The sequence below is a fragment of the Myodes glareolus genome, chromosome 1 (assembly GCF_982192425.1).
Source record: "Myodes glareolus chromosome 1, mMyoGla1.1, whole genome shotgun sequence".
Lineage (NCBI taxonomy): Eukaryota > Metazoa > Chordata > Mammalia > Rodentia > Cricetidae > Myodes > Myodes glareolus.
The window spans coordinates 76,190,517-76,306,704 of NC_142026.1; the positions used below are offsets into that span (position 1 = coordinate 76,190,517).

Below are 116,188 nucleotides of genomic sequence, written 5' to 3' on the forward strand. Positions count from 1 at the left end.
CAGCCATTTATCTTCTGAGTAAGGAGGGCTACTAATTTGTTTTACTTAATCTTGTATCTTGCTACATTGCTGAAAGTGTTTATGCATTGTAAATGTTCCTTGGTAGAATTTTTGGTGTCCCTTATGTAAACTATCATATCATCAACAAATAGTGAGAGTTTAAATTCTTTTTTTTTTCTATTTATATCCCCTTGGTCTTCTTTTTTGTCTTACTGCTTTAGCTATGACCTCAAGAACTATATTGAATAGATATGGAGAGACTGGAAAACCTTGTCTTATTCCTGGTTTTAGTGGAATTGCTGTGAGTTTCTCTCCATTTAATTTGATGCTGGCTGTTGTCTTTCTGTATCATATACCTTTATTATGTTTAGGTATGTTCCTTGTATCTCTGCTCTCTCTAAGATCGTGATCATGAAGAGATGTATTTTGTCACAAGGTTTTCTAGCATCTAATGTGATGATCATGTGTTTTTTTTTCCATTTTTTATGGTGGGTTACATTGACAGTTTTTTTGCATGTTTTACCATCCCTGGATCTCTGAGATGAAACTGACTTGATCATAGTGGATGATGGTTCTAATGTAATCTTGGATTCAATTTGGCAGTATTTTATCTAGTACTTTTGCATCAATGTTCATGAGTGAAATCGATCTGTAATTCTATTTCTTAGTAATGTCTTTTTGTGGTTTGGGTGTAAGGGTAATTGTAGATTCATAAAAAAGAGTTTAGCAAAGAAATCGGCCCACAAATCACAATCCCAGAGACCCTAGACAACAATGATGATGACCCTAAGAGTGACATACATCGATCGAATCTACCTGGGTATTAGCAAAAGAAAAGATCTCCTGAATAAATTGGGAGCATGGGAACTTTGGGAGAGGGTTGAAAGGGAGCCGGGAGGCAGGGAAGGGAGCAGAGAAAAATGAAGAGCTTAATAAAAACCAACTAAAAATAAAAGAAAAAAGAGTTTGGCAATGTTCCTTTCTGTTTCTATTGTGTGGAACAATTTGAGGAGTATTGTTATTGTTTCTTAGAAATTTTGTAGAATTCTGAGGCAAAACATTCTGGTCCTAGGATTTTTTTGATTGGGAGATGTTTTTATGATTGTTTCTATTTCTTTAGCAGTTATAGGTCTGTTGAATTTGCTTATCTGCTCTTGATTTAATTTGGTAAGTGATATTTATCCAGTAAGTTGTCCATTTCCTTTACGCTTTTCAATTTTATGGAGTACAGGTTTTTAAAATATGACCTGATAATTCTCTGGATTTTTTTCATGTCTGCTGTTATGTCCCCCTCTTCATTTCTGATTTTGTTAATTTAGATATTCTCTCTCTGCCTTTTGGTTAGTTTGGATAAAGGTTAATCTACTTTGTTGATTTTCCCAAGGAACCAACTCTTTGTCTCATTGATTCCTTGGATTGTTTTGTTGCTTTCTATTTAGTTTTTTTTTCAGCACTCAGTTTGATCATTTCCTGCAATCTAGTTCTCTTGGATGAGTTTGCTTCTTTTTGTTCTAAAGCTTTCAAATGTTCTGTTAGTTTACTAGTCTGGCTTCTTTGTGTAGGCATTTAGTGCTATGAACTTTTCTCTTAATACTGTTTTCATTGTATCTCATAAATTTGAGTATGTTTTGTAATTGTTTTCACTGAATTTTAGGAAGTCCTTAATTTCTTCCTTTATTTTTTCCTTGACTCATTGATGATTCAGATAAACATTGTTTAATTTCCATGTGCTTGTGGACTTTCTGGAATTAGTGTTGCTGTTGAATTTTATTTTTAAGCCATGGTGATGCAATAAGATACATGGGGTTATTCCATTTTTTTGTATCTGTTGAGGTCTTTCTTTCTTTCTTTCTTTCTTTCTTTCTTTCTTTCTTTCTTTCTTCCCGTCTCTCTTTCCTTTTTTTTCCAAGTATGTGGTCAATTTTGAAAGGTTTCCATGAGATGCTGAGAATATGTATTCTTTTATATTAGGATGGAATATTCTATAGTTATCTGTTAAGTCTATTTGAGTCATAACATCTGTTAGTTCCCTTATATGTCTGTTAATTTTTTGTCTGACTGACCTGTCCAATAGTGAGAGTGGAGTGTTGAAGCCTCCCATTATGATTGTGTGGGGTATGATTTTGGCTTTAGAAGTGTTTCTTTTACATATGAGGGTGCCCTTGTCTTTTGTACAAAGCAGTTCAGTATGGAGATTTCCTCTTGATGGATTTTTCCTGTGACTAATATGAAGTGTCCTTCTTTGTCTCTTTGGATTGATTTTAGTTTGAAGTATATTTTGTTAGATATTAGGATAGTTACATCTCTCAACTCCTTATCCAGAACTCTGTTTGCATGCTACCAAGTCCTACCATGATGATAATGGACTAAACCTCTGAGACTGAAAGCTAGTGACAACTAAATATTTTACTTTTTAAGAGTTGCTATGGCAATGGTTACTTTTTCCAGCAATAGGGACCCCAATAAACATCTGGGTTGGAATGAAGGTTTTCCATGTACAAATCAGTGAGTGTAACAAATTGTTTTGGTAGACAAGAGTAGAAGTTATGCAATCATCTCAAAAGATGAGGAAATGACTTCTGGAAATCTTCAGTATTTTTATAACACTCAGTATGGAAGGAAAATAATGCAATATGATGAAGGAACATATGAAAAATGTAATTCCAGGGTTCATTTAAAGGAGAAAAGCTGAGAACCTTTCCTCTGAAACATCAAAGAATTGAAGATTATCATTCTCATGGAATGGATTATAAGTCTTTGGGTTTTTCTAGAGTAGTCAGTAGAAAAGTATAGGAGTCAAATTATTTCTATTTCTTAATGATTTTATACTTATACATGAGACCCTCAGTGTTCCCTTTGAAAACTATTTAATATAATAAATACCGTAAGGAAAGAAGCAGAATGCAAGTCAGTACACAGAAGTATTTGATCTTCCATAAACCAGAATGGATTATTCTGAAAATTTATGAAAAAATCAAGTTCATTGGAATAACTTGTAAAACAAAAAATACCTGGGAATAAATGTCACCTAGGAAGTTGAGCATCTTCCAGGTGAATAATATATAAAATGGAGAAAAGAAACTGACAGATAATGGATGATCAAAACTATCTCACATGTGCCATGGACAAGGGGAGTCACTCAGACCATGGGAGAAGTAGGGTCTTTGTATTCAGAAAGGCACAAGGTTGGCAATGACAGACAGACACAACACAAGAGAGTGGTTGGAATCTGCTGCGATTTTACTGAATTCATGTTTTCATTATATAGTATTCAAACAAAGAACAAACCAGAAGGTCATGTATCATTAGTTGGCACAGGATGAAAGCTTCTTTTAGTTACATCAATGATTGTTTTAAAAAAGTATATTATCAGGAACAGGTGTTAGACATAAAACATCCTTTGAAGAGGAACTCTTGTTCCTGGGAATGTAAACCTCAAACAAGTGATTTCATCTTATCTAAGAATAGAAAGTTTCTGTCTCATTATTGCTATCATGGCCCTTCCTTTTTTAACCCTTTCTTTATCTCATCTAGTGACTAAATATGCCTAATCAGCTCTCTGCACCTGCTGAAATATACTTTGTTGTACATTCTTATGCAGCAGATACCATGGAGGTTGGGATAAAGCAAGCATATTCATAAAGTCCAAAGCATATTATAACACTCTTTGTCTACCAACATTAACCCATCTATTCCCTTGCTCATCACACACCACATGTATGACAATGGTTCTGCTGTAGTCTTATACATTCCCATACTGTGCTTCCCTATCCCAGAGCTGTTCCTGAAGAGATAATCTTTGTCTTGTATATATAAAGACTATCATTATTATAAAAGAGATTGTGCAAAGCCCATATCCCGCAAGGCCAGCTAATCGAGAAACCCATTTATGCCTCAAGGGTGGCCAATACTGGGCCATCTGCCATTGACCTTCAGGATGCCTAGCCTCATAAGACACGTAGCTCCTGTCCGGCATAATGACGTATGGCATGTCACACAGATGACACTGAAGTTGGTGTGGCACACATGCTTATAAATTAATATAAATAATATTGTGAAAATAATTTGTGCCCATGTCATGAGCAATATACTAATATTTTGCTCAATATGCATAAAATTCCATTTAAACCTAAATAAAAACAGAACTATGTTAAAACCGTCTTAAAATTCAATTAGAAAATCAGACTTTGGGAGGACCAAGCAATGGAGAACACAAAGAACAAAGGTAGAGGTTTCATAAAACTTAGGTTGCGTTCATTCTAGTGCTATAGTCACAGAGGACCATATTATTGACAGTACACTATACAAATCTTTCAGTAAATTATAAAATTCATAGATTTGACCACTTAAACTAACTGAGTTTTGACATAGTTTTATAAAACATCCAGTGGAAAAGATTTATCAGCTTAAATACTTTTTAAACACTGTGCATAAATAGTTAGTAACTAGAATACAAATTAATTAATGAAAAATCTGAACAAGAAACAGGCCAATTTTAAAATGAACAGAACTAAGAGTTCTCAGAAGATTAAATGCACATGGTTAAGCAACACTTTAAAAAGGTTCAACATATTTAGCCACTATAGGAATGCAAATTAAAACTAATGTAGTGATCAAACAGTGATTGAATGGGGAGGACAGAAGAGTTAGGGAATGTGTGGAAAGATGGCTAAAATTAAAGAATACTTGAGGCACACTGAGAATAAAAATACAAATTATACATCTTATATACATCTCAAAAGGAGATCTAAATAAATTCACCAATTATTAAGAGAGACAGAGTTCCAGTTGACCATTTCATCACCAAATAAATCTTGGGTTATAGACATTCCCAGAAATAGATGGGAACAGAAAATTCAGTCAACCTCAATTTTTGAGGTCCTTATCTGATAACATTGTGGCAGAGTTTGGCCCTTTTCCACCAATTTTTAGATTTTTCATATTGTATATATTATATAAAACATAAATACATATGAGTATATATATAATATTCATATATATATATATATATCACAATTTGACTGGTAGGGCTTTTGTATGTATACAATGTGTCCAGGTTAAAATTTTAAGGGATCCCGGAGAGTACAAACACATAGGTATGTTTCTCATGCCTTTTCTTCAGTTCTATTCTTTATGTTTTCCCATTTTGACCAACTCCAATGTATTAGTTTTTTTTCTTAGTGTACTTTTATTATTATCCCACAGAAACATAATTATTTTCCAATGAGAAATAGAAATGGGGTAGATCCTGATAGGAGTGGTTGTGGGAAGGAGTTGGAAACAAAACAGGGAAGAGAAAACATAAAAACATAATCATGGTATATTATGTGGGTAAAAAAATCTATTTTCAATGAAAATAAAGAAAGTCAATGTTTGACCATAGTGCTTTGTAAATTTCAATGCAAAAAATCATTTAATCTCAATTATGGTATGTGGGCTTTTTGAATGTGTTTTTGTGTGAACATATGAGTTTTTGACTTCTTGGATGTGAGAAAAGATCACCTCTTTTGTTATAGGTTGGTGTGAATTTCAAGACGTGGGTTGGATAGTAAACACATCTACTTTGGAAAAGTTATAAATGAATTTAAATGTTGAGGCATCTCCCCATATTTGCACATATCCTTTCTATTTATTCATCAAAACATCCTCTCTCTCCTAAGTTCTACTGCTCTGCCTTTCAGGATGCATAAAGATTCTCTTTCCTTCCTCCACAAGGGGAAATTAATTTCATCATCAACAAGCAATCATTCAGTCAACTATAAATTTTTTCTGTTTTCTTTTATACTAACAGTCATACCTTCACTCAGATATCAAAAAAGTTATTTAGATATCACGGACCAGTATCTACAAAAATACTACTTGCCAAACTACTAGCAACACCTCACTGCTAAACCTACATATCCTCCTACAAGCTTGGTGGAACTCTGAAGCAAAGCTTGCTCCAATATTGAAGGTACTTAAGAGGTAAGAGAACAATCACAGGGCATGACACCCCACTCTCAAGGTCCTCCCCAGTAGGACAAAACCCCGGGCCATTCCCCCATCTCCCTAGGCTGTTATTGCCAGCCAGCAGAAAGTTGCCTGCAGCCAGTATCCCCCAAAACACAAGCCCATTCACTCAACACCCCAATATACTAGCCACAGCCCACCTAAGAGTTGAGAACTTGGTAACAAGGGTATCAATAGTTTGCTGTAACACTGAGGGGATTTTAGAGAGAGAACCAAGTGTGCAAATCAGGAGAGACCAAGAGAGCTGGTGTATAGAGACATCAGAGGCTTTCTGAGAGAGATATTGACAGTACAAGGCAGAACAAGAAAAACTCCCAAATCCCCAGACAGCCACTGCAAAGATTGGACCAAGATAAAAAAAGACACTGCAGGCCTCATTTGAAGGAAGATGTGGGTAGGTGCCAATATAAGAATTCTTAATTTTTTAGGTTGTTCTAAAAAAAAGCATCATGGTAACATGAGGACCCAGGAGTCACACAACAGAAAAACTTGATCATCCTAAACCAGAAGAAGCAGAAAAAAATTACTGTAAACAGAACTTTATGAAAATGATGGAGAACCTTAAAGAGGAAATAAAAAACTAGTTTAAGAAATAGAAAAGACAAACAAAAAAATGGAAGAAATTAATAAATCTTGCAAAGACAACCAAGAAAAAAACCACCAAGTCGGTACAGGAAACAGTTCAAGACTTGAAGACAAAAATAGAGATAATAAACACAACACAAACAAAAAGATTTCTGCATATGAAAAATCTAAGTAAATGAACAGGAACTACAGAGACAAATATAACCAAGAGAATACAAGAGACAGAAAAAAGAATCTCAGTCACTGAAGATACTAAAGAGCAAATAGACTCATAGATCAAAAAAAACCACATTAAATCCAACAAATACTTAAAACAAAACATGCAGGAAATCTTAGAAACCATGAAAAGACCAAGCCCAAGAATAATAGGAGCAGAAGAAGAGGAAGAACTCCAGCTCAAAGGCACAAAAAATATATTCAACAAAATGATATAAGAAAACTTTCACAACCTAAAAAAGTATATCCCTATGAAGGTACAAGAAGCTTACAGAACACCAAATATACTGGATCAAAAAAAAATCCCTTACCATATAATAATCAAAACACAAAACATACAGAATAAGGATAGAATCGTAAGAGCAACAAAGGAAAGGGGGCAAGTAACAAATAAATGTATACATATCAGAATTGTGCCTGACTTCTCAATTGGAAACCATAAAAGCCAGAAGGTTCTGGGTAGATGTGCTGCAGACACTAAAAGACCACAGATGCAAGCCCAGACTACTCTATCCAGCAAAGCTTTCATTCACCATTGATATAAAAAACAAGATATTCCAAGACAAAAACAGATTTAAACAATACAATCTACAAACCCAGCCTTACAGAAAGTAATAGAAGGAAAACTCCAAACAAAGAAAGAGAACTGCACCTACAAAAATGCAGGCATCTGAAAACTCCCCACAAGCATAAACCATAAAAGGAAAACACGCAAATACTACTACCAAAAAAATAACTGGAATTAACAACCACTGGTCATTTATATCACTGGACCCATTTCACCTATAAAAAAGACACAGGATAATAGAATGAATACAAAAAAGAATCCAGCCTTCTGCTGTATACAAGAAGTATACCTCATCCTGAAAGACACACACTATCTCAGAGTAAAGAGTTGGGAAAAGTGTTTCCAATAAAATAGCCCTAAGAGACAAGTGGGTATAGCTATACTAATATCTAAAAATATTGATTTCAAACTAATATCAATCAGAAGAGATGGAGAAGGACACTTTATACTCATAATAGGAACAATTCATCAGGATGAAGTCTCAATCCTGAACATCTATGAACCTAATACAAGAGCACCCACATATGCAAAAGAAACATTACTAAAGCTTAAATAGCACATCAAAACCCATACACTGATAGTAGGAGATTTAAACACTCCACTCTCACCAATGGACAGTTGACCTAGGTAGAAATTAAACAGGGAAATAAGAGAACTAACAAATGGATTTGACAGACATCTCTAGAACTTGCCACACAAACACAAATTATACCTTCTTCTCAGCAACTCTTGGAACCTTCTATAAAAATGAACACATACTCAGAAACAAAGCAAACCTCCAAGATACAAAAACATTGAAGTAATCCCCGGTGTCTTATTGGAACAGCATGGATTAAAGTTAGAAATTAACAACAATGCTACTCCCAGAAAACCTACAAACTCATAGAAATTGAGCAGTCAACTACTGAACCACCACTGGGTCAAGAAAGAAATAAAGACAGAAATTAAAGTTTTCTTTGAGTTCAACAAAAATGATGGCACAACATAGCCAAACCTATGAAAGACTATGAAAGCAGTGTTAAGAGGAAAGTTCAAACACATAATGAAAATGTGCCCACATAATGAAAATGAAGAAAACTCACATTAGTGACTTAACAGCATACCTGAAAGCTCTAAAACAAAAAGAAGCAGACTTATCCAGGAGTTGTAGAAGACAGGAAAAAAATCAAATTGCGAGATGAAATCAACAAAATAGAAACAAAGAAAACAATACAAAGACTCAAAGACATAAAAAGCTGATTCTTTGAGAAAATCTTATCCAACCAAATAAAAAAGCAGAGAGAGAGAGCTTCCAAATTGAAGAAAAATCAGAAATGAAAAGGGGGGACCCCATAGACGCCCAGGTCGCCCTGCAGTGCTGGCTACCCCCTCCCGCCTGCCATCCCGGCTCCCATCCAGCAGGGGCCCTGACTTCTAGCAGAGGACCATCGGTGGGGTGAGTTTCCTTCGGGCCGTGGCAGGGTCCCGGCGAGGAGGAGCTTGGGCGTTCCCCGACCCCATAGACGCCCAGGTCGCCCTGCAGTGCTGGTTACCCCCTCCCGTCTGCCATCCCGGCTCCCATCCAGCAGGGGCCCTGACTTCTAGCAGAGGACCATCGGTGGGGTGAGTTTCCTTCGGGCCGTGGCAGGGTCCCGGCGAGGAGGAGCTTGGGCGTTCCCCGACCCCATAGACACCCAGGTCGCCCTGCAGTGCTGACTACCCCCTCCCGCCTGCCATCCCAACTCCCATCCAGGTACGAATTCCTATATTTCTCCCTTCCCCCTGGGGCCATAAAATTTCCCCAGCTCAGCTGCCTTGTGAGCTGGGCCTGGGCTGTAGGCGCAGCCCGGCTCGAGGCAGTTCCTGGGTCTTAAAGGCCTCCCTGAGGACAGGTGGACCAGGTGCCAGCTCAGCCACATTCCTGACCAGCAGGGGCCCTGACTTCTAGCAGAGGGCCCTCGAAGGGGTGAGTTTGCTTCGGGCCTTGACAGGGTCCTGGTGAGAAAGAGCTTTGGCGTTCCCCGAACCCACAGTCGCCCAGGTCGCCCTGTAGTGCTGGCCACCCACTCCCGCCTGCCATCCCAGCTCCCATCCAGGTACGAATTCCTATATTTCTCCCTTCCCCCTGGGGCCATAAAATTTTCCCCTGCTCAGCTGCCTTGCAAGCTGAGCCTGCATTGTAAGCACATCCAGGAAAGAGGGAGTGCCTGTGCTTCAATAGCCTGCCTGAGGAAAGGTGGGCATTCTGTCAGTGAAGTCCCTGCCCAAGAAGGGAACCTGACCCGGTAACAGAAGTTCCAATAGAGAACATTTGAAGTAAGAGATGGGCAGATGCCAAGGCAAGACCTCATCCAACAATCTGAAAAACAACATGAAAACACCAGATCCCAAGGACCCTACAACAGAAGTGCTTGAACACCTTAACCCAGAAGAAGTGGAAAAAAAGTGCCATTATGAAAACAATAGAGTCCCTTAAACAGGATATGAATAACTCCCTTAAAGAACTGGATGAGAAATATAACAAAAAGTTTGAAGAAATGAGTATAGAAATTGATGAGAAATATAACAAAAAGTTTGAAGAACTAAGTAAATCCGTGAATGAGACCCTGAGAAACCAAGAAAAAACAATCAAACAAGTAAAGGAAACAGTGCAAGAATTGAAAACTGAAATGGAGGCAATGAAGAAAACACAAACAGAGAACCGGCTGGATATGGAAAACCTCGGTAAACGAACGGAGACTACAGAATCAAGCATAACCAATAGAATACAAGAGAGAAGAACGAATCTCGGAATCTGAAGATACCATAGAGAAAATAAATGTTCTGGTCAAAGAAAATGGCAAATCCAACAAATTCTCTTCACAAAACATTCAGGAAATCTGGGACAAAATAAAAAAACCAAATCTAAGAATAATAGGGATTGAAGAAGAGGAAGAACTGCAGATCAAAGGCACAGAAAATATATTCAACAAAATTATAGAAGAAAACTTTCCCAACCTAAAGAACGATATTCCTATGAAGGTTCAAGAAGCATACAGAACACCGAATAGACTGGATCAGAAAAAAACATCCCCTCGCCATATAATAATCAAAACACAAAACATACATATTAAAGAAAAAATTTTAAGAGCTGCAAAGGAAAAAGGTCAAGTAACTTATAAAGGTAAACCTATCAGGGTTACACCGGATTTCTCTATGGAAACCATGAAAGCCAGAAGATCCTGGATAGAGGTACTGCAGAAACTAAGAGACCATGGATGCAAACCCAGGCTACTATACCCAGCCAAGCTATTGTTCACTATCAACGGAGAAAACAAAATATTCCAGGATAAAAACAAATTTAAACAATACGTAGATACTAACCCAGCCTTACAGAGAATATTAGAAGGAAAATCACTACCGAAGGAATCCAACATTCCCAACACGATCTACAATAACTCGAACATCTAGCGACCATTCACAAGCACAAATCAAAGAAGAAAAACACATACACTCTACTACTTAAAAAAAAAAATGACCGGAGTCAACAACCACTGGTCATTAATATCACTTAATATCAATGGACTCAATTCACCTATAAAGAGGCACAGACTTAGAGATTGGATACGAAAACAGGATCCAACATTCTGCTGTTTACAAGAAACACACCTCAACCACAAAGACAGACACCTACTCAGAGTAAAGGGTTGGGAAAAGGTTTTCCAAGCAAATGGACCTAAGAAACAAGCGGGCGTGGCCATTCTAATATCTAACAAAATCGACTTCAAACTAAAATCAATCAGAAGAAATGGAGATGGACATTTCATACTCATAACTGGAACAATTCATCAGGAGGAAGTCTCAATCCTGAATATCTATGCTCCTAATATAAAGGCACCCACATATGTAAAAGAAACTCTTCTAGAACTCAAGGCGGTCATCAAACCACACACACTAATAGTAGGAGACTTCAACACTCCTCTCTCACCAATGGACAGGTCAATCAGACAGAAACCAAACAGAGAATTGAGAGACCTATTGGAGGTATTGAATCAAATGGACTTAACAGACATCTATAGAACACTCCACCCAAATAGGAAAGAATATACCTTTTTCTCTGCAGCTCATGGAACCTTCTCGAAAATTGACCACATACTCGGTAACAAAGCAAACTTCCACAGATACAGAAAAATATTAGTAACTACCTGTGTCTTGTCAGATCACCATGGGGCACCATGGGGCACCATCCTTGGGCAGTAGAGGAGAGGTTACCTGAACTGGTCTTGTCCCATCTGTTAGTTTTCTTATTTCTCTGTTAACTTTCTGTTTGGTTGACCTGTTCATTGGTGAGAGACAAGTGTTGAAATCTACTATTAAAGTGTGTGGGGTTTGGTGTGTGATTTGAGTTCAAGTAATGTTTCTTTTACATATGTAGGTGCTTTTATATTAGGGGCATAGATATTCAGGATTGAGACTTCATCTTGATGAATTGTTCCTGTTGTGAGTATAAAGTGTCCATCTCTTCTGACTGACGTTATTTTGAAATCAATTTTGTTAGATATTAGGATAGCCACACCCACTTGTTTCTTAGATCCATTTGCTTGGAAAAACTTTTCCCAACCCTTTACTCTGAGATAGTGTTGTCTTAAGGTTGAGGAGTGTTTCTTGTAAACAGCAGAATGTTGGATCCTGTTTTTGTATCTATTCTCTTAACCTGTGCCTTTTTTAATAGGTGAATTGAGTCCATTGATATTAAGCAATATTAATGACCAGTGGATGTTAACTCCAGTTATTTTTTTGGTGGTAGTGTTTGTGTGTTTCCCTTCTTTGAGTTGTATTGGTGGAGGGTTGTCAGATGTCTGTGCTATTGTGGGTGTTGTTGGGTTCCTTGGGTTGAGGTTTTCCTTCTAGTATTTCCTGTAAGGCTGGGTTTATGGATAAGTATTGTTTAAATCTGCTTTTATCATGGAATATCTTGTTTTCTCCATTGATGGGGCTAGCTTTAGATATACAATTTCTATTACTATGAAGAGAAACCATGACCTTGGAAACTATTATCAAGGAAAATACTAAATTGTGTGTCTCATTCTTCAAAGGTTCAGTCCATTATCATTGTGGTGAGACATAGTGGTATTTAGGCAGATATGTCCTATGGAAGGATTTTAGAATTCTCAATTTTTGATCAATAGGAAAGGAAGTAAACTGACTCTCTGGGTGTAGTTTAAACATATATGAGAACTCACTCTCTGTCTCTGCAGGGACATTCTTTTTCCAACAAGACCACATGTTCTCCAACAAGGCTACATCTCTTAATATACCACTTCCCATGGATTATGGTTGCATAATCTAATAGTTTCTAAAGGAATGAGGAAGAAGAGGAGAAGTGCACAGCCTGCTAGAGACATACATGCCATGCTCAGGCTGGCCAGATTCCCCTGAATATCATTAAGATGAATGTCTGTGTTTGTTTGTGTATTTATGTGTGTGTGAACATATAAAATACCAAAAGAACTCAAGAATATGAGAGTGAATGGATTTATATTCTGGAAGTAGGATGGTGAAAATGAGAGAAGAAAGTTACATAAATATAATTTTGTTGTGTGAAAATGCAAAACTCTTTAAATAAATTAAATGCCCCCACTTGTGCCATTTCTGGCAGTAGAAAAGCTGTACTTCTGAATTTTATTCATAAGAACCATTAACCCTATTAATGAAGGTAGATACTTTTGTATTTGATTAGCACTATATCCCTACGGCTTGATTGCAGCTTTTTTGTGAAGAGACAAGCATTTTCCTCCTTCCTTAATCCATCTCTGTGATACCCAGATTCTGTGAGTATTGTCAAAAGTAAAGTAGATATTCATATAAAACAATGAACATGATAATGCAAGGACTCTCAAGCATTGGTGGAGCAACAAAGATTTACTTTGAGGATTTGTGTATTCCATTCACAAATTGTAATCTCCACTATGGCTAGTGAAGGAAATGTATAATGAAATTTTATTTTTGTTTTAACAAATAAAGATTGCCTAAAGACAAGAATGCAGAACTAAGCTATTGGAGGCCAGGGAGTGGTAGCACACAGCTTTAATCCCAGGATTTGGAAGAGAAAGGCAAAGTGTTCTCTGCTAGTTCAAGGCCACCCTGGGCAACACAAGATTGAATCTAAGAGAAACAGAGCTCACACAAAGGTGACTGCAGCACTGAGATCAAAAGCATTTAATACCAGCACATGGAGGTGGAGATAGGTTTGATATAAATGGGTAGAGAGAGGAATATAAGGCAGGAGGAGACCAGAGATCATTGCAGTCTGAGGTTTGATGGACACAGATGCCGTCTAGAGAAACAGTCTGAGGACAGGATCACCTTTCCAGTCTGAGCATTGGTAGAGGTGAAAACGCTCTAGTGACTGACCACTTTGTTTCTCTGATCTTCAGCTTTAACTCCAATATCTGTTTAGGGGTTTTTATTATTAATACCAATTAAAATCCATGATACAGAAGCATGATTGCAATTGCCCTAAATCAATGGATAATTGCAGAGAGTCATGATTTACATCTAGATTTTGTCTTTATATCTAGAACAATGTATTTATGTACACATGTAATTAGTTATTCTGCTTAAGGAATTGGAAAAATGGCTTAGTTTTGAAGAGAATGTATTTCTCTTGAGGAAGACCCACATTCAGTCCCCAGCATCCATATCAGGTGTCTCACAACTGACTTAGACTGCAACTATGGAGACACTGGCTGCCTCTCACATGTACCTGCAATTATGTACACATATAACCACCCATGTCACATACATACACATAATTAAAGTCAAATTTTTGTTATACTTATCATTGTAAATACCCTTGACTCTTACATGCTTTTACAATTAAAACAATTTAATTAGACCTTGTTTAATTAATTTGGTTTATGTGTATTTAAGAATGAATGGAGGTCAAAGACTACTTCCAGGGGCTTGCTATCACAGCCTACATATGTATCCTGGTAATGAACTCATCATTAGCTTCAGGAACAAGAGATTTAATTGCTGTGCCATCTTACTGACCACACATATCCTATATGGACTCTCATATCAGTGTATCTGATGAAGGGCAGTAGAATAAAAAAAATCTGTCATTTTGATGTAACCAACCCTAAACATACTCAAATAATGACTTGAGTAGTAAGGGGTGTGATGACAATACCATTTAGATAGTTGTGGCTAGTTGCTCTCATGTAAAACCATTTTATCCTTATAATTGTGACAATATTAACTGTGTGACATATATAAACATGCTGAATGCAGGACTTCTCTTTTGTGCATCATGTGTCAACACTTATCCACACTTTCCTAAATTATAACTCTGATTGATTCTTAGAAAAGGTGAACTCTGGATATTGCTTAAAGTTTTCAGTCTCATAATAAAGAATTTCTGGTGAATTTATAAGTAATTATTCCCATCCTCATTAATCTTACAGAGGGCTTGCATTTTGTTTGAAGCATGCATGTAACATGAATTCAGCAGATTTGATGCAATATTGTGTTCTCCTGGGTTCCTTTACATACATGGTGCCTATAAACTTATGTAGGGAGGCAAATATACATGCAAATAAAATAAATATTACTAAATATTTTTGAATGGAATCTAATCTACATGTAGTTTTACAGGAGATTATTTACTAGGATAGACCATACATAGAATTTTCTTATATTGTAGTTTGATTATCAAAACTGTTTCTTTGAGAAAATGACATATGCCATGAATGCCAATGAGTTAAATATGTATGTCCTAGCATATGGTGATACTTAAAGGGGCATTGTTATTGATCACATTCTTATAATAGCTAATGCAAGTGTTTGATATATTTTATTTGTGAATTGGACTTTTCAATCATTTGATCAAACACATGTGGATTACCAAGACACATGATGTGAAGAATTTATCTCAGAAGCAAACTTTCACCTATGTCACTAGAAATGTCATTTGCTAGGCTGGGACTACAATCAAAGCTGCAGGCTGCCACTTCTTCCTGCCATAATCTTCTGATATCAGGACCACAATCAGCACTGCACACAGAGAAAGGCATCTGAAGAAAATTGGACAAATGCTGATATTAGGACTTTTACCCAATCCTTCCATAATTATACTATATGAGCATGTTTAAATATCAATAAATTTATTTTATATATACCAAATAAGTATCCATATTTCACTTAGTATATTATATATTATCAATTATATGAATGTGTGGAAACAAATTGAAATAAAGTTGAATAGCTTCAAAATGCTAGAGATTTAGAAATAAAAATGGGTTATTTGCTCTGTTCAAACAATATGGAGCTTGCAAACTTGCTTTTCTAGTTAATTTTTTTCAACTTTATACAAAGTACAATAAAATTTAGAGGGAATGTTAACTAAAAGTTCTCTGATGTACTAGGCTGTTGTCATATTTATAATACATTTATTAACAAGACATTGTTGCAGGAGTGCCCAGTCTACTGTGAGTATTTCTGATCCTAGGCAGAACTATATGAGAAATCAAGCAGAAAAAGATAGCAAACACCATTCTTTAAGGATCTATGCTTAAGATTTTTAAATAACTAGGTTATAATGTCAATGAAGGAATGGACTTGTTAGCTGGTTTAGGAGGTCCTTCTGTATTTGTGATGCTTTCATTGGTTAATAAAGAAACTTCTTTGGACATGTTGTTATGGCAGAACTTAGGTAGGTGTGGAGACTGAACTTAATGCTGGGAGAAAGAAGAGAAGAGTAGAGAATCACCATGGACCCACCACTGGAGATAGACATGCTGAGACTTTGCTGGTAGGCCACGGCCTCGTAGTGATACACAGATCAATAGAAATGGGTTAAACTAATATGTAAGAGTTACCCAATAAGAAGTTAGAGCTTATGGGGAAAGCAGTGATTTAATTAATATAGATTCTGCACAGTTATTTTGGGGCTCTGCAAGCTGGATGGCTGGGATAAAAAAGCAGGACCTCCTCTTACAATTGGCTTTCCAACGTGGTCAACTGCATCCATGTAAAACTTGAGAAGGCTTGAAAGGAATTCTTAACACAGCTTGCTCTTTGCTGGAGGTGTGCTACGGCTCCTTTAAGAGATATTTTTCTATCTCAGCAGCAGCAGAAGAAAAAAGCTGTGCTATTTTGAAAAGCAGGTTTTCTGGGCTAGGCTGCCAATGTGACCTCTGACTCTGTCAGGAGGTCTTGCTACAAAGCATTTGAGTTGGGTTTGTGAGCAGAGTGTTGCGGCTTGCTTGATGGCAGCATGGACTCCCTGTGTGCCTGGAATTGGGGAATTGGGTTCAGGTCAGAAGCACAAACAGCTAGAAGCACGAGTGACTCTGCCATGATGGACTGTGCAGAGAGAGCAGGAACTACTATATTTATCAAAATAATAGCACAGCTTAAGTTTTAGAATGGGTAGGCAAACAGGTGGTGCTGTATTACCCCTACTAATGGCACAACTTAAGTTTTTATGAAGTACTCCTGGACAGTAAAGAATTACAGATTCACAATAGGACTGATTCAGACATAAAAGACCTGTAAATGTGTCACAGTGTTCAATATATGTATGTAGGCTTGGGAGAGAGAAGAAAAAGAGTATAGAGCATTGGAAAAGAAATAAATCATTTTTAAAAAGTCTTTAAAGAAACAGAGTACAGATAGTCATAGATTAAAAAGAATAAAGAAAAATAAGCCACATAAAAATGGAAAATTCACAGAGTCTGGATTATGTATATTGTGTTTTCTTTGAATGTTTTGACTGTTAAGGAGCTAAGTACAGAGAGATATTTCATTGTATGGGCTGCTAAGCTAAACCAGTATATAAGTTCTAAAGTTATCTTGATTCCAATATTTGAGTCTAAGGATATGATGCTTTGGAAAAGAGGTTTTTCTTTTGTTTCACAGAAGATGAGAACTTGTGGATTACTTCTAGATAAATATAATTTGATAGACCATGTCTCCTTGAAAGTTCACCATGTACACCCTCAAAAAATTAACTCACCCAACTGCCAACTGAGATGAACCTAGCACACAGGATACACCATGAAAGACATCATTAACAGACCCCCAAACATCAGGAAGCAGTATGGACAAAACTCTGCCCATATTCCCAAATAATGTTTATATATGTTATTTTACATTTAAAGAGCAATATGATAGAGATATGAATAATTTTCCTTGGTCTGGATCTTGGTTTATTGATACAAATTTAAGGTCAATCTTGTTATATGTATATTTCTGCTCTTGATTAAGGTATTGTGATTGTGTAGTTCATTTAAAACTGTAATGTATAATTAAGAAATATAGGTTAATAGAGAGTCATCAATAAAACTCAAGATTTTAGTCATGTCAGTTAGATTTTCTAAATATATAGAGATATATTTCAGTTAGTTAGGTATTCTTCAAATCTTTCATAGACCTTCAGAATATGGCAATTAAAATGTTTTAAAAGTTTAGGACTTTTCATGACAGTGAGACACATCTGCTCCTGGCAGAACCAACCGACTTCAAGAGAATGATGGGAATTGAAGAGGCTCCTTACAGATTTGGTTAGCCATTTGGGCAAGAAACTGCTCTTGCCTGAACTGCTATACTGGACATGCAGTTCCTGCAGAGAAATGACTGATGAACTTGCCTAAACATTAGGTGATCCTTCAGTGTTCCTGCTTCATGAAAGAGTCTACAAAACATTCTGCAGGATACAGAAGACAGTGACTGGACCTTCTTTGGAATTTCCTGCTTCATGGAAAAGTCTGCCAGATACTATGGGCTTGTAGGCTGAACATTGATGCCCCAATGGTAAAAAAGAACTTTAGGTGACTTTCCAGGTAGTGAAATGTCTCTGTCAGTTCAAGAGATTTGGAAGTTGCTAACAATACATGTCCAGTTTACATAGGTAACATTATATATCATTTTGGAGTCATTGATGGGATTAAAGAATAGATAGAAAGTTATAGTTATAGTTTTTCTTAGTTATGGTAAAAGATAAAATAGATATAAATATTATACTATAATTCTTGATTGATAACTGTTTTGTTGTATATAATTTTACTATGATAAAATTAACCCTTCATTTTTGTTTAAACAGAAAAGGGGAAATGGTATAAGAGGTCCTTTTGTCTTTTCATTCCTTTTATTGGTTAATAAAGAAACTTCTTTGAACCTGTTGATAGGGCAGAACTTAGGTAGGTAAGGAGACAGAACTGAATGCTGGGAGAAAGAAAGGCAGAGTAGAGACTCTCCATGGACCTGCCACTGGGGATTTATGTGCTGAGACTTTGCTGGTAGGCCACAACCTCATGAAGAAACACAGATCAATACAAATGGATTAAACTAATATGGAAATGTTAGCAATAAGAAGTTATAACTAATGGGCCAAGCAGTGATTGCATTAATACAGTTTCTGTCAGGTTATTTTGGAGCTAAGCTCACTTGGTGGCCTGGACAAACAGATGGAACCTCCTCCTACAGTTAGCAATGTGAGACCAAAGAAAGATCATAACTTTCCTTTTTCTATGTTGTTCTTTATGCTTCCAATAGAGGGTGTATTCCAGATTATAGATGGGATTTCTAAAATAAAATGAGTTGGATTAATCTGTGTCTTTTCAACTTAAGATCCAGATGAAAGATGTATTGTTTCCCAGCTTAAAAGATCTCAAATAAAGGCATGAATTTCTATTTTTTTCTATTTTTATTTATTTATTCATTTTAGTTTGTTTTTAGAGGCAAGTTTCTCTTTATAGTTCTGGCTGTTCTATAACTTGTCCTTTTGGACTGACTGGGCTTGAACTCAGAGATCCATGTCCTTCTGCCTCCTGAATGCTGGGATTAAAGTTGTGAATCACCCACCACTTCCAGGTATAAGGTATATCTTCTTACCAAGTATCTGGATAGCAAGGGGATCTTCCTACTTCAAATTAAACCAAAATTCATCACAAGTCTGTTTTCCAGTTTGTGGTTTTAGTAATTATAGATGTAGTTTGGTGAGTAACTCTTTTTTTGTTTTTTTAACAGAGTAAACCTCAGGGCTAGAAAAATGGTTCAGCTGTCTTCAACAATTGCTGCTAATGAACAGGGCTCAAGTTTGAAGTCTAGTATACAATATGTGTGGTACTAAACTGTCTCCAGTTCCCAGAGAGCCAAATTATTGTTCTGTCATCTATGTGCAGCATGCATTTCAGTGTTGCAAGCAATACATGCAGCCACAGCACCCATACCCTCATAAAAGAAATACAGAAAAAAAAAATCAGATTGTATTTGATAAGGTATCTAAATGGATCATGAAAATTTTATGTAAACATATGTATAGAAAAGTTAGCAACTTAGTGCCAGTTTTAAAAAGGCTTAAGCCAAATTATTTAATGAAAATTAATGATTTGGTATGTTTAAATACTTATCCCTTACAATTAGCATCATCTTTCAATATCTCTCTCAAAAGTTCAGTAGAAAAGAGGAAATTCACTGTGTAGGAATCATAGCATTACCAGGAGAATATTGTTCACTTTCCTGTAAATAATATCAAAGAGTGGTAAGAACCAGCTTTATATTTATATTAAAACCAGAAGAATATACTTTAATGATGAAAATTTACTGCATTCATGTCAGAAATCCTGAATAAATTAAACAAATGTCATATCAAATGTGAAAAGCAGAAACATTGGGTAGAAATAGATTTTTCTACTCTGACTATTTTATTTCACTAAGTTACAAAGAAACAAAAATGGACCAATTGACAGTACTACTGCAGAGTAATGAAAATCAGTACAGTTAGGTCAGAACCACCTGTATGCTTCCTGTGGACCACTCTATCATTTCTCCATATAAATGGAGCTGTTGATCCTTTGGAAAATATGAGCTAAACTTTCCTATCATCACTATAATTCCAAGACCATATAGAAAATTGCAAATCTGGAAAATGTCACACTCATCCAGAAATTTTTCTTTCTGGTTCATATTCACACTGTCCTCAACACAATTAGTTAAGTGGGTCTTTCTCAGAAAGGAGTACGGATGAAATAAAGGTAGCTTTCTAAAGTGCATGTGCCCTTCTGTGAAGTCAGAGAACTTATTTGTATTTTGTCTTGAGTTAAACTTAGGTGAAGGTTCCCGAGGGAGGAAAATCAAAAGGAAAGCAAGTGGATTAATAAAATTATCATAATATTCCTACAATTTAATTCTCTTAGAAGAAACTACAAAAGACAAACACAAACATGATGCAGACGCCAAACATAAATATGAAATATGTTCAGAGAGCACTGATATCCTTACAGAGATATATGTGTGATACAGCCACATAATATTTACATACACTACACATGCAAGTCAAAACACAATATGAAGATACAGACACGCAGGTGATCTAATGCACTCAAACAGATACACAGAAACTGAAACTTGAAAAACACATGCACAGTTGCAGACCAACTTCTTGACAGTAGTTTTGTCCCACCTGGTCCCGAAATCATTCAGGCCCCAAAAAATGCACAGAGGTCTACCTTAATCATAAACTGTTTCACTTACTATCTCAAGCTTCTTATTAACTTTTCTTACATCTCAAATTAGCCCATTATTCTTGTCTATGTTAGCCATGTGGCTTGGTACCTTTTTCAGCAAGTCATTCTCATCTTGTTTCCTCTACATCTGGGAGAGGACTGCAGACTGAGTATTTCCTCTTTCCAGAATTCTCCTGTTCTCATTGTCCCACCTGTCCTTCTGGCCTGGTTTCTCCACCTGTACTTCCTGCCTGGCTACTGGCCAATCAGCGTTTTATAAATGTCAGGGTACAGACTATAGTCCCATAGCACTCCCCCCTCCCCTGTTTCTTTTCAAAACAACTCTAAATTGAATCTTTTTAAAGCTTTTCTGTTGAACATTATCCACAAGAACTTCTAGCCAATGTTCAAAAGCAAAGTCAAATATTCATAATCCATTTTTGGGGGGAATGTGAGTATAGTTTTTCAGGCTAATTTCTGCTGTTTTGGGGCATTGAAACACTTATGGGGACCTAAAGAATATTTAGAATTATGGTCAAGTACTGACTGGAATATTCTGTGAGGCTTGATCATCTCAACCAAAAGTATCAAGTCTGTTCTGAATGAAGAACTCAGATATCTGGGCCATCCACTCCAATAAGCAATTTCTCAGGGGGCCTTCCTTGATCCAACCTGAATTTTCTCAGCCCAGAATGAATCCACAGCCTCTCATTTCCTGTGGACACAAAAGTAAAAAGTCATCTCCAAGTAACATATCTTTTGGCTTAAATTTTGAAGTAAGGCATATTCAAAATATATATGTGTGTTTAATCCAGCAGCATTTAAATGCCTTTTATTATCTATTGTTCCTTTTTTTAGCAGTCATACAATTCAAAGACAGCAAAATAATATACAGTATTCAGACTCTGTTTATTTTCCATTTTTGTATGGTTTTATTTTAAACTCTATTTTTTTCTTTTAATTTTTGGGGTTGTTTTTGAGACAAGGTTACTCTGTATAACTTTGCCTATCCTGGAACTCTCTAGGTGAGGCTGTCCTTGAACTCACAGAGATCAACCTGCCCATCTGAGGAAATGCTAACAAGAAACCATGCTTAACTCTATTCTTTCTGTGTCTAGAACAATTTCCCAAGCTCTCTCAGGTTTTTATGTGGTATATAGTTGTCTACATTGGCAACATTTTGTTGACAGAGTCCTGGTAGAGACAGAAACCTCTGTCAACAAAAATGCTCACAAATGCATAGCTAAACAAACAGAAAGAAAAACACAGATTCCAGCATCCACAAAGGGAGACAGAGACAAAACAAATTTTAACTCACATCCAAAGACAAACAGACACACACATACATACATCAGAAAATCAGATATTCACATGTACAAGCACATGAACAAAGCACTCAAATCTCTCACTTAGGCACATGTAAACACATGTACTCACAAATATACACAGGTACACATAGACACACACATATATACAGAAAGACACTGATACAAACAAATTGATACGCACATCCAAAGATGGAAAAAACAGACACATAGTATATAAGCAATACACACACATAAAAGCACACACAGACATGTTCATGAAGTTCATGAAAAGAAGATATACACAGAAACAAGAATATATACATGAACATATTGATAGAAGACAAATTGTTTGCTCATCTCTACACGCACAGACAGGCAGAAGGTCAGTGATGAGACATGATCAACTCAAAAAAGTCGGTGGTCCTCCTATACACAAATAATAAAGAAGCTGAGAGGGAAATCAGAGAAATATCACTTTTCACAATAGTCACAAATCACATAAAATATCTTGGGGTAACACCAACAAAGGACGTGAAAGACATATTTGACAAGAACTTTATGTCTTTATGAAGAAGATACCAGAAAATGGAAAGATCTCCCATGCTCTTGGATAGGAAGGATTAACATAGTAAAAAAGGAAATCTTATCAAAGGCAATCTATGGATTCACTACAAGACTCATCAAAATCTCAACACAATTCTTCACAGACCTTGAAAGAATGATAGTCAACTACATATGGAAAAACAAGAAACCCAGGATAGCCAAAACAATCCTGTACAATAAAGGAACATCCAGAGGCAATCCCATCCCTGACTTTAAACTTTATTACAGAGCTACAGTAATGAAAACAGTTAGTGCCCCATTTTTTAAATTGGGTTAATTAGAATTTTCATGTGAAGTTTCTTGAGTTCTTTATACATTTTCGAGATCAGAACTTTAATGATGCGGGGTTGGTAAAGATCTTATCCCATTTAGTAGGATGCCTTTTTGTCTTAATGACAGTATCTTTTGCTTTACAGAACTTCTCCATTTCAGGAGGTCCCATTTATTCACTTGATATTGGCATAAAAACAGAGACATTGACCAATGAAATTGAATTGAAGGTTTGGAAATTAATTCACATACCTATGAACACCTGATTTTTGACAAAGAAACAAAAAAGATACAATGGACAAAAGAAAGCATCTTTAACAAATTGTGCTGGCATAACTGGATGTCAATCTGTAGAAGAATGAAAATAGATCTGTATCTGTCACCATGCACAAAACTCAATTCCAAATGGATTAAAGACCTCAATATATATCCAACCACACTGAACCTGATAGAGGAGAAAATGGGAAGTAACCTGAAATGCATAGGCAGAGGAGCCTACTTCCTAAATAACCCCAGTAGCACAAACAATAAGAGCATCAATAAATAAATGTGACCTCCTGAAACTGAGAAGCTTCTGTAAAGCAAAGGACAAAGTCAATAAGACAAAAAGGAAGCCTATTTAATGGGAAAAATTCTTTACCAACCCCACATCAGACAAAGTACTGATCTCCAAAATATATAAAGAACTAAAGAAATTAGATATAAAAATTCTAATCTATCCACCAGGAGGTAGGAAATAGACAAGAGTCCCAGGTAACCTCGGGTGCATGGGGGGGTGGGAGGGTCGATGGAGGGGGAGAGGGCTAGAGAGAAGGGAGTAGGGGAGGAACGGGGCAAGCTTGGTGGCCGGGGATGGGGGGGGGGAGGTAGGATGAATATGGGATCAGGGAACAATATATTTCAACTAAGGGAGCCATTTTAGGGTTTACAGGAGACTTGATTATATATGGGATCCCAGGTCCAAGGAGAAATCCCCCAGATTGCTCTCTGGACAGAGGAGAGGGTGCCTGAATCGGCCGTGGCCCATGACCATACTGATGTATATTTTGCTTATCACCATAGATCCTTCATCTGGCGAAGGACGGCTATGCAGTCGGAGGCCCACATTGGAGCAACGGATTGAGCCCCCCGAGGTCCGGAGGGGGAGCGGAAGGAGGAGGAACATGAAAGACGAAATCAGTACTGCGAGGGATGCTATCACCCACTGATACAAGGGAACGGATCTGATGAGAGTTTACCAGGGCCAGTCGGACTGGGACTGAACGAGGACAGTGATCTAGCCAGATTCTCGGAATTTGGCCGGATTCTCTGACTGTGGCTGGCCCGGGGTCTTTCTGAAAAGCCATTGACTATGACACTGGGACCTGTTTCCTCTGCATATGCTGGATTTTGGGGATCCAGTCTGTTTGGACGCTCGCCTTCCTGGACCTGGAGGGAGGGGGAGGGAGCTGGAGCTTCCCACAGGGCAGGAAACCCTGACTGCCCTGGGGGACGGAGGGGAAGGAGGGGGGGAGTGGGGGGAGTGGGAGGGTGTTGGGAGGGGGGGGCGGAAATGGAAACTTTTATAATTTAATAAAATTTACTAAAAAAAAAACAAAAACAAAAACAAAAAAACAAAAAACAAACAAACAAAAAAAAATGACCGGAGTCAACAACCACTGGTCATTAATATCACTTAATATCAATGGACTCAATTCACCCATAAAGAGGCACAGACTTAGAGATTGGATACGAAAACAGGATCCAACATTCTGCTGTTTACAAGAAACACACCTCAACCACAAAGACAGACACCTACTCAGAGTAAAGGGTTGGGAAAAGGTTTTCCAAGCAAATGGACCTAAGAAACAAGTGGGCGTGGCCATTCTAATATCTAACAAAATCGACTTCAAACTAAAATCAATCAGAAGAAATGGAGATGGACATTTCATACTCGTAACTGGAACAATTCATCAGAAGGAAGTCTCAATCCTGAATATCTATGCTCCTAATATAAAGGCACCCACATATATAAAAGAAACTCTTCTAGAACTCAAGGCGGTCATCAAACCACACACACTAATAGTAGGAGACTTCAACACTCCTCTCTCACCAATGGACAGGTCAATCAGACAGAAACCAAACAGAGAATTGAGAGACCTATTGGAGGTATTGAATCAAATGGACTTAACAGACATCTATAGAACACTCCACCCAAATAGGAAAGAATACACCTTTGTCTCTGCAGCTCATGGAACCTTCTCGAAAATTGACCACATACTTGGTAACAAAGCAAACTTCCACAGATACAAAAAAATATTAGTAACTACCTGTGTCTTGTCAGATCACCATGGACTAAAATTAGAATTCAACAACAATGCTCCCCCCAGGAAGCCAAAAAACTCATGAAAACTGAACAGTCAACTACTAAATCACCCCTGGGTCAAGGAAGAAATAAAGAAAGAAATTAAACTCTTCCTTGAATTTAATGAAAAAAAGACACAACATACTCAAACCTATGGGACACTATGAAAGCAGTGCTAAGAGGAAAGTTCATAGCACTAAGTGCCCAATTGAAGAAAACGGAGAAAGCACACATTGGAGACTTAACAGCACACTTGAAAGATCTAGAAAAAAAAGAAGCTGATTCACCCAGGAGGTCTAGAAGACTGGAAATAATCAAACTGAGGGCTGAAATCAACAAAATAGAAACAGAGAAAACAATCCAAAGAATAAATGAATCAAGAAGCTGGTTCTTGGAGAAAATCAACAAGATTGACAAACCCCTATCCAAATTAATCAAACGGCAGAGAGAGAACATGTAAATTAATAAGATCAGAAATGAAAAGGGGGACATAACCACAGACACAGAGGAAATTCAGAGAATCATTAGATCTTACTATGAAAGTTTATATGCCACAAAGTTGGAAAATGTAAAAGAAATGGACATTTTTTTAGATAAGTACCATATACCAAAGTTTAACCAAGAACAGGTGAACAATCTAAATAGACCAGTTAGTCGTGAAGAATTAGAAGCTGTTATCAAAAATCTCCCTACCAAAAAAAGCCCAGGACCGGATGGTTTCAATGCAGAATTCTACCAGAACATCCAGGAAGAGCTAATACCTATACTCCTTAACGTATTCCACAATATAGAAACAGAAGAGTCATTGCCTAACTCCTTTTATGAAGCTACAGTTACCCTAATACCAAAACCACACAAAGACACAACCAAGAAAGAGAATTACAGGCCAATCTCACTCATGAACATCGACGCAAAAATTCTCAATAAAATACTGGCAAACCGAATCCAAGAGCACATTAGAAATATTATCCATTATGATCAAGTAGGCTTCATTCCAGAGATGCAGGGCTGGTTTAACATACGTAAATCTATCAATGTAATCCATCATATAAATAAACTGAAAGAAAAAAACCATACGATCATCTCACTAGATGCTGAAAAAGCATTTGACAAAATTCAACACCCATTTATGATAAAGGTGTTGGAGAGACTGGGGACACAAGGATCATACCTAAATATAATAAAAGCAATATACAGCAAGCCAAGAGCTAACATCAAACTGAATGGAGAGAAACTCAAAGCCTTTCCTCTAAAATCAGGAACGCGACAAGGCTGTCCACTCTCTCCATACCTCTTCAATATAGTGCTTGAAGTTCTAGCAATAGCAATAAGACAACATAAGGAGATCAAGGGGATTCGAATTGGAAAGGATGAAGTTAAACTTTCGTTATTTGCTGACGATATGATAGTTTACATAAGTGACCCCAAAAACTCTACCAAAGAACTCCTACAGCTGATAAACACCTTTAGTAACGTGGCAGGATACAAGATCAACTCCAAAAAATCAGTTGCCCTCCTATACACAAAGGATAAAGAAGCAGAGAGGGAAATCAGAGAAGCATCACCTTTCATGATAGCCACAAATAGCATAAAATATCTTGGGGTTACTCTAACCAAGGAAGTGAAAGACCTATTTGACAAGAACTTTAAGTCTTTGAAGAAAGAAATTGAGGAGGAAACCAGAAAATGGAAAGACCTCCCCTGATCTTGGATTGGGAGAATCAACATAGTAAAAATGGCAATTCTACCAAAAGCAATCTAGAGATTCAATGCAATCCCCATCAAAATCCCATCAAACTTCTTCACAGACCTTGAGAGAACAATAATCAAGTTTATATGGCAAAACAAAAAACCCAGGATAGCCAAAACAATCTTATACAATAAAAGAACTTCTGGAGGCATTACCATCCCTGACTTCAAACTCTATTATAGAGCTACAGTATTGAAAACAGCTTGGTATTGGCATAAGAACAGAGAAGTCGACCTATGGAATCGAATAGAAGACCCAGATATTAACCCACAAACTTATGAACACCTAATTTTCGACAAGGGAGCTAAAGGTATACAATGGAAGAAGGAAAGCATCTTTAACAAATGGTGCTGGCATAACTGGATGTCAACCTGTAAAAAAATGAAAGTAGATCCATATCTATCACCATGCACAAAAATCAAGTCCAAATGGATTAAAGACATCAACATTAATCCATCCACTTTGAACCTGATAGAAGAGAAAGTGGGAAGTAGTCTACAAGATATAGGCACAGGAGGCCTCTTCCTAAGTAGGACCCCAGCAGCACAGACAATAAGAGAAACAATGAATAAATGGGATCTACTGAAACTGAGAAGCTTCTGTAAATCAAAGGACACTGTCAGTAGGACAAAAAGACTGCCTTCTGACTGGGAGAAGATCTTCACCAACCCCTCATCAGACAAAGATCTGATCTCCAAAATATACATAGAACTCAAGAAACTAGGCACTAAAACTCTAATTAACCCAATTAAAAAATGGGATACTGAACTTAACAGAGAATTCACAACAGATGAACTTCGAATGGCCAGAAGACACTTAAGGTCATGCTCAACCTCCTTAGCGATCAGGGAAATGCAAATCAAAACCACTTTGAGATACCATCTTACACCTGTCAGAATAGCTAAAGTCAAAAACACCAACGATAGCCTATGCTGGAGAGGATGTGGGGTGAGGGGAACACTCATCCATTGTTGGTGGGAATGCAAACTCGTGCAGCCACTGTGGAAATCAGTGTGGTGGTTTCTCAGGAAACTGGGAGTCAACCTCCCTCAGGACCCAGCAATTCCACTCTTGGGAATATACCCTAAAGATTCCCTAACATACTACAAAAGCATTTGTTCTTCTATGTTCATAGCAGCACTATTTGTAATAGCCAGAACCTGGAAACAGCCTAGGTGCCCCTCAATAGAAGAATGGTTAAAAAAGGTGTGGAACATATACACATTAGAGTTTTACTCAGCGGTAAAAAACAATGACATCTTGACTTTTGCATGCAAATGGATGGAAATAGAAAACGCTTTACTGAGTGAGGTAAGCCAGACCCAAAAAGAGGAACACGGTATGTATTCACTCATAAGTGGATTCTAACCATAATTAAAGGTCTTTGAGCCTATTATTCATGATCCTAGAGAAGCTAAATAAGAAGATGAACCTGATGAAGATTATTTAGCAATCCACCAGGAGGTAGGAAATGGAAAAGAGTCCCAGGTAACCTCGGGTGCATGGGGGGGTGGGAGGGTTGATGGAAGGGGAGAGGGTTAGAGAGAAGGGAGTAGAGGAGGAATGGGGAAAGCTCGGTGGCCTGGGATGGGGGGGAGGGAGGAAGGAGGAATATGGGATCAGGGAAGAATATATTTCAACTAAGGGAGTCATTTTAGGGTTTACAGGAGACTTGATTATATATGGGATCCCAGGTCCAAGGAGAGATCCCCCAGATTGTTCTCTGGACAGAGGAGAGGGTGCCTGAATCGGCCGTGGCCCATAACCATACTGATGTATATTTTGCTTATCACCATAGATCCTTCATCTGGCGAAGGACGGCAATACAGTCGGAGACCCACATTGGAGCATCGGACTGAGCCCCCCGAGGTCCAAATGAGGAGCAGAAGGAGGAAGAACATGAAAAACGAAATCAGTACTGCGAGGGATGCTATCACCCACTGATACAAGGGAACGGATCTAATGAGAGTTTACCAAGGCCAGTTGGACTGGGACTGAACGAGGAGGTGATCTAACCAGATTCTAGGAATTTGGCCGGATTCTCTGACTGTGGCTGGCCCGAAGTCTTTCTGAAAAGCCATTGACTATGATACTGGGACCTGTTTCCTCTGCATATACTGGATTTTGGGGATCCAGTCTGTTTGGACACTCACCTTCCTGGACCTGGAGGGAGGGGGAGGGAACTGGAACTTCCCACAGGGCAGGAAACCCTGACTGCCCTAAGGGACGAAGAGGGAGGAGGAGAGGGAGTGGGGGGAGTGGGAGGGTGTTGGGAAGAGGGGCGGAAATGGAAACTTTTATAATTTAATAAAATTAAAAAAAAAAAAAAAGAAAAGGGGGACATAGAAACAGACACCAAGAAAGTACACAGAATCATTGGGTCATACTACAAAAACATGTACTCTATAAAATTGGAAAATGTAAAAAAAATGGAAATTTTTTTAGATAGATACCATATACCAAAATTAAATCATGACAAGCTGACCAATTCAAATAGACCTATAAGCTGCGAGGAAATAAAAGCTGTCATCAAAAAGCTCCCAACCAAAAAGAGCCCAGGGCCTGATTGTGTTATTGCAGAATTCTACCAGAACATTCGTGAAGTTCTAATACCTATACTCCTCAAAGTATAGAAATAATAGAAACAAAAGAGACATTGACAAACTTCTTTTATGAGGCTAGACTTACCCTGATACCAAAACCTCACAAAGATTTAACCAGGAAAAAGAATTACAAACCAATTTCATTCATGAACTTTGATGCAAAAATACTCAATAAGATACTGGAAAACCAAATCCAAGAACACATAAAAAAAATCCATCGTGATCAAGTCTGTTCCATCCCAAAGATACAGGGCTGGTTCAATATATGAAAATCTATTAGTGTAATTCATCATATAAATAAACTAAAAAAAATAATATTTTCATTAGATGCTGAAAAACACTTGACAAAATTTAATACCCCTTCATGATAAAGGTTTTGGAGAGATCTGGAATACAAAGAATATTTCTAAACATAATAAAAAACAATATACAACAAGCCAATAGCTAACATCACATTAAATGGTGAGAAACTCGAAATGATTCCACTAAGATCAGGAACAATACAAGGCTGTCCACTCTCTCCATATATCTTCAACATAGTTCTTGAAGCTTTAGCAATAGCAATAAGACAGCAAAAAATGGAGGGGATTCAAATTGGAAAGGAAGACGTCCAACTTCCATAATTTGCAAATGATATGATAGTGTACATAAGCAACCCCCAGACCTCTACCAGAGAATTCCTATAACTAACAAATACCTCAAGGATGTGGCAGGATATAGAGCAACTGAAAAATATCAGTGGCCCTCCTATACACAAATGAGAAAGAAGCTGAAAGGAAAGTCAGAAAAACATCACCTTTCACAATTACCAAAAATAATATAAAATGTCATGGGGAGAGAGTAAACAAAGTAGTGCAAGAACTATTTTACAATAACTTTAAATCTTTGAGAAGATACCAGAAATGGAAATATCTTCCTTGCTCTTAGATAGGAATAATAAATATAATAAAAATGGCAATCCTATCAAAAGCAATCTATAGATTCAATGCAATCCCCAATAAAATCCCAACACAATTTTTCACAGACCTTGAAAGAATAATAATCAACTACATATGGAAAAACAAAAAACCTAGGATAGCCAAAACAATCCTGTACAATAATGGAACTTCCAGGGGCCTCACCATCCCTGACAACAAGCTCTATTACAGAGCTACAGTAATGAAAACAGCTTGGTATTGGCATAAAAACAGAGATGCTGACCAATGGAATCGAATTGAAGACCAGGATATTAATCCACAAGCCTATGAATGCAGTGATAGAAGTGGCAGGCTGCAGCCTGGCTCCCAGATAGCTTTTTCCGAAATAATTACACAGAAACTGTATTCATTTAAACACTGTCTGGTTAATTATATCTGGCCTCTTCTTGGCTAACTCTCACATCTTCTTTTAACCCATATCTAGTAATCTGTGTATCACCATGAAGTTGTGGCTTACTGGGAAGATACTAACCTACATCCATCTCAGGCCGGAGCTTGACTCTGCTTCTTTCTCCCAGCATTCTGTTCGGTCTACTCCACCCACCTAAAGACTGGCCTATAAAAAGGCCAAGGTAGTTTCTTTATTTGACCAATGAAAGTAGCAAATAAACAGAAGACCCTCCTACATCATTTCCCCTTTTTCTGTTTAAACAAAAGGGAAGACTTTAACTTTAACATAGTAAAATTACATATAACAAAACAGTTATCAAGCAATAATTACAGTTACAATTTTTATATCTATTTTATCTTTTATCATAACAATGGAAACTATAACTCTCTATCCATTCTTAAACTCCATCAAAGACTTCAGAAGGATATAATATTACTTAAGTAAACAAGAAGTAAGCAACTTTACAAACTCTAGAAATGACAGAGACATCTTGCTGTCTGGAAAGTCACCCAAAGTTTTTTTTAATACCTTGGGGCATCCATCTTCAGCCTAGAGGTCCATAGTATCCTGCAGACATTTCCGTGAAGCAGGAAAATTCAAAGACAATTCAGTCACTTTTTTCTGTATCCTGCAGAATGTCTCACAGACTCTTTCATGAATCAAGAACCAGAAAGACTATCTCACCTTTAGGCAAGTTCAGCAGTCCTCTCTCTGTGGGTTCTTTGTACCCAGTTTATGTAACAGTCCAGATAAGAGCAGTTTCTTGCACAAATGGCTAACAAACTCCATAAGGAACTTCTTTGATGCCCAACCTCCTCTTGAAGTAGCTGGTGCTGCCAAGAGCAGACATGTTTCATTGTCATGAACAGTCCAAAGTTATTAAAACATTTAAAATGCCATATTCTGTAGTCTTTGAAGGACGTGAGGAATGCCTATTTAACTGAAAAGTATCTCTTTATATCTAGAAAAATCTAACTAACATGACTACAAGCTGGACTATTATTGATGATTATCCATTAAAAGCTTTTATTTCCTAATTATACATTACATTTTTAAATGAGCTACACAATCACAATACCTTAACCAACATCAGAAATACATATACAAAATTGACCTTAAAATCTATACCAATGCAAATTATTTGTATCTATATCATATCCCCCTTTAAATGTAAAAGAACATTTATAAACAATATCTGGGAATATGGACATAGTTATTTCTCTCCAAACTTCTTCCTGCTGTATAGGGGGGCTGTTAATCAGGTCTTTTATAGTGTATCCTGTGTGCCAGGTTCATCTTAGTCGACAGCTGAGTGAAGTAATTTTTTGAGGGTGTTCACAGCAACCTTTCAGGAGGATGTGGTCTATCATACAATATTGGGATAGAAGGAATCCACAGGGTCTCATCCTCTGTGAAAACAAAAGCAGAACCTCTTTTTCAAGGCATCATATCCTTAGACCCAAATTCTGAAGTCATAATGTCCTTATGAGATCCATTCTGGTTAAGCTTGGCAGTCCATATAATGAAATGTCTCTCTGTACTTAGCTCCTTTATAGTCAAAAAATTCAAAGAAAATACAATATACTGAATCCAGGCTCTCCATGAATTTTCCATTTTTACATGGCTTCTTTTTCTTTATTTTTAATCTATAACTGTCTGTACTCTGTCTCTTTAAGGACTTTACCCTTTTTTAAGGCATTAACTTTATTCTCTATATTATTTTTCTTCCCTCTCCCAAGCCTATGTATGTCTAACACTGTGACCCATTTAGAGGTCTTTTATGTCTGAATCTGTCCTAATGTGAATCTGTAATTTTTTAACTGTCCAAGAGCACTTCTTAAAATGCTAAGAACTTCTTAAAAACTTGCACCATGCAGAGGTAATATGGTACCACCTATTTCCTGCCTGGTCTAAACCTTAACTGCGCTGTTATTATGATAATTATGACAGTTCCTTCCTGACATCAGCACAGTTCAGCGCGGAGCAGCCGCTCCTGCCTCAGATCCATTTGGTGACCCTGAGCCAAGCACAGTTCCAGGCATACAGCAATTCACATTGCCATCAAGCAAGCCTTAGCACGTTTCTCTCAAAAGCCCTCTCAATTCTCTGTCTCCCGCAAGAGATAGAGGTTGTGGTAGGAGCATAACCCAGAAAGCCAGCGTTTTAAAACTGTGCGGCATTTTTTTCCTGCCTCCAGGTAGGAGCCACACTCAGCACTTTAACTCTGAAAATAAGCATTTTATCTGAGTTACAGCCTAATCTACCAGGTAGAGCACTGCACAGCCTGGAAACATCTCTTTGTATGGCAGCAGAAATCTGCCATGCTCTCCCGCTTGTGCACACCTAGTAAACCTGATGCCACCACCTGCCCAGGTACAGGTGGGCAGTGCTGAGTCATTGGCATGATCTCAAAGTACTTTCTTCCCAATCCCAAGTGATCATACAAACATTGCAGAGATTGCACCAACCGGCCCAGGAAGTCACGTTTTAAAATAGCACAGCTTTTTCTTCTGATGCTATTGCTGAAACAGGAAATCTCTATACAGCATGTCAAAGCAAATAGGAAAAAGCCGTGTTAAACTCTATATTTGTGTCTAGAATTCCTTTTAAAGCTCTCTCAGGTTTTACGTGGCATTAGTTAACCACGTTGGGCAACACTTGTAGTGATAGGAGCGGTGGGTTGCGACCCGGCTCCCAGCTAGCTTTACCCAAAATAATTATACAGAAACTGTTCTCATTTAAACACTGCCTGACCCATTATATCTATCTTCTTCTTGGCTAACTCTTACATCTTTTTTTAACCCATATCTAGTAATCTGTGTATCACCATGGGATTGTGTATTTGTATGTGTCATTATATAAGGTTATAGACACCGTGTATAAGAAAAAATCAATTTAGAACAGAAGAGGACATCAGATCCATCAAATTCAGTTATGTATGCACTAGGAACCAAATCCAAGTTCTCTGTAAGTTAAATGAGGAGGAGAAATAATTATTTGTAAAATTATCAGACCCTTGTACTGTAGAAGGAGAGTCTGTTTGTTTGTTCTGATTGCCCAGAACTGAAATAATCACACAGAAACCATATTCATTAAAACACTGCTTGACCCATTAACTCTAGCTTCTTATTGACTAACTCTTATATTACTATAACCCGTTTCTATTGATCTGTATATCACTGTGTGGCAGTATTTTACTGGGTAAAATTTCCAGCATCTGTCTATGGTGGCTCCATGGCACATCTCTCATTCTGCTTTCTTCCTCCCAGAATTCAGTTCCATCTTTCCCGCCTATCTAAGTTCTGCCCTATTAGCAGGCAAAGACAGCTTCTTTATTCATTAATGAAAGCAACACATAGACAGAAGGACTTCCTACACCATTTCCCCTTTTCTGTTTAAACAAAAAGGAAGGCTTTTAACTTTAACATAACAAAACTACATATAACAAAGCAGGTATCAAGCAAGAACTACAGTTACAATATTTATATCTACTTTATCTTTTATCATAATTAAGGAAAACTATAACTATACATTCTTCAACTCCATCAAAGACTCCAGAAGCATACAATATTACCTAAATAAACAGGAAGTACATTGTAAGCAACTTCCAAAACTCTAGAATTGACAGAGACATCTTACTGCATGGAGAGTCACCCAAAGTTCTTCTGTACTGTTGGGGAATCCATCTGTAGTATCTGGCAGTCTTTTCCATGATGCAGGAAATTTGAAACACATTCCCATCTATAATGGAAGTTTGTCAGTCATTTTCTTCTGTGTCCTGCAGAATGTCTGGGAAACACTTTCGTGAAGCAGGAACACCAAAGGATTTTCTCACCTTTAGGCAAGTTCAGCAGTCATTTCTATGTGGATCCTGCATATTCAGTTCAGCAGTCCAGGCAGGAGCAGTTTCTTACCCAAATGGCTAGCAAACTCCATAAGGAATCTCTTTGATGCTTCTCATCCTCTTGAAGTACCTGGTGCTTCCAGGATCAGATGTGTCTCACTGTCATGAAGTTTTAGGTTCTTAAACATTTTAAATGCCATATTGTAAAAATCTCTGAAAGATTTGAAGAATACCTAACTGAAATATATCTCTATATGTCTAAAAAACCTAACTAACATGACTACAAGCTTGACTATTATAGATGACTATCTATTAACTTATATTTTTAGATTATACATTACATTTCAAATGAGCTGCAAAAACACAATACCTTAATCAAGAACAGAAATATACTTATAACAAAACTAATCCTAAATTTGTATCAATAAACCAAGATCCATACCAATACAAATTATTCATCTCTATAGCATATCCTCCTTTAAATGCAAAGGAACATTTATAAACAATATTTTTCTGTATGGGCGCAGTTTCTCCAAGCTGCTTCCTGATGTTTGGGGATGCTGTTAATCAGGTCTTTCAAGGAATATCCTGTGTACTAGATTCTTCTCAGTCAGCAGTTGGGTGAAGTAATTTTTGAGGGGTATTCAAGGTGACCTTTAGGGTGGTCTTATTCCATCAAATCACAACAGACTGGAAGCAATCCACAGGTTTCTTTATCTATGGAAACAAGAGAACCTTTTTTCCAAAGAAACATATCCTTAGAACCAAATATTGAAGTCAAAATACCTTTCTAATATACATGCTGGATTAGCTTAGCAGCCCATACAATGAAATGTCTCTGTACTTAGCTCCTTCAGAGTCAAAAAATTCAAAGAAAACTCATTAATATACACAATCAAGACTACTCTCTGTGTATAGTCCAACTTTATGCAGCTTATTTTTCTTTACTCCTTTTAATTTATGACTGTCTACACTCTGTTTCTTTAAAGACTTTGCTTTTTTTAAAAAAAATTACTTTTTTCCAACTCTTTATACTCTTTTTCTTCTTCTCTCTTCCAAACCTACATATATAGATTCAACACTGTGACCCATTTAGAGGTCTTTTATGTCTGAATATGTCCTACTATGTATGTATCTGTAATTCTTTACTGTCCAGGAGCACTTTTTAAAATGATAAGTGCTTCTTAAAACTTAGGCTGTGCCGTTACTAAGGTAAATACACTACATCCTTCTGTCCTTTCCCAGTCCACCTGGTGCCTCTGAGAATCATGCATACCTCACCATTCTCAGGCATACAGCAAGTCCATGTCGCCATTAAGCAAACTACATCAGTCTACTAACAAATTCCATCCATATGCTCTGTAGTCTGACCTCCTGCCTGAAAGAGTCAGAGTTCATGCTGGAGCATGACCCAGAAAGTTGGCATTTCAAAATAGCATGGCTTTTTTTCTTTGCTACAGTTGAATCAGAAAAACCTCTCTTAAAGGAGCTGTGGCACGCTGTCAGCAACCAGCAAGAAGCTGCATTAAACTCTGTATTTTTGTGTCTAGAATTAAACTTCCTCAGGTTTTTGAGTGGATTTTTGTTGGCCCATGAGTGCCAATCTGTAGTATGCAGGAGCCACTTGTTCATCCTGGACCCGCAGAATCAAAATAACCACAAAGAAACTACAGTAATTAAAACACCGATTGGCCCATTAGCTCTTGCTTCTTACTGGCTAACTCTTACATATTAATTTAACCCATTTGCATTAATCTGTGTATCTCCATGTAGCAGTGGTTTACCAGAAAATTTGCAGCATGTCTGATTTTGGTGGCTCCATGGCTTCTCTGACTCTGCCTTTCTTTCTCCAAGCATTCAGCCTAGCTTTCCCGGGCTATCTAAGTTCTACCTAGCTATAGGTCCAAAGCAGTTTCTTTACTCATTTTAATGGTAATCACAGCACACAGAGGGAACTTTCACATCATTGCCCTGTAGTCAGATTAATGATTATCTTAAATATCACTATGGAACCTTTGTCTAACAACATACGGAAACAGATGTAGAGAGCCACATCAGACACTGAACTGAGCTCTCAAGGTCCAGATGAAGAGTGGAAAGAATGAGAATATGAGCAAAGAGGTCAAGACCATGATGGGTTCACCCACTGAAACAGTTTACTTAAACTAATGGGAGCTCACCTACTCCAGCCTAACTGGGTAGGAGCAAGCATGGTACCTAACTCATCCCTCTGAATGTGGTTAACAGTTGCATGACTGAGGCAGACCGAGGGGCCATTGTCAGAGGCACCAGTATTTATCTCTACTGAATGTGCTGACTTTTTGGGATCCTATTCTCTTTGTATGTATACCTTGCTCAGGCTAGATATAGACAGGAGGGCCTTGGACCTTCCATAGAGCAATGGACCTTATCCTCTCTCAGGATTAGATGGCAGTTAGGTGAAAGGGTGTGTGAAAGAATGGAAGGATGGAAAGGAGTGAGAATTTAGATTAGAAATTTTAAAGAAAAATTATAATAAATTAAAAAAGAAAAAGTACTACTTTCCATGATAGGGACATAGAAATAAGAAAAGTTAGTAAAGAATGCAAAGACAGGAGTAAAATAATAAAATTAAAATATAGGATAGTATTGTGAAGGAGTTTCAGTAAATATTTAAATCACCCATGATTAATTTTCCATGCACTTTTATAATCCAAAACAAAAAGGAGAAGAAGGCAACAAAAGACTTCTTTAACATGATACAAGAGAGAACATGATACAAAGGAGTTAGTTGGAAAAAAAACAACAAATAGTCACTTCCTGAGTGATGATGAATAATTCTAGTTGTTGTTAAATATTAAGCAACTTCAAAACTCTCTGACCAATCACACAAGGTAAAAATAAGCTCGCATTTTTGGGTCTCTACATTTGGAGTTTATTTTCCCTCTTCTTGCACTTCAGAGAAAGTAAGGAACACATCCACTATGCACTAACGGCTAATAATTATGTCTTATATGCTGAGTAGAAGACTATAGGTCACAATGTACAGAAAAGTAGTATACATGAAACTTCTGTCATCATCATTAGAGAAACAATGAGAATCTCTAGTTAATGGATAAATCTTGCACTGCATTGTAATAGGTGACTCTATAACAACATTACACTTGTCAGTTGCAACTTATGAATTGTGTGTTCAAAAAGATCTTTTCTCCCTCAACTTTTGAAGAGAATTTCTTTCTGGTCTAAACAAAATTATGTAGCACTTGGGGATAAAGATGCATCCCAATAGGCCTGCACTGGAAGCCAAGATGGATAAGACCTCCACAACCACCATGACTTTGCCTTTGGTGCTGTGATAGACAGGGATAAAAGTGACCCAGACACTGCAGAACAAGAGCATGCTGAAGGTCAGTAACTTGGCTTCATTAAATGTGTCAGGGAGATTCCTGGCCAAGAAAGCCACAATGAAGCTTGCTAAGGCAAGGGAACCATGGTATCCCAAGACACAGTAGAATGCAGTAACTGAGCCCTTGTTGCACACAATGATGATCTGGTCATGAACAGAGTGCATGTCCTTGTCAATAAAGGGAGGAGAAAATCGCAGCCAGATTGCACAGAGAATAACTTGGATGAGGGTACAGATGGCAATGATGTAGTTGGGTACACCTGAAACCAGGAAGCATCTCATCCTATTTCCAGGAGATGTGACTTTGAAAGCCAGCAGCACAGTCACTGTTTTGGCCAGCACAGTAGAAACAGCCACAGTGAATACAACTCCAAATGTGACTTACTGCATGATGCAGGTAGCTGAGTTGGGATGCCCAATGAAGAGTAAGGGACACAGGAAACTAAATATGAGTGAAATGAGCAGGATGTAGCTGAGATTCTGGTTGTTGGCCTTCACAATGGGGGTGTCATGACACTTCACAAAGACTGCGAGAACAACAGCTGTGAATGCAGAGAAGAATAAGGCCATTAAGGAAAGAGCCACCCCCATGTGGTCTTTGTAGTTCAGAAAGACCACAACCTTTGGAATGCACTGTTTCTGTTCTTTGTTGGCATACTGGTGCTCTGGACACCTCACACATTTATCCACATCTGATGGAAAAAGGAAAGCATGATTACTGCGACTTCAACAATTTGTTGGGAGGATATTTCAATTAATTGTTTTGAAGAAACATTGCATTATCTGCTTTTGTTGCTGAGGATGTAGTTGAGTGACACTGTTGCATGCTTCCATTTCATAATGCACATGCATTATCATTTTGGGTAATATAATTAAATCATTATGTTTTCTATTTAACTATTGATGATGCCATTTATTATATCATCAGAAAGCACAGATATTTTCTGTAAATTCTAAATGTTTTGATAAAAAATCTTAAACTGGTGAATTGACAGAATTTAAAATAATTAACCATTGTATTACACAAAGAAAACTTTAAAGTATTTGATCCCATGGTTTCCATTCCTACAGATGACATACTGCCTGTTTTTGGAATATTCTCCAGGAAATAGATGGAGACTATGTCTTCTACTGGGGCAAGTCAGTTGATATCTTTTCTAGTTTGAATTTACCAGCTCAAACACACATTAAACAGAAACTGTAGGGACCTTTGGAGTCAGCGCATAACATGCCAAGACCAAGTTCTCAGTAAAAGAAAAATTATTTGTCCCAGAGGACAGTGGGTTGGAAATAAGAGGCAATTACAGGAAATAAAGAATGGAAGAGTAGGTAAAGCAATAAGAGAGAGGGGAAGTGTTTTTGGTTAGGGAGGATGAAGAACTGCTTCCAAATAGAGAGGAGACAGATACGACTTGCAGGAAAATAACAATTTATGAAGATGAATGGGGAACCCTGGGTTAACATGAATCATTAAATTTGATTTGACAGCCACATGGGAGTTTTTCCTAGCTGGACTTCAACACTTTGATACCCAGTTTCAGGAGGAAGAAGTGGCCAAATAAGGAAATACAGCATGATGGCTTACTTTTAGGATGTAGTAACTTTTTTAGGGTTTTTAATGTTGTGAAGAGAAACCATGATCATGGTACTCTTAAAAAGAAAAAAACTATAATTTGGTGTCTTACAGTTTGGGGGCTCAGCCTACTATTATCATGCTGGGACATGCTAATATGCAGGCATTCATGGTGCTGGAGAAGGAGCTGAGTTTTCTATATTTTGATTCTTAGGCAACAGGAAGTAAACTGTCTCAGTGGGTATGACCTAAACATAATTGAGGTTTCAAAGTCTGTCTCCATCATGACACACTTCTTCTAATGAGACTATACCTACACCAACAAGGTCACACCTCCTAATAAGACCAATTATTGTCATTGTTCAAACTATCACTGCAATCTAATGGATTTGGTGAGCTCCCATTAGATCAGGCACACTGTCTCAGTGGGTGGACCAACCCCTCATGGTCCTGACTTCCTTGCTCATCTTCTTCCTCCTTCTGCTCTTTAACTGAACCTTGAGGCTCAGTCCATTGCTCTGATGAGAGTCTCTGTCTCTATCTCCATCTGTCACTGGATGAAGATTCTATGGTGATATTCAAGATAGTCATCAGTGTGGATAGTGGAGCAAGTACAGTTCAGGTACCCTCTTTTCTGTTGCCCAAGGACCTAGCTGGGGACATCCCTGTGGACACCTGGGATCCCCTCTAGAGCCAAGTCTCTTGTCAAACCTAAAATGGCTCCCTTAATGTAGATATCTTCTTCCCTGTTCCTATATCTGCCCTTCCTCCATCTCCACCCTCCCACTCCCCCAAGATCTCCCCAGTCTTTCCCTTCTCTCTTCTCTCTCCCCCTCTCCTCTTTCCTTATCCCCACTCCCACCCCTATCCCCATCCCCATGCTCCCAACTTTTGCCTGGTGATCTTGTTTGCTTCCAATTTCCAGGAGGATCTATATATGTTTTTCTTTGGGTTCATCTTTTTATTTGGCTTCTCTAGGCTTGTGAACTAAAGGCTAAATGTCCTTTGTTTATGGCTAGAATCCACAAATGAGTGAATACATACCATATTCATCTTTTTGGGTCTGGGTTATCTCACTCAGGATAGTGTTTTCTTTTTTTTTTAAATTTTATGGTTTATTTAACTTTATTTTATGTACAATGGTGTGAAGATGTCAGATCCCCTGCAACTGGATCTTCAGACAGCTGTGAGCTGCCATGTGGGTGCTGGGAATTGAACCCGGAGCCTCTGGAAGAGCAGTCAGTGCTCTTAACCTCTGAGCCATCTCTCCAGCCCAGGATAGTGTTTTCTATTTCCATTCATTTGCATGCAAAATTCAAGGTGTCTTTAGTCTTTATAAACTCCTAACAATAGTAGGCGAAATCCTTTTCCCTCCTACTGGGTCAGACTGTGAGGCAGAGGACCTGCCCTAACCAGTACTTAAACAAAACCTTGGTTTTGCATTTGGAAGTGTGGTTTCATGGCGGTTTTTTGGGGGGTTCTAGGACTCAGGCACAACATTTGGGGGCTCACCTGGAATGACCCAAGAACCCCCAGACCCTTACCCCTAATTTTTTTGGACCACCAGTGAGTAATACTGTCTGTCAGATGTTTGTAGCCATTTGTAGCTGTGATTTGTGATTTCTGTCTGTTATCTGGTAGCATGTTAGCAGACAGTTCCTTTTTTTTCCCCTAGAAAGGGGTTCCCCTTTCTTTGTGGGCTGGAAATTCTTTCAAAACAGCCCATGCTGGTGTCTGTAGCAGCACATTGTGTCTGAGGCTGTGAGGTGGTCCATAATGGTCAATGTCTGGAACAGCTGACAGATGTGTCAGTAGGGCCGGGATCACAGGCATCCAAAGAAAACGATTCTGGAGCCCACTGGGAGAGCAGGCTCCTTTTGGGGGAAGTTGCTTCCTCCTCATTGTCCAGAGCCCCCCAAGAAGTCTGGAGTTCTTGCAGAATGGGGAAATGGGTTCTTATCAGCCTACTCTTTTGGAGGGTTTGGAACCCCATCTGTAGGATATTAAGTCCTCAGTAATCCAGAGCCTCCACTGGGAGCCTGGGTCTCATATGGTCTTTTGAATCTTGGATGGATCTCAAGCCAGGGAACATAACCAGGACTTCAGACTTTTGGCGGAGTTTTTGAGGCCTCGCTGTTTTCTTTCTGAAGCTTTTATATGGTTTCTGATGGTTGGTTGTTTCTTTGTCTATTGTATTTAAGATTTGACTGACGAGGACTAGAAAAATGGGACTAAGCTTAAATGTGGGGAGGAAAAAAGGAGTGAATAACAGGAATAATAGCACCTCAGCTGCTGCCAGTCTAGGGTCTACACCCCCTAGCTCTGAGCCCAGTCTGATGGCAGAGAACGCACTTCCTGGGCGCTGAGAGTCAAGACTGTGGAAAGTACAATGTGGCAGAGTAACTGGGGCTTGGTGGTGGCAAGCTTCGTGCATGCTGGAAGCATGCTCTGCATGCTCTGGGGTCCCTCTAGGGGTGATGACTCAGGCAGGGCTTAGTGGTGGGGCTCATGGGGCTCCAAGGACATTAGCAGTGCCTGGTATGGAGCAGGTGGCAAAGTTGTCATGCTGCACCCACTGTGGGCGGAGGGCAGAGGTGTGCAGATCAGAACAGCCCTGGTGGGAGGGAAAAACAGACTACAACAAGCCTGGAGGTTGCAACTTGCAGCAGCCTAAGAAATGCCACAGTACCAGGGCACAGCTGGGCCTTAACAGCTAGGGAGCCATCTGAGCCCAGACTGGGACGTGAACATTTTCCTCCATGCCTCCCTCCGCAGGCCCTGTCTAGGTATCTTGAGGAAGGGACCTGCACACCTGTGCATAGGGAATTGACTGCTCACAATTGGAAAACTGCATGAATGAAAAACAGAGAATCTGAGATTATGGCCCGAAAAAAAGTCAACAATTTTTTTTAGAAATATTGTCAGCCAAGGGCACACTGTGCCCAGCAGTGCTCCCAATCCCCTGATTTTTTTCCTAACCCTCGTTCTTCACTTCAAGGTCTCTTCTGCTGGCCAGCAATTTTCCATCTTAACCCTTTTCTGTTCTGATACAGCTTATAAAAAATGTTAAATTATACCGACCTTCATACTTTGGGGAGTGCTGATTTTTAAAGTAAACATCAAAGATGCTTTATGTTTTGGAAAAAAATATGCTTTTGTTTCCACAGGAAAAGAAAAATATATGAATTTTCATTATTTATATCCATTGGGCTACAAATATTTATTCCCTTTTTAGGAAATTGGATACAAGCTATTATTGATTAAGATATATATTTTTGCTTTTGCTTTAAATGTTATATCTATGCAATGTTCTGCTGAATGAAATCTCAGAAAAACATTTTGTTGGAAATTTGCATATTGTCTGGGAAATGAGAGGAAAGACAAAAATTGTTTGTGATAGAGGTTTTTATGTTGTCTGGGAAGCAAAAGAAAACAGGATACTAAAATAATAAAGGAAAGTAAAAAAAAAAAGAGGAGTCTCTCTAAAAATGCCTGACTAAACCAATGAATCAAAGATAGACAGAGAGCCAGACATGAAAATTGCATAAGGTATATGGAAAATTGTAGAAGATGTGTGAAAAGTTGTGAAAGGTCAGAGGATGTGAACTATGTTTGCTGTGGTTTCTCATACCTGCAAATACTAAATTTAAAAAGAAAAGAAAAAAATAAGCTGAATGTTATTTTGTGACATATTAGGTTAATTCTGGTTTTAAAAAATCTTGTTTGTTTATTAAAGGGTCATGTCTATTTATTGAGAAAATTATGTATGCTTGCTTTGTTGAAAAATTAGTCTATGGTAATTGTATGTTTTGTACTTGTAACTTTTCTCTTTGCTGTGGTCACTAGATTCTGGTTAGCAGGAATTTGGACGTCTTTTTGATAATGTTAAAACTCTTTTATGCTGCTCTTTATTGGAAAGCCGTACCTCAGTGCTTTTATACACAAGAATGTACCTTTCTCTGTCAGTTTAACCTTGTGTTTCAAGAGTCACCCAGGTAAAAGACATAATGAAATCACAGGGGACAGTTGAGACTAGATAAGAGTCCCAAAGAAATTTCAGATGCAAGGATGGACTTTAATAGTTTTAGAAACACAAACGCCAGGTGATAGTCATCAGAAGCATCAGCTACAATAAAATTACATAGATTATGGAATATTTGTGCTTATAAAATATTTTATAGTGTTAATGTTTACATTTTAAAAAGTTAAAAAAACAATGGTTTAAAAATATCTATCATTATTTAAGGTCTAATCAGGCTTTAAAATGTATGTATAGCTTCATTGCCCTTGCTAACTTTGTTAAGATTAAGCTATTTGGATAAACTAAGTCATTTATACTAAAAGGAACTAGTAGCTTTCCCACTAATATATGGCACTATAATACAAATTTCTTCTATTTTTTACCCTCAGAATGACTAATTTGGTTTCTTTATTAACTTCAATCTCTAGTCATTAATTTAAAGGTTAAATCTGATAAAAAAATATGATATAAAGTCCTGGTCTTATTAAAGGTGCATACTTATTATAGACTGTTAAAAATACAAGTTATTAATCAGTCATCCTTAAAGTACTAATATAATTACAAAGATAAGCCTTATTTAATATTCTGATATGTTTTTAAAGTCAAGCTTAAAACAATTAATTAGTAGAAAAGTTTGTCTAATCAGATATACCTGGGCAGCCTACATACATCAGCAATCAGTGGAATATAACATTTATGACAACTAAAATGTTTATATCAGACAAAGACTCCCAGACTCTAGCAATCACCCAAGGTCTCGAAAGAAGATTGTGGGACACCACAATGTCTTCATCTGGATAATGATGATGCTGATCACTGGGCAAGATACCCCAATGTGACAACCTGCTGCCGGGACCCAACCCAGACTGTGGATACTGAAGAACTGATTGCATCACTTTTGCCTAGAAAAAATCAGATCAGTCTTTTCCATGTTCCTCTCCCACAGGAAAATCTCACCTTATGGACCTGGTAAAGCCTGCTCCTCTGATACTTCTGCCTGCAATGCTATGGAGACCTTAGTATGACTATATGTGAGCTGGTCCCTGTCATCTTTTAATAGATTCAGAAGCTGTTTGGTGTCTACTTAAAATAATTTATTTATCCTTCTGAGATCCCTGACAGTATTGATGGCTACACTAGATGTAGCTTTGTTAACTTGACAGCATCAAAAATTTAAGAAATAAATATAGGTAACAATGATATAAATAAATAATTAAAATATAAAAATGTTTCAGATTTCTTTCTCCTTCTATTATAGTTCTGAATAAGCTGATAGAGCAATGACTACTTACTGTTTAGGCCAAAAGCTTAGGGTTTTAAATTTCTTTTGGTTGTCTTCTAAATATAAGTTTACATACTTTTAATCCAAATCTATGGTTTTTTTTTTTTTGCTAGGACTCAAAGGTATGAGTCTATTTCTGCTCTTTTACAGATATCTGTTATTTGCTTTTCCTATAATATGGATTTTAATATAGGCCTAAAAGTCTTCAAATGTATTATTTTTCTTTAAGTATATAAATTTTAATTTTTGTTCCTAGTTTAAACTTGTATTAACAAGCTTGCCCTTGGTTGACAGACACAACAAAGCATCAGTTGCTGACTACAATCTTCTCCAAATGACTCTGGACCCTGGACTTCCTGAACATTGATATGGACTAGTCTAGTCAATGTAAATGCTTCCTGGCTATTAAACAGAAGCCACACACCAAATGCTCCTGATAAATACCCCATAATCTAAGTTTTCTCTTTGTTTCTGACTTGCATTTCACTTTTGTTAGCTCTAGACAATGATATGTCACAGACAGCTGGAAGAAGTTAAAAGAATACATCATCCTTAATCCCTGGATGAGATGCTAAGTCAAAAGAAAATGCCCTTACATAGGAAAACTCTGTGCAGTTTTAGAAGAATGCTGTTTTTATACTAATCATTCAAGAGTTATAAGAGACAATTTGAATTTGGCCAAAGTTAGGGAAAGATTAGCCAAGTCAAAAAAGAAAAAGAAAAAAGAAAAGAAGGGATTGGACTCTTCATTAGGATGGGTTTTTTTTATTTGTTTGGATTGGGGTTTTTTAAGATTTATTTATTAATTATACAGTGGTCTGCCTGCATATGTCCCTGCAGGCCAGAAGAGGGCACCATATCTCATTACAGATGGTTGTGAGCCACCATGTGGTTGCTGGGAATTGAACTCAGGACCTTTGGAAGTACAGTCAGTGCTCTTAACCTCTGAGCCCCACTAGGATAGTGTAAATGCTGGTTTAATAGCTCTCCTTGGTTAACTACCCTTATTTCTGCTGTTATAGGACCTTTATTGGTTTTGTTGTTTATTTTGGCTGTTGGCCCATATATAATCAACAGACTGGTACAATTTATAAAACAAAGGCTTAATACCATTCAGCTTATAGTTATGCATACTAATAATAATGTATATTGTTCTGCCTATTATTCCATTCCCAAAGAAGATGAAATAGAATTTGTAAGTTATTCTCATCCGGTGTGGAACCTGAGTCCAGGATTGAACTCCACATAGAACTCTTAGTGGGTAATAAAAGACCAGAAAAAAGATTCCATTTCTGTGCTGGGCCCTTTTGAGATCTTGACCTATACCCCAGGTCCCAGGATAACCTGAAGGCTACAGAAGAGCTGAAGGCTTCCTCCAGCACCCAGGATAAGCTGAAGGCCATAGGACCCCTCCTTAGCTACTGGAGAAGCCTAAGTTACATAAAGTTATTGGCTACAGCCCATTCCCCCACCTAAATTCCCCTATCAGCTGGATGATATTAGCTGGGAAATATATCAAGCAACCCTTGAAGTTAGCGCAGGGTTAGCAGATGTCTGGAGGATGTAACAGGAGGGGGGTAGGCTGTTGCTATCTGCTTTAGATACTATCAGGAACTAACTGCTGAACTTTACCTCACCTTTAGCCAATTATGATATAGGATATGTAATTTTGTATTTTGAAACTGTAACCTTATGATTTTTTTGTGTATTTTGTCTTTATAAACCCCTTACAATAGTAGATAGGGTCCTTCTCCCTCCATCTGCTGTGTCAGACTGTGAGACAGAGGACCCATGCTAACCTGTACTTAATAAATAAAACTTTGTTTTTGCATGTGGAAGTGTGGGTTTATGATGGTCTTCTTGGGAGTCCTAGGACTCAGGCATAACAATAATCTCTACCAAGTCAAATTTGAGAAATGTGATTGCAATTGTATTGAATTGCAGAGAGATGATGTTCTTCTAGATTTTACATCTTTTTTTTATTTAGGACAATGCATTTATGGACACAGGTAATTAGTTAGTTTGCTTAAGGTACTAAAAATTGCTCCTAGTTGTCAAGAGAATGTACTACTCTTGTAGTAGACCTGAGTTTAGTTTCCATGATCCATGACATGGGTCTTATGACTGTAACTCTAGCTACAGGATCATTGGATGTTATAGTGGCATTTCATTTGTATTTTAATAAATAGTGCTTGTGTAAAGTACAATGTTAATCTACTAGGGATCATGCAGTGCTGGCATACACCTTTAATTTCAGTATATAGGAGAGTAAGCAGAGGAATCTTTGTTAGTTCAAGGCCCACTGAGCTACACAAGACCAATGCAGAAGCATCCAAGTGGTGGTGGCTCACACCTTTAATCTGAGTACTAAAGAGTCACATACCTCTAATCCTAGCACTAGATGGAGTATAAAATGGGGAAAGAGAGAGGATCTACTGCTTAGTTTTCAGTTGCCCAACCTTGTTAGAGGTAAGACTTCTCCAGTGACTTGTCTGCTTTGATTTCTAGTTTTTAGGTTGAATCCTAGTATCTGTCTGTTGGATTTTATTATTCATGATGCAGGATGTTTCTCACATGCACCTGCAATTCTATGCATATATAATATACATATAAGTAAAGAAATAATAAAAATTGTCGAAATTTTGTTGTACTTATTGTTGTAAATGAAGTTTACTCTCATTTGTTTTTATATTTAAGATAATATCATTACAATTTTTAAAAATTAATTTAAAATATGTGGTACGTGAGAGTACATAGAGATCAGAACACAAACTTTGCATATTGGAAACCATTTTCTATTACATGGGTCCTTGGGATGAGCTCATCATAAGGCTTAGTAGCAAGAAATTTAACTTCTGTGTCATTTTACCACCCATAAATGTCCTTTACGGACTTTCATTATATAGAATGATAGGCAAAAGGATAGAAAAACTATCAAGCTGTCATCTTTATAAAAACAACACTAAACAAATAATCATTTGACTAATATGGGTTATGTAGAAGACAACACCATTTGAATTACTGTTGTTAGTTGCTTTCATAGGAAACAATTTTAATCTTCTATGTTTTGATATTATTAACTGTACAGTCTATATAAAAATATTTACGAAAGGACTTCAAATTTTCTACATCATGTGCCAAATTGCATCCACATTTCCTTGAATTTCAAATCACTTTGATATTCTGAAAAATGTGTCATTTGATGCTTTCTGTCTAATAGGTAACAATGTCTGATAATTTTACAAGTAATGATTTCCTCTTCTTATTTATCTTACAGAGAACTTGGATTTGATTCCTAGCACATACATAACAAAGTTCAATTGATCTCTTCTAAATTGATTCCTGCTTGTACATGGTGGCTATTAACTTAAGTGACACATACACTGAAGAGAAGAAAAAGAGTATAGAAAGTCATAAAATAAAGTTAATACTTTAAAAAAGGTAAAGCTTTTAAAGATACAGAGTATAGATAGTTATAAAATAAAAGAAATAAAGAAAAATAATTCACGTAAAAATGGAAAATTCACAGAGAGACTGGATTCTGTATATTATTGTGTTTTCTTTAAATTTTTTGACTGTGAAGGAGCTAAATACAGAGAGACATTTCATTGTGTGGTCTGTTAAGTTAAACCAGCATATATGTTCTAAATGTATCTTGACTTCAAAATTTGGGTCTAAGAATATGACGCTTTGGAAATGAGGTTCTTCTTTTGTTTTCACAGAGGATGAGACCCTGTGGATACCGTCTAAACCAATAAACCATGGTATGATCGACCATGCCCTCCTGAAAGGTTGCTGTGAACACCCTCAAAAAATTACTTTGCTCAACAGCGAAATGAGAGGAACCTAGCAAAAAGAATACACCATAAAAGACCTAAATAATAGCGCCCCCATACAGCATGAAGCAGTTTGGAGAGCAAAAACTGCTTCTGTGTTCCCAAATATTGTTTATAAATGTTCTTTTGCATTTAAAGCGGGATATGATACAGATATGAATAATTTGCATTGGTATGAATTTTGCTTTTTTGATATAAATTTAAGATCAATTTTGTTATATGTATATGTTTTCTGATCTTGATTAAGTATTGTGATTGTATAGTTCATTTTAAAATGTATAAATATGAAATATAGCTTGTTAATTGATAATCATCAATAATAGTCAAGCTTGTAGTCATGTTAGTTAGATTTTCTAGATATATAGAGATATATTTCAGTTAGATAGGCATTCTTCATATCTTTCAGAGACTACAGAATATGGCATTTAATGTTTTAATAAACATTATTAAATGTTTATTAAATGAAAGTGCTTTTCATGACAATGAGACACGCCTGCTCCTGGCAGCACCAATCTACTTCAAGAAGAAGATGGACATCAAAGAAGCTCCTTATGGAGTTTGATAGCCTTGTTGACAAGAAACTGCTCTTGCCTGGACTGATGCATAAACTGGACATGAAGAACCCACAGAGAGAGGAGTGTTAAACTTGCCTATAGGTGAGATGATCCTTCAGAGATCCTGTTTCATGAAAGAGTTGTGAGACATTCTGCAGGAAACACAAAAAAATGACTAAACTGTCTTTAGAATTTCCTGCTTCTTCTTATCTGCTGGATACTATGGGCCTGTAGGCTGAAGATGGATGCCCCCACGGTACAAAAGAACTTTGGGTGACTGTACAGGCAGTGAGATTTCTCTATCATTTCTAGAGTTTTGGAAGTTGTTTGCTTAGGTAATATTATATCCTTCTGGAGTCTTTATTGAAGAATGGATAGATATAGTTTTCCTTAGTTATGATAAAAAGATAAAATAGATATAAATATTTTGACTATAATACTTGCTGATAACTGTTTTGTTATATGTAATTTTACTACATTAAAGTAAAAGCCTTTCTTTTTTGTTTAAACAGAAGAACATGCAAATTAATAAGATCAGAAATGAAAGGGGGACATAACCACAGACACAGAGAAAATTCGGAGAATCATTAGATCTTACTACAAAAGCCTGTATGCCACAAAATTGGAAAATGTAAAAGAAATGGACATTTTTTAGATAAGTACCATATACCAAAGTTGAACCAAGAACAGGTGAACAATCTAAATAGACCTGTTAGTCGTGAAGAATTAGAAGCTGTTATCAAAAATCTCCCTACCAAAAAACCCAAGAACCAGATGGTTTCAATGCAGAATTCTACCAGAACATCCAGGAAGAGTTAATACCTATACTCCTTAATGTATTTCACGATATAGAAACAGAAGGGTCATTGCAAAACTCCTTTATGAAGCTACAGTTACTCTGATACCAAAACCACACAAAGACACAACCAAGAAAGAGAATTACAGGCCAATCTCACTCATGAACATCGACGCAAAAATTCTCAACAAAATACTGGCAAACTGTATCCAAGACCACATTAGAAAAATTATCCATTATGATCAAGTAGGCTTCATCCCAGAGATGCAGGGCTGGTACAACATATGCAAATCTATCAATGTAATCCATCATATAAATAAACTGAGAGAAAAAAACATATGATCATTTCATTGGATGCTGAAAAAGCATTTGACAAAATTCAACACCCCTTGATGATAAAGGTGTTGGAGAGATTGGGGATACAAGGATCATGCATAAATATAATAAAAGCTACTTACAGCAAGCCGACAGCTAACATCAAATTGAATGGAGAGAAACTCAAAGTCATTCCACTAAAATCAGGAACACGACAAGGCTGTCCACTCTCACCATACCTCTTCAAAATAGTGCTTGAAGTTCTAGCAATAGCAATAAGACAACATAAGGGGATCAAGGGGATTCGAATTGGAAAGGATGAAGTTAAACTTTCGTTATTTGCAGACGATATGATAGTGTACATAAGCGACCCCAAAAAGTCTACCAAAGAACTCCTACAGCTGATAAACACCTTTAGCAATGTGGCAGGATACAAAATCAACTCCAAAAAATCAGTTGCCCTCCTATACACAAAGGATAAAGAAACAGGGAAAAAAATCAGATAAACATCACGTTTCATAATAGCATAAACAAATAGCATAAAATATCTTGGGGTAACTCTAACCAAGGAAGTAAAAAACCTATTTGACAAGAACTTTAAGTCTTTGAAGAAAGAAATAGAGGAGGAACCATAAAATGGAAAGACCTCCCTTGCTCTTGGATTGGGAGAATCAACATAGTAAAAATGGCAATTCTACCAAAAGCAATCTATAGATTCAATGCAATACCCATCAAAATTCTTCACAGACCTTGAGAGAACAATAATCAAGTTTATATGGAAAAACAAAAAACCCAGGATAGCCAAAACAATCTTATACAATAAATGAACTTCTGAAGGCATTACCATCCCTGACTTCAAACTCTATTACAGAGCTACAGTATTGAAAACAGCCTGGTATTGGCATAATAACAGAGAAGTCGACCTATGGAATTGAATAGAAGACCGAGATATTAACACACAAACCTATGAACACCTGATTTTTGACAAGGGAGCTAAAGGTATACAGTGGAAGAAGGAAAGCATCTTTAACGAATGGTGCTGGCATAACTGGATGTCAACCTGTAGAATGAAAGTAGATTCATATCTATCACCATGCACAAAACTCAAGTCCAAATGGATTAAAGACATCAACATTAATTTGACCACTTTGAACCTGATAGAAGAGAACGTGGGAAGTAGTCTACAAAACATAGGCACAGGAGACCAATTCCTAGGTAGAACCCCAGTAGCACAGACAATAAGAGAATCAATGAATAAAAGGGACCTCCTGAAACTGAGAAGCTTCTGTAAAGCAAAGGACACTGTCAGTAAGACAAAAAGGCTACCTTCCGACTGGGAGAAGATCTTCACCAACCCCTCATCAGACAAAGGTCTGATCTCCAAAATATACAAAGAACTCAAGAAACTAGACACCAAAACTCTAATTAACCCAATTTAAAAAATGGGGTACTGAACTGAACAGAGAATTCACAACAGATGAACTTCGAATGGCCAGAAGACACTTAAGGTCATGCTCAACCTCCTTAGCGATCAGGGAAATGCAAATCAAAACCACTTTGAGATATCATCTTACACCTGTCAGAATAACTAAACTCAAAAACACCAATGATAGTCTATGCTGGAGAGGATGTGGAGTGAGGGGAACACTCATCCATTGTTGGTGAGAATGCAAACTTGTGCAGCCACTATGGAAATCAGTGTGGCGGTTTCTCAGGAAACTGGGAGTCAACCTCCCTCAGGACCCAGCAATTCCACTCCTGGGAATATACCCAAGAGATGTCCTATCATACCCCAAAAGTATTTGTTCAACTATGTTCATAGCTGCACTATTTGTAATAGCCAGAACGTGGAAACCACCTAGGTGCCCCTCAATAGAAGAATGGTTAAAAAAGTTGTGGAACATATACACAATAGAGTTCTACTCAGCGGTAAAAAACAATGACATCTTGAAATTTGCATGCAAATGGTTGTACATAGAAAGCTCTTTACTGAGTAAGGTAACCCAGACCCAAAAAAGAGGAATATGGTATGTACTCACTCATAAGTGGATTCTAGCCATAATTAAAGGTCTTTGAGCCTATAATTCATGATCCTAAAGAAGCTAAATAAGAAGGTGAACCTGAAGAAAATCATATAGTTCTCCTCCTGGGTATTGGAAGTAGACAAGATTGCCAGGCAAACTTGGGTGTACGGGGGGTGGGGGGGGGGTGAAAGTAAGGAGAGATGGTTAGAGAGAAGGGAGAAAGGGAGGATAGCTTGGGGGAATGGTGTGGCGGGAGGGAGGAAGATGGATATGGGAGCAGGGACGTATATATCTCAACTAAAGGAGCCATTTTAGGGTTTGCAAAAGACTTGATTCTAGAGGGGTTCCCAGGTCCAAGGAGAGGTCCCCAGATTGTTCCCTGGGCAGCAGAGGAGAGGGTGCCTGAACTGGCCTTGGCCCATAACCATACTGTTGAATATTTTGCATATCACCATAGAACCTTCATCTGGCGATGGATGGAGATAGAGTCAGAGACCCACATTGGAGCACTAGACTTAACTCCCTAGGACCAAATGATAAGCAGAAGGAGGGAGAACATGAACAAGGAAGTCAGGACCGCGAGGGGTGAGTTCACCGACTGATATAAGGGGACTGATCTAATGAGAGCTCACCAAGGCCACCTGGACTGGGACTGAATAGCATATGATCAAAGCAGATTCTCTGAATGTGGCTGACGTGGGGGCTGACTGAGAAGCCATTGATAATGGCACTGGGTCTTGTTTCGTCTGCATGTACTGGCGTTTTGGGATCCTAGTCTGTTTGGATGCTCACCTTCCTAGACCTGGAGGGAGGGGGGAGGAACTTGAACTTCCCACAGGGCAGGAAACCCTGACTGCTCTTAGGACTGGAGAGGGAGGAAGAGAAGGAGTGGGGGGAGTGGGAGGGTATTGGGAGGGGGGAGGAAGTGGAAATTTTTATAAATAAATAAGTAAATTTTAAAACAATTTAAAAAAAGGGAAATGGTATGGGTGGTCGTTCTATTTTTATGTTGCTTTCATTGATTAAATAAAGAAGCTGCCTTTGCCTTTGGATATGGAAGAAACTTAGGTAGGCGGGGAAGACAGAACTGCATGCTGGGAAGAAGAGCAGCATTAGAAAGCCACCCACCATGAAGCTGCCAGGTCAGACATGCTGAATCTTTCCCAGTAAGCCACGACCTGATGGTGACATACAGATTATTAGAATGGGTTGAATCAAGATGTGAGAGTTAATCAAGAAGAGGCTATATATAATGGGCTAGTCATTAATTTAATTAATACAATTTTGGTGTGGTTATTTCATTTATAAGCTAGCGAGGTGGCCGGGAGTTGGGCAGGACAAAACAAAGAACTCACTCCTCCATACTACAATCTCAGAATCAAATACTTACTTGTCTTATTAGAAATTTCATTTTGTGGGCAGGGATGGCAACTAAAACAACAGGCTGCCATTCCCTGCTGCCAGAATTTTCTTGATCCAGGACCACAATCAGCACTGCACACAGAGGGTGGCATCTGCAGGAAATTAAACATATGCTTGTATCGGGAATTTTACCCACTCTTTCTATAACTATATTGTTTTATCTTGTTGAACTATCAATAATTTTATTTTATGCACACCAAATGAGTAACCACATTAAACATAATGTTTCATAATGCCAGGAATGTGAACAAACTGATGTAAATTTGAGTAGCTTCCCAATCCTAGAAATTTATAAAGAAGAATAGGTTATTTTCTGTCAGCAAACACTATAGAGCTTGAAAACTTGTTTTTCTACTTAATTATTTTATTAACTTGACACAAAGTACACTACAAAGTAAGAGAGTACCTTAACTGAAATACATATCTGTATTGATCTAGCCTGCTGCTAAATTTTTTAAGCATATTATTAATAGGTAATTGAGTAAGACTGCCCAGTCTACTGTGGGGGGTAATGTCCATTGGAAGGGCAGTATGAGAATTCAAGCATAGAAAGCCAGTAGGCAGTTTTCCTTTATGGTCTATGCTTTAGTTGTGGTCTCAACATTCCTGCCTCCTCAGCCCTTTATTGTAACCCATGAGCCCAATCAATCCTCCTCCTGAACTTGAATATGATTAGTGTTTAGTCACATAAAAAGCATGAAAAATTAGGAAAGCTATACATCTGGAACAGAAGAAATATTTCTTCAAGTTTCAGCTAGAACACATGAACTCCAAAATTAGTACTACAAGGCATGGGAGAGTGTAAAGAAAAAAGAGATAAATAAAAAGAACATTGTACATATGTGGTGAGGACATGCTGAACTGATGTGTGTCAGCTGGAATAAATTGTTTCCTGATGTAAAACTGCTTTACAAAGACTGTAAATATTTGAACAATCTGAATAAAGTTTAGATTATTTTAAAGTTAATTGAGGGATTTCCTAAAATGTAATTGTAAAAATCTCTATATAATCAAAAAAACTGATGAAAGAGCTGTTGTAGGAGGTGACTTGCTTATTTCCACCTGTCCAGACTCAAAATAACCACACAAAAGATGTATTAATTACAACACTGTTTGTACTATTAGCTTATGCATATTTATAGTTCACTCTTATATTTTAAATTAACCCATTTTTTATTTTATATTTTACCACAAGGCTTGTGATCAGTCTACAAAGATTTGGCTAGCAGCCTACGTCTGTCTCCAATGGTGGCTCCATGACTTCTCTCTCACTCCACCTTCTTTCTCCCAGCATTCAGTTTAGGTTTCGTTGTCTTCCTTTGTTTTGCCCAACTATAGGCCCATAGCACTTTCTTTATTAATAAATAGTAATCACAGCATATAAAGAGGAATCCCACATAATAGAGCTCTAAATACTGCTTAAGATAGCTGCTGCTGATTGGCTGGTCACTTTGCATACTTTGTTCAATATTGAGTTCTGTGTGGGCTCTTTCATGTTCTCCAAAGTATGATTAACTACAAATCTCACTTTTTTGTGGTTTTCCTAAAACAATGTACAGTGGCATTTCATTTGTATTTTAATAAAGGTTTCCTGAAGATTAAAAAAATAAAACAGCCACACTGGCCAGACTTACAGACCAGGCAGCAATGAAACATATTTTTAATTAAAGTAGCCATAATTACACACACCTTTAACTTTAGTAGACCCATTAGCTTGCCATAGAAACCAGGCAGTAGTGGTATATGTCCTTAATTCTAGAACTAGAATTATAAACTGGGAGGAGACAGCTTTTAGCCTCAGTGTCATTCTGTGATTGCCTGCAGGCAGGATCACCAGTTTAAGGCTTTGGTAGACATTAGAGTCAGTTACTGGATACTTTGTTTTTCTGATCCTCAGGTTGAACACCAATTTCTGTCTCTGAGTTTTTAATAATTGTGTTTCATTTTAGTGCCCAAATTTTGGGACATTAATTCACAAAACAAATCTAGTTGCCAGAGTCTTTATAGAAACCAGCCCAGGCAGAGATGGGATTAGAATTCTAGCTCGAAGAACTGGAACCCAAATCCCGCCACTGGGGTTCAGGAGAATCACTAGTGCTTCTAGCTTTCATTGACCCCAGCTTTGCTTTCCTGACTGCCATGCCCATCATTGCTGCCACTCCACTGGGCATCTATATGGCTTCCCATAGCCCCTGATAGCTTCCTGTGTCTCCTGCAGTTGCATTGCTTGCCCCAAGACCCAAATGTGTGCTATTTCCAGGTGGCTACCATTGCTTCCCCTGACTCCTGTGATCCATGTGCAACTGCTGTACAGCTTCCCTGACTGGCATTTATTTAACAAGTTTCTCTCCAGTTTGGTTTTGAGTTATGTTTAGAAAATCCACGTTTTACTGGCTACATCATTAAAAGTCGCAACTAAACCAGGATTTTATAAGAGATAAGTCACCTGATAACTATAATTCTTTGTTATTATAATAACTCATAAATAATGGCACATAATACACCCTTCCAAAAGTTTAATAACCTGCTGTGGGAGCTCCTTCAGCTAATAGTCTTTAAGATTCTAGCCCACTTGGGTGTGGTCTGTTATAATATAAATGCAGCTGTAAAGCATGTGCCCATACTTTCTCATTTCCAGCTCTCACTTCTAGCTGTAGGATTTGATTCCTGTTCCCTGTTCAAGCAGAGGACTGTGATCTGTAAATTTACCCCTACATAAATAACCCTTTATTATACATATTTTTAACTAGTGTGGGATTATTTTGTAACTTCCATCATCATCTGGCACCCAAACATGGGTACCAGTCCACCCTTTTTGGTATCAGTTTGCCAGCCACCTGGCACATTGGGCACTGACTTTCCTGCCCATATCTCCAGCCAGCACTCAGATGCAGCAGGCTGCTGCTCAGTGCTTCCTGGCTCGCGACCAACACATTGCTTCTTAATACATTACATGCTGGCCCACACGCTGCTACCTGTGGTTCCTGAGGCACACACAGTCTGCAACTGTGGAAATAATGGAAAACTATGGGTTTTCTCTTTATTCTGGGCCCCAACTCTCAAAATTGTTTCATCGCCTTAATAATTGCTCATTTTTTTTAGATTTTTTATTTATTATGTATACAGGGTTATTCCTGCATGTATCCTGCAGTACAGAAGAGGACACAAGATCTTATTACAGATGGTTGTGAGCCACCATGTGGTTGCTGGGAATTGAACTCAGAGCATCTGAAAGAGCAGCCAGTGCTCTTAACCTCTGAGCCACCTCTCCGTTCCCCTTAATAATTGCTCTTATTTTGTTAAACAAAGTATATTTTTCAGTACCCAAGTGAGCAACACGTGCTGGTCACTGTTGCTAGCCTCTCTTGGCCAGACAACTGCAACCACAAAACCTGCTGTCCGATAGTGGTTACTACACCTCCTCCAATTCTTTGTAATTGCTTTACAACAGGTAATATTTGAAAAACTACAAAAATTACTGGTAACATAATTATCTAGGAGTTCAATAACCATTTTGATTATACTATGAGTGGTATTCTGCAAGGTTTATGTGATTTTCATTCTACATCTCTTTATTTGATTCTAAGTATTAGTTTTGTTTTTCATATTGTCTCATTGAAAATGGTTTGATAACAGGGCCAAAAATGAGGCATTTTTAGAAATAATACAGTCTTTACAGACCAGTAATGGATAGTTAGTTGAGAAGATCAATACTATGGAGAGGGATAGCATCAATTTGACAGAAATATCTGAAAGAATTTATGCTGTTGAATTTAACAATCAGAGTTTATTTAAAAGTTCTGGCAGATTAATGGATAAGGTATCTCTCTCCAAGAAAATAATATTAACACCATAAAAATTATGTCAAAAGATGAAGTGTTACTTTTACTGGACAAGTTTCATACCTTGATATCCTCAATGACGGCATAAAAATAGAACACTGGACATGAGATTCAGATTTTACAAAAGAGAGTAGTAAAAAGAATTGAAACAATTGAAAAATTTATTGAAGTTGATAATCAGGGCCAGAAGGTACAAGGATGGGATTTAGCCTCATCAGTACATGTTAGAGCCTGGGATGACTTACACAGAATTTTAACTGCATATCTGATAAATTTCTCTGAAAGACCATCTAGCACAAAGCACTCTAAGGTAGTCAAAGAATATGCATGGAAACCAATACATATGAGTGATCTAAAAGAAATTAATCAAACAATGATTTCTCATGGATTACATTCACCCTTGGAAAAGGAAATAGTAACAACATGGACTTCAGGCAATAAGACCACCCTACATGATTGGCTTCAATTAATCTCAGCAATCCTAGAAGATGGACCTCAGCTGCTTTGGAAGTGTTATTTGAGAGAAGACACAAGTATTTTAGAACAACAAGGCAAAGCAAAAGGATTTGAGAATATCCTAGATTAAACTCTTGGCAATGGTCATTACTCTGATCCACAGGAACTGGCTTGCTATGAGGAACTAACTCTGTCCCTGTGTAGCACAGCAATTTTAAATGCTTGGTAGGGAATTCAGGGACTAGGATAAAGAGTTGTACCACATATTAAGGTTACTAAGGCCCAGAGAGTACTCTTTAGTGACTTCTTAGAAAGATTAACTAAGTAGGAGAAATATTATACCAGTAGGAGGGACAGACCCAGAAGCTAGATGTGGTTATTAAATCATTGGCTTTTGAAAATGCAAGAAGATGCTTGGGTTTTTAATAAACTGATAAGCACCAATAGATGAATGGATCTTGCACACAATGAATGTTGAAAAAATTTGACTATAGTACTAAGGCATAGGTAGAAATGATTTCAAATAGTGTGAGGAGACACCAAAATGTCAAATGTTTTGACTGTGATAGAATAGGACATCTGAGAAGGGATTATAGACATGGAATTCCTAGGAATAATGCCTCTCATCTCGGAATGGCAACAATAGCAGTAATAAGCCTTCTAGTATATGTAGAAGGTGTGACAAAGATCAAAATTGGACCATTGAATATAGATCAACAAAATAGAGCCAAGGCAACCAGATGCAACCAGAAAACTCCTTGGGGCCCTCTTGCAGGCTCTCATGTTAAACAAGTTCCAGTCATTCCCAGTCACTGTGGAGAACATGTCTCACCAGGAAAATTTTAAAAAAAAAAAACAGTGCCTATTGTAAAGAGCCATACTGTTCTGTTTGATGCAATAGACATGGAGGATGAATTATAAACTCCAGGAGGAAATAGAAAACATATATTTTGGCAGACTTCTATAAATGATCAAAGACCAAAGCTAAGAGCGCATATAAATAACACTGTAATTGAGGGATTACTAGACAAAAGTGCAGATGTGAGTATAATTACTCCAGAATCTTGGCATCCAGATTGGTGTCTTAAGGAGGGAGATATTCAGTTCCTAGGAATCAGAACCCTATCACAACATGAAAGCATGAGGTATGTTGGATGCATAGTGCCAGAAGTACAGAAAGAAAGACTAAGACCATGTGTATCTAATATTGCTGTGAATTTATGTGGTCGTGAACTATTGCAGAAATGGGATAACCAGGTCAACATTCCTGCAGTCCCAAAAATTCATGTTTCTGGGAAGGATATAATAATGTATTATAAATGAATGTCACCAGCCATTCAGGCTGTATAAGAACACAAAGCAACTAGTAAACTTTCAGAGGTACTAACAGCCTTGCCTTTAAAATGGTTAACTGAGAAACCCATATGGGTTAAACAATGGCCTTTAACAAAGACAAATTGCAGGCTTTAGAAAAGCTGTTACAGTAGCCACTACATGCTTGCCATATTGAAGAATCGACCAAACCTTGGAATTCTCCTGTATTGATTGTTAAAAAGAAATCTGGAAAAAAATGGAGAGTGGTGACAGATCTAAGAGTCATCAACAAAGTTATTTAACCTTTGGATCCTCTGCAATCAGGAATTACTCTGCCTTCTCTATTTCCAAAAGTATGGCCTCCTATTATTTTTATTTAAAATATTGTTTCTTCACTATACCTTACAATAAAAAGATATAAAAAATTGTCCTCAGAGTATCCACATATAATAATTGTAAGCCTTCTAGGAGATACCAGAGGACTCCTCCCACAAGGAATGCTCCCTACCCTGTGCCAAAAAGTTATAAGCCAGTTATTGGAAATAATATGCAAGCAATTTCCTAAGTCTATAATTTACCATTACATGAATGACATTTTGTTATCTGACTCAAATGCAGGTACTTAAGAAAGAATGTTTGAAGAAGTAAAAAAGAGTTTTGCCTAAATGAAAATTACAAATTGCTCCTGAAAAATTTCAGAGATTCTGTCAATTTGCTAGGTTACACAACAGGATTACAGAAAATTAGAACACAAAAGGCACAAATTAGCAGAGACTGATTGAGGATTCTTAATGAATTTCAAAGATTGTGAGAAGATATTTCCAGTTTATGAACAGCTGTTGGGACAACATCTGGTCTAATAATTCATTTAAACAAAACCTTAGATGGTGACAAAGACTTAAATAGTCTCAGGGAATTAACAGCTTTAGCAGAAAAATAGTTAACAATCATTGAAGAGAAATTACAGCAGACACATGTAGACTGAGTGATTCCAAATCTTAATTGTATTCTAGTCATATTGACTTCCAAAATTTCCCGTACAGGAATCTTAATGCAGAGGGAAGATCTTATCTTAGAATGGATCTTTTTACCACATAAACCAAGTAAGAAATTAAAAACTTATGTGAAAATAGTCTCTGAATTAATTATAAAAGTAAAATTGAGACATAGTCAACAAGCAGGTATAGACCCAGCAGAGATTATAGTTTCTTTTAGTACTGATGAAATTAAAAAATTATGGGAAGACAATGAACCATGACAAAGAGCTTGTGCTATTTTTTGGAGAAATTAATAGCAATTATCCCAAAAGTGATAAAATTAACGTTATAAAGGGAACTACTTGGATTCGTTCCCAAATTGTATGTGATGCACCAATAACTAAAGCCTGTACATTTTATACTAAAGCAAAGAAATCATGAAAGGCAGGTTGAAAAATCAGAAGAAATAAGTATGGTGATCAGAGCCCTTGTAATTCTGTCCAAAAGGTAGAGTTATATGCTATTCTCATGGTACTAAGGGATGTTAAAGAGCCTCTCAATATAGTTACTGATTCTCAATATGCAGAAAGAAGTGCCATGCATGTTGAAACTGCTGAATTTATACCAGATGATACAAAATTGACTTAATTATTCATTCAGGTTCAAGACATAATTAGGAATTTGCTTTGTTCCATATTCATAACACACATCTGATCCTGTATGGTTCTACCAGGTCTTTAGCACAAGGTAATGCAGAAATTGGTCAATTATCGATTGGAAGTGTGTTGAGGGCCTCAGAATTTCATGAGAAACATCATGTCTATAGAAACAGCTTAAAGAAAACATTTTCTATTATATGGTATAGGGCCCGGGTTTTCCCTTGCTCCCTGGGATGCTTCTCGAGGATAATTCTGGTCAGTCAGCTAAAGCTTCCTGCTAATTCCTGTGCTCACTCTGCTATAGACTGGTGATTTAGCTGTAGGGCTTTGCTTCATCTTTGGTATGGTAATTTCCCACCTGCCAGGGAGAATTCCTACATTGCAGGGCCAAGTTCTCTCTCTGCTGCTGTTGCTGGCTGCTCTCCGCCCCAACCCCCTGCCTGGGAAGGTATCCCTACAGCGCCAGGTCCCATATGACGCCAGGTCCCATATGGCACCAGTTTCCCCTCTGGCTGGGAGAGAATTCCTTTATAAGTTGAATAAAGTGCCACTCGATGATCTCTTGTCGAATGACCCTGGTCTCTTGTGTTATGTCTTTTGTTCAATCTCCAGGCCTTTGCCCAAACTTGTGATCGGTATGGAGGTGCATAAACCTTACCAAGAGGGTGACACAGAATCGGGTGGTACAATATGGCAACAAGTTAAGGAGATTATAAAGAAATATCCTACTTGCTCTTTCTTTAACCAAATACTGTTTCCTGCAGGGAGTATAACCCAAAGGGTACTCAAAGGAATGAGATCTGGTGGATGGATTTGTTACATTTTACAGAATTTGGAAAATTAAAATGTGTACCCCATACCATTGACAAATGATGTGGGATTCCCCTCTGTGTGATGTGATTACCATTAATGAATGAAGAAATCTGACTTGGCTTATATCAAGGTAAAATTTAGACAGGGAAAACTTAACTGAATGCTGGGAGAAAGACTATGGAGTCTCAGAGAAGCTGTGGAGATGCTGCCAGAGACAAATATGCTGAAATTTTGCTGGTAAGCCACAACCTCATGATGATGTACAAATTAATGGGTTAAATTAATATATGAGAGCTAACTAATAAAAAGCAAAACTAATGGGCCAAGCAGTGATTTAATTAATACAGTTTCTATGTGGTTATTTTGTGAATCTGGGTGGCTGGGACACAAACAAGTGGCCTACCTACAACAATTTGATTTAGACTCTTTAGGATAGAATTCTTATTAAAACATTAGGATATGTTCCTTGCTTAATATTGTTTATGCTGACTATAATTCTAACTTTATACTTTACATCTGTTCCTAGTGTACATAGTTCTTTATTGGTTTTGCAACTCTCTTACTTAAGCAAAATAGGGAGATGCTGTGGGAGTTCCTTCATCCAATAGCTTTTAAGAGAAGAGCCCACTTGGGCATGGTCTCTTATACTATAAATGCAGCTGTAAAGCATGTGCTCATGCTCTCTCATTTTTGGCTCTCATTTCCATCTGTTAAATTTAGCTCCTATTCCCCATTTGTGCAGAGGACTGTGACCCAGGGCAGTGATCTGTGAGTTCATTCCTAAATGAATAACCTTTATTATATGTAATTCTGAACTAGTGTGGGATTACTTTATAGCTTCTGTCATCAATAACCTTTTTGTTTCTATTATGAATGGAATTCTAGGGCAGGTACATGGCCTGCCTACAACTTATAAATATTTATCCATAGCTGCTATTAGCTTGATAATTCATATTATATCTTTAAAGAAATGGTTTGATAATAGAGTCAAGAATGAGAAACTTTAGAAATAATACAGATTTTACAGACTAATCATGAGAAATTAACTGAAAGGACTCATAATATTCAAAATGATAACCATAATTTGGCAGGCAAAATTTGCTTCATGTCAATAGGTTATGAAACTTTACAAATTTACTGAGAGATTATCTGAAAGGATTCATAGTGTTGAAATTGACAATGAAAATCTACAAAGAGTTTTGACAAGCAAGCAGCTATAACATTACTCTTGAAAGGCAATCTCTTTACCTTTCAAATAACCTCTAAGATGAGATGATATCATTAATGAAAAATTTTAAAAACTTGGAATCACAAGTGCAAAATGAGAACCAGAAATTGATTTGATGAAATTATGAGAAATATTCACAGCTCAAGAGATTCTTATTTTACAACAGACAGCAATAAAAAAAATTTCAATTGACTGAGGAATGTGTCACAACTGATAAACAAGGACAGGATGTAGAAGCAAAGATAATAGTAAAAATTTAGCATTGCGAGTATCTCACACAGTCAGAGAATACTTACCAAGAATTTTAGCTGCTTATATTATTACTATCACTGAAAAGTCAGTAAATAATCAATACCCAATCAATATCCTCTACAGGGTAAAATCTCATTACCTAAACAAACATAACTCCCTACTTCTCAGTATAATTATAGTTGTGACTCACTTAAATATCCAAACTGCTTTGAAGTTAGTGACTCTCCTTCTCTAAATCCAAGTATGCTGCTAAAAGAAAAATTCAGAATTTCTGTCTTATCAGAAGCCCCACCTTGTGTGGGACAGAAGGAAAATAAAATCTAGGAACTAAAAATCTATGCTTTCAAAAATTTTACTTCTCCTCATATCTACTCTCATCTCTATGGGATCTTTATTTGAATATATATCTTTTGAAATACAAACTTTCTATTTTGATAAGAGCAATGTTTAAGTTTTCCACAATGAATAACAAATTTTTCCACAGTAATGTTTAAAGTCTCTAGGAAAAATATGGGGTCCCACAATAATGATTCTACCTGATTTATATAATGTCATTCAACTGATGAAACCACTTAAAGATTAGTTTTGGACTTCAAACTCTCAATACAAGCTAGAGATGATTCAGCAACACAGACTACTCTAGCCCTAACCTCAGACAAGCCCTACATCTTACCATTATTCTTAGACATGTCAAGAAATAATTCAGCTACCTCTCTCAGGACATAACAATTAACACAATTTATTTTTCAGGATCTCCTAAAGATACTGTTGTCCCAGAGAGAAGGCAGTAAATTTAAGAATGTGACACTCACTTTCCAAAGAGGTTGTTTAGGTGGTTTTTGTTCATTCACTGGTATATGGCTATTAGAGATATGATAGGATAAAAGGGTAAATTATTAAATATACTCTGAAAGGAAAATAGAGGTAGATAAATGATAATGTAAAAAGGTAGATGATTGAATCTACTTCTGAAAAGCAACTACTACTTTTAAGTATTTTAAATTGGATTGTCCTGTTATACATTTTATATAAATTTTGTATATTGATACAAATTTGAGATTAATTTTGTTAGAAAATACTGTACATACATTTCTACTCTTGTTCAAGGTATTATACCTATATAAGTCATTTAACAATGTGATGTAAGTTTTTAAGGACTCTTCCTTAAAAATTATCATTACCAAGCAACTGTTTAGAATAATGATGAAATGCACTTAAGTAGTTAATCACCTAGTATAAACTTGTAGTCATATTAGGTACACTTTCAAGATCCAAAAAAGATACATATTAGATAGACAGATCAAGTTCAAAAACTTCAGAAATCTATAGAATATAGTACTTAATTGTTTTAATAACCTAGGTTTATCTTTTTTATAACTATGAGGCATGTGTGCTCCTGGAAGCACCAATTAACTTCAGAGAAGAAAATGGACATTGAAGAAACTCCAGATGGTGTTTGCTTTCTTTGTGACAAAAGGAAGCTGCTGGGCAAGAAAAAGATGGCTGATAGAATACTGTCATAATTGGAAAAGCAGGAGACAAAAGAAAGTGATTGACAAACATTGCCAAGACAAGGAGAGACAGCCTCCACCAACAGACAACCCTTCAGAATATCCTGCTTCAGAGATAAGTCTGTCTAATATGCTAGGACTGTAGGCCCAAGACAGATGCCCTTACATTGCAGAGGATCTTTGGGTGAACATCAAAGTAGGCAGTTCTTTCTGTCATTACTCATAATTTTTGAAAGCTGCTTGCTTGCACTTTCTGCTTACTCAATTAATAGTATTTCCTTCTTGGGTTTCTGATGAAGTTGAAGATGAGATAGTTATATTTATAACTTTCCTTCTTTACCTGATAAGGAAGGCAAATTATGATAGAATGTAATGTGGGTACAATAATTTGTACTTACTAAGATAAGAAAGATATGGAGTATTTTCTTTGAATTTAATCAAATGAAAATAGACTACACACTGTTGATGTATTTATTGCCTGCACATATTGAATAGAGTTATTTTTCTTATTGTATATAGTTTTTATATCAGTTATAGAATTTTTTAAATTTTAGACAAAAAGAGAAAATGTAATGACATTTCATTTTCATTTTAATAAATAAAGCTTGCTTTAAAATCAGAAAATTAGAAACAGTCACACTGGGCAGCCTTACAGATGACTCGAGGCAGCAATGACACACATACTTTTAATCCCAGTAGCCACAGCACCTTAAATGCATACCTTTAATCCTAGTAGCCACACTAGATTGCCATAGAAACCAGGCAGTAATGGTGCATGCACTTAATCCCAGAAAAAAATAGGATTATAAAATAAGAGGAGACAATCTCAGTCTCAGTTACATTTTGAGGTTTCCTAGATACAGTATCACTATTTGTGGACTGAGGTTAAGGTAAGAGTCAGGGGCTGACTGCATTGTTTTCTGGTCTTCAAGTTGGACCCCAATTTCTGTCTCTGAGATTTTATTAACCATGCTTCAACAGGGTCTCTAAAAGATGTGTTGGTCGACCTCAATTCCCTGTATAGAGTATGTCAACTTTAAAAACACATCAACCTGCCTCTCCTGATGCCTGAATGCTACCAAAGAGTACATTTCTTTCCTTCTGTTCTATATTTAATATTTTCTGTACTTTCTGAGATATTAAGAATGATTTCCAAAAAGAGAGGAGAATTTCTTTGCCCATTTTCTGCTCATTTCTCTTGAGACAGGTGTTGCCTGCACTTTTCTGTGAACACCCGGACCTCAAAACAGGCACGCGCTTTCCTGAACCGAGCCCACGAGAATGGATTAATATCCTAAGGGTTGAAACCCACAGACACAGGAGACCGGCTCATTCACCAAAGGAGCAAATGGCAAATGGCAACTTTATTAAGCATAAGTCGGGTATATATACTGTGGGGCAGAAGGACACCAGCCCCCCATCAGGAACAGGGAAAGAAAAAAATCTGGCGGCTGCGCTCAGGGTCAGAGAGCAGCTGATCAGGGAACCTTGTCTATGGCAGGAACCTTGCTTGCAGGTGGAATTACCATAACAGAAGAGGGAGAGTTCTCTCTAAGCTATACCCTCGGGCTGTAGGTGAAATTATCATAATAGGAGAGGGTGAGTTCTCTCTAAGCTACACCCTCAGGCTGGTGCAGGGAGCAGAGGAACCAGGAAGCAGAGGAAAAAACGGCCTGCCTCGAGCAAAAGGGGGAAAGACCTGTGTACCTACAGACAGGGTCTCTAAATTCAATCCTAGCTCACTTGGGATCACTATGCATGTCCGACTAAACAGGTAGGGTTTTGCCTACCTCTGCCTCCCAAGATTTTTTATTAGACATGCATCACAATATGCATGTGGCCTCACTTTGAATTTATTGAAAATTCTTTGAGTATCTCTTCATGTAGTACAAAGTTATTGGTTCAATTGTCTTAGAAAAACTTTTTAATATAATTAGACTAAAAAAGTTAGTAATAAATAAAGAAGAAAACAAATTGTGGCCCTTCCGTGTGTAAGGATTTTGTTTGTTTTAAATTTTAACTCTGAATGGATGCTAAAATTTACTAAGAATCTTTCTGCACATATTTGGATAGTTATGTAGTACCTTGCTTGAGTATATTTCAGTATCACATTTATTTAACTGATTTGCATTAGGTGAACCATCCTTGTAACCTTGCAATGATATTATGTTTATCATGTGGACAGACCTTTCTGTCAACTTGTTCACTTATATTTTACAGCCTTTAGTTGAGAATTTTCTATTCACGTCCATTAAGTGTTTAGCATCTCATTTTCTTTGTTGTTTTATTTTCTTTGTTATGCTTTATTTTCTCAAAATCACTTACTCCCAAATTTATAAGGAATCTTTTCATATTTGTAAGTACCATTTGTTTTAGGAAGCAAAAATGAATGCTGGTGTTATAAACAAATCTTATTTGTGAGTTATGATTAAAGAGTATAAAAATAAACTTTTGTTTTTGAGAATTGTTTCCTAATACTGTTAATTTTTATTATCGCTATATTTTATACTTTTCTAACAGTTGTTTTCTGTCTTCTATTCTAGTGCTGTCTTCATCTTCCATGATAACATATATTTACCTTACTATTGTGTGTTGGGGTTCCTCATATGTTCTTCAAAATATTCTTAAAGTGGTGATGTGTTTCTGTAATTTACATACATCATTGAACATTTCTGTGCCTATGTATTAGATAGGGTTTTCTAGAGTTAAAGAACTTGCTGAATGAATCTGTCTCTGTCTCTCTGTGTTTCTCTCTCTCTCTCTTTCTTTCTCTCTCTCTCTCTCTCTGCATATATGTGTGTGTGCACATGTGAACATTATATATATATATGAAATTTAATAGGATGTCTTTTAGAATACGGTTTAGTTAATTCAACAATTGCTATATAAGAATACAAAAGCTAAGAGTATAAACATTTTTCAGTTCATGATGCTGATGTCTACATTGAAATTCAGTTAAAACTTGAATCCCAAAGTTGTAGGCTGTAATGCCAGTGAAGGAATGGACTTGTTAGCAAGGTGAAAATAAGCAGACAAAGAACATGTTTCCCTTTATTACGTTCTTAAATAGGCTTCCAGCAGAGAGTGTAGCCCACACTAGAGGGTGGTTTTCAAGATCACATGACCTAGATTAAAATTGTATCTTACCACCTTACGATCCATATAGAGATATATGTCTTCTATCATATTAAATGATGTCATTTAAAGGCATGGCTTTTTCTTCTACCTTTCCTTCATATTTTTTTTTTTGTTTTGTGTTAGAGACATGGTTTCTCTTTCCTGCCCTGGCTATTTAGAACTTAATCTGTGGAAGAGTTTGGACTCAAACTCAGATATTCAACTTTCTCTGATCCCTCAGTGCTGAGATTAAAGGTATGTATCACCACCACATGTTTTAAAACATGTCTTCCTATCTCAAATATCTGGATCACAAGTGGATCTTCCTACTTCAAATTAAATAAAAATATTTCAGGAGTGTGCTCTCCACTTTTGGGTTTTAATAAATTCCAGTTGTAGTCAGATTTATAACCTTGAAAAGGCCTCACAACCTCCTTTGATTATAAAGAATAACTTTGTCAGGTATAGTGAATATGTTTGGTAATATTCTCTCTAACTTCTTGAATTATATCACTGATACTCTCCATTTTAAGAGAGTTCATGAAGAAATATGCTGCTATCTAGAAGGTGCCTTTCTGTAAAATGGGTTTTACTCCTACAACTTTGAATTTCTTTTCTTTACCTGAATGAGAAAATTTTAAATAAAATAAATCAGAAAAAAGTTCTTTTCTAATATTAAGTGTTCAGTATTTAAATACCTCCTGTCCCTAAGTGGCCACATGTCTCATTGTATTTTGAGAAATTACTATCACATTTTATTAACTATACTTCCGTTTTATCAGTGAGTCCTTTTCTTCTGCCAAAATTTTGTGAATTTGATTCTTTCATTGTGACCCCCTTGTCTCATGTATCTTCCAATTGTCCTTATTTTTATCTTTATCATAGTTTCAATTTTCTAGTCCTTCTGCCATTTCCTCAAACCATGATATCCTGGATTCAACTGTCAATATTGCCTTAATAAGAATTCTCACTATGATTTTAATTGTATTTATTTTTTTTATTTACATATTCTGGTTTGAATTGTTTTCATTATTTTGTATATTTTGGGAAGCATTTGTCACATGCTCACTCAGTTTCTTAGAGTATGCAAGTTTTTGTGATTTCACTGCCATCTCCTGGAAGTGATTTGTGTCCTCTTTGATATTTTGTAATACTGTTATGATAATTTTTTGAATTCTTTTTTTAGTGTGTCATTGAATATAATCTCAAATTATCCTATAACTATGATATTTGGGGTTGTGGTTTTTTTGATGTCTTTATATTTTTTATTTGTTATTTAATTTAGATTTGCATATCTGGGAGTAGAGCAAGGGTTGCAGTGTTCTCAATCTTCTGTATTATCCCAGTGGATGTCTGTGTTATGCTCAAGTGAAACTTGGTAAAAGCACACATTGCTTCTCCTTAAATGAATATATAATTAAGTAACTGTACATTGAGCTCATATGTCCTTTTCACTGATAATGATCCTTCTCACTCTGAGAAAGAATATTTTTGTAGATTTTATACTATATTAGTCACCTGAGACAAAACTTCAGATTAAGCTTTATGAACTTCCTAAACTTAACTCCTTGAAATTTCTTATCACTTTATTCCAGAGAAATTTGAACCTTCAAACCAGCCACATCAGATAAATTCATACCTATAATACTCTTTAAACCCATAATGGAATTCATCATTATAAATGTTCATAATTCATATCTTTTGATCCAATACCTCCTCCCTACACCATTAAGAAAATAGACACACATTTGTTAGTTTAAGTAAAATCTAAAAGAATTTATGGGATATAGCAATATTCCTCTAGTGAGCAATTTCTTTAGCATGATATGTGTCAGGGCTGAAGAAATGGCTCAAGTATCAATAACAATTGGCGTTTGTGTATGAGGCCCAAGTTTTTTCTTAGCTCACATTGTGTGTCACTTGGCTGTCTCCAATTCCCACAGATCCAAATTACTGTGTTAGTATTCATGTGCACCACACATATGAATGTTTCACAGCCACATACAAAGACAAAACACCCATTTCTACTTAAAAAAAAGAAAGATGGAAAGAATAAACAAAGACATGAATCATAGGTTATCTAAATGGGTCATGCAGGTATCATCTTGATGTATGGTTAGAGATGTTAGCAATTTAAGACTTGTTCATAAAAAGATGTAAAGCAAGTTATATAATAAAAATTAATGATTTCTGTGTGTTGACTTTGTTTCTCCCTTACAATTAGCCTCAGCCTTTCAGCACTTGTGTCTAAGGTTCAACAAAAAAGAAAATCAATTTGTAGTAATCAGAAAATCACCAAGAGAATATGGCTCACTTTACTGGAAATAATATATAACAGTGGTAACAATCAGTTTTATTTTTTATACTAAACCCAAAAACTTGTTCTGAAATAATAAAAATTCAATATATGCATTTATGAAATCATCAAAGAATTAATAAAATGTCATATTAAAAAGAGAAAAGTAGAAACATAAAGTCCAAGGCTAGAAAACGTTGTCTAATGTGACAATATATTTCTTTGCAGTAGGTTACAAAGATAGCACAAATAAACCCCTTTGATAGTGTTACTACTTTGTAATGGAAATGTGCATAGTTAGGTCAGACCCACCTGTCTACTTCCTGTTGACTGCTCTATCATGTCTTCATATAAATGCAGCTGTTGATTGTTGGGAGCCACCTGGAGGCACAGGTTGGTCCTGCAGTTTGGAGGTATACCTGGCTTAGCCATGTGGGGCTGAGCACCCTTGCCTGCACCCTTGCTTGCACATGCTCAGAACAGCAGAATGGCATTAACCAATCAGGACAGCGTTCAAGCCTCTCCACCATTTAAAAGCAGCTGCCTCGGGGCCCAACCCTCTCTCTCTAAGCTTTCTCTTGTCCCTGCTCTATCTTCCCTTCCCTCAATTTTCCTCAATCAAAGGGCTCCGAATAAAGATGTGACCAGGGAAGGAATTCTCGTTTTTAGTGGCGTTCATTCCTGCTGGTCAGGATGCGCGCCTCAGTTGATCACGTGGAAAATATGTGCTAAACTCTCCTATCTTCACCTTAAGTCCAAGACCATATGGGAAATTCCAAATCTGAAAAATGTCATACTTTTCTTGGACTTTTTCTTTCTTGTTCATATTCACTCTGTCCCCAACAGGATTAGTGAACTGAGCCTTCCTCAGAAAGGAGTGCAGCTGAAAGAGACACACCATTTTATAGTATACATGCCCTTTCTTGAAGTCAGAAATTGTATTTTTATTTTATCTTAAAGTAAATATTATTGAATGCTACAAGGAGAGAAATAATAAATCAAATGGACTAATACAATTACCATAATATTCCTAGAATTTAAATTCTTTAAGAGAAAACTACAAAACAGAAACACAGACATATCTACAGACATCAAACACTGATATGAAAAGTACACACACACACACACACACATAAACAGAGAGACAAATATCCATATAGACACAAAAAATAAATATACATACATTTAGTATGCACATACCTTCCAAGACACACACATGAAAATGCAGTCACACACAGGCAAACATGCCCATTCAAAGATACCAACAGAACCAGAAATCTATAAAATACATACAAAGGGCCACACACTCATGCACACATTGATGGACAAATACACAAAGAGAGACAAGCACAAAAAGAAATACACACCAGAGACATTGATATTGACAGATTTATACTCACATCCAAGGAGAGGCTGACAGAGTGATAGACATGCACACACAGACACACACAGACACACACACACACACACACACCCAGACACACACACACACACACAGAGAAAGAGAGAGAGAATCAGAGATATACATATGCTCAAGCAATGCACAATACACAGACACATGTAAACATAGGCACTGAGAAAACACACACAAGACAATATTCACAGGAAGAAACACCCATAAATAAAGATGTTGAAAGAAGACAACGTGATGCTCAATTACACAGACAGACTACAGATAGACTGAAAAACAAATATACACAGCAAGACCAGATATACTCACAGAAACACAGAAACATACAAACATACACCTATACAAACTGAGAACCATACATTCACACATATAGATACACATGTGTGTCCTAATTGAGGAATAGCACTGTTTCTTGTACAATTACTCTCACTAAGAATATAAAATGAGGGTCCCGTAGCCTACAGTGTGAGTGAAACAGTTGATAACATGTGTTTAAACCATGTAACATACTGATTACCACATATTTGACAAGAAATGAACAAGGATTCATCTTCTCATGATTGTCAGAAAGAATGAGGAGGGACTATTCTGTTTACAGTATTAGAACAGTTGTGATGATATTCAGGGGCTCTGTAACAAAATTAGTTTTCTTTCTTGATAAATTGTTTCTTCCACTCCATTGCTTTTACATTATGCTTTATACCAATATCTAGATTTACATCCTTACCAGGAAAAATATTCAGAAATATTTTTATTTTATGACATATTTACTAATCCAGTAAATTGGGTCATTTGAAAGACAATTAAAGATTATGGCATTGATGACATCACATCTCATCCAAAAAAAAAAGAAAGACTACCTTCAAGCAGTGAGTGTAAGTTCCTTTCATATTATTCATTGGCTGATTATGTACGTGTTGAAGAAACATGTCATGGAGGGCATAGGCCAAAGTATACACAGCATTATATATGTCATAACTGTTATCGCTAAAGGCCATGTCTAGAGTCTGTACCTTTAACCATTGCAATGAATCATTGGATAAGCAATTCTTCATGGTCTTATAAGCTGTGACATCGCAGTTCAACTTCATCCACTCCAGTGTTGCTAGGTATTCTTCTGAGTATTTGAGAGTATTCAAAGTCTGGAGAAAAAATTTAAAACTAGAAATCTCACCATGATGGTGTGCAAAAGCTAGTGTCCTATAGGATGAATTAATTGTGAAGTCTCTATTATTTATAGTGACATCCCACTGTGAGGTGGTAATCCATATTTTCTGTATACCTAGAGATTCCCACAATCTAAAACCCACAGCTAGTGTACTGTCTGGGTCACCATAAATGATTACTACATTTGTGGATGATGTCATGATTTGGTTATAATACAGTTCATCTCTTGACAAATATAAATTCATTTTGACTGGGATAATATTAACAAAGGCAAAGCAAATTTTGTTTTGTTCCATATTTCTTCTCAAAAGTGAGAGAAATTGGGTACCCTGATCATTGTCTGAGATGGCCAGTCCAATCCAGTTCCAGTTGAAATGAAGTATCAAAGAGACAATTGCCAGGGCTAGAGATGTGTCCTTAGGGGCCATCTGATACACAGAGGGAAACTGTTCATGATTGCTCAGGAGCGGATGGAAAGGTCCATAGGTAAGCTGAAGGACCTAGATATAGGGAGTAGCATGAGGTAGCATTCATTCACAAAAACTTGCAAAAACATTTTCAGCAAAGAGTTCCTCAAAACCCCCTTACCTATTACTTATTCCCTCATCTCAATTTCAAAAAAGGAAATGAATCCCCAACAAGTCTCTACACTGTTTAACAAAACATGAAGCTAGTATCCTCCTCACAATGTTCTTTGCTTCTAGAAATTGTGACAACAGAGATAGATTTTTTTGCAAACCCACAACACAAAATCTCACCTGTTGAGATATGTAGAGATTTATGAGTGTCCCAACCATCACAGATGTTTCCCAGTTTGGTCCTGTAAGCAACACTATACATGTAGTATCTTCCTCACACATATAATTAGGATAAGTATCATTATGTTCTTCAGAAAAATGCAAGTGATTGTATAATTGTGACATAGTCTTACAACCACCTTCTTGGAAATCAAACACTAATGATGTATTTGGTAAAAGGTCAGGGTTCCTGTTGACTTCATCAATGGAAAAAGCTAAGGCCAGTGCAAACTTGATGTTTTCAGTTGGTGGTCTGTAAATGGGTATAGTGATTAGTATGGACAGAGATCTACAGACAATGCTGAGTAATCAATAAAAGGAATACCCTAAGTTGGATGGTACGCAAAACCAACCTCAAATACTGAAACAAATGGCCTATGCTGTGAGATTAGAATGGCATAAGGACTTGGAAGTTTGCAAAGGCTTTAATAGTTCATCAGAGTGAATCTCCAATAAATAAGATGAGCCTCAGCATCTTCAAAATAGTGTGCTGTTCGTCTCTGGTTTTTGAGTGCTTACTCTAAAGATAAAGACAATGGCACAGGCTTTTACCAAACAGTAAAACTATTAATGTGTTAATTTTCAAATCTTCAAATATTATGAAAAATTCATGTGATTTGTGAGTCAATAAGTTTATGGTATATTATTACAAATTGGTTATGAAATCAAATAATTCCTGATGAGTGCACAATAGTCTGAACAATATTTGGGTCTTGTGCTCTCAGTTCATTACCATTACCATTAGAGGGCTGTATAGCCTCATATTGATCTTTGTGTTGTTCTTTTTTCGTTCAGGTTTATCAAACACAGGTGTAAAATCTTTCTTTTCAAGATTTATTTTTAAATAAATTCAAATACCAGAGATGTAAGTGGAAGAGGCCTATGTATGTCTTTACTAATGTATATAGACAGGATTAATGCTTCTGTGGATCATAAACAGGGAATGGATTCCAAGGTTGTGAATGATACTTTGCTATAAAGTAGGCTAGCCTCAAATATGCAGATATACACCTGCTCCAGTTCCTTAGTGCAGATATATTAAGGTCATGCACTACCTCCTTATTATTGTTCACCTATTTGAGTTTGCAAATAAATGTAATATATTCAAACTGGGTATATGGGGTATATCTGACCAACACACCTTTTATTTTAGAAAGCACTCTTTGAATACCTATTCAGTTACCCTAAACAACAATAGCATCCTACTGAATATGTATATGTTAGTATTAGATCTTAGTTAAATAGAAGACTATAAGTTTTAAAATGTAAGGAAAATATTTATGAGGGTTTGTAATAAAATTTGTAACAAGTAAATTGGGTGTGAATAATACCAATTTGTGTTTATATGTTTTTTGCAAAGAATAAAACTTCTGTCTCTTTCTAGTTATTTAATAACATCTGACCAATAAACATCAAAGATACTTATTCATTCTGAATGATTCACTCGGAGTTAAATAGAATCTGTTTCTCACTTAGAAATTGTACCACCATGATGTCCTTATGTATTTTCCCATACATTTTAAAATAAAAATAATTTTGAAATATTTTCTATTACAACACAGAAATAGTATCATTGAAAATTCTAGTAACACAGAGTAGTCATTTGAGACTAGATCTTTTGAAGTTCAAACCCTAATACCTGCTCACCAACCATTAATAAACATCAATCCCTTGATGAGTTAGAGTGATTGACTTACCTAAATTGCTATGTCTGATAACAACTATCAATAATCCATAAAATCAAAATATGTATAGTGTCCACTGATAAAACATGCAACTCTAATTAATAAAAATACTCAAAGCAAAAATAAGAGGGCAAAAATAAGAGGTTAATGGAATATAAATGTCACATAAGAAACAATTTAGATATAAAGAGAGAAGACACATGCTTCTCAAATAATGGTAAAGATGACTTAGTAGGTAACTCCTTCCTCTATTACCATTCTCAAGTGTTGTCAATAACACATACCACAACTGTCACTCATACAAGTGACAAGGGAAGTTACAGCCTTACTTATCAAAGAATACAAACATTTCTATCACTAAAACTTCAAGAACTATCTTGAATAGATACGGAGAGAGAGAGTGGACAGCTTTATCTTATTCTTTATTTTACTGGAAATGCTTTGAGTTTATCTCGATTTAAGTTGATGTTGATGGTTGGTTGGTTGTATAAAGCTTTTATTATGTTTAGATATATTCCTTGTATTTATGATCTCTCCAAGACCTTTAAGATGAAAGGGTCTAGGATGGAGAAAACAAGATATTTCATGGCAAAAATCAGTTTTTAACAAAACCTATCCACAAATCCAGCCCTACAAAAAGTACTAGAAAGAAAATTCCAACCCAAAGAATCTAACTGTTCCCACAAAAACACATATAACAGATAACCTCACACTTAGATTGGAATGTATAATGAAAAAAGACAGTTTCTTTTCTTCAAAAAAATAAAGAGAAAAAAGCTAAAAAAGAATGCAAACATTTAATTTACACTCCATAATTCATTTTTCTAAGAACAAAGTAAAGAACTGAACTTTGAAATTAAAGAGCAGTGGTTTACATGTATGTAAGTAAAGTACAGTGAAATAGGGGCACATATGATGTTCACAACGTAAAGGTTTGCTATTTCCGTTCTTTTTTTTAAGTTTATTAAAATATAAAAGTTTCCATTTTCGCCCCTCCTCCCAACACCCTCCCCCTCCCCCCACTCCCTCTCCTCTTCCCTCTCCATCCCTAAGAGCAGTTCTTGATGCAGCTTCAGAAGATAGAGTGTGACCATGTACAGAGCATTCTAGAGAATTACAGTGTATTATATGGAAACCCTATGCAGCTAGATGTGCCACAAATATTAGTTGTCCTGACACATGAGTTAGGACCAACACAGTGTACTCTATGGCCATTTTCTTGTACCAACTTAGAATGTTACTAATCAAAATAGAATGGGTCTTCATTTCGTAAGTCATCACCTACTATTTTGCTATGCAAACTGAGCAGAGGAGGGCTATATATTATGGAGCAAGGTAGAAATTCTTTTCTTCACTCAGATTTCAGCCTTGTAATTTGAAGGGTAACTGGGATAAAAAACAGAACACTCTGGGTAAATTAAAAGTAGAAAAATAGCATTGATTCTCCAAAAATATTTTGGGTTTATTTTTGATGTGAAAATTGGGAAAACAGGATGAAAGTTTCAACATATTGCTCTGTTCTTAATCCTCTAGCTATATGTAAATAAACATGATATCATTTTCATAGAAAATACAAAGGGACTTATTGTATATTCTAAATGTTGCTAGATTCTGTTTTCCACTGGTCAATAAATATACTGCTGCAAGTGAGCAGACAGAAATTGCCACCAAGATTCCATCCTTTACTTGATTATGCCTTTTCTCCAAATGCAAGTTGAATGAATGAAAATGCCCAATAGGAAGTAGAATGTTTTCAGGAAAATTGTATTTGTCAAGGTGTATGACTGATCAGTATGAATTGTGATTTGCCATTTAGATAGGCACTTCAAATGGGCATCCATGTACCCCACTTGCCTTTATCGCTGTGGACAAAGATATACTTGTACAAAGGAATACTTGTGTATTCCTGATCTTTAAGGTGTTTCCTCATTTCTTGAGAAATTTTGACACTCTTCTCTGGGTATCTGCATATGATTTTAGCAGTCCATTTGATTAAATTTTGTTGACAACTGTACATGAGGTGAATTCAGGTACTTTCATAGCATCATTCATCTTTGTAAAAATTAAAACTGCTGGTAAGATGCTATTTTGAGAAAATTTGGTTTCATGACAGTCTCATCAATCTATTTATATTAATGCCTTTAGAAATATATGGAAATTTATTAGGTGATTCACAGTGTGACGTGCATTATTGGTTCAAGAGAACTCACAAATTCAGAAATTTTGGTTACACATTCGACATGGTATTACAAAATTCAGGAAGCGAAATCAGAAATGGTGCAGCAGTTAAATTTCCCTCAGCATATACAATGGGGACTTTGCTGCATCAGTGGCAGGGACAGGATATTTAACCAAACCCTGTGCTTCCATTGTCTTTTGCTGGGTATCTTAGAAGAAAATGAAACTGGGAAGTGACCTTATACCATTTTTTTTCTAGTTTTGTGTTTACTTTGCTTTCTAGAACCTGTAAAGCCAGTGGGAGAATTTTCAGATGAGTGCGGGCTGCATCAATAGCAGGTATTTAACCAAATCCTGTTCTTCCATTGTTTTGGAAGCCAATGATCAGACTACATCCAGAAATTCTATGAATTCTGCTCTATCAAGTCTATCCAGCTCATCATAGAACTATAGTTCATTTACCAGTTAAATGTTGATTTTTAAATATTCAACAAGATCTAGACAAAAGACAAGACCTGTGTGCTTATTTCATATATTTCATAAGATCTATCACTCTACCTTCTACTAATCAATCATCATTTAATTCAAAAGACAAGATAAATATTTGATTTTTAAAGCATGATATCCGTCCATGATTCTCAGTTCTCACAGATTATTACCTTTTTTTGACCCATGTCTTCTACTTTATCTTGATTTCCTTTTTTTCTCTCATTTTGCAATTCAGTAGTGACTGCAAAGAAGTCTTTTGTTCAGTATCTTAGAAGCAAATAGAAAGTGGCAAGTGACCTTCTTTTCTTTTTAGGTTTTTGGTTTTTTAAGACAGGATTTCTCTGTAGATTTGGATCCTGTCCTGTAACTTGTTCTTGTAGACCAGGCTGTCCTCATACTCACAGAGATTCACCTGCCTCTGCCTCCTAATGGTGAAATTAAAAGCATGTGCCACCACTAACCAGGTAGAAGTAACTTTCTTATACCATATTTTTAGTAATATATTTATTCTGTTCTAGAATATGTACTGCCAATGGGAGAGTTTTCTGATGAGTGTATCTGATGAGTCTCTTTCAGTGGATATGGACTGCAGAAAATGTCGGAAAATATGGGGCAAGCCTTTGCTATTGGTGGTAATGTGTCTTATTTAGTATTTGTGATGAGGTTAACAGGAATACTGTTTTGCTATGGATCTTATGGTACATTTAAAAATAAACATTTAAAATGTGCATGACCTCTTGTTCTATTATAAGCTATTCCTTAAGGCCCATGATGTAAATATAGAGAAAAATGAAAGGAAGATTCTTTCATAAGAAGACAGAGCAAATTTCCATTCTTAAAAAGTGCAAATAAAAATTCAAGTGGTCCAGATTCAGGATGATATACAGATTTGTTATGTGCGTAATAATTATTTTAATTAATTTATCATAAATTGTTTTATTATGTCACTTCACATATTTTGCATATCTTTGTTGGGATTTCCCCATCCGTCACACACAGCCTTATCTCACCTCACTACTGATTTCATATCTTCTTTCAAACAGCTTCATTTTGCTATATGACATCTGTGTGCTTGTACAATTTATGAGAAAATTGTGATATTTTCTTCTTACTGGCTTCACATGGTATGCCATTCCCAATTTCTTCAGGCCTTCAATTCTCAAATAATACCTCCCCTACTTTCATTTAAAAGGGTGTGTGTATGTCCACACAGAGACATGCACTAGTACATCTAGCATCTATGAAAAATCTGAATTTCTTTAGTTAGTATCATGACCTCCTACACCATACCCAGTTTCTACCAATGGCATTTAATTATTTCAGATTGGGGACAATTATGTGTATATAAATCCAGAGATCCTTTAATCAGAATTCTATTAAGCCTGAGAGGATTCTGTACCCAATCATCTTATTTAATTTTATTTCTGGCTTCAATCTTTTATGAATTACATGCAAGCTATTTATTTCAACGTCTTTGAAATCAGCATATATGGCTAAGATAAAATTCATTTTGATTGGACAGTTGTGGCACACACCTTTAATCCCAGCACTTAGAAAGTAGAGCTAGGCAAATTTCTGTGGGTTCAATACCAGCCTGTTCTACAGAATGAGTTTTCGGGCAGTCAGGACTGTTACACAAAGAAACCTCAAAATAACGAAAAAGAAAAAAAATTAGTGAATATATTTCAGTGTGGTAATAAATGAAATGAAGCTTTCAAAATTCTAAGAGTGGAGTTTCCTGCAGGTAGGGTGCTCCAAGACTCCCGTCCCCACTTGGAACAGAGTCTCCCAGCTTTACCAGAGACTGCAATGCCTTCAGAATTACAGGTAGCCACCCAAATCTGAACCTCCCCCATTGTCCAAGGACCCCAACTGCTATTGCCCATCTTCAACCCTACTGACCATAGTGTTCTAGCTCCACAACACTGTAAGAGATTTCCTGTTCAGCCAGAGAAAGGACTGTTATAGATTGACACTGTTTGTCTATCTACACTTTGAGGGTCTCCACCATATCCACAATCCAAAATTCCTACACATTGAAATGACTCAGCCTCAAAATAGAGGCCAACCTGGCCACTAGACGTTCATTCTCCAACTCAAATGGAAATGCCTTAAAGATCTTCAGGACACACTGGTCAGATGACAAAAGGAGAAAACAAAAAGAAAGGAAAAAAAATCTAGCCAAAGAAAATGAACTCTTGAATACGCAACTAGTCCTATAATAATTTACAAAGTCAGGTTCTAAACAGCAATGTAAGTATACAATGAAGAACAGCTGGGTCAATACATCACTAACAGTGCCAGGTATCTCACTAGAGCAAGCCCCAACTATTCCAGCATAGCTGAAGCACAACAAAAAGATCTTAAAACCAACTTTATGGAAATTATTTAGGACCTTAGAAAAAAGAGCATAAATCCCCAAAATAAAATGAGATTTCTACATACAAAAAATGTTGAAAATAAATAAGTCCCTTAAAGAAAGCAAATAAAAAGTAATCAGTTGAAAGAAATGAATAAAACTGTTTAAGACCTAAAAAAAGGTAATTGGGAAAAAAAGGAAATCACAAACTGAAGGAATTTAGGAAAAGGAAAATCTGGGTAAACAAACAGGAATTACAGACACAAGCATCATCAACAGAATACAAGAAGATATGAGAGAAGGAATAGAAAGGAATAAAAATAATTATCAAAGGAAATGTTAAATCTACAATATTCTTGACACAAAACACCTAGGACATTCAAGCACTATAAACAGACCAAATTTAAGAATAATAGGAATAGAAGAGTAGGAGGAATTTCTTCTCAGATGCCCAGAAAATATTTTTCCTATAATGTACAAGAAAATTTTCATAGTCTAGGAAAGAACTCTTAAAAGTTACAAAGAATTTTTAAAAATACCAAATATATTGGAACATAAAGCAGATGCCCTTCACAAAATAATAATCAAAAGATTAAATAAACAGAAGAAGAAGAATATTAAATGCTGAAAGGAAAAAATGGCATACAAAGGTAGAACTATCTGTATTTCATCTTATTTTTCATTTGTGATTATAAGGATCATAATAATATGTTTAGTTTACCTGAAGATGCTAATATTACACAAATGCCAACCCCTTCCACTATGCCTAGCAAAACCTTCAATCCTCAGAGACAGAAACATGGTATCTATGATAAATTAAAATTTAAACATTGCCTACCCACAGATTCAGCACTACAGAGGTACTAGAAGGGAAACTGAAACCTGGGAGGTTAACTACACCCCTTAAAACACAGGAAAGAAATAATCTCTTACCAGAAAAGTCAAAAGAAGGGAAACACACACACATGAACAAAAACAAAAACACGAAAGCAAAAATTAGCAAACATTGGTCATTGATATATCAGTATTATCACTTCCAAAGTAAAAAGACACAGACTAAAGAAACGAATGTGGAAAGAAGATCTATCCTTCTTCTGGAAATACAGACATACCTCAAAATCAAAGAGAGTTACATCTCAGAGTTAATGAGTGGAATTTTTTTTAAGAAAAAATACCTGGAAAACAATATAGTGAAGTCTTTCTAACATACAATATAATAAACTTCAAATCCAAATTAATCAAAGGAGATTAGAAACTACTATATTTTCATCATAGAAGAACTCCACAAAGATAATATTTTACTTTTTAACATCTATGCTTTAAATTCAAGGGTACTGACATTTGTAAAAGAATTATAACTTAAGTTTAAATCCCACATTTACATTCAGACATTGACAATGTGAGATTATATTATCCCCCATTCTCCAAAGAATGGTTTATTCAGACAAAAGCAAAACAGAGAAATGGCCCAGCTAATAGACATTGTAAACAAAAAAAAAACACATAACAGATATCTACAGAACACTGGATCCAAGTACAAAAGAGTGCATTCTTTTTTCAGGACATCATAGAACTTTCTTCAAAATTGATCACATATTGGACAGAAAACAAGTCTCAAATGATGTAAGAAAATTAAAATAATCATCTGCATCATATCCGACTACCACAGATTAAACCTGAATATCAGCAATAAGGGAAAAACAAAAAGCTTTCACACTCATGGAAAACAAAAAAACTCTCAAATGAATGACTAAGAAATCAAGATTTGAAAAATAAAATTAAAGACTTATTAGAATTAAATAAATATGAATACAGCATACACCCAAACTTATGGACAACTTAACAACAGTGGTAAAAGAAATGTTCATTTATATAGCTTTTTACAAAAAAAAAAGGATATCTGGTATTAGAAATTTACAACACACCTGAACGCTCTAGTACAAAAAGAAGTAAGCACATTTAGGAGGAATAGGCACAGGGAATAATCAAACTGAGGTTTCTATTCAGTAAGATAGATAAAAGAGAACAAAAAAGAGTCAAAGTAATTAAGAACTGTTTTTTGAGAAAAATCAAAGAATTATACAAAACTTCATCAAAGCTAATTAAATGATACAAAGAATATTCAAATTAACAAAATCAGAATTGAAAGGGGAAACATAATACTAGACATCAATGATAGCTGAATAATAATTAGAACATACTTTTAAATGTGTAATTAACAAAACTGGAAAATCTGAAAGAAATGAATAATTTCTCAATGGATTTTGCAAGTTAAATCAATATTAGATAAACAATTTAAATACTCCTATAATCCTTAAGGAAATAGAAGCAGTCTTTAACAGTCTTTTAACCAAATAAAGCCCAGAGCAAGCTGATTTTAGCACAGAATTACCCCAGAAATTCTAGTAAGAGGCTAATTCCAGTTTCTCAGAATTGTTTCACAAAATATGAACAAAGGGAAGATTGCCAGTTTTATTTTATGAGGTCACAGTCTCCTGACAAAAACCACAAATTTAGGCATGAAAGAAAATTATAAATAAATTCCCCTTATGAACATAGCAGTATAATACTCAGTAAAATACTTGTGAACTTTATCTAAGAATATGTCAAAATTATATCCATCATTTTATGAATACATCGTTCAACTAAAATCATTACCAACTAAAAACTGTCTATTTTCTTTCTATATATTAAATATAGTATTTTAAGTTTTAGCAAGAGCAGTAAGAATGCCAAAGGAGATCAAGAGGTTACAAATTGGAAGGTAAGAATTTAAAGTATAGTTATTTGCAGAAGATATGATAGCACATATAAATGATTCCAAAAGTTCTGGCACAGAATCCTTGTAATTGATCCACATTTAAAGTAGTGGGATAAAAAATTTAAATAAAAATATCAGTAGCATTCTACATACAAATACTATGAGATACTACAGGCTTCTTGCTAGCCAGAAATGATCTCTGGGTTACCCTACAAAATAAATGAAAGACTTTTAAATTGTATGATATTTTGTCTTAAGTTGTATGTTTTTTTGTTTTGACGCTGATACAAGAGAAGGGTATTTTCTTAAAATTTCTTTTATTTCTTTTTTTTTTCTCTGAAAAAACCTCAAGACCCAGTAATACCATTTTTGGGTATATATCCAAAGGATGCTCAATAATGCCACTAGGACAAGTGCTCAACTATGTTCACAGCAGTATGTATTGTAATAGCCAGAAACTGGAAACAATCTAAATGCCCCTTAACCAAAGAACGGATAGGAAAATGTGGTACATTTACACAATGGAGTATTACACAGCAGAAAAAAATATAACAACATCTTGAATTTTGCATGAAAATGGATGGAGCTAGAAAACATTATTTTGAGTGAGGTAACCCAGACACAGATAGACAATTATCACATATACTCAATCATAGGTGGTTTCTAAACATAAAGCAAAGAAAACCAGCCTACAAACCACAATCCCAGAGAACTTAGACAACAATGAGTTCACTAAGAGAGACATACATTGATCTTATCGACATGGGAAGTAGAAAGACAAGATGTCCTGAGTAAATTGGAAGCATGGTGACCTTAGGGGAGGGTTAAAAGGGATGAGGGGAGAGGCAGGAAGAGGAGCAGAGAAAAATGTAGAGCTCAATAAAAATTAATTTAAAAATATTTATTTTATTTCTTAAAAATGAAAACACACTGTAGTTTTTTTTTTAAAATTTTACATAAAAATTGTAGTTCCCAGTCCTTCCCCTCCTCCCATTTTTCATCTACTCCCACCACACTCGCAAATCCACTCCTCAGAAATCGTAAGGCACATGGCTTTGGGGAAGGTCCAAGGCCCTCCCCACTATATCCAGACTGAGCAAGGCATTTATCCAAAGGGAAAAAGGTTTCAAAAAGCCAGTACAATCAGTAGGAACAAATCGTGGTGCCATTCCCACAGTCTGCCCCAGACATACAACTGTCACCCACATACATAGGAACTAGTATGGATCTATGCTGGTTCGGTCCCTGTCGGACTAGAGTTGGTGAACTCCCATTAGCTCAGGTAAACTGTATCAATGGGTGTCCCCATCATAGTCATGACCTCTTTGCTCATATTATCTCTCCTCCCACTCTTCTACTGGACTTTTGGAGCTCAGCCCAGTGTTCTGTTGTGAGTCTCTGCCATATTTCCATCAGATGCTGGATGAAGTTTATATGTTGATATTTAAGATATACATCAACCTGAGTACAAGGCAAGGCCAGTTCAGGCACCCTCTCTATTTCTTAGGGTCTTAGCTGAGGTCATCCTTGTGGACTCCTGGGAATCTCTCCAGTGCCAGGTCTCTTACCAGCCCCATAATGGCTTCCTCAATCAAAATATCTCTTTCCTTGCTCTCATCTCTGTCCTCCCTTCATTTCAACTATCCCATTTACTCAAGTTCTCCTCCCCCTCCCTTTCTCACATTTTCCTACCCCTCCACACTCCCTTTTCCCTGCATCCCCATGCTCCCAATTTTGTCAGGTCATCTTGTCTATTTCCTCTTTCCAGGTGGATTTATGTATTTTTTCTTAGGGTTCACTTTGTTATTTAACTTCTCTAGGATCATGAACTATAGGCTCAAAATCCTTTCCTTTACAGCTACTATCCACTTATGAGTGAATACATACCATGTTCTTCTTTCTGAGTCTGCATTATTTTTCATTTAAAATATCATATAACTTAAAAGTCTGATATTATGTTTATATAGACACAGATAAAAAGAAACATACATCCATATACAGTGAGAAACAGTCAACCACATAGGAGAATATGCATGTGTTACTGAACTGAATCACAACACAATTTCTTCTGTAATTACTACCAGAGTTGTGAGTGAGGTCCATACATTTGTTTACCACATATGTGACAGTTAACAAATGAGGCCTTATCTTCTCAACATGGAGAACATTAATGATATTATCATTCATGCTTTTGGTACAGAATGGGATGATAATATTCATGTGCTTTGTAACATAATCCCTGATTTTCATTGATAAATTTTTTCTTACATTCATTTGCCTTTGCATTAGAGATTTATAGCAACCTTGAGATTTACTTTCTCAGCAGAAAAAAAAATGTTCTGAAATTTTTCTATTCGATGAATATTCTTAAAATATTAGATTTGTGCATCTGAGAGAATCTTTAGCACTTACATGGATGACACCAAATATCATCCAATAGTTGAAACACTACTTTCAAGCACTTAACACCAGGCATTTTCCTATTGCTTATTTTCTGAATGTCTTTATGCTGAATAAGAATCTCAAGTACAGTGTGGGCCACACCATTGTATACAACATAACTCTCCTCAGAAATGGCCACGTAGAAAGTTTGTACCATTAGCCATTCCAACAAGATATTGAATGAGCAATTCTTCAGTGCCATACAAATAGAAGCCAAAAGTTCTGAGTAAAATTTCATCTACCTAGCATTTGAGATAGGTCAATGTATGGGCAAAAATTTTAAAGCCTGAAATATCAGCATTTTAAAGGTATGAAAAATCTAGAGTCCCAAAGGATGAATTAAGTGTGAAATCTCTCTGGTAGTGACATCCAATTGTGAGTCTGTGACTCATATTTCTCTGTATACCTAGTGCTTCCTTCATTCTAAAGCACCCAGCTAGAGTACTCTCTTTCACCACATAATAATGTTTTGTGCATGATGTCACGATTTGGGTATAATACACCTCATTCTTTGATGTGTATCAAAGGATTCCCCTCTGTATGCTGTGATTACCAAAGATGAATAAAGAAACTGTTTTGGCCCTATAGCAGGGCAGAACTTAGCTAGGCAGTGAAAACTAAGCTGAACACTGGTAGGAGAAAGGCAGGGACAGAGAGAAGTCATGCAGCTGCTGACAGAGACAGATATGACAAAACATTGCTGGTAAGCCACTGCCACATGGTGATACACAGATTAATAGTAATGGATTAAATTAATACATAAGAGCTAGCCAATAAGAAGGTAGAGCTAATAAGCCAAGCAGTGATTTAATTAATATAGTTTCTGTGTGATTATTTTAGGAGTCTGGGCAGCTGGGAAATGAACAATTCTTAACATGTGTTAATTAATTAATTAGTTAATTAAATACATGCTGGCTTGGGATCATAGTCACAATGTCAACACAGACTACAAATTTGCCATCTATGTTCTCAATTGTGACAGAAATTGAGTACCCTCATCATTTTCTGATATTGACCAGCCCAATATCAGTTTCAGTTTAAGTGAATCATCAGAAATATCATTAACAGAGCTTGAGATGTTTCTTTTGGGTCATCTGAAATAGATAGGGATATTGACCATGATCACTCATGATAGGATGAAATGTAAGTTCAATGACCTAGGACACAGAGGTCATGTGGTAGCATGAATTCCTAAAAACATATAAACACTGTTCTGCAAAGTGTTCTAGAAAATCTCCTTACTTGTTACTTCTTTCATCTCCTCTGTTTCACACAAGTAAATGCAGAAGTCACATCAAGTCTCTGAATAGTACCCTTGAACTACACAATTTGACATAAGTGTGAGAAAATTCTCCTCCTCACACTCTTTTTAGCATCTGGGAATGGTACATATGGCAGAATTTCTTGAAAACACCCAAAAATTATTCACTTGCTGAGATATGTAGAGTGCCATGACTAACCAAGTTATGACAGATGTTGCCCAGTAAGGTCCTACATGCAACACAGTACACATGATCTCATTGTTGCAGAAAATGAGGGGAAGTTTAGTAATTTTGTTAAGAAAAAATAAATGAGTTTGTTTTATTCTGGCACAGTATTACACTGTCCCTGCTGATGATTTAAATAATAGAAATATATTTGGTAAGAATATCATGGTTACTGCTGACATCATCAAAGCAAAAAGCCAAGGCCAGAGCAATTTGGTAGTTTGTAGTCAGTGTTCTGTAAAATACGGAAACAGTATTTATAATAAACAGATGTGTACAGATGAAGTCAGAGCAAAGTATTATCCTATACTGGACACTATTTTCAACTTCCCTCAGTGATTGAAATAAATGTCCTGTGTTGTGATGTTGGGATGATGGAAATTTCTGGAAGCTTGCAAAAAGCCTTAAAAGTTCATGAGAGTGCATTTTCCATCAAGCCAATGAACCATTTGCTTCTTTCACAGAGAGTACTGTCTATCTCTGGTCTTTTAGTGCTTTCTCAGAAGGTAAATAAATACAAAGGCAGAGACTTTGACCAAGGAGTAAATTGGATCATCTTTTCATTTTTGCCTTATTGAACAACATAAATAATACATGTGATGCATTAGCCAAGATTCTGGTAACTTTTATGGAGCAAATTGAATTTAATAAGGCTTTCAAAGAATGACTGGTGAGTACAAAGGAATATTTCTGGGGCCAAATTTGGCTCCTGAACTCATAATTCAATATGTTTGGTGGGCAATATAGTTAGAATAGTCCCTTATGTCCAATCTAATCTTGTTCTTTTTTCTCTCTGGCTTATGTATTGCAAGCCAAAAAGTTTTCCTTAAAAGATTTATTTTTAAATAAATTCAAATACCAGAGTACATTTGTAAATGTATTCATCTGTGTGTATAGATTTGAAAACTACTCATTTAGACCATAAAAGGACAATGGATTCCATGGTTTTGAATAACACTTGACTTTAGATGGGACTGGCCACAAATACACAGAGAAACACCTGCTCCATTTCACAAATGCGAAGATTAAGGGCATGTATCCCAGTATTATTCACCTCTTTTATGCTTACACAGGTATGTTCAGTGCAATCATATTTGATATATCTGACCAACAAAAATTTTCTTGTAGAGTACACCTTGTTTTTGTTGTTGTTGTTGTTCTTGTTTTGGGGTTTTGTTATGTTTCTTTTTTGTTTGTTTTAAGAAATAAGGCATTTTTTAAAGTTTGAACTCACAAATCTGAATTCTCTGCATGACCAGTTTCATCACACGACCCAAAGGAGCAACTGGGTACGGAGCAAGGGAAACAAGAGAACAAAGGGCCGCACACGCGTTCCGATTCCCTGTAAATAGTGAGTGAGGCCACGCCCCAGTAGGCGGGCTAATAAAAGCTATACTTCTTACAGCATATTTCCAGTTAAAAATACACAAAAAATGCAATGGAGAACTAGGTCTGGAAATTACAGTGAGATTTTTTTGTGTAAGTATTACATGTTTGAAAAATAGAAGAAAATAAAGTGTACAAACATATGGAATATATTCAGGAATTTCAGCAATAAAAATAGTCAACAAGTTATATGTACAGAACAATACCATCTTGTGTTTATGTTTAAGGAATGGATAATAACTTCTATGTCTTCTTAAAATTACATATTATCTGACCAATAAACATTAAACTCAAACATATTCTTTCATTTTGAATGCTTCGTTAAGGGTTAAAGACAATCTCATTCCCATTTAGAAATTTTACTACTCTAGTATCTTTATGTATAAATATAGATATTTATCTGTGCATTTTTAAAATAAAAAACAATCTTAAAATCTTTTATTACCATATAGAGAATGTCATTGAAGTTTTCTGTAACACTCAACTGGAAATTGAAATTAAAACTTATGAAAACCAAACACAAACTTCTGTACATTAAACCTTAAGAAACATCAATAGCTTGACCTGTTAGAGTGGTCTAGAGGTCTAAAGTGCTATTTAAAAATAACTATTAGTAACATACAAAATAAAAGTTTTTACAGTGCCCAAATTTGTAAAATATATAGCTAGGATCAGTAAAATTTTTGAGAGACATAAGAGCATTATTAGTGTCAGAGAACAAACTGTTTAGACATAAACATAAGAGATATATACTTCTTAAACAAAGACAATGGTGAGCTAATAGGTAATTATTTTCAAGTGTTGCCAAGTATCACACACCACAGCTTTCATTCAAGCAAGTGGCAAGGAAAGTAAGCAGTCACCACTATTAGAGGCAGTCTCATATTTCACAGAATGCAAACATATCATTTATACTCCATGTATTACTCCTATATTCTAAAGAAAGAATGAAGAAACATACTTTGAAACTAAAAACCAGTGGTCATACATGTATATAAGTGAAGTATGGGGAAATAGGAACACAAAAGAAGTTCACAGTGGACAGGTCTCCTACTTTGATTCTTTATGCAACTTTAGAAGACACAGTGTAACCACATGCAGGCCATATGAGAGAGTAACTGAATATCTATTTAGAAACACTCTGGAGCTAGGGGTGCCATGAATATTAGTTGTTCTGGCACATGCATTTGAAACTTCATGGTGATCAAAGGGTCATCACAGACTCTACTTGGCAGCAATTTAGTTGCTCACATTTAGGATAATACTTATTGAATATCATGGGTTAAGATGTTTGGGTAAGACATCACTGGCTATTCTGCTGTGGAAACTTCCAAAGGAAGGCTATGTTTCATGGAAAGTTATAAAGTACCCTTTCACTTAGTTTCCTGCCTTATAAGCAGGAGGGTGACTGGTAGAATATCAGAACACTACCTGGACTAATAAAAAGTAAAATATCATTGGGTCTCTAAAAGAAATTGGGTTTTTTTCTTGGTGTGCAGATTGGAATAACAGAACAAATTACTCAAAGTATTGCTCTGATTCTCATCTTCTGCTCCCAAAGTATATATTCATGATGACATTAACATAGAAAATACAAAGGAACTTACTGCTTATTCAGAATGTGCTTGAAATAATCTATCTCCACAGGCTGCTGCACACTTGCAAGGAAGAAGGCACAATCTTTCACCAAGTCTCCATCCTTGTCTTTATTCTGCTTCATTCTCCAAAAGCACCTGGGATGAATGAACCTGGGCAAAAGAAGTGGAAAGAAGAGGAAAATCAAAGTGAACATCTTTGTCCTACTTGAAGCCTGGGCAGTGTGTGTTGTGAAGTACTATTCAAATCAATACATTACATTGGCACCCATATATTTTTCCTCCCTGCTTTTATTTCTGTAACCAAAGAAGAGCCTTTTTTCCTTTTTTCAAAGTGGTTTTTCACCTCTGGAGGAATTTTGGACAGCCTCTTCCCTGGAGCTCTGCACCTGTTGTCTCTGTGTTTAAATTTGGGTAATAACTACATATGAGGACAGTTAATGTAGTTTCTTGACAACATTCATATTTGCTGAAATTAAGGCTCCTTAGAGGATGCCATTTTGAGAATATTTGGTCCCAAGACTACCTCGAGCATTCTATTTGCGCCAATGCCTTTAGAAATGATGTCAGTAGATTTTGTTAGATGATTCACATTGAGACATGCACTATTGAGTCCATAAGGACTCACAAGTAAGAATTTCTGGTTACACAGTTGGGATTCTTTCACAAAGTCCCTATCCTTGAAAAACAGCTCTTTATTGAGAGAAATTGAGTTTTACACAAGATGTACAGTGGGCCTATATTGAAACAGTGACAGTTATAGAATATTAAAAACAAATCCTGTGCTTCCATTGTCTTGAGAAGCAATAATCCAGCCAAATTCCAAATTTAACAGAATCCTGTTGTTCTAAACTATCCAGTTCATCACAGAACCAATGTTACACTTTCATCATCATATAAAAATGTTTTTTGAATATTCAACATGTTCCGTAGATATTTTGTGTCCTACATTTCAAATACTAAATGAGATTGCTCACTCCTTGTACCAACCAATCATTAGTAAAGAAAAGAAAAGGTGAATATATGATTACTGAAATACAAAATCCCTACAAAATCTTCAGTTCTCATAGATGAATTCCTTGTTTTGACCATTATGTTCTGCTTCATATGATTTCCTACAGGGTTTTTCTCATTTTAGATTCCAGTTGTGGCTGCAAAGAAATCTTGCTGAGTATCTACAATGCAAATGGAAACTGTACAGTGACTCTGGGTTCAATGTATATATTCCTCTAATACCATTTTCTTTTTCCTCTAGTTTTGCTTGCATTCTTGATCCTACAATGCCAGTGTGAGAACCATTTGTTGAGTGGGAGAAGACACATAAATATGGTCTGCAAAGAAAGCAGGAAAAAAGCAGGGCAAGTCTTTCTGTTGTTACTTACTTATTATTTAAGATGAGGCAAACAGGACTAGTGTTCTCATACGGCATTTACTTCACATTTAAAGATTAACATTTAAAAAGTTCATGTCCTCTGATTCTTTAATGAGGTGTCATGGTGGGCAAAGATGTGGATAGAAAGTAATGTAACAAGAGGAGTCATTTACAGGAACAGAAAATAAATTCAAAATTTTATTTATGTACTTATTTATTTTACATCCTAACTGCAGTTTCTCCTTCTTCCTCTTTTCGCAGTCATTCCACTCACTTCCTATCTGCCTCTACTCCAGCCTACTTCTCTTCGGTTTCTATTTAAAAAATATCAGCCCTCCTGTAAATATCAACATGACATGACATATCAAGTTGTAATAAGACTAAGCACCTCACTTTGTATTAAGTGTGGTCAAGGTGGTTCAATTTGAAAAGTAGGGTCATTAAAGCCTGCAAAGGTGTTAGAGACAGTCCCTTTTTCAGAAAATTGAGAATTGATCTATCTCAAGACCCAGAGAAATCATGTTTCAAGAGTGCAAATGAAACCTCCTTCATTCCAGTTTTGCTATGCTTTCCAGTTTTGTATTCTGTGTAATAATTATTTTATTTAATACATAACATAAAGGCTTTTGTTTTGTCACATTCATAAATGTGTAACATGTCTTTTGTTGATATTTTACCCACTGTTAACCACATCTACTGCAAATCTTTCTACAAATTCTATTTCTCAATTCAAAGAGCTTTCTGCCCACTTGATGATGTGTGGGGGCTTGTTCAATTTATGAGACAATTGTGATATTTTCTTCATACTGACTTCACATGGCACTCCATTCTATTAGGCAATCAAATCTCAAATAATATCGCTCCCACTTTCTTTGTGTTAAAATGCATGTATATATGTACACAGACACACACATGCACACACATCCATGCACACACATTCAGATATACACATAGAATTAATTTCAGCATTGGTGAAAAACCTAATTTCTGAAGTCTTTCTGTTCAGTTAACATGATGACCTAATATTCCCTCTCCAGTTCCTGGTAATGACATCATTTAACTCTTCCAGGTTGAAGACAACTTCACTACGTGCATATAAGTTCTGTGAGTCATTTATCTTAATTCCAACATGTCAAAGCAACATCTGTACCTAGTAAACTTATTCATTTAATTTCATCATTGGTTTCATAAATTTATAAATTACATGGTAGCTATTAATTTAAGCTTCAATAAAATCAATGTATGTGTTCAAGTTAAAAATCACTGGGTGTATATTCAACTGTGGTAATTTGTTGAGTGAATCTTTCTAATTCTAAGAATTCATCGTAAATAACAATAATGAATATTTGTATATTTGAAAGTAAAATCACTCAATTTTAGATGATATCTTTATTTACTCATGTGTTGAGATGTTCATTCCATATCTTGTATCTTCTGAATAATACTGAAATAAAGAGGGATGGACAAGTGTCTATTTGCTATGCTGACTTTCGGTTTCCAGAAAATTCCATGAAAGGCATGCTTTGATCATAAGGTACTCCTCTATTTACTGACAGTATTAGCTGTATATGCTTACCACAATGGTGCCCACAATTTCTACTCACATTATAAATATAAACAGTCATGTGAATTCTCAAGGTACTGACATGCTCATTAATTTATTTTGTAATTTATTAGCTATTCAATCTCACTGTAATGCATACTCTCATCTTAACAGCAGCTTTCCATTTTTATGGATAAAACATTTGAAAGAACAATCATATGCATATTTCCTCAATGTATTCCAATTATCAGACTTAAATCAAAGTCAGATAAGCAATTTATACAGTACTCTGTAAATAAAATAGGTTTAGTTATTAAAATTCTCCTAAGCAAGAATACCAGAACAAAATAAATTTAGCAAAGAATTCTTCTAGATGTTAAAAGAAATTTAATACCAATGATCCTAAATTGTTCTAAAAGGGTAAAGCGGAAAGAATGTTGATCAATTTATATTTTGAGGCACTAGTCATACCGATTCTCAAACAAAATTGCATCAAAACAATATAAGTTAATTATAGACTAATTTGTCTTATGGACATTGGCACAAAAAATACTCAGTAAATTATTTACAATTGAAATCCAAAAGCATATGCCAAATACTCTTATTAATAAGTATAATTTATCCCAGGCATGCCAGAATGTTTTAATGTAAGAAATTCAATAAATGTATTTCATAAAACTAAAAAAAAAAATCTTCATGCCATCAGATGGAGAAAAGGTCTCTGACCCAATCCAACACCTCTTCATGATAAAACTACAGGAGAAATTAGGAAAATAATGCGCATACCTCAACATAATAATGGCAGTGTATAGCAAGTCTATAGTTAAAATCAAGTTAAATGAAGAGAAACACAAAGGAATTCCACCAAATTCAGGAACCAGTCAAGGTTGTCCACTCTCTGCATGATTATTTAATATAGTACTTGAATTATTACCTATATCTGCCTGAATGAGAACAGGGGAAGCAAATTTGAAAGGAATACAAATTGACTTGTAGATGATAAGAAGCTCTATATGAGTGACTCAAAAAATTTCTCTCATAAACTCCTAGATCTGATAAACATTTTCAAAAAGCTAGCAGGGCACACAATTAACTCATACAAACTGATAGTTGCCCTATATTCAGTTAACATATGGTCCAAGAAATAAATCAGGGAAACAACATTTACAGCAGCCAATATAAATAAATAGATAAATAGACAGACAGATAGATAGATAGATAGATAGATAGATAGATAGATAGATAGATAGATAAAGTATCTTAGGCTAATTCTAACCAAGCAAGTGAAATACTTGTGTGATAAAAAATATCTATGGCTTTAAAATAAAAAAAAATGAAAAAGATATCAAAGGATGAAAAGGTACTCTATGCTTACGGATCTCTATGATTGACAAAAAAAACAATATATTCATTTAAATCTTTGTCCTACACAATCATTTCCAGATCTATGAAGAAAATTTTTTAATTATAATGTAAACACAGCAAACCTGGGATAGCTAAAAATAATACAAAATTAAAAACAGAGGAGCAGTTCTCACCATTCACAATTTTAAGGCATATACAGATGACATAGAAGAAGAAAGCTCATGGTCTGGTATATAAGCAGAGAAGTTGGTGAAATAAATCAAATTGAAGATACTTTTAAGTCCAGACACCTGTGGACACCTGATTGTTAATAAGAATTTAGAAATAGACCCTAGAATAAACACAGCAGCTTCAACAAATAGGGTGATTGAACTGAATGTTTGTATGAAGACAAATACAGATAGAGACATCTTCATCACCCTTCACAAATTATAAAAAATACAGTTCTTTCATGTGTGTGCATAGTGGGAGTAATAGATGTTCGTTAGTATATTATTTTGGTTCTCTTCTCTGGATCTTGTTGAACACCTAAACATTAACATGTAATATTCTGTGATAAACTGTCCTGGTAGATCAAACACAGACACACATAAATAGGTATATGGCAGCTGGAACCTTTAATGGGGAAAATTTATCTTTAAACATTGCATTCAAAATTTCCAATATTCTAGTTTGTACATGGAACACGGTATTAATATTGTCCTTTTGCCAATTATTACATCTTTCTTCACTAGTATACAACATAATGAATTTATTATAACACTTTTATATACATATAACTTTGTATTTAGGTGAGTTTTGCTTCTCCATCACCTTCATTATTGATTACTATACAAGGAACCATTTATTTTTTTTTAATTTATTAGATTTTTTTTAAAAAAAAAAATACCAGTCCAAGTTCCCATTCCCATTCCCTCCACACAACCTCCAACCCCATCCCCATCTAATCCTCAGCTCAGCCTAGGTATAATAGGGAGAGGCTTGGACCTTCCACAGAGCAATGTGCCTTACCAAGGAGCCATTATTTATGTCAAAATTACATCTATAAGAGCTAGTTCCAGGAAAGGCTCTAAAACTACAGGAAAACCCTGTCTCAAAAAATCAATACTAAGTATAAAAGATAGGTATTAATCATTTATAAAAGACATAGAAAATAGTGATCTGAAGAGATGGCTCACAAGTTTGCAACACTGCCTGCAGAGATATATTCCACAACGATAGATAGTCTTCAAACACTGAAAAGACATTTTAATGGCATTTTAAATATTTTACTAACTTGAAAATTTGTTGATGTGTGACACTGATCTACTCCAGCGAGAAAGACAGGCACTGCAGGCAGTACACATGAAGTGTCTTTTCTTTTTCGCAAAACTGTCCTATTGGACAAAAAGCTCCTCATGCATCATGTGTTCACAGCAAGCATGCTCTCCAATCTGTCAAGCAGAATTCCAGGAAAAGTAACTGTTGAACCATTCTGAGATAGACAAGGACAGACTTTAAATTTTTCTGCTTCTGAAAATGGTCTGTCAGATACAATAATCCTATACACATTGTTGGATGCTCCAACATTGCAGAGAATCTTTGGGTGACTGACAGGCAAACCAGTTGTTTCTGTCACTTCATACTTTTTTTTTTGAAGTATCTTGCTTGCACTTTCTGCTTACTCAGATAATATTACTTCCCTGCTCAGGTCTTTGATAGGGCTGAATACAAGATAGTTACAGTTACCATCCTCTCAAATCTTGAATAAGGGTATATTAGGTACGAGACTTGCACTTTTCAGAAAAGGACAACTATTGGAGTAACCTCTGCAATTTGCCAATTAACTATGGCTTGGACATCAAGAATGTGTTTTTTGCTTAAAGGTGTTCTTGGTAGCAGTTCCTTTTTTGTTTATATTATTGCCTTTTCTTCTGAACAATGCTTAATAATTGCTTTTATTGTATATCGTTTTCTATTAGGATTCAAATCTTAATTATACAAAAAAGGATAAATGTTGTAAGAATTTGATCATTCAGCCTAATGACCAATGGAATAGAGTGAACGGGCCCAATGTGCATGGTTTTCTCTTTCTATACATGACTATTAAGAAGCCAGGGAAGAGAGCTACACACTCTTTGTCTTGAACATGAAAAAGTTCCTTACACCACAGTTTGATGACTTGGTCTAGAATTTTCCCCATATTCCCTGGTAGACAAAGAGGCATCTGAGCCACTTCATTCTGGATTGGTGAGTGTGTTATTTTCACTTCATCACTTAATGATTAATACTGAACCAAGACTACCCAGGATGGCAACTTTAAACTTGACACAAAGTATATTTAAAAGATAAAAAGAGCCTTAACTAAAGCCATATCTCCATAGAATTGTCCTGCTGTCATATTATTTAAGAATTTTGTATTAAGGGTTTCTTGGATTTAATATTTTCTTTGACCAATGAATCTATTTCTGCTACACTATTTCCAACATTTGCCATTCTTTCTTCCATATATTGCATTCTGTTGGTTATGTTTGCATATTTGCAAACATAGTAGTTCCTATTCATATATCTCAATTTTCCAGTTGCAGTATTCCCTTGGTTTGTGCTTTTTGTTGCTTTGTTGTTGTTACCTCTGCTTTAGTTTTCAAGTATGGCACTGTTTCCTTCACCAGTTCACTTGTTTTTTCTTAGTTATCTTGGTTATTTTCTTGGTTTTATCTTGGTTTCTTTAAGAGATTGATTAAAGATTCTTCCAATTTTTTGTTTGTCTTTTCCTCAATTTCTTTAAGAGAAATTTTCAAATCCTCTTTAAGGTTCTCTATTATCTTCATAAAGTTATATTAAAGATGATTTTCTTCTGCTTCTTCTGGTATAGGATGATCAAGTCTTCCTGCTGTATGTCCACTGGATTCTGGTATTACTCTGTTACTTTTTAGGTTGTTGAATGAATTTTTTCATTGGCATCTACCCATCTGTTCCTCCACTTGGTGCCAAAAACATTTCTTTGTCTCTTTGTCCAATCCTTACAGTTGCTGTCTATGTTTTAGGGAACTGCTCTTTGTCTACTCTGTACACTCATTGTCTATGCCTCCTGAAGTCACTGAGGTCCCTCTTGGTCTGCTATCTGGGTTTGCTCTGTGAAATTGCAGTCTGTGCTTGCCTGCTGGCTGACTAGTAAATTTGAGGCAGGTAGAGCGGTCTGGGGTTATCCCCCCGCCCCGTACCATGAACCTCTATTCTGAATGAGGTGCCCAATTGGCTTTCTAGTAACTCCTGTCCGGGCCAGCTATGTGTAAATTTGGTCTTTGGTTCAGAGTTTGTCTGAGATCACATGAGATGGGTGGGTTTGTGGCAGAGTGGGCCTTGTAGCTTACAGGATCCAATAGACGGGGGCGGGGTGTTGGAGCAACCTATCTGCAGGAAGTTTTCCTACTGACTGGCTAGTGAAGCTGAGACAGATTGGGAAGGAGCCCAGAATATTGCCCCTGTACATAGGGTCCAGGGAGTAGGATGTCCAGCTGTCTGATCTCTAATCTGCTAGCCTGGAAATCAGTATGGCTGCTTCTCAGAAAACTGGGAATCAACTTACCAAAAGATCCAGCAATACCACTCTTGATCATATACCCAAATGATGCTCAACAATACTACTAGAACATCTGTTGAACAATGTTCATAGCAGCATTATTCATAATAGCTAGAACCTGGAATCAACCTAGAAGCCCTTCAATTGAAGAATGGGTAAAGAAAATGTGGTACACTTACGCAATGGAGTACTAATCAGTGATAAAAAACAATGACATCTTGAAATGGAAGAAACTAGAAAAATCCATCCTGAGTGGTATAAGTCAAACCCAGAAAGATAAGCATGGTATGTACCCACTTGTAGGTGAACGCTAGCTGTAAAGCAAAGGATAAAAAGCCTATACTCCATGACCCCAGAAAAACTAAGTAATAAGGAGAAGCCAAAGAGAAACACATAGATACCCTGAGGAAGAGAAAATAGACAAGATCTCCTGAGAAAAATGTAGCATTGTGGGGGACTGGGAGAAGGAAAGGCATAAGAGGAGGAGAAAGGAAAAGGGGGAGGGGTGAGGAGAACTAAAGGAAAAGAGATAGTAGTGATCAGGAAAGGACAGAGAAGGAAAATAAGGAAAGAGTTATCATGATTGAGGGAGTCATTAGGGAGCTAGCAAGAAATCTAGCACTAGAGAAATTCCAGGATGACCCTAGTTAAAACACTAAACAATAGTGGAGAGGGTGCCTGAACTCTCCTTGCCCCAAACCCTTCCTATCCCCAACAACCTCAAAATAAATCTGAAACACAGGCTACAACTATACAGAGAAGACCAAGAGGTAAGTGATCACCCACTCAACAATGTACCCCACTCTTTATGTCCTCCCTATCAGAGAAAAACCATGGTCCCTCCCCCACTTGCCTCAGATACAATAGCCAGTCCCTAGGCAAGCTTTCTTCAGGTAGGCTGCTCCAACTCCCCCGTCCCAGGCATCAGAGCCTGTAAGCTTCAAGTCCCACTCCAACCCAAAATCCTCATATCTCGTGCAACCTCAGAGGAATTCTGAAACACAGGCTACAACTACACAGAGAGGACCAAGAGAAGAATTCTAAGGCACAGGCTGCAACTGCACAGAGAAGACCAAGAGAACAGATAAAGACAGTGAACCAGGAGAGTGGACCAAAAGAGAACTCAATGCCTCCCTAATACTCAGATAGTGACTGTAAAGAGTAGACCTAGAACAGTTCCCAAAGACACAGACAGCCACTGCAAGGGTTGGACCAAGAGGCAAAGAAACTGTCAGCACTAATTGGAAGAAAAGATGAATAGGCACGAATGCAAGAATTCATTCAGCATCCTAAAAAGCAACATGGTAACACCAGAATTCAGTGGTCATACAACAGGAAGACTTGATCATCCTATGCCAGATGAAGAGGAAGAAATTCCTATCTCAGATGAAGCAGAAGAAAATGATTTTAAATGTAACTTTGTGAGGAATACAGAGACCTTTAGAGAGGAAATAAAAAAAAACCCTTAAAGAAATGGAGGAAAATACAAACAAAAAATGAAAGAAATTGATAAATCTCTTAAAGGAACCTAAGAAAACCAAGAAAAAAAATCAAACAAACAGGTGAAGCAAACAATGCAAACAGTTCTACGCTTGAAAACTGAAGTAGATGAAATAAAGAAAACACCAACCATGGGAATTCTGGATGTGGAAAATCTGGGTAAATGAATGCAAGTTACAGAGGGAAGCATAACCAACAGAAAACGACAGATGGAACAATGAATCTCAAGTGTTGAAGATACTAAACAGAAAATAGATTCATTGGTCAAAGAAAACATTAAATTCAACAAAATCTTAACACAAAAAATACCTGGGACACCATGAAAACACCAAACTTAAGAATAGTAGGGATAGGAAAAGAAGAACTCCAGCTCAAAGGCACAGAAAATATATTCAACAAAAAACATAGAAGAAAAATTTTCCAACCTAAATAAGGATATCTCTATGGAGGTATAAGAAGTTTACAGAACACCAAACAGACAGAACCAAAAATAAATTTTCTATCACCACATAATAATCAAATGCAAACATAAAGAGTTTTAAAAGAATATCAAAAGCTTCAAAGGAAAAATTCCAAGTAAATTATAAAGGCAGACCTATCAGAATTATACCCGACCTCTGAATGGAAACCATGAAAACCAGAAAGTCCTTGGAAGATATTCTAAAGACACTACAAAAACGTGGATGCAAGCCCAGACCATTATACCCAATGATGCTTTCAATCACCATCAATGGAGGAAACAAGTCATTTCATGATAAAACCAGATTTAAACAATACTTATTTTCTAATGTAGCCCTGCAGAAAGTACTAGAAGGAAAAATCACACCTAAAAAGCTAACTGCACCACAAAACACAGGCAACATAATTGCTCCCACCAGCATACCCCAAATAAGGGAAACTCAAAAACACTAACTGTAGTATGAGGGCCAGCTTGTTGGGGTTTCTGTCCTGCCCAGTACCCCAACAAGCCGGCAAGTCCCAAGGAAAATCACACACAGGACTCCATAAGATTATAAACTGATTGGCCCATTAGGTCAGGCTGCTTATTAGCTCTTATAACTTATGTTACCCCATTATCCTTATCTACATTAGCCACATGGCTCAGTACCTTTCTCAGCTGGGTAGGTTACATCCTGCCTCTTTAGTGGTCTGCGCAGGAGTGGCCGAGGGAGCTTCCTGCTTCCCAGAATACTCCCAGTCTCTTTGCTCCACCCCTACTTCCTGTCTGGCTTTCCCGCCTATACTGCTTGGCTGGCCAATCAGTGTTTTATTAAAATATGATTGACAGAATACAGACAATTCTCTCACACCATTTCCCTCTTTTTTTTTTAAACAAAGGCAAATACCCAAAATCCATTTGTTGGGAATATGGGCGTAGTATTTCAGGCTACTTCCTGCTAGTTGGGGGAGCTGATAATCTTATGGGGACCTGAAGAAAATTTAGAGTTATAATCAAGTCCTGACTGAAGTATCCTGTGAGTCTCAATCATCTCAGGCAGCAGTCTTGAATCTGTTCTGGGTGTAGAACTCAGACATCTGGGCCATCTGTTCCTACCGGGGATTTCTCAGGTGGTCGTCCTTTGTCAAACTGGATTTTTCTTAACTCAGAATGAATCCACAATCTCTCATTTTCTGTGGAAACAAAAGCAAAATCTCTTCTCCAAAGTATCATACCTTTTGACTTCAGTTTTGAAGGCAAGGTATTTTCAAAATACCTATATTGGATTAATTCTGCAGCATTTATAAGCAAATATCGTTTAGCAACTGTTGTTCTTTCCTCAGCATTCAAACAATTCAAAGAGAGCATAATAGCATACAGTATCAAGAGTCTCTGTTTATTTTCCATTTTTATGTGGCTTTACTTTAACATCTATTTCTTTTACTTTTACTTTTAACTTTTGGCTTTTTGAGACAGTTTCTCTGTATATATCTTTGTCCTGGAATAACTCTGTAGACCAGGCTGTCCTTGAACTAACAGAGATCCCTCTGTCTCTGCTTCCCTAGTGCTAGGATTAAAGGTGTGTGTTACCATACCTTGAACTCAGAGATCTGTCTGTCTCTGCCTCCCAGGCATTGGGATTAAAGGTGTGTGCTACCACACCTTGAAGTCACAGAGGTCAATCTACCTCTGCCCCTTGAAATCACAGAGGTCAATGTACCTCCACCTCCCAAGTGTTGGGATTAAAGGTGTGTACCACCACACCCAACTACTTTCTTTCTTACTTTTTTCACTTTAAGAACTTTAACTTTTATCCTGCATATATTTTAACACATTGTAAAATATTTAGAGGTTTTCTTTGTCTTTGAATCTCTACTGTATATCTCTCTCTCTTTTTCTGACCACATGAGCCTTTAATTTACTAAGTAACATGGAGAGCCGTGGCTTTGATGGCTGGATTCAGTCCATTCCTTAGCTTTCCAGCCTCATGGCAGATGTTCTGCCAGAGCCAATTTTATCATCACAACTCTACAGTGTTTCAAGGTCCCTGCCAGCAAGCAAGCTGCAGCATTCTGCTCACTGACCACACTTAGTTGGACTGCCTGCCTGCAAGAGTCAGAGTTTGTCCTGGCAGGACGGCCCAGAAAGTCGGCATTTAAAATGGTGCAGCTTTTTTCCTGCTATGGCTGAAAACTGAAAAGCATGCATTCAGCTTTTCATCAACACCGTTTAAGTGTTTCATGGCAGAACCTTTTAAAAGAGCTGCAAGGTTTTGCAGCTAAAGCTGAGTCAGGAAACTTCTCTTAGATGAGAGTTCTTGCTTGCCTCTAGCCAGCAGAGTAGACCCACGAAATAGCTGCTACCAAGAAAACATGATTTACTCTATTCTTTCCCAAGCTTTCTCATGCTTTCTGTGGATTCAGTTATCCACGTCTGGTCATCATCTGTAACATGAGGGCCAGCTTGTTGGGGTTTCTGTCCTGCCCAGTACCCCAACAAGCCGGCAAGTCCCAAGGAAAATCACACACAGGACTCCATAAGATTATAAACTGATTGACCCATTAGGTCAGGCTACTTATTAGCTCTTATAACTTATGTTACCCCATTATCCTTATCTACATTAGCCACACAGCTCAGTACCTTCCTCAGCTGGGTAGGTTACATCCTGCCTCTTTAGTGGTCTGCGCAGGAGTGGCTGAGGGAGCTTCCTGCTTCCCAGAATACTCCCAGTCTCTTTGCTCCACCCCTACTTCCTGTCTGGCTTTCCCGCCTATACTGCCTGGCTGGCCAATCAGTGTTTTATTAAAATATGATTGACAGAATACAGACAATTCTCTCACACCAACTAACAATGAAAAATAGCAGTAATTATCAATCACTGGTCATTCATATCTCTGAATATCAACAGAGTTAATTCACGTAAAAAGGCACAAGCTAAGTGAATGGATACAAAAGTAGGATTCATACTTCTACTGTATTCAAGAAACACACCTTAACCTCAAAGATAGACATTACATCTGTGTAAAAGGTTGTGAAAAGATTATCTAATAAAATGGGCCTGAGAACTGCTGTTGCTATTCTAATATCTGAGAAAATAGACTTCCAACAAAAATCATTTCAATTCTTTCCCTGCATTTTAATAAAAGGTTTCTGTTCCTGTTTACAAGTTTGATTTTTGCTTCCCAGAAAGGTATCAAAGGAAATTTTAAGGCAATGTCATTTTCTGTATTGCTTGATGAAAGAATGTGACCAATATCATTCAATTATTGTTGAAAATTATTTATTAATTATTGTCCATTTGCTATTTTTGTTTTATTTGTTATTATTGTAACAGTTGTTTTTCTGTCTAGTGTTCTAGTTTTGTCTATATGTTTCTTTGATCTCTTGTGTTTATATTGCTTTTCAGTGTGAAGTAGTTCTTCACATGTCTTGCATAGAGCTGTTTCAGTATCATGAGAGACTGAAAATGATCCATATAGTGATTTGGTTTGGAAGTTAGAAATACAGACCCATATCTATCACCATGCACTGAACTCAAGTCCAAATGGATCAAAGAACTCAACATAAAGCCACCCACACTGAACCTTTTAGAAGAGGAAGTGGGAAGTACACTTGAAATCACTGACACAAGAGACCACTTCCTAAATATAAGCCCAGCAGCACAAACACTGAGAAACAATTAATAAATGGGACCTCCTGAAACTGAAAAGTTTCTGAACACAAAGTATACAGTCAACAAGACAAAACGACAGCCTACAGAACGGGAAAAGATCTTCACTAACCCCACATCACAAAGAGGTCTGGTCTCTGAAATATATAAAGATATCAAGAAATTGGTCATCAAAAGAACAAATAATCCAATAAAAAAAATGGAGTACATACCTAAACAGAGAACTCTCAACAGAGGAATCTAAAATGGCTGAGAGACACTTAAGGAAATGTTCAACATCCTTAGTCATCAGCAAAATGCAAATCAAAACAACTCTGAGATTGCATCTTACACCTATAAGAATGGCCAAGATCAAAAACACTGAGGACAACTTGTGCTGGAGAGGTTGTGGGGAAAAGAGAACACTTCTGCATTGCTGGAAGAAATGCAAGCTGGTCCAACCCCTTTGGATATCAATGAGGTGATTTCTCAGAAAATTAGGAAACATCCTTCCTCAAGACCCAGTAATACCACTTTTAGGTATATATCCAAAGGATGCTCAATCATGCCACAAGGACCCACAAGGACATGTGCTCAAATATGTTCACAGCAGCATTGTTTGTCATAGCCAGAACCTGGAAACAACCTAAATGGCCCTCAACCAAAGAATGGATAAGGAAAATGTGGTATATTTACAAAATGGAGTACTACAAAGCAGAAGAAATAACAACATCTTGCATTTTGCAGGAAAATGGATGAAGCTAGAAAACATTATTTTGAGTGAGGTAACCCAGACACAGAAAGATAATTATCACATATACTCACTCATAGGTGGTTTTTAAACAAAGCAAAGAAAACCAGCCTAGAAATCATAATCCCAGAGAATATAGACAACAATGAGGACACTAAGAGAGAATTACATAAATCTAATCTACATGGGAGATAGAAAAAGTCAAGATCTCCTGAGTAAATTTGAAGCATGGGGACCTTAGGGGAGGGTTTAAAAGGGGAGGGGGAAATGAGGAAGGAGAGCAGAGAAAAATGAAGAGTTCAATAAAATCAATAAGAAAAAAAGGGAAAAAAACACATCACTATTTCTCTGCTTATTTAAGAGTGTCCATGGTGAAATCTGTTGTTATCCTGAGGTGTGCTTGCTGTGATTGAGGTTTCTCTACTGAAGTTTTCAATTTTCTCTTTGTTTTTTACAAAACAATTTTGATAAATTAATTCAAGGACTTGGTTTTTTTTTGGTATTGACTATTTTTTGTTTAAATGACTACTTTATCTAGATGGTCACATGCCCCACTATATTTTGAACTTTACTCCTATACTTTACTGGATAAAGTGTTAATTCTTTTAGTGTTCTGGGTTTGTAAATTTCATATTTTAATCATATTCCCTTAGCATCATGTGTTTGTATTTCTTATTGTTTTATCTTTGTTATAATTTGAATTTCCTAATTATTATACCTGGTCTTCAAGTCTTGCCTAACTGTCTTCAAACAGAAATGTTTTCTAGGTGACATTTCTCCTTGATGCTTTCATTTGATTTAATTTACTTTTTCCTCATACATTTTATTTTGAAATTTTTCACTATTTTTATCTTTCTTCAATTTTCTTGATACATGCTCATTTAATGACTTTATTTCATTGTTTAATTTTATTCTCACAGACAACTCTAGGAAACTTTTTGGTACATATTTATTATCTTTTAATTCCTTGTTTAATATGTAACTGAACATACTTTTATTTAAGTAGAAGAATGTAACATTTGTAGTCATGTTGCTTTGATATTTTCAGTATTAAGATTGTCTAATTCTGCATTAGGGTGTGCATAAGTGGGACAAAAACACTGGTTGAATTGTTTTTAATTCTGTGAATTTTTCTATTGGATGTTTAATGCTCTAATGTGATAAGAAAAGACATGGACTCTGAATGAACATTTAAATTAGTAGCTATAGCTTTAGCTCATATGCTACCTGAGAAACCTAAGGCAGAACTTCAGATCAAGCTTAAAAACTTTCCTAAAGTTAACTCATTTAAAATTCAATTTAGTTTTTAATTGGAAAATTTGAATTGTGTGCCACAAAACCACTCACATCATATCTATAATTATGACCAGGACACATAACAGAATATTTTATTTACAAATTTTCTCAAAGTCATACCTTGTATTCAAAGAAAGAAACTAGACTTACTCTTATTAGTTTGAATATACTGAGCAAGAATTATGGGAACAAAGCAAGATTCCTCTAGTGAGAAATTTTTTACTGGCTATTATTAAGGCTGGAAAGATGGCTTAGCTGTCAATTACAATTCCTACTCATGAAGATTTCCCAGGTTGATGTTGCAGCAACAACTCATTGGCACTATGCTATCTCTAGTTCCAAGGAACCTGAATAACTCTTCTTGTATAATTAGAGAACAGAAATGACAGTGTTGGCACAAATATACATCCAGAGAAAATACCCACAAGAATATACAAGTATAAATAAGAAAATAAAAGTCTTTTAACATCTATGTGCAAAGTTTTGCATAACAGAGGAAGTCACTAGGTAATAATCAGAATGTTTCCAAGACAGTTTTCAAAAAATAATGTTAAATATTGGTTACAAGCAGTTTATATTTACATTAAAACCATAGAGGCTATTTATTATATGGTAAAACATACACTGTGTGCAAATCTGAAATTCTTGAAAAATTATTTAAAATGTCATATCTAAAAAGTAAAAAGAAGAAACTTACAATATAGGAAGCTAAAAACTGACCCTTAATGTGACAATCTGTTTCTTTTCATTTCATTTCAAAGAAGAAATGGACCCAATTGATAGTGTTACTGCTGTGTAATGAATACCAGCACAATTTCTTGAGATGCAAGTGTTCTGTGGCCATTAGATCACATTTTTAGATAATTGGGGCTCTTGACCATGTGCAAAATATGGACTAAACTTTTCTACCTTTACTTTAAGTACAAGATCATTTGGAAAATTCTTGATCTGGAAAATGTCATAACCTTCTTGAAGTTTTTATTTCTGGTTCATACTCACTCTATCCCAAACATGTTAGTGAAGTGGGCACTCCTCAAAAAAGTAGTGCAACTAAAAGGTGGAAAGAATTCTATAGTGTATTTGTCCTTATTGGAAGGCAGAAAACTTATCGTGATTTCATCTTGAAGGAAATTTCATTGAATGGTCCCAGGAGAAAAATCTCACTGATAACAAGTGATATAAGATTTTTATAATAGTTCGATTTTTGGTTTTCTCAGAGAAAAGTAACACACACAAACACAAATATACATGCAGTCAAAAAAACAGATATAAATTACACACAAACATGCACACACATACATACACACTGACACATAGCGAAAATTACATTCATACAGAGATACAAACATAATATAGTAACATAAACTCACATTATGCACAAATACACTTACATACCAAGACACATATATGAACATAATGGTACAAAAGACAGATAAACATATACACCCAAACAGATACACAAGAAGAGAAAAATGTAAATCATGAATAGAAGCCCCCACACCTGTACATTCTCAGACAAGTACACACAGAGAGACATATACAGAAACACTACCATACAGAGGAACATTGGTACATAAAAATTTATGGATACATACAAAAATATACAGACAGACAGCAGACAGACAGACATCTGTGTAATCACATACAGAGAAACATACAACACACACAGGCACATGAAAATACACATAGGAAGATACCTAGAGAAAGAAATACACATTGAGAAATAACTTTTGAAAAAGAAAAATACATGATTCACTCTATTTGGTGTTCTGTATGCTTCTTGTACCTTCATAGGAATATCCTTCCTTAGGTTGGGAAAGTTTTCTTCTATAATTTTTCTGAATATATTTTCTGGGCCTTTGAGCTGTAATTCTTCTCCTTCTTCTACCCCTATTATTCTTAGGTTTGGTCTTTTCATGGTGTCCCAGATTTCCTGGATGTTTTGTGTTAAGAATTTGTTGGGTTTGTTTTGTTCTTTAATTAGTGAGTTTATATTATCTATAGTATTTTCAGTGTTTGAGATTCTTTCCTCTATCTCTTGTATTCTGTTGGTAATACTTGTCTCTGTAGTTCTTGTTCATTTACCCAGATTTTCAATATTCAGCATTCCCTCAGTTTGTGTTATCTTCATTACCTCCATTTCATTATTCAAGTCTTGAATTGTTTCCCTTACCTGTTTGATTGCTTTTTCTTGAGATATTGACCAATGGACTCAAAAATGAAGACCTGGATATTAATCCACAAACCTATGAACACCAGATTTTTGACAAAGGAGCTAAAATTATACAATGGAAGGAAGAAAGCATCTTTAACAAATGGTGCTGGCATAATGGACATCAACCTGTAGAAGAATGAAAGTAGATCCATTTCTATCACCATGCACAAAACTAAAGTCTAAATGGATTAAAGCCCTCAATATTAATCTGACCACATTGAATCTAATAGAAGAGAAAGTGGAAAGTAGTCTACAACACTTGGGCATGGGAGATTTTTTTTTCCTACATAGAACCCCAGTAGCACAGACAATAATAGCAACAATTAATAAATGGAACCTCTTGAAACTGAGAAGCTTCTGTAAAGCAAAGGACACTGTCATTAAGACAAAAAGGCAACTTAACTGACTGGGAGAAGATCTTCACCAATCCCACATCAGACAAAGGTCTGATCTCCAAAATATATAAAGAACTCAAGAAACTAGACTTTAAAATGCTAATTAACACAATTAAAAATGGGACACTGAACTGAACAGAGAATTCTCAACAGAAGAAATTCGAATGGCCAAAAGACACTTTAGGTCATGATCAACCTCCTTAGAGATCAGGTAAATGCAAATCAAAACAACTCTGAGATGCCATCTTACACCTGTCAGAATGGCTAAAATCAAAAACACCAGTGATAGCCTATGCTGGAGAGGATATGGAGTGAGGGGAACACTCATCCATTGTTGGTGGGAATGCAAACTTGTGCAATCACTTTGGAAATCAGTGTGGCAGCTTCTTAGGAAACTGGGAGTCAACCTACCACAGGACCCAACAATTCCACTCTTGGGAATATACCCAAGAGATGCCCAATCATACTACAAAAGCATTTGTTCAACTATGTTCATAGCAGCACTATTTGTAATAGCCAAACCTGGAAACAACCTAGGTGCCCCTCAATAAAAGAATGGATAAAGGTGTGGCACATAGACACTTTAGAGTTCTACTCAGCAGTAAAAAACAATGACATCTTGAAATTTGCATGCAAATGGATGGAAATAGAAAACACTTTCCTGTGTGAGATAACTCAGACCCAAAAAAAGGAATATGGAATATACTCAATCATAAGTGGTTCCTAGACATAAATAAAGGACACTGAGCCTATAATTTGTGATCCTAGAGAAGCTAAATAAGAAGGTGAACCTAAAGAAAAACATATAATGATTGTCATGAATATTGGAAGTGGACAAAATTGTCAGGCAGAGATTGGGAGCATGGGCATAGGGGTGAAGTGGGTAAAAGAGGAGATGGGGGAGAGAAGGGAGAAGGGGAGGATGGGGAGAGCTTGAGTTAATGGGATGGTTGGGATGACGGAGGGGTGGATGTGGGAGCAGGGAAGTATATATCTCAATTAAGGGAGCCATTTTAGGGTTGGCAAGAGACTTGACTCTAGAGGGGTTCCCAGGTGTCCAAGGAACCCCTCTTCCTTGAACAACAGAGGAAAAGCTTGTTCCTTGAGCAACAGAGGAAAGGGTGCCTGAACTGGCCTTCTCCTATAGCCACACTGATGAATATCTTGCATATTACCATAAAACCTTCATCTGGTGATGGAGGGAGATAGAGACAGAGACTCATGTTGAAGCACTGGAATGAGTTCCCAAGGTCCTAATGAGGAGCAGAAGGAGGGAGAACATGAGCAAGGAAGCCAGAACCACGAGGAGTGTGTTCACCCACTGACACGGTGGGGCAGATCTAATGGGAGATCACCAAGGCCAGTTGGAATGGGACTGATGGTGCATGTGATCAAACCGGACTCTCTGAATGTGGCTGAAGGTGGAGGCTGACTGAGAAGCCAAGGACAATGGCGCTGGGCTTTGATTCTACTGCATGAATGGTCTTTGTGGGAGCCTTGTCTGTTTGGATGCTCACCTTCCTGGACCTGGGGGGAATGGGGAGGACCTTGGACTTTCCATAGTGTAGGGAATCCTTACTGCTCTTTATCCTGGAAAAGGAGCGGGGAGAAATGGGGGGAGAGGAGGGAAAAGGAGGGAAGTGGGAGGCAGGGAGGAGGTAGAAATTTTTAATAAAATATAAATAAATAAATAAATAAGTTAAAAGAAAAATACATGATTACTTCTGCAAACAGTAATATGGAGATAGAGATATACTGAAAGGTGAATATAAATGTGTATATATATACATACATATGTAGCCACACAGATGTACACAAAGTTATACTAAAAAACACAAACATATACATATACACTTGGAGAAACTTCAATTCACATCTGTGTATATACATACATATAATGAACTGAAACAGCACTACTTCTTGTGTAAGTACTCTCAGAGTTACAAATGAGGTCCCCAAAGTCTACAGTGAGAGAAAAATCAAGTTCTGTATACTAACTACCAAGTATGTGAGAGTTAATAAGCAGGGCTCATCTTTTAAACATTCAGAGCATTAATAAGGAAGGACTGATATGATTCCAGTATTATAATGGTTTGATGATATTCAGGTGCTTGATAAGAAGATCACTGATTTTTATTGATTAATTATGTCTCCCACTCCACTGCCTTTGAATTAGAAATTTATACTAACCTCAATATTTACTTCCACAGCATGAAAAGTTTTAATTAATATTTCTATTTGGTAAATATTTCTTTTTTGTGATTTTTTTTCAACTGTCTGAAATTTATTAAATTATAAAAGTTTCCATTTCCGTCCCTCCTCCCAATACCCTCCAACTCCCCCCAATCCCCCTCCTCCTCCCTCTCCATCCCTAAAAGCAGTCAGGGTTTCCTGCCCTGTGGGAAGTTCAAGTTCCTCCCCTTTCCCTCCAGGTCCAGGAAGGTGAGTATCCAAACAGACTGGATCCCCAAAATCCAGTATATGCAGAGGAAGCAAGTCCCAGTGTCATTGTCAATGGCTTTTCAGAAAGACTCCGGGCGAGCCATATTCAGAGAATCCGACCACATTCAGAGAATCTGGTTGGATCACGTGCTCCTTCAGTCCCAGTCCAACTGGCCTTGGTGAACTCTCATTAGATGAGTCCCCTTGTATCAGTGGGTGATCAGACACCTCGCGGTCTGATTTCCTTTTTCATGTTCTTCCTCCTTCTGCTCCTCATTTGGACCTTGGGGAGCTCACTCCAGTGCTCCAATGTGGGTCTTCGTCTGTATCGCCATCCATCATCGGATGAAGGTTCCCTCTGGTCTTGCCTTCTTTGCTCACATTCCCTTTCCTTCTGCTTCTCGTTTGGACCTAGGGAGTTAAGTCCAGTGTTCCAACGTGGGTCTCTGTCTCAATCTCCATCCATCGTCAGATGAAGGTTCTATGGTGATAAGCAAAATATTCATCAGTATGGTTATAGGCCAAGACCGGTTCAAGCATCTTCTCCTCTGTCCAGAGAACAATCTGGGGATCTCTCCTTGGACCTGGGATCCCATTTATAATCAAGTCTCTTGTAAACCCTAAAATGACTCCCTTAGTTGAGATATATTCTTCCCTGATCCCATATCCATCCTTCCTCCCTCCCCCACATCCCAGTCCCCTGAGATTTCCCCATTCCTCCCCTACTCCCTTCTCTCTAACCCTCTCCCCTTCCAACAACCGTCCCACACACGCCCCCATGCACCTGAGGTTACCTGGGACTCTTGTCTATTTCCAATCTCCAGGAGGAGAGCTATATGATTTTCTTCGGGTTCACCTTCTTATTTAGCTTCTCTAGGATCACGAATAATAGGCTCAAAGACCTTTAATTATGGATAGAATCCACTTATGAGTGAATACATACCATATTCCTCTTTTTGGGTCTGGCTTACGTCACTCAGTAAAGCGTTTTCTATGTCCATCCATTTGCATGCAAAATTCAAGATGTCATTGTTTTTTAGCGCTGAGTAAAACTCTAATGTGTATATGTTCCACACCTTTTTTAACCATTCTTCTATTGAGGGGCACCGAGGTTGTTTCCATGTTCTGGCTATTACAAATAGTGCAGCTATGAACAGAGTTGAACAAATACTTTTGTAGTATGATAGGGCATCTCTTGGGTATATTCCCAAGAGTGGAATTGCTGGGTCCTGAGGGAGGTTGACTCCCAGTTTCCTGAGAAACCGCCACACTGATTTCCACAGTGGCTGCACGAGTTTGCATTCCCACCAACAATGGATGACTGTTCCCCTCACTCCACATCCTCTCCAGCATAGGCTATCATTGGTGTTTTTGAGTTTAGCTATTCTGACAGGTGTTAAATGGTATCTCAAAGAGGTTTTGATTTGCATTTCCCTGATCGCTAAGGAGGTTGAGCATGACCTTAAGTGTCTTCTGGCCATTCGAAGTTCATCTGTTGTAAATTCTCTGTTCAGTTCAGTATCCCATTTTTAATTGGGTTATTTAGAGTTTTAGTGTCTAGTTTCTTGAGTTCTTTGTATATTTTGGAGATCAGACCTTTGTCTGATGAGGGGTTGGTGAAGATCTTCTCTCAATCAGAAGGTAGCCTTTTTGTCTTACTGACAGTGTCCTTTGCTTTACAGAAGCTTCTCAGCTTCAGAAAGTCCCATTTATTCATTGATTCTCTTATTGTCTGTGATACTGGGGTTCTACCTAGGAAGTGGTCTCCTGTGCCTATGTCTTGTAGACTACTTCCCACTTTCTCTTCTATCAGGTTCAAAGTGGACAGATTAATGTTGAGGTCTTTAATTCATTTGGACTTGAGTTTTGTGCATGGTGATAGATATGGATCCACTTTCATTCTTCTACAGGTTGACATCCAGTTATGCCAGCTCCATTTGTTAAAGATGCTTTCCTTCTTCCATTGTATACCTTTAGCTCCCTTGTCGAAAATTAGGTGTTCATAGGTTTGTGGGTTAATATCCGGGTCTTCTATTCGATTCCATACGTCGACTTCTCTGTTCTTATGCCAATACCAAGCTGTTTTCAATACTGTAGCTCTGTAATAGAGTTTGAAGTCAGGGATGGTAATGCCTCCAGAAGTTCCTTTATTGTATAAGATTGTTTTGGCTATCCTGGGTTTTTTGTTTTGCCATATAAACTTGATTATTGTTCTCTCAAGGTCTGTGAAGAAGTTTGATGGGATTTTGATGGGGATTGCATTGAATCTATAGATTGCTTTTGGTAGAATTGCCATTTTTACTATGTTGATTCTCCCAATCTAAGAGCAGGGGAGGTCTTTCCATTTTCTGGTATCCTCCTCAATTTCTTTCTTCAAAGACATAAAGTTCTTGTCAAATAGGTCTTTCACTTCCTTTGTTAGAGTAACCCCAAGATATTTTATGCTATTTGTGGCTATCATGAAAGGTGATGTTTCTCTAATTTCCCTCTCTGCTTCTTTATCCTTTGTGTATAGGAGGGCAACAGATTTTTTTGAACTTGATCTTGTATCCTTCCACATTACTAAAGGTGTTTATCAGCTGTAGGAGTTCTTTGGTAGAGTTTTTGTGGTCGCTTATGTACACTATCTTATCGTCAGCAAATAACAAAAGTTTAACTTCATCCTTTCCAATTCGAATCCCCTTGATCTCCTTATGTTGTCTTATTGCTATTGCTAGAACTTCAAGCACTATATAGAAGAGGTATGGAGAGAGTGGACAGCCTTGCTGTGTTCCTGATTTTAGTGAAAAGGCTTTGAGTTTCTCTCCATTCAATTTAATGTTAGCTGTCGGCTTGCTGTATATTGCTTTTATTATATTTAGGTATGATCCTTTTATCCCCAGTCTCTCCAACACCTTCATCATAAATGGGTGTTGAATTTTGTCAAATGCTTTTTCAGCATCCAATGAAATGATCATATGGTTTTTTTCTTTCAGTTTATTTATATGATGGATTACATTGATAGATTTGCATATGTTGAACCAGCCCTGCATCTCTGGGATGAAGCCTACTTGATCATAATGAATAATTTTTCTAATGTGTTCTTGGATTAGGTTTGCCAGTATTTTATTGAGAATTTTTGCGTCGATGTTCATGAGTGAGATTGGCCTGTAATTCTCTTTCTTGGTTGTGTCTTTGTGTGGTTTTGGTATCAGAGTAACTGTAGCTTCATAAAAGGAGTTTGGCAATGACTCTTCTGTTTCTATATTGTGGAATACCTTAAGGAGTATAGGTATTAGCTCTTCCTGGAAATTCTGGTAGAATTCTGCGTTGAAACCATCTGGTCCTGGGCTTGTTTTGGTAGGGAGATTTTTGATAACAGCTTCTAATTCTTCTTGACTAACAGGTCTATTTAGATTGATCACCTGTTCTTGGTTCAACGTTGGTATATGGTACTTATCTAAAAAAATGTCCATTTCTTTTACATTTTCCAATTTTGTGGCATACAGGCTTTTGTAATAAGATCTAATGATTCTCCGAATTTTCTCTGTGTCTGTGGTTATGTTCCCCTTTTCATTTCTGATCTTATTAATTTGCATGTTCTTCTGTTTAAACAAAAAAGAAAGGCTTTTACTTTAACATAGTAAAATTACATATAACATATATTTCTCTTCTATTTCTTTAAGTGAGTTATTCATACCCTGTTTAAGAGACTCTGTTGCTTTCATAATGACACTATTTTCCACTTCTTCCGGAATAGGGTGTTCAAGTCCTTCTGTCTTAAGATCGCTGGGATCTGGTGTTTTCATGTTGTTTTTCAGATTGTTTGAGGAATTCTTGCCTTGGCGCCTGCCCATCTCTTCCTTCAGATGCTCTCCAATGGCTCTTCCCTCCGCTGGATCTTCTGCTACCGGATTAGTGTCCCTTGCTATCCAGGAATCACTTTGCCTGCAGTCCTACCTTGTGTGTTCCCTTACCGAACTTGTGTGGTGGTCAGGAACACACTTACCCCTCCATTGTATCTTCTGCTACCTGATCAGTGCCACTGGCTGGTCAGAAGTCTCCCTGCCTGCACTCTTACCTTGCTGCAGGCAGGCTTTTAAAACAAAGGGACTCCCTTCCGTTTGTACTCACTGCCCGTCCAGGCCGCGGTGCCTACCCAGGCTGAGTTGGAGGATTTTAAGCCCCAAAAAAGGGAGAGAGGAAGGGTAGGGGTTCCAGGCAGAAAGCAGGGATGGGGTAGGAGGAGAGAGGGTTTAGCTGGGGGAAGCCGTCCCTTTGAAGTAGCCAGGGAAATAAGGATGGCGGGAAGATTGTGTGTTCCCTAACCGGACTTGTGTGACGGTCAGGAACACACTTACCCCTCCATTGTATCTTCTCTGGTTAATATTCCTTAATGCAATAGATTTGGGCATCCAAGAAGCACTTAGGCTCTTAAGTACTATGACATTGATGACACCAAACATCCAATAGAAGAAACACAACCTTCAAGCAGTTACTATCATTTTATTTCTATTGTCTATTGACTGATTATCTTCTTGTTAAAGAAGTATCACATGGAGAGCAGAGGCCACATCATAAACAGCACTTCATGCATCATAACTGACATCACTACAGATTATGTCAAAAATCTGTACCATGTGCCATTCCAGTGGTCTTACACTTAAAGGCCAAGTCTTGGCAATTAAATTTCATCCACTTCAGCCTTTTCAGATATTCATCTGAGTATTTGAGATTGGACACTGTCTGTACAATCATTTTGAAATGTGAAGTCTTAGCATGGTAGTGTCCAACAGTTGTAGTCCCAATGGGGGAGTCAAGTATGGGGTCAGTGTGAAGTCTCTCTAACTTGAAGTGTCATCCCATTGTCAGCTGATGACCTATATTCTCTGTATACTTCTGAACTCCCACATTCTAAAACTCACAAGTTTTACATTACATTTATGGTTGATGTCATTATTTGGTTTTAATATGCTTTGTCTCTTGAAATGTATAAATCCACGTTGACTGGGCTCATGCTCAGGAAGGTGAAGTATACTATATTTTTTTCCATTTCTCCCCTCAAATGAGAGAGAAGTTGAGTACCCAAATTATTGTCTGAGATGGACAGCTCAATCCAGTTTCAGTTGAATTGAAGCATCGAAGAGATCATGGCCAGAGATATAGATGTGTTCCTGGGGGCCATCTGAAACAAATAGGGAATTTGTTCAGGTTTACTTAGTCGAGGAAGAAGAATACATAGGTAATCTGAAAGACCTAGGACACAGGAAGCAACTTCTCTCTTCTCTTTTTCACATGAAGAAAAGTGGGAGCC

The 116,188-nt window shown here is 36.7% G+C and overlaps 1 pseudogene; it reads right to left on the bottom strand.

Annotated features, from left to right (window-relative positions):
• Window positions 1-38,108: 38,108 nt before the first annotated feature.
• Window positions 38,109-90,563, bottom strand: LOC125411771 (vomeronasal type-2 receptor 116-like; annotated as a pseudogene).
• Between the last annotated feature and the right edge of the window lie 25,625 nt (window positions 90,564-116,188).